This window comes from Triturus cristatus, chromosome 9 (assembly GCF_964204655.1).
Source record: "Triturus cristatus chromosome 9, aTriCri1.1, whole genome shotgun sequence".
Lineage (NCBI taxonomy): Eukaryota > Metazoa > Chordata > Amphibia > Caudata > Salamandridae > Triturus > Triturus cristatus.
In genome coordinates this window covers 744,340,217-744,484,395 of record NC_140592.1, presented here as the reverse complement: position 1 = coordinate 744,484,395, position 144,179 = coordinate 744,340,217, and the positions used below count along the sequence as shown (strand labels likewise).

General features: G+C 45.3%; 1 protein-coding gene across 1 annotated transcript; it reads right to left on the bottom strand.

The window, feature by feature from the left end:
• Positions 1-25,463: 25,463 nt before the first annotated feature.
• OTUB1 (OTU deubiquitinase, ubiquitin aldehyde binding 1) lies at positions 25,464-93,059 on the bottom strand. The gene is made up of 7 exons (XM_085626017.1): positions 92,912-93,059; positions 70,778-70,839; positions 69,514-69,612; positions 64,430-64,548; positions 56,519-56,603; positions 54,811-55,005; positions 25,464-25,856 (listed from the first exon to the last, which is right to left on the bottom strand). The coding sequence occupies exons 1-7, from the start codon at positions 92,949-92,951 to the stop codon at positions 25,659-25,661; spliced, it is 798 nt and encodes a 265-aa protein (XP_085482143.1). The 5' UTR covers positions 92,952-93,059; the 3' UTR covers positions 25,464-25,658.
• Between the last annotated feature and the right edge of the window lie 51,120 nt (positions 93,060-144,179).

Sequence of the window (144,179 nt, the reverse complement as noted above, 5' to 3'; positions counted from 1 at the left end):
AATGTATCCTTTTGCTCGCTTTGTGCCCGAAGAGGAGCGACCTATAGCACCACGTCCTTTGCAACCATATATGCCTATGTTTTCTACTTGGAGTTTGCGTATCAAGATAGTGTTCATAACTATAATAGCTATATCACTAGTGACATGTTTAGGTGTGTTCATTTATTTAGAATGTCATCACCCTGTGCACACCCTTATAGCCTCTACTCCTGTTCCTGAAGAGCATCATTTTCATACTTACGCCCTGCATAAGGAAAGACATCATCAGACATATGTAAAGAATGCTTTTATTGAAATGCTGCACCAGACCCATAGCTCGACTAATGCTACAAATTGCTGGGTCTGTGGCCTCCTCCCCTCGGTTATGCGCAAGCATGACCTTTTTATTTCAATGCCCTTGTCATATCTAGGCAGTTGCGAAGCCTGGTTTAAGTTACTGTCAATGATATATACTCACTATACTGTTGATGAGCACAGATTTTCAGAAAAGGATTATGAAATGATTTTAGCATATATAGAAGTACACCAGGGATTCACTCCGAATGAAGATGGTATAGATGGTACTCTAGACCCAACTGCTTGCATGAATGAGTATACTGAATATGCAAATGACACTTGGTTAAGGTATGAAGTGTTGGATTTTATGTATTTTTCAGGAACGAAATGTATCAGATGATAAGGTCATTCCGGTCCCTGTATTGAATGCGTCATCTTCCTTCTGTATACATGGTACTGGTCACCTATCAGTTGGGTTTAGTAAATGCAATTATACGTACAGATTACGAACATTCAGCAGCCCACCGATGCTTACTCCTCCGAATGTGTATTTTGTATGCGGGGAAAATGCATACACATGGCTCCCCAGAGGATGGTCAGGTAAATGCTATTTGTCTTTCCTATACCCACCAGTCTATATTGCCCCTTCTGACTATCATAAAACCCATTCACTGAACCGGCGGAGTTTAAGAAAGAGAGCTACTACGGGGGATGCTACTGATCAGACCGATACTCCTGCACAACACTTTGTGGACATAATGAAAGGAGTCCTGCCCATATGGGGACCCATTTTGACTAGTAAAGAAATCAGAAGATTATCTAGAGTAGTAGAAGGAGTAGTGAATATCACTGCAGGAATACTAACTAACATAACTGTGGAGCTTCAAGCGACCAGGCTCGTAACTCTTCAAAACCGTATGGTTTTAGACGTTATCTTAGCTGATCGTGGAGGAGCATGCAGAGTGATTGGCAGTTCTTGCTGTGTGTATATACCTGACTCTGCCCCCTCTGTGCATTTAGCCATTCAAAAACTGCACCGCTTAGCATCTGAAATTCATACAGATACCGGTACCTGGTCCATTTCTAGCTGGTTCTGGGGCCTCTTTGCCACTTGGGGATGGACATTACTGCTGTTCTTATTGCACTAATCGACTTCTTCTTGCCCTTCCCGAATCCAAACCAAACCCAGCAAAGATAGGCACTCAGTTAGTACAGAAGGAAATACACGACATGATGCAGATAGATGAAGGCATCTTTGAAGATTAAGTTGGTACGTTAGCTACATTATGCTAAAAGGGCCGATCTGAAGGATAAAAATAATTTGTTCTGTTTATTCACATCATGTAAAGTTAGCACAATGTATCTATAACAGTATTCTAATCGCATAAACACCTATTGGTAGGTTCTAGAAGAAGCATATTTCTTTTGTTCCTCCACTGCACGACAAAAAGGCCGAAAACCATACTGTAGCCATCTTGGTCTGTGATAGACCACGTTTCAGATCACGTGGTTTCCTTTGCCTACCATCTTCATGATTTAGTTCGTACCAGCCCCGAGACAGGTTAGTTGTATTTACGGCCGAGGCCCAAGGTCACATCTGCTGTAGCGAGTATCAAGCAAATTCCTTCAGGCCCTGGGACGAAAAGGGAGTCACCCTGCCGACCTCCTCTGTATAGATAGCAACCCTTTGTGTAAGGCTGAAACTTAACACTGTATGAGCTCATCCAGGAGCCCATGGACTAACTGGTATTTTTCCACTTGTATGGCTTTGTATGCTGAATCTGTTCTGTATATAAGTGTGGTTTTGTCAAGGAGCCAGCAGTCTTCCTCGGCGCACCTGATGGGTGAGGATCGACGAGGCTCCTCTATGTAGAGTTTTGCTTTGGCCAATAAAATATTTGAACCTTCTCCGTTGCCAACTGACTGTTATTTGGAAAGGCTATTGCGGACCATCGGTAAGTGTGGCCCTTGGGATTTTTGTTAAGTACTTCAACGTCATCAACCTGCACGGTCCAAAAAGTGCCAAAGCATGGGCACCCCAAAACGGGCTTGGGAGGAGCAGGAGTCACTGAAAGAGTCGGGCAAAGTAATTCGGTATTTGCCCCAATGAAGCGTGCTTAAGAGGGGCACCTACTTCTCAGAGATTAACTTTGAAGCGTGTACCAGGCTATGTTAACGCACGCAAAAAGCCGAAGATAATGTACCAAAACACGCCATCTGTTATGGACAGGCCCGTGACAAATACTGGAGAACCATAGTTTGTTAAAGCATTTAATACCAACCTGTGGCATTTCAAAAACAGATAAAGTATTAGATAAAATCTCTTGAAGCACCAGTAACGGACAAACATCACAGCACGACACAAAAAAGCGCAGCCTTCGCTAGCCGAGACCTAATAAACACGAGAATATCCCAGTAAAAAAAAAAAAAAAAAAAACCACGCCCACCAGTGTAAAAGGGACGGGGCTTAAAAAAGAGAAAGAAGCGAAAAAACACACCCCCCGAATCCGAAAAAGACGGGGCTTGAATTGACAGACAAAGCTCTTCTCCAAGGGCTGACCAGCATTTAAGAGGCCAGCAAATGGAGAAGAGGGGCGGGTTCAAGCCCCACTACTGGAAAACAAAATCTCGCTAGCGAGACTGCACAAGCGCAGCCTTCGCTAGCCGAGACCTAAAAAAGGGAGGAAGGGGTGAGAGAGAATAAGCTATAGAAGGAAGAAAGTAATCAGAGCAAAGGAAGAAGGAGAGAGAGAGGGGAGAAAAATAAGGAACTAAAAAATAGGGAAGATAAACCGGTTAGGCAAAGTCCAAGTATAATAATACAGGTGTGTGGCGCAATAATAGTGAGGAGGAAGACTTCAGAATCCATGCAAATTATTGCAAATTAAGGGGGAGGGGTATCCTGTAACAAGGGGGACCATATAACAAGAAAAATGACTGCTTTGTCCAGTAAGCTGTAAATGAAACTTTCATAGGACGCGGTCTTATACATCTCTGTGAGCCATTCCTCATGTAACGGCAATGGTGGAGAACGCCAATGCCGTAAAATACGATAGGAATATATTAAAGTTGTAGGTAAAAAATGTAGTTTAGCATTAATTGGACCTTTTTTCTTTTTGAAAAAAATCCCATACAAAAACTAGAACAGTATTCAGTCAATAATTAAATGAAACTCTAGACTGATGTGAAATAGTATTAGTCTTAAATAGTAGCAAAGAGAGCTCAGGTTCAACTATGGAGGATCCCAAGAATTATATCCCTCTCAAGGACCTATAAGTTAAGAGAGTAAGAATAATTCAGAGAAGTTATTGGTATCAGAAATCAGTAATAGCAATTCAGTATCACAAGTATATTTTGTTATTTCTTTAAAAGGAAGGAAGGAAGGAAGGAAGGAAGGAAGGTCAAAAGATGAAGTAAACACCAGAGCAAAGGCAATTTCTTGAAAGAACATAGAGAAGGCCTGAAAGAGATTCCTTTGATATTTCTCTTCCCCATTCCCCTGTATCCATATTACTTAAGTAACCCTTGAGTGTTTGAGAGTGGCAAGGGCATTGGGTGCAGTTACTAATTAATAGTCACAAGTTGCTGACTGATTCTGCGGCTATACAGGTACCTGATCATTAGCAAACATGTAGAACGTTGCAATTTCATTTAAAGCCCACCAAGAAACGTCATCTGGGTTTCAAGTAAACATATAAACTTGGTCTACTTCCTCTTGCCACAACTGGTTGCAGGTAGTTAGGAGTCCATTACAGTAAAACAGAGGTGCAGTTCAATTTGACTCAGCCATTATTGCAAGAACTGTGGTTATTATGCTGATGTTTGTGAGCATTCTGTATTTTTACCAACATGCAGAGCATGGATTTACTTTAGAATTCACACGTGCACACCGACATGGTGCTAATACATTTGAAACAATTTTGCTATGGCTTATAGAAGTGTTTTTCTGGCTTATGCTAACTAGGCCTAAATTTAGGCCTAAATGCCATCATGATCAAAATGGATGTTTCCTCCCGCATGTCACTGTTTATAATTTCTGCAGCATCCAGTTAGTCATGTTTGTTTAGTTCCATTGATGTTGCTATTGCTGTTCTCAAGGAAATCTTTCCAACACAGACACAATGATGATGCATTTCACAAGGAAGTTCCACTAGCTCACTGTACTTCATTCAATCACAATAGTTAGCAGTTGTTTGTGTAACTAGTTTGTCTGGCCACCTCCAGATGACATTAGCATAGAGTGGGCAGAATCAATATTTATGCAGTGTGATAGTGCTTAGATGCTAAGGCACTAGCTGTTTAATAGAGCTGTGCTCTGAATTACCATGTAGAATTCCTTTACTCACAGCATGATGATTTAGTAGAATCTGCTGATTTCCCATGCAAGAAAACGGTATATACATCCTCAATTTTGGAGGTGATCCAGAAGACGTTCCGTTACTACTAGGAATGCTGTCCATTTTCTTATTGATTTTGCTGCTCACTTGGGGCTTGAAATTATTTTGATTGTGCACACTTATTCCGTATTTTTCTTTTTGCAGAGAGCCTTCATGGGAATAGACTTATGAGTTTGCATTCGTGGTTGCTGTATCTCACCTTTTGAATTCCTGTAATACATCTTTTACATTTTTATTTCTGCCCTAGAACTCAGTCTGAGTCGAGTCTGCCCTTACTTCGTTAACTGTATTTTTGACACTAATAATATTAGTAGCCCAGTATGATTTTCAATAAACATAAATTGCTCTTATTAAAAAATGTAGGAGACCCCTACCCTAGAGTGTTGCAGCTTGAAAACTCTTCAGTGATAGCAATGGGCCTTATTAACTGGCCCCTTCAGACTTATATTGGACTTCATCAATCCGAGGGAAAAATGTTCCTGTGCAATATTGCTGGAATGGTAAAGGCAAGTGAATTTACCCCCATCAACTAGCACCGCCCCCTGGAAGTACATGTGCAATGCAAAAATTGATGACTTAAATGCTGATTCTGCAGAGTTAAATTAAATTAACTGTGAAGCGAGCCGCTGCCTGTGCAGGTACTCTTGCTCAACATCTTAATCAACCAATGATCTTGATTGCAAGACTGTACCCCAGACTGCTCTGCTGCACTGGAGGCTGAACCATTGGCCCCTAAGCTGGTGCAATCCCCATCTCCCTTAATAAGGCGAAGCATCCTGTCTCCACCAAAATGCAACTACCAATGTCACCTGTGCATGCACCTAACTAATACCAGAGGATCACGGAACAGAATTAAATGTATACAGGAGACTGTGACCAATCCAAAAAGTGTAACCTCTTTCCATGCTCTCGTGTGTGCAGAGTTGGAAGTTCTTTGGAGTGTTCTCTGTTCTAGTTTAACCTCAGTAGTGTGCCACCTTCAGGATGCAAGGTTCTGCGCTCCCAAATCTCCTAACCGGAAAATAGCTTGACCAAATGCCTGGATATGAGATCCCTTTGCCATCTAATGTATGCAAAGGCTACCATGTTATCTATCCAATTACTAAACAGTAAAATGCAAGGCTTTGTGTACTTCTGCCAACTTTATCCAGTTTGAGGCATCTCTTTTACCTTCTTGGGTTTTTTGCTTGAGAGAAGCAATTACCAGAAGCAAGACCTTGAATTCTGGTAACTTGGAATCCAGTGAGTAGGGTACTAGGCAATTATTTGGTCCAGCAGACTGTAGATATACACACCACTGTGCATAATGGAGGCTCAACAGAGAAGACAGTAGTGTTTTGAGTTGTAACACTCCTGTGTCCAGAAAGACCACTCCTCGGAGAGTAGTGCACAACCTTCTTCCAATAATTGTGAAGTCTTGGGATGGAAGATGTCAAATCGTTTGTGCAGAGAAAGGACATGAATCAGCTACATCCAGAGATTGACAGAAACCCTTCTTGATGCAACTACTGGTAACAAGATGATCATAAAGACCCAGAAGCTTGGATAGAGGATGCATGGTTGAACCAGAACCTGGATATGACAGCTCTAGACTGGGAACCTCAAGTACTGGTGAAAAAACCTCCTTAAGAACACATGAAGTAAACTGCTCTATAGTCCAAAAATGCCATAAACATAACTTGAGAAATGATGCATTGGAGTTTTCACTTTGAAATATAGCCTTTTCTTTCCTTTCTTTCTTAAATCTTTATTTCGATTCAACGAATCATAAAAGAAATCATACAAATGCATTTAAATCACACAAATTATCTTAAAGAGAGAAATCTTTCATTGATAAAAAATACACTATAAACTAGGGAGGATACAATTGCGAATAGGGAAATTGCAACATAATCCTAGCCACAGATAAGCAATTTACATTTCATTTCGGCAGATGAATTCTTCTAATATACCATACTGCTGCTAGGTACTTGCTAATAGCAAAAACAGTAGAAGAAGATAAATCACTTTTCAGCAGCCTATAGGCATCTAAATGTCGTCTAAAGCCCCAATTCCTACAAATAGGAGCGATCCACTTCTTCCTAGATTTGATGTACATAGGACAAAAAAACATTAAATGAATATCGTCCTCCAGCTCACTAGAGCATGCAGGACAATTTTTTAAGGTAGGCGGGTGCCACTTACTGGTGAGTGCTCTAACTGGAAGTGCGTTATATCGCCTTTTACCCTATTAAAGTCCAACACAACCTTTTTCTCCACATAGCTGTCTGTCACGATAGAAGTGTCAATAGCCTTTTCCAGTAAAATCTGAATATCTTCACCCAAAGCCACTCTCTACACGCGATTCCTTGGACATGTTGTGCTCATCTCTCACCCACAATCTCACAGGGAAGGGAAACAAATTTAGGTACCCTTCTTTAATCACGTTCAGGACCAATTGGTCAGCAATGAATTCCAGCAAAGTAACCACGAACAGCGGCAAGCATGCTCAAAGCTGCATTTCCCTTCTAGTACTAAGTGCTTCTTCGCTGATGGCAGATGACGACTCTTCATTGCAGCCTGTCATACACTCGGCTCTCTACACTTTTTGTCCTGTTGATACCTGTATGACAGCGTGATGGTTGTTGAAAGGAAGGAGTCTTTGAGGATGATGTAGAGCATCATGAATGCTTTCAAGCACCAGCGTGCATCCTCTTTGAAGACATTGTCAACATTCTCTGCAAGCCAATCTCCAAAGAGTTTCACCCCCTGAAAAGGGATTGTCAATACTTTGTTCTTCTGCCAAGCATTAATGAGCTAGTCTCACAAATGCACGTCATCAGGCCATAAAGGATGCTATTGATCTTAATGCAACAGCCTTGACCCCATCATTCAATCAAATGCAATATCTGATTAAAACGTCACCTCGCTCTCCATCAATTCGATCAGCTTCAACTCCCCAGCCCATCCACAAGTGCCTGATGGTGATTGTGCTGCCTACATGATCATATTTGTTCGTACCGAAACTGAATTGAGAACCTCACGAGTTTTACGCAACATGGCGTTACCTCTGGTAGTAACTATCTCTAACTGCACTGCTTTCTCCAAATGCGGTTGATGGACTCCTTGCCAAGCTGCGAAACATTTAATGCCACTTAAACTTTTTGCAGGACTTCATATATTCCTTGCAGCATATAAAGCTTACACTACCATACTGAGAAACAGAAATTTGGCCTGGTTCTTCCCATTCATGGAGAATCATTCATTCAATAATCATTTGCGTAGATTTAACACCCCGCTGTTCTGTTGAATGCAATTGAATCTTATGAAGTACTGGGTATCTCTGGTAATCCCAGGTTACATTTTACATGCTCTACGTACCTGTTGCACAATGTTCTTTGCAATGTATTTTCCCCTTCAATACCTCTCTCACAACTCTTCTATGTACAGAATATCCTTAAGCCTAAGAGGAAGCCAACTCTCTTTTTACCTAGCCCCTGCTTTAGTCAAACTCGCCTAAAGGATCTGATTCTCTGAAAGCTTCTAAACTCTGATGATATTTACGTCTTTTACTTATTTTACTTTTATTCATTTAGATCACACCAAAAGCGGACCAAGTCACCTCTAAAGACATCGAGCTTGCAATAATATACAAAAACAAGTCTGCAGCCCACAGCAAAGCATACACAAGGAGTCTGAGTGTCATCCTAAATGTTATGAGGACTCGGACGCTTGGAATTTGTATGGGCACCTATTCCAGAGCCTTGGGGCTGGGACTAAAAGCACTGATCTCCATGGCTTTTGCACCTTGACTTTAAAATCACAAAAAGGCTGAGGGGGAGCAGAGGGGACCAATCATCATCATAGAAGGGGGCCAATGTAGTGAGCTGAGTAGGAGGGATACCAGATTTATTTTTCACCCAAAGCAGGCCGCAGCATGTTTGACATATTGCCTATCCCTAGAGAGGTCATAGATAGTTCAAATCCAGTAAGGGACACCACAAGAGCCAGCAATCATTATTCTTTACTATCATGGAATATAGCAGAATACAAAATCAAAAAATATAATGATGATTGCCACAAAGTACTCTCTAACTATCAAATACTATATCTACAAGAGACATGGGAGGTGGACCCAATCTACCTAAACGGGCATCAATGTTTTCACACCCCAGCTTTACCATCAGAGAAAGGGAGAGCAAAAGGTGGCCTATTAACATGGGAACAGTCCAGCCTGAACTGCCAAGCCAGGTCTTCCCTGGACTGGAAACAAGCATCCTAGGTATGCCCAGACGTGGGTCCTGAGCTCACTGTACCACTGGAATCAAGCTATCCTGGCTGAAAAGGTTTGAAACCCCGAAACCGGTCCTAGGATGCTTGTTTCCAGTCCAGGGAGGACCTGGCTTGGCAGTTTGGGCTGGACTGTTCCCATGAGGCACAGGGTCAAGACTGATTTGCATATGGCTGGGTTCAAACTGGAACGGCATGGTGAGCAAAAAAACAATGGATTTAGGCCCAGATCTCTGTACTGGGGTGAATGTATGACATTGTTCTGCATTCTGTCCATCAACTGTTGTTTATGCATTTGTCACCCCGAGTGGGAAGGGTATGCCCAGACGTGGGTCCCGTGCTCTCCATGCCACTGGAATCAAGCTATCCTGGCTGAAGAGGGGTGAAACCCTGAAACCAGTCCTAGGAGGCTTGTTTCCAGTCCAGGGAGGACCTGGCTTGGCAGTTCGGGCTGGACTGTTCCCATGAGGCACAGGGTCAAGACTGATTTGTATATTGCTGGGTTCAAACTGGAACGGCATGGTGAGCAAAATAACGATGTGTTTAGGCCCAGATCTCTGTACTGGGGTGAACGTATGACATTGTTCTGCATTCTGTCCCTCAACTGTTGTTTTTGGAATTCAGTGATCATGCAATCATTTTCACTACCTCCCGTGGAAAGATCAAGGGCCTACAGGAAGGAGTTCCACAATCCCTAAACCAATTCTGGCGAGGCGAAATGGATATTCATTAAGGTGGAATAAAGTTGATGAAAATCTTCTCACACAGTTAATATCCACTAACTATAACGAGATCCTGTCATGCTTAGATTTGCCAACAAATAATGAACAGGTAGTCAAAGCATTTATTAAAATTCTAGACAGCATTAAAACACAATTGACTGGCCCATCATGTGTACGAAAGGCCCATCATGTGTACAAAACAGGAAAAACCAACCGCTGGTTCTACAAATCGTGGCCGAAAGCATAGAGTAATTTACGTAATGCTTTAAAGGAAAAACCTAGGTATAAGCTACCAATTAAAAAACTTAGAGCAATATATAAATCATACATAGAGCAGCAGAAAAATCAACTGAGATTGGGAGCATGGAAGAAATTAAGGGCAGCTGCTATTAGCAACGATAGCAAGTCATTCTCAGATGTTGTAAACATTCCCTGTATGCAAGAGGTGAGAGGTCCGTCGACAGATGCGTTCATTGATGAGGAAACCTGGGTAAATCGTTTCAAAAACATTTCCCCAAAAAACAAGGAAGGTAGAACTGACGAATGGTTTGAACCCTCTGTAGCCATTACTCTTTTGGTTTTCGAAATGGAAGAGATAGAACATGCCCGGACTCAAACTATGCCTCTTAAAGCAACTGGCCCAGACGGGGTCCCTGCTGATATATTTTTAATAAACAGATCGCTTTGGGTCCCCTTATTTACAGTAGTGTTTACAGGTCCTCTCCTGTCATGGAAAGAATCCATAATCGTGACAATATACGAGAAAGGTGATGGCTCAGTTCCTGTAAATTATGGTCGGATAGCCTTAATTGACAGCACTGCTAAAGTAATGGGACGAGTATTGTTAAACCAAATGGAAAGCTGAAAAGGGGATACTTGCTGAGGTGCAATATGCGTTCAGGAAGGGCAGAGGAACGGTGGACCAATGCTTGACCCTGGCTCTTCTAGCAGCAAAATATATGCAGGCCAAGCAAAAAAGTTTTTATATGGCATTTATGGACCTTTCGTCCGCTTTTGATTGTGTCAATCACAAGTTGTGGCATATTATGGCGCAAATGGGTATGGACACCACAATTATCTGCTTTATTAGACAAATGTTTATAGGAACCACTGCAAAGGTACATCATGGCAAACAAGGGGAATGTACTAGACCTTTTACTATTGCAAATGGTGTTAGACAGGGTTGCATACTCGCACCCTTTCTGTTCTCGCCATATACTAATAGCCTAAATAATATTCTGGTTGAATAGTCTATGGATACGCCAAGAGCGAATATGACCCAATTTCCAATTTTATTGTATGCAGATGAAGCGGTTTTACTTGCCCGAACACTCCTATTCTTACAAAAGAGTATTACGAACTATTCCCTCTTCCAGAAGAACCTAGACCTACATGTTAACAAAACAAAGTCTTTTGTTATGTCTATTGGGTAAATAAGGGGAAAAAGTGCAAATTTTAACACTGAGGAAAGGAAAATTGAAAATGTAGAGAACTTCTCATATCTAGGTGTGGGTTTTGATACTATTTTAGATTGGAATTTGATTGTGACCTCAAAAGCCACACAAATGAAGAAAAGTATAGCTGCAATTTTTAGATTTGCCGCTAACCTGGGTAACAAACCAATACATGAGATGGTTAGAATTTACTTGGCAAAAACAGTTTCTGGAGCAACGTATGGAGCAGCAATCTGGGGCACAACTCGAGTGGATAGTCTACAAACGATAGAGGACAGTTTTGCCAAAAGATTACTGTCTGTCCAAAAGGCTTGCACAAATTATATAGTCCACAATGAGTTAGCATTGCCATATATTACGGAAACAATCAAATTAGCCCCTTTGCTACTATGGTTGTCTATATGGAAACGGGAGGAGGTACAGCCAAACCAATCCATCTTGAGGGACATCATGAAAATGGAGCATGCCTCTAAGGTTATTTGGCTACAATATGGAAGGCGTACCCTTGAATTGGTGGAGTTGGGGATCTCTATGTTCAACCGGAGCACTGTGAATCTTGGAGTAGGATGAGTTTAAAAAGGTTTTTCCTAAAGAAACATGCACAAGATCGGTATAATAGGTCCAAAGACAAAGCTACAGTAATGGTTTACAATGCGATCCCTCCTACTTCACATGAAACATCTTTATACCTTTTTTTGGTAGAAAATAGCCGTTATCAATTTATTCTGACAAGATTCAGTTTCAATTATGTGATATTAATGTTGGGCTACCCTGAAAATGTTATTCCCCAGAATAGCTGGATTGTTACCCTTGTGGCAAAACATCAAAACAATCAATTATACATATTTTATGTTTTTGCCAATTTTATGTAAAGGAAAGGAAGAGATGTTTTATTCCCTTTTTAGGTCTCGCCTGAGCCAGCGCTTTAGTGCTGCTCTCGGGAGAGCTTTTGTAAAAAGGGGGATCTGGAAGTGCAAACTAGTGCTTTTCAGGCCTCCAAATACAGTGCATGTGCGCCGGGCGCGCGCACCATTTGGCAGCCTGCCTGATCACTTTTGCGGCCGCTTTGATGTCCTCAGTGAGCCGCGGGGCCACTGAGGACATCAAAGCGGCCGCGAAAGTGCACACCATATGCTCTGCTTCTCCCTCCTCCCTTTTCGTCACTTGTTGAGAGCCTTGCACTGGAAACGGTTTGATTCTTGCATCTGTTTAGAGCCCCATAACAACGTTCACAAAAAGCTGTCCCGGGTTCTGTGTCTGGGAACCTTTCAGGATCCCTTGTGCCCACGTGCAGAAACAATGCCTGCACCAGTGGATATAAAAACAACATGCATTTCTGAAACTCGAGTCACTGGCCTGACTTATTTGTACAAATCCTTTAAATAAAAAAACCGTCACATGTAAACCCATATGGCCTAATTCTGGCTTGTAAAGCATTCATACCTTATTGCTACCAGGGAGAGAACAGGCAGGAAGTAAATATACGACAAGGCAGTGACAATAAAATGATGAACAACGTCCATGCCTTACTGGTGAGAACACAATCTTAGCCAATGCATTAATTATTGCCAGAAACGTATGGAATTTACAGGAGTCTCTTTTTTATTCAGATGTTTTGAATCAAGTAAAACAAACGATGTATATTTTAGTAGACACTGAAAATTGACATCCATCTCTCTGCTCAGGTCAAGCTGTGCACCCCCCTTGAGCACTGCCTACTACAAGGTGCGCAGTCCTTACGGGCCCCAAACCCTTTAAATATGAAGATTTACTCAGATATCGATTTATAGATAAAAATGCAGTATTCAAACACTAAGGAGCGCAGAAATGAAGAAGGTATATTTCCCTTTCATCCGATGCTGTCCATTCAGGAAAAAAATTATGTGTATTGGGGAGGCTTTTGTTTCTGCAAACATCATACAGTAACATTTCACCAAAACGAATTGCTACAATTCTTTGGTGTGCCTGCAGGCTCACAGCAGTTGTGTGTCAGTTTTTTAAAGAAATAAATTAATTCTATCGTACAAAATAATAAAATTCATATGCAAGACATCAACAATGACAGGACTACAGCAGTCCCTTGCACATACATTCCTACAAGTCTCGGGGGTGGGTCTCTTTCTGTTGAGGCCCCGGTGTCCCTGGGGGTGCATTAGGATTCCTTAGCATGAGTGCAGGACGTGTCTGCTGAACAAGCAGCATGCATACGAGATGTGCTTCCCAAACCACAAATAAATTGACTGAGAGTTATCTCCCACCCCCCCCCCCCCTTTCTGGCTCCCCCCTTCTCTTTCAAAGCGCTAACAGCACTCGGCAGATCATTACTGTGCAAGTTCCAGGCTCTGCAGGAGGCACAGTGATTAGAGCTGCCTTAAAAGTTTCCAGAGGCGTCAGTAGCAGACATGCTGGCTGAGACCCTCTTGGTTACTCTGCAAGTATGTTTCATTTTTGCAACAGTCCTTCCGCCAGCCTGTTAATTTGTAAATGCATGAAGACAAGGGGGGAGGTAAGATTCTTCTGGTTTCTAATGCTATGGCCGGCTCTACCCCTCCCACTCCTCCAATGTCCGGCCCATGGCTTACAAGAGAAACAGAAAGAATCTTACCTTCCACCTGTCTTCATGCATTTACAAATTAACAGGCTGGCGGAAGAAATGTTTCAAAAATGAAACAGACTCGCTGAGTAACCAAGAGGGTCTCAGCCAGCAGGTCTGCTTCTGACACCTCTGGAAAACATTAACAGGACGGGGCTGCTTCCAGCTGCATATCTCCCAGAACAAGCATTTGCAAAGCATTAGGTCTCGCATTTACGCGAGTTTGAGCTATTGACATTGCAAATAACAATGCCTATTGGCATTGTCATTTACAATGCCAATAGCTTTAACTCGTGTAACTGCGAGACCTATTGCATTGCAAATGCTTGTTAAAGAAATGTAGCCTCCGTAGCCATATCACTGCACTGTCCGTTATGCAACAGTTAGAGACGGCTTATGTGTTTTGTAACGGCCTCCTTATGTGCAGCTGTAAAAACTCATAACTTAGTTAATTACTGACCAAATGTAGACCTTTAGACATGAAATTAATGTGATGTTTATTATCTTTTTAGGATTTTAAGAAAGAATGTATGCCTATGATGTTCTTTTAGCTTAATTTATTGAAATGTTATTTTCCCCCATGTACTTTTATGCTTTTTTTCTTAAATGCAAAATAAATTTATTTGATGACACATTGCAAGTTTTTGGCTTGTTGATAACCCTAGTGTTTGCATTGTGAACTCTTGATTAAATCAGGGCCGCTACCACGACTTTGATGGTCAGACAAATTTCTTTTGCTGACGAAGGTGGGAGAAAATCCACCTTCACAACAAATGATCCAATATGCAAAATCATACGGTGATCCGCACCCAACAGGACACAAGGTTTCACATATTCTTACCTTTATAACTTCCGAAGTGTGAGGAAGACTATCTAGGGTAGCAACTTTCTTATTTATCCACACGATTTTTACTGTTAGTTCCTATTTCCACAGTTCTACTAAAATCACCAATTCAAAAGCAGTAAAGCAAACATACCAGAGGCTGTCTGGTGAATTTTCTAGCAGTATGTCTCAAAAGATAAGCATATATCAACAAAGGAACATTCTGTAATATTTATTGTTGCCTATAGCTAGTGATGCAGGACTGGGTAAAGAGAACAATTTCTCCTTCAGGCGATCTCCACTGATCATCATTAGCACTGCAATAGGGTTTTCCTAGAGAAGAAAGCCTGAAAAGGCAGAGCCCAGTGCTCCAGAATCCTGAAAAAAGAAACTGACACCTACAGTGCATGATGGGATACTGGAGTTCATGGAGCCTTTCCTTTAACCTGCAGTGTTGCTTTTCAGCTTGACATTACTACAGCCTATTTGGCTACACTGCCCGTATCATTTTCCCTTTACTTTATATTTTTTTTTAAAACCGGTTAGCAAAGGAGGCTTTTAAATGCCACCTTCTGTTCTAGGGACATTTTCAAATTTTTAAATGCATTTTTAAAGGAAACGTACCACCCTTCATTGTAGGTTGCGAATTTATTTTTGGTGTCAAGTCAAAATTCACAGCCTACCCGACGTAAGATGCAAAACAGAAATATATACTTTAGAAGCAATGTCCCAGAAATCCGCACATGGGCGGGACTTTTCTGTGCTTTTTATGATTTCAATGAAGACACCCGAGGGAGAACTAGGATTACAGGTTAGAAACGGTTCCATATTTCTCTCCACTGAAATGTTCCTTTCTTTTCTGAAGTTCCAGATTCATCACTCCACAGTGCATTCAATGAGCATACACATTTCTCCTCTCAGCTATTCGTGCTCCTCCAATTGGTTTCATTTTCATTACCGACATGCCATGTTAAACAGTAAACAGAACCTATCCTTCGCCTGCACTGTACTCTTAACAGTTAACCTGTTTTGTTAGGGAATACCATACACTCATTCACCACCTCGGAGACAGGGTGTTCCTCTTGTGGTGAGTAACTTGCTCGTCTATCAAAACATCTGCTAATTTAGACCCTTGGACCATGCTGATTGGCATGGATACCAGGCTGTCTAGAGCACCTGCCACTTAAGACTGAGTAATCTTAGGCCTGTTATCCCACCAGAGGGGGATAATTTAAACAATTCTTTTTTTCAAAAAGCTGCAGCCTCTTGGTAATCACTTCGGAAATGAAGACAAGGAAGAAAGGCATTTGGAACCTTTTCATCCATAAGATTGCATCTGTTAAAGAGCATTTAGAAGGACCCTTAAGACTGGTGAGGACGACATTAAGGCTCCTAAGCAGGGAAAGCGGACCCTAGTCGGGATAACCTGTTTAAGACTCTCCATGAAAGCTTTGATGGCAGGGACTCTAAACAATGACGAGTGCTCCCTTTTCTGCATGTATGCAGCGATATCAGTTAAGCGTAGGCTTATGGAGGAGTAAGCTAGGACTGACTTGTGCAAGTGAAGGGCAAGATCCTGGACAGAAGACATAAGGGGATCCAGGTGCTTTGGAATATAATAGTGGACAAACCTCTTCCACCTGGTGGTGCAAGAGGCAGGCATAATAGATCTACATGCTTCTTTTAGAATGATCATGCCTTCTTATGTACACATGTATGGCGAACCATCACCCACAAGAGTATCCTGCAGCTGAGCAGGAGTGTGTACTTAGTCCTGCATATGGTAGGTTGGTTAATTGAAAAGCCAGGTCTTCGCCTACATGTGGACTTCAAGGAGAAGCGGAGACTCTGATGTAGAGTGGGAGCTTGCTCCACGCTTTAGGAGCAATGTTAGAGAATGCCTGGCCTGATGTGGTTCTGTGTACGCATGGCATGTGTGATTAGGAGTCTGCAGAGCAATGGTTTCTGGGTGGTTGGTGGAAGGAGACAAGACTGCTCAAGTGTGTGGCGCCTAAGCCGTGTAGTGCCTTGAATGTGTGTGAGGAGTTTGAAATGAGTGTGCTTGTGTATGAGGAGCCAGTGGAGCTCCCTGAGGTGTTGTATTAGTTGGGTTCTATGTAGGAGGGCGAGAACGAGTCTGACTGTCGAATTCTGGAAGGTTTGTAGTCTTCTGGTGAGTTGCTTGGTGATACTGGTGTAGATGGTGTTCCGTTAGTCTAACTTGCTGGTGACTAGAGCAAGAGTGGCACCTTTTCTAGTGTTGCTTGAGAGCCATTTTAAGATCTTCATCAGCATCTTCAGGATGTGGAAGCAAGATGCAGTGATGGCGTGGACTTGTGAGGTCATGACCGGTTTGCGGTTGATGATGATTCAGAGGTTCCTGGCTTGGTTGCTGGGTGTGGGTCTGAATTGGCCAGCCAGCAGTTGGAGCCCCACGGTGAGGTTTTCTTGATGAAGATCCCTACTTCTGTCTTGTCAGTGTTGAGCTTGAGACAGTTGGCTTTTATCCAGTTACCGACTTCGCCCACGTAGGTGGTGAACTTGTTTTTTGTGTTGGGGGGGATCTTGCCCAAGAGGGAGAGTACGAGCGGAGTGTCGTCGGGTAGGAAAGGCTGTTGATAATGTGTGCGTGGATGACGCTGGCCATACACAGCTTATATGCATTGAAGAGGGTGGGGCTGAGCGATGAATCTTGAGGCACTCACCAAATGAGTTTGTGAGCTTCCAAGGAGTAAGACAGCATGCTGATAACTTGTGTTCTATCCGTTGAGGTGATCATTCAGCATAGACTGGGACCTTGGATGCCTATCTTGTGCAGGCACCTGATGAGGTTGGGGTGCAAGACTGTCAAATGCTGCAGAGTGGTCCAGGAGAATGAGGGCTACCGTGTCTCTTCTATCAAGGATCATGCCGATTTCGTTGTTGGTGGCGATAAGTGCAGTTTCTGTACTGTAGTTTGGCCTCAGTCAGGGCTGCGTGGCATCATGGAGCTGGTAGTTTACAAGATGGTCGGTTGATTTGTTTCTCTAGGGCCATTGCCTGGTACAGTAGGAGGAAGATGGGTCTGTAGTTCCAAAGTGTGGCTGGGTCAGGGGATGGTTTCCCAAGCAGAGGCATGATAATAACATGTTTCTAGGTGTCCGGGAATGTTGCAGAGTTGGAGGCGTCATGGATAGTGAGAATGATTCGCTGATCGGTAAAAGTCCTTTACGGACTGTGGTGGAGACAAGCATCAGACAGGGCCCCCTAGTGAATGGTCTACATGGTAGCCGCAGTTTCAACAGTGATTGTTTAAACACTGGTGACGGGGGGGGCAACGAGGTCAGGGTTCGTTCTGTGGCCAGGATGGGAAGTTCAGTTGCGATGGTGAATGGGTCCGGTTCAAGGTTGAAGTTGCCGCATGTGGAGCGGATTTTGGTACAGGCTAATTCCAAGAGCTTGTTACAAAGGTCTTGCAAGGGAGTGATGTTGCAAGAGGCACAATGAAATCTTTGATGATGGTTAATATTTCCTTTCTGATGTTATTGCCAGCCTTAATGTGATCTGCAAGATCTGTGCATTTGGTGTTCTGTTTCTGCTGGTGGTAGTGTCTTGAGGCAGACGTGAAGGTCTCTATCAGTGGTGTATTGACTTGTTCTCCATTTGCCCTTCAGTTGCTTCCAGTGGAGTTTTGTCAGTCTGAGTTCCTCTGTATACCAGCTGGCCTGTGGTCTGGCTCTTGACGTTGAGTTGAGCTTAAGGGGGCCAGGGTATCAGTGTATGCAGTGATTCAGCTGTTGAAGCTCTGATGGCTTCAGCAAGTTGCAGGTGTGCTTGGGCTGGTGCGCAGAGGGCGGAAGAACACTCCTCTTCTGTGACGCTTTCCCAGCAGGATGGGTATGCTAAAACTGACGAGGGCATGGTCTGTCTAGGTCATAGTTGCTGGCTTGTCAACTCATGGTGCTGATAGAGGCGAAAATCGTGTCTAATAGGTGTCTGGCGGTATGGGTGTGTTTGGTAATGTGCTGGGTGAGGCAGAGGCTTCCAAGATCAGTGCAGTCTTCTAGGTGAAAGTTAAGGTCTCTGATGAGGATGAAGGATCTGGTGTTGAGGGGCGCGACAAAGTTTGTGAAGTTGCATGCGAAATTGATTCGGGGTCCAAGTGTTGAGGAGCATGCATGCGAGTGATGGCATGTTGAGAGGGTGACAGTTGGTCTGTGAGTCGGGTGCTGGATACTGTTGATGTAGGTTGTGAGTGCATGAGAACTTGCAGGAGGTGCCTTTGAGTGTTCTGTCTGTGATGCGTGGCAGCAGTGTAGCAGTTAGTGGCCAGGGTTGCGTGCACGGATGTGCACAGCAGGGTAATTGTAGATAGGGGGAGGACCAGGTTTCCTAGCTCCAAGTGTGGTCCTGGTGCAGACGGGCTTGCATTGGCACATCCACGCTGCAGCCACCATTAAATTGGTTCTTGGAGGGGGGGGGGGGGGGGGGGGGGAGGGGAAGAGAGAGCGTAGGGGGCCAAAAGCGGGAAACCAGTGTGGTCACTTCTTGTGCATATGGTTGATGGGAAGTGCAGTGATGTCACTTCATGTGCAGATGGATGATGGGAAATCCAGTGATGCATTCCTGAGAAAGGTGGACCAGCCTCTCTAGGACCTCAGCAGCCAGATTCCTAATTTGAGTTGCCTGGGGTTCAGCTGCCTGATTCTGTGTGAGAAGGACCAGCTTGTTAGGGAGCTTCTCATGGGGAACTGTGGCAAGCTCAGGAAGGGTTTAGAACCAGGGTTGTCTCACCAATGCGAAGCCACCAGAATGAGAGTGAGGGAGGTTTGTTGAAGCTTCCTAACCACATGCAGGAGTGGGAGAGGTGAAGCGTATGCAAAGACCCCTGACCATTTCATAAATAAGAGCATTGCCCATGGACAGGGGATGCGCAAATCTGAAGGCGAAGTTTTGGCATTGTGCCTTTTGGGCGATCGGGAAGAGATTCACCTCGGCCTCCTCCCCACCCCAAACAACAACAACAACAAAAAAAAGAATAAATAAAAAGATACAAATTGGTGAAAGTACAGGAGTGGCGGTCACATTTTGAACTACGGTGACACCAAATGGCAACACTTTGAATTTATAATGCTGGCTACTTACCATGGAATCTAAGGTAGAGATGGTAACAGGGATGAATGGGATGTAGAAATGTGTGCCCTTGAGAAAGAGTTTGGTCATTAAGTCACCTTGCTGCAGCAGCAGGATGACATTTTGCAGAATAGCCATGTGGAAGTGTTTTGAAAGGATGTACTGGTTGAGGGACCCGAGGTCTAGAATGGGCCTTTAGGACCAATCCTTTTGGGGGATTAGGGCGTATACCCCCTTGCTGTGATATTGCGGTGGTACTGGGTCTATCACATATTTGGAGACTAATGCCTGAACCTCCTCTGGGTGTGTTTGTGGGATGTTGATGTTTGGTGGAGTTGAGGTGAACTTAAGGCAGTAGCTATGCTTGATGATGGGAAGAAGCCACAGATCGGAGGTGATCTCCCAACAGGGAAGAAACCCCTGAAGTATCTTCCCCCCCCCCCCCCCCCCACAGGTATTGTGTGTTCGAGCAGATATGAGAGACAAGTCACTGCTTGGAGGTTGACTCTCCCTTGGAGGGAGTGCCTCTGCCTCTAGACTTGGAGTTGTTAACCTAGATGGAACCCCAGTAGCCCTTTCATTCCTACTGGTGCTGATAGGACTGGGTTTGGTTGGGGGATGTGCTTCTACCCGGTTGTCTGTTAAATAAACCCCTAGCTGCTGGTTTTGAAGGGCATCAATGGCTTTAGCAGTTTTCTTGTCAATCTTTTTCAACATCTAATCAACGTGTCGGCCCAAAAAGGTGTTCCCATCAAAGGGCAGTTGATGTGATGCTGCTGGACTTCAAACTTAAAGCACATATGCACAACCAGGAGTGGCAGCACAGGATGTCAGCATTCAGGGTACAACGAACAGTGTCACTAGAAATTAACTTCCCCTCTGCCACTAACTCCCCCCCCATACCTTTGCTCAGGAGGGAGGTCCTAGAACAGATGCTCTTTCTCATCCCAATTACCTCGGTTGTAGCGGGATTGGAGGATGACAGATTTGGTGACGTGTCAGCGGATTGCAGCACCCACTGCAACCCTCTTACCTATAGCATCAGTCCTCTTGCTCTCCTTATCTGGAGGAGGGGTGTCACCTGTGGCCTGTGCTGCTGCTCGCTTATGGGCAGTGACAATCACTAGGGAGTCTGGGGGCTGGTGGGGTATGGGGGGGGGGGTGCAACACATGGCTTCTGATATACAACGGTCAAAAGGGGAAGGTTTGAACTTCTTCTCTATCCTGGGGTACCATCCTGGGACTATAGCGGCTGCTTGAATGTCTCTGGGGATTTCATAAGAATGCCCTTGAGCATAGGGAAGAGCTGGAGCTGTTTTTTTCTATCAGGAGTAGTCATCCTCAAGGTAGTAAGCAGGCCTACTGTGTGGTAGGCAGCTGCGCTTTGAAACCCCCATGGTACGCTGTGGTGTCGTCCAAAGAGGTTGGTGGGAGTGCGGTGAGCTGGGATGCTTTTACTGAGAAAGGCTCATGGTCATGGACCCCTGGGAGTTCTAATTCATAGTTTGTGAAGGGGTTGTCAATATGGTGTAGCTAGAGATGGGAGTCAATGTCCTCTGTAGGGAAGTAGGGACTAGAACCATCTGTGCCCAAAAAAGGACTGTGGTGACCCCTTACAAGAACGAGGAAGAAGGGTGGTGTGTGGTGCAGGTTTTAAAGGAGGTGTGGTGGCCTTATCGATGAGTGCTTTTTGAGGGAAAGGAGCCTGGGGCTTGAAGAGGGATCCAGCTCAGAAGTGTCCTGGAAGGCAAGTCTGCGTTTTTTGGGTCCCATTGCTGTGGGGCTGAGGCAAATCTTCCTCCAGTGGCGGTGGATGACAATAGTGTTTTGTCTCTAGTCGAGCTTGTGCCAAAGCTTCTTGAGGATGGGCCTCTGAGTCTTTAGAGTTGGCCATTGAGGTTGGTTTCAGGGATAACAGTTTTCGGAGCTGAACATGGTAGAGGCACTGATAGGGCCTTCAGCTCTAATTTGTGTTTGGGTGCTTCGGCACCAAGGCATGTATCAGGACTCGAAGGGTGATGGGGTGATGGGGGAGAGGGGGGAAGGGGGTTGGTTTGGGTCGAGCGACTTGGCTGCATCCTGTCTCTACTCGAATGCCGTGTCATCGGCCAGAGCCCGAGGGTGGTAGACTTATGCTCTAGGCTACATGCCAGACCACTGTTGGGCGGTGCTGCACCTCGACATGTGGCTGTTTGTGTAGCTTGTGAGTTTATGTCTCTGTTATACTCGTGACTCTGGGCGTCATCTTGGTTCACATGCTGGTGCGGAGAGAAGTGGATGGAGCACTGATTTCCTCTTCATCTTGCTCCATCTGTTTGGGCTCTGAAGAGCTGGAGCCACTGACCTCATGGCTTGGCTGATGGGCAGCGACATCTGGGGAACTTCGGTCCTCTTTCCTTAGTTTTGCCAAGATTCATGCAGCGTCTCTTCGATGGGACGCTGCATCTTGAGGTGGGCCCATTATCTGTCTTTCCACTGCTGAAGGATCTTTTTGCACACGACGGTTGAGGCAGAAGGTGCAATGACTGCCGTTGTGCTTTGTGGAGAGGCAGGGAATGCACACCTTGTGCAGATCAGTCCAAGGGGATCTGGGGTGGCACTGAGTGCATTTCCTGAAGAGTGTCTGTTAGATCACCCTCTACACCTCTTCCTTCTCCGAAGTCAGTACGGAAGAGACGTAGGACCTGAGTGGTGGTGGTGCAACGAGGGTCTGGGGACCCAAGGTTTGATTATTCTCTATTAAGAGCATAGATGAAGAAAAAGTCAATGGAAGAACAGGTGGGGAAGCAATGGGGAGTGGATGGGGGAGTGAAAATAGGAGCACAAGAGCAACATGGGGCGGGGAGAAGCACATGAGCAAGAAACTGACCGGGAGAACGGGGGAGGGAGTTAGGCAGGGGAGAGGCCCACAAGAGAGTACTTGGAAGACCTCAACCCTGATCGGAAGGGGCAGGAGAAGCACACGAGGGAGAGAGCTGGAAAATACTGGCATTTTCATGGAGTGATTAAGAAACAAAACAAATGTTGTTCCCTCAAAAAGAGCAGTGGAAGGATAAACAGCCAGTAAGAGGTAGTAAAGATGCTAAGCTCAAGGAGAGGGACAAACAACCTTTTCCATCCCACGTAAAGCACTGTGTTGCACAATAGGCTTTCGCCTACAGACAGCTAAAAACAGTCTCTCAAGCGAGACATAAAAATTGTCATGTTGTAAAACTGTGAAGTCCTTAGAATCAAATCTAAAATTAAAGACCGAGCAACTGCTTTGCTTCTTTATGGCATCTCTGGGAAGGCTCAATCACAACTGGTGTAATGCGACAGAGGGAGGAAGTCATGCATTTCTGTAAAAAAAAAAGCCTGACCTCCACTGTAGCACCCTGAGTCAGGACTGTTTGTCCTGGGACTTCTGGTGCCACAGCACCCCCTTGAGAAGTGGCAATATATTTGTTTCCCTGCAAAGTAGATCCAAAAGTTGCGCAGGTCATTTGGTCCTCGGCAAAGGTGATCCTAGGCTTCTTTGGGAGTCATATGCCTATTCTTTGCTTCTCTGGAAGCCAAGCAGTAGGAATGGCAGACAAAATATGTGCAAAGCTGGTGAATGAAATTCTGAGTCCGGATAAAACCAAGTACATGCTTTGCTGCAATGCTACACCCCTGCACCAAGTTCATACCCTCAAAGGACAGCCTTAAAGTAAACAAAAACATGAATTTGCCAGAACGTGAAAAGAACAGGTTTTTCTTTAACATGTCAGTGTGCGCAGCAGCTGAGCTACAAATTGCTCTCTGTCTGTTGTGTAGCACTCTGGGTACAAGCAGACAGGTATTCGCTTAAAATGGTTGCACTCCAAGCATGATTAGTGCTTCACACAGAACCAAAGACTGAAATAGGCAGCAAGACAGATTACATGTCTCAGGAATATCCTGACAAAACCTACTTAATATCCCTACAATCCCTCCTGGGATATAGGCCATCAACCAGGACTGTGTCCACTGGATCCCATTTCTTCTCTTTGCTGTGGATGTCTTCATGCTCCAGGCTATAGGCAGCAGGAAGAGAAGACGCGAACGCAATAATCCTTGCCGGATTACAGTCCTCACTTAGTTGTCCTCCATGGACTATCTTGAAGATCATTCCCTCAAAAGAGTTCCAGATGATTCTTACAAGTTTATCTAGCACACCCTAGTGGCAGAGGAGTTTCCAAAGGGTCTCTCTAGCTACGCTGTTGAATGCCATCTCTGTCAATGAAGTTGACAGAGCAGGGAGTTCTACTCCATCGCTGCTCAATGATATGTAGTGTTGCAATCTGGACTCCAAGCACGGTTAGAGCTTCAAACAGGACCAGAGATTGAGTGAATATTAAGAAACAGGCGGCAAGACAGATTACATGTCTCAGGACTTCTTGACAAAAGGTAAAGCCATTATGTCAAGTGATGCAGTTGCAGTTTGCTCCATTTGCTGCTTTGTATTGCTGCTAAAGGCCTTTTTGAGGACTAAAGTGGCAACTAAATAAATACAGGGTGAAACCATGCAACTGGCTTAACAGTTAAAGGTTTCATGTTTTCATCCTGTAGTGAAAAATAACAAAATTTTGTATACGTTGATTGACTGCTGGGATTAGCTGTTGCTGTTTTTAAGGAAGAATGCACCTTTATCTATGAGCAATAAATGCCTTGTCAGTTTCTGTTATGCGCCACACCGACGGGCACCCTTGGGATCCAAATAAATGTTTTTGTTATCCTGTTTGTGGGGATACATTTCCAATCCTACACGGAGCACAGCACATGCTTTTGGATGCACTGTATTGGATATTTACTAAAGTGAAAAACTCTTAGATCACAAGGACCTTCAGACACAATCTGTCAGTGTCCAAGAGCAAGTACAGCAAAATATATCTACAGCATTATGACAGAGCTGTGCAGTAAGGGGAACACCCCTCCCCCCCCACATGGTGAAAGACACCAATAGAGCTCAACCAGCGGCACGGGGTAGAAGATGGCAAGCTGCACCTCCAAGCCCTTTTAAAAACATCCCTCTAAGTCCCAGCTTAAAAAAGTACCCACGGATATGACTTGTACCTAGAGTTTGGGGGTAGCAGATCCTGTGCTAGCCAGGATTGTTCATTTGCCACTGAACAATTACTTTACTTTGCCAGGTGGTGGGAAACATTGAGGGAGATAAGAGGAGTTGAAGAAGCACATGCAGGGTCTCATTTTGTAAATGCGTGCATGCCTACAGAAGAACACTTTTTTCATGTTTGTGTAACAATCTGTGATGGATTGGTTAATTTAACTTTTCAAAAAAGGTAGTGCAAAAGTGCTTCTTAAAAAAACACAACCACAAAAAACTAATGTGTCTGTTGCGGGAGCAGGTTGAAGGAAGAGGGTTGAAGCAAGACAGTGGGTGGGAGAGAAGCAAAGCGTCACATAGAGGAAAAAGCAACATGAGGGTTAGTACATGGGGAATTGTAGAAACAAAAGGTGAAAGAGCAACGTGGAGTGCAAAAGGTTGGGTGAAACATGGCTGAGATCAACTGCGAAGGAAATGAGCAAATAGGCGCGAGAGAGTAATGTGGAGGGAAGGAAAGCACACGATTGAGGCAGTTGGAACACATATGCGCTCTTATTGAGTGCTCAAACAAAAAGAAAAAGCGGTTGCCTGAAAACAAGCAATGGAAGCCCGGCGTTCTGGAAGAATATGCAAGCCATACATGAACACAAAGAAAGGTGTTACAAAGGCAAGATGGTAATGTTTTCATGATCGCAGCCACCCTTTCACACCCTTCCTTCTCCCAAACACATTACACAGCAGCAGGAGCCGGCTTAGTCTCTCACCAGGACACTTTTAATAAAACATGAACGGTAGTGTAACAAAGCAAAGGAAAAAAAAATCAATTAATATCATTTACAACCCACACAAACTCTGTACAGTGCTAGATTTTTTTCAAAGTTTTTTGTTTTTTTTGTTCATCCCAGACACTCCTCAAAGCGATGGCCTCCACTCCTGCAGGGGGCGTCTCATTTATATAGAATGTCATAGTGTCCCGGCCTGTACAGTAAGAACACGTTGGGTTCTGAGCCCTCAGGGAAGATGTGGTGGTTAGTGCTGCCGCCCTCGCCACGGTCCATATACTCCACCAGGATGGAGACGTGCAGCGCCTGAGCCAGTGCGATAATGTGGATATGGTCACTTTCCTTGGCCATCGGCTCCACTTCCTATTGGGGAGAGAACGCAGATCAGCAGCACATAAAGGGCATTAAAACTTTACACCTTATTTAGACAAGTCATGTCGATATAAACAACTGCAAGCTAAAAAGGGCAATTATTTTCATAGAAAGGGCTATTCAAATGCAGTCAATAAAACTGCACTTATTTTAAATAGCATCCTAAAGAAATAGCAATAGAGAGGTAGATCAAGAGCGATCAATAGTAGATGCAACAGACACAACTGGAACAGTTCATGCTGATCTATGCTATACCTTAATGACTAGGTCGAAAAGGGTCTGTTTGTGGTCCCTTCAGGAGTGGGCCTCGCCTAGCAGTTTGGGATGAACTGTTCCCATGAGGAGCATGGACAACACTAACTTACATAAGTCTAGAGTGGCACAGTGAGCAAAAAATAATGGACTGGAATGCGCAACTAAGGTAGTTGAAGTTATGGTGTAGATGCCGGTGGTATGGGTGGTGGAGGTGCTCTAAAATGAAGAGAGTAAATATCTTGCACCATTGACTGGCATTGGATGGTAGGCGTCCGTAAAGATTGGTCGCCTGTGGCCGCTGGACGCTCTTGACTTGGTCCCTTGCTTAATAAAGCAGGAGCATTTCTGCTGAGGTTACAGTTGTTATGGCTGTTAGGGCCAATAATAGTACTGAATACTCTCCTGCGGATAGTATCTGCGGTCTTTGGATTAGAGGAAAGGCAGGAGTACTACAAGTTTCAGTATCATCACAACCACTTTTAAGGTCTCCGCTTCATTTTTCATGCGGAACAGCTCCTCTTCTGTACGTTTTGTTTAAATAGGCAAACAATTAAAGATTAAGGATCTTTATTTGAGCATCTGGATTCAAAGATGCCAGCTGTAGGTAGGATGATCCTCTCAAAGTAATCATATGAGAGTACTCTGATATCACCAGATCAGCAAAGTCTATCTAGGCACTGGTGATTTAGTTTGAATTCCGACTGATGCCCTGAACTATTTCAGAGATATATCTTGCCATCTTTCTGTAGCCAACTAAGCAGATGTTTATGTAGCTGAGGAGTGTCATTTTCTGACTACTGACACAATAACATTGTTAGGCCTTGGGTCAAGTCGATTTTGTTCTGGAGACGTGAGTTTAAAAAAAAAAACTAGCCTTAGTAGTCTTAGTAGTCACTGGAGTTCAAAAATGTATCCCCAGCTAGCTCGAAGAGGCTGGCAACAAGATGAAAAGGACATCTTTAAATGTGGTGATGTCAACAGAAGACACTCTAGCTGGTGACCCAGCACGTTATGTGAGAATATACAATTAAATGTCTGTCTTGCATCCAGTTTATGCTAAAGGTGGCCTTTCATGTGTATGCTTCTGCAGAGATGATAGTCATTTGTAGGTAGTTCTTGTGTGACTTACTAGGAGAAGGGGGGCCATGCCGAAATTTGTGACTCTAGGAAAGTGGGTTATTATGTGAGTTAGTTGTGAGACAGCCCCATGTAATAATGACACAATCTCGATTAGGTCCGGTGAGGTTTCAAATCCTCTAACACAGTACTGGGTAGCTGCAGCACAGAGCTGTCAGGCTTAGTCAAAGAAGCAGGTGTAAATCATTTAAAAGTACTAAAACACCAGGTAAGGAACACAACACAATAAAAATCCAACACCAATTAATAAAAATGGATCATATTTTTAAATAGATATCCCAGCAACAAAAATTTATCAAAAGGAACCAGATATGATTTTTGAAAGGTAAGTACGTTTTTTTACGTAAGCTCTTTGGAAGGTAAGTTCGTTCCAATAAATCTGTGTTGCGGTTCCTGAGCAAACCGCTAGCACAACTACCAATCCTTCTTGGACTGGCCACAACGGGTTTGGAGCCAGACAGAGGGACTACTTAGGTCTAGAAAGACAGTTAACTGTCGGTCCAGCAGTCCTCGCAGGCGATTTCACCGGGATTGTGGTTCCAGCCGAGACCTGATGCTGGGGATGGTAGATGCTGGGGATAGCAAATGCTGAGAAGATACCGGAGCTATGGAAGAAATGCAGTGAATGTTCCTAGGGCCACCACGGGGGTCCACGTACTTCAGAGGATATCTCTTGCCTCACGACTCGATATCACACACTGCCCCAGTAAAGGCCAGCGCAGATCCAGTTGCCATTAGTCTACTGGTCTCCAGTTACAACAGTTCTCACTGGTCGCCCACAGGTCAATGCCTCTTTCTTGCAGGAGGACCAGAGCCCACTTAGACGATGGCTCTGGGTCCCACAGACATGGGGACATCTCAGAAAGGTCAGGACTCTGTAACCCAGCAGGCACTTCGGCATCCAGCAGCAGACAGGTGGTCCTGGGCAGCTGGGCTCTCACACATGCAGGCTTCCTTTAGCTTTTGTGTCCTAGGTGCTCAACAGGGGGGCTAGACACCTGGCTCATTGAGTCACTTCTTCTGGCCAGGCACAAGTGACTCCGTTTTGCACAAGTAGCCGCTGCAAGGATAGTCCTTTTGGCGAGCCCTTTCAGTTCAGCAGATGCAGTCCAGTCTCTGATACAGCCTCTGTTTGCTGGGGAGCAGCAGGTCGGTCTTCCTTTTAATCTAGGCACAAATGGAGCTCTTCTGCGGTGAGTGGGTACAGCATGCACGATCCGCTTTGACAGTCCCATGAGTTCAGCAGGTGCACGCCTTCCTTAGTGCACCTTTTCTTTGCTGGGTCAAGGGAGCAGCAGAGCAGTCCTGTCAAGTTTGTGTTTTCACGGTCAAGGCATCTTAAATACAAAGGAAACCTGCCCTTCTTTTTAATAATAATCACCCTGGTATTTCCTAGGAGTTTCTTAATAATATTATTAAAAAGGCAAGTTTTGACCGGGCAAAGGTTTTATCTTGCCATGTCGAGATGGCCTATTTAAAGCTGCAGCGGCAGGCCTAGAGTCACAACTTCACCTTGTCACTGTAGTGGTGGCACAATTAAGTGCTGCACCCCTCTCGTGACCTTTACCATACTACCCTGGGGTGAGAAAGTGCCTCTTTTGACATGGTTAGCCCCCCACTTTTTTGCCTGGAAAATGATGTGGGTTCAATTGTAGTGCACAGGGCCCCTGCCAACCAGGTCCCATGTGCCAGTGCTTCTTCCCTAAAGCTGCATCACAAGTGGCCCTTCAGGCCCCCTGTAAGTCCCTAGTAAATTACACCTGGGTGCCAAGGGCATTGGGACTAATGAGGGTCCCCTAGGGACCCCTCAGCTAGATCATGCCGACTGCCACTGCAGCATGCATGGCCTGATGCACATAAATCGACAAAGTCAAAATGGAACACTTCCTGTGTACTATGCCAACTAGCACTAGCTCTGCCTAAGGTATAGCTAAGAGTTGAAGATTAATTACTTTAAAAGGAGCAAAAAAATTCATAATGCGATGCCGTTATTTTAAACTTCACCATCACGTGTGAGCACCTGAATTCTATTGTTGTGGAAATAAATGTTTCATATGAAATGACTTATGTCCCTATGTACATTATTTTTTTTTTTGCTCCTTTAAAGTAATTAATCTTCAACTCTCTAATCAAAAGTGCTCTCCTTAGGATCACTTTATTATTTGACCTTTTGGCCACACCCGAACCATTGTTTTTTTACCGCATATTTCACCTCAGGTTCACGTATTGGGGTACCCTTGTTTTTCCTAAAACTTACTAAGGTATAGCCAAGTCATCCCTCTAGCAGGCCTTACAGCCCTAAGGCGCAAGCAGATATGATCCTGCAATATTTAAATCCATTCTTCGATATTGTATGTGCCAGGGAAGTCCTAGAGAGTACATGGGCCGGACACGCGACAAATTGAGTTCCCCAGCACCATGAAGGCTTCTCTGAACCAAGGAGTGTTTGGTACCAGACTAATCCTCTCAATAAACCCACATTGATACCAGTGTGGAATTTATTGAAACATGTACTTGGAGGGCCCCTCAGAGGTGCCCCCTGAAAACTTACCAACCCTGGTGCGGTCATAGAGTGGCTTTAGGCAGTCTGCCACCACCAGACATGTTTCTGGACCCCCTGGGATGAGAGCCCCCACTCTCTGGGACCAGAAACAAAGCACATCCAGGGCAGAGGTGTCACACCTCCTATACCAGGATGGCACAGTGCTCGAGAGGGAAGCTTCAACGGCCTGCCGCCTTTGTAATGTGACCCCCAGCCTCTGCAAGTAGCAGCAGATGGCAGCACCCAGTCTACAGCCTCACTTTGGGCAGGAAAAACTAGGAAGAATAGTTGTGCAAACTACACCTTTCAGTCCCTGCCATCTTGAAGATGGGGGACTCATTCAATCAGGGCTAGGACTATTTCCCTCCTACAAAAGGGAGGCATAATTGAGGGTGTAGACACCCCAGGTAAGGTGCCCATTGGCTCTGCCGGTCACCCCCTTAAAACTCCCCATAATCTAGTATTTAGGTGACTTCCATAGACCCTGAAAATAGTTTCTGCTGACCTAAGAAGAAGATGGACGAAGAAGACGCCATGGAGAAAAGACAGTCGACACCCACTGACTTGGCCCCAGACCTGTCTGCAGCTTCAAAGATACTCCGAAAAGAACAACACCTGTCTTGCAGCTAGCAACCTCCACAACCCCCCACGGGAGGACTGTCTGCCTTTGAAGAAGAGCAGAACTCCAGAGGAACAGCGGCTCTGTCTACAAGAAACCAACCCAAAAGGCTCTGGTGCCCTCTGGATCTACGATCCCTGCCCACTCTGCACCTGATGACTGTGTCCAGGTGGCCCCACTCGATCCAGAAATGGTTCCCTAGTGACCGAGTCCAAATCCAGCTTTGGCTGAGCCCTCCTGGACTCCACGATTTGTCAAAGGAGACTCCTGCACCCGAAGCCAGTGGGTGTTGAGGACCTTGACTGACGGTGTCCCTATGACCTACAGCATCCCAACTTACCTCTGCTGTCGCTGGTTTCCTTCGTGCAGCCTCCAGGCGTCGCCTGCAGCCTGTTTTCCAAACCAAGTTTCTCCACTGAAGTGCATTAGGCACCAAACACTGTTTGCACTCTGCACCCGGCCACCCCTGTGCCACTCGTGGTGTATGTTTGGTGCTGCGTTGTGGCCCCCCCATGCTTGCCGAAACCTCTGAAGCTTGAGCCCTGCAACCGATTTACTTACCTGCAAGTGTGTCTTCAAGCACCCCCAGTCTCCATTGGGTAACATTGGGCCTAATATTCAACTTTGGCCATTGCACCCGGCCGCCCCTGTGCTGCTGGTGGTGCAGTGTTGGTGCTTACCTGAACCTTGCCCTCTTCTGACCCTGCAACCCGAAGACTGGATTTGTAAGTTGTTCACTCACCTGTAAAACTGCATTATTGTTTTCCTCCATAGGTTAACATTGCAAAGAACTTGAAAAGCATTCCTATTTAAAACTTACCATTTTGCGAAGATCTTGGTCTTAAAATAAATATTGACCAAAGCTTATTTCTATAAAATTGGTGTGGAACGCGTTTGAGTAGTGTGTAATGTATTGGTCATTGTGTGCACAACAAATGTCTTACACTCCTCTGTGTTAGGCCAAAGGCTGTTCGCCCACTCTACCATAAATAGAGCACTTCGGGTTTGCATTGAGCCCTGTACATTTCTCGGGGAATCTCTGGACTCTGTACATGGTATAACCACCCAGGGGTATACCATATATAGAGCCAGCTTCCTACACTTGGGTACTGGTTGTGATTGTGACAGCGCTCTGCGCTCCCCACTAGCCGGTACCTGTTTGTGTGTGTTTGCACAGTCTAGCTTTTAATTTGTCACTACGATATTTTAAAAAACGTTTGTCTTACTTACTGCCATTACTGTGAGACTGTGCTGACGTTCTGACTCCTTGAGGGCTTGTGCTCGATTCTTCCCCTGCCCCGCCCCGGTCCGACACGGCAACCAGTGCCGATTGAGCGGAGGGCGGGACAGGAAGAGCCAGTGACCCCACCCACACTATCGCGCTGCTAGCGCTCTAGCTGACTGCATCAGGCAGGGCATTTAAGGCGGCGAGGAGCAGCGGAAGCTTGCGGAAGGGAGGACGGTGGCAGAGTCTCCCCGACCCGCTTTACTATCTGCTGTGATTGTGACAGCGCTCTGCGCTCCCCACTAGCCGGTACCTGTTTGTGTGTGTTTGCACAGTCTAGCTTTTAATTTGTCACTACGATATTTTAAAAAACGTTTGTCTTACTTACTGCCATTACTGTGAGACTGTGCTGACGTTCTGACTCCTTGAGGGCTTGTGCTCGATTCTTCCCCTGCCCCGCCCCGGTCCGACACGGCAACCAGTGCCGATTGAGCGGAGGGCGGGACAGGAAGAGCCAGTGACCCCACCCACACTATCGCGCTGCTAGCGCTCTAGCTGACTGCATCAGGCAGGGCATTTAAGCCCTCTCGTCGCCCAAGCGCGCAGCGATTGCGCGCAGGGGGCGCCTTAGTCGCGCCTGAGACGAGCCAGAGAGGAGCCCGTCTGTGCCCGTCCGTGACCGCACGGGGCCAGGGGCCATGACCCCTGTCATCGCGGCTCCTCCCGCTGGCGGTTCCGACAGACTTAGGTACTCTTCCAATGACCTACGTAAATTGTGGAACCCGCCGCTAAAAGGTTGCGCTCAGGACCCTGACTTATGTCCAGAGGGCCCTTTCTCATGTAGGAATTGCCGTTACCAGTCATACCCATGCCCTCCCCTTTTAGGCACACTGACCCCTGGGGACTTGTGTCCCAGGTCTCCTAGGGGCAATAGCATATTATGCAATATAAGATCCCTCCCGAAGCATCACTCGGAGGTTTGGGACTTAATCCACTCGGCCCGCCCTGATTTCTGCTTTTGTACAGAGACCTGGCTCAAACCCCATCTGGTCCCTGCCATCACCCTGGGGATCCCTATGGGGTACAAGATTCTTAGGCTCGACCGCCCTGTTAAAACCGGCGGCGGGGTCGCAGTAATCTATAAAGACACTCTTACTGTCACCCTTCTGGACCAATGCTGTACTAGGGACATTGAAATCCTTGTTTTCAGAATTGGTTCCTTGTTACAAGCTTGCTGGAAGGGAGCATTGGTGTACCGTCCCCCTGGTCCTTGTGGGGAGGCTTCTACTCTCCTTCTGGAGACATTAGCTCCTCATATCAGCATAGGGACTAATTTTGTACTCCTTGGAGACTTCAATGTCCACAGTGAATTGGCTGACAATGCAGATGCGCGCAACTTGCTGGCTGATCTATCTACCCTTGGTCTTAAACAGTGCAACCAGGGTCCGACCCATCGGGCCGGTCACACCCTCGACTTAATCCTGTCCAACTCGCACCTCCTGTCGTGTTATCCTCCTACGCAGGTGGAATGGACCGATCACTTTGTAATTAATTTCTCCCTCCCCGCCCTCTTTACAGAACGTCCCCAACCTGCTCCCCTTCCGTTATGGCGTAGGCAGTGGTATAAGGTGTCCGCTGACACTTTTAAATCTACTTTCGTACCTCCCGATTTTCTCCCCTCTGACTCCACCAGTTCGGCTCTGTTTAAATACAATGATGCTTTGATCACGGCGGTCAATCTAATTGCCCCTTTAAGACGCTGTAATCAGCGCTCTGACCGCAGGCAGGAACCATGGTACTCTGATCTACTGCGTGCGGAGAAAAGGGCCTGCAGGAAGTTGGAGAAAGCCTGGAGAATCTCACGCAGTATGACCGATAAAGATCGCTATGGCTCAGCCATGAGACTTTATCATAAAAACATCAGAGCTGCCCGTAAATCCTACATTGTCTTCCAACTGTCTGAGGCTGGCAACGACCCTAAACTACTGTACCAGGTTCTTTGCACATTTACCAAGCCCGTCGCCTGTGACAGTCCTGAAATTCTGACCCAAAAACTGTGTGAGGATACCGCTGGGTTTTTTGCCAATAAAATCGATTCCATCTATCGTAACATCTCCCAAATAAGCCCACCTACTGAGGAGACGGTCCCCTTTTTTAGCCCCCAGCCCGGAACAGTCGGTGCTGTTTCCGCTACGCTGTCCTCTATTCCCGAGATTAGCTTGGACCAAGTCAACTCCCTGATCGGGACTATTAAATCAGGCAGCCCAGTGGACCCTGTTCCTGCCCGTGTCATGCACCTCATTGGGAGTGTCCTCAGTCCTTCCATTCAGACGGTGATCAATCGCTCCCTCTCTGAAGGACTGGTCCCCAGGGAGTGGAAGGAGGCCATGGTCAAGCCTATCAGGAAAAACACCTCCATCCCCTGGTCTGATATGACTAATCTGAGGCCTATCTCCCTCTTGCCGTTCATCAGCAAACTGATGGAGAAGCATGTGAATCACCATCTTTCCAGCTTTATTGAGCAGGCCGGCTGTCTGGACCACTCTCAGTCGGGGTTCAGACCCAGGTATAGCACCGAGACGGCTCTCCTCTCCGTCACGGATGCTATACGCTTGTCCCTGGACAGAGGGATGTCAGTGGTGTTGGTGCTGCTGGACTTGTCCGCAGCTTTCGACACCATATCCCACGCAATTCTCCTTACCAGATTAAAGGAGACTGGTATTGATGGAGCCGCCTTGGCGTGGTTCACCAGCTTTCTCTCTGAGCGTACCCAGAAGGTGAATATGGGTTCCTTCAGCTCCCCCTCGGCCAGCATCACCAGAGGAGTCCCGCAGGGCTCCTGTCTCAGCCCTACGTTGTTTAACGTATATGTCTCCTCTTTGGCTAACATTGTGAGGTCTTTCGGGTTTATGCCTATCTCCTACGCTGACGATACGCAGCTGCTGTTCACTTTTAAAGACTTTACCCCGGAGATAAGACAAGCTTTCTCCAACGGCATGACTGCGATCGCCAGCTGGATGGCCCAGAACTTTCTCCAGTGTAATGTGGGAAAGTCTGAGGTCATGCTATTCGGAGGGGCAAAAACCCTGTGGACCCCTGACTGGTGGCCCCCCAGTTTGGGTCAGGCCCCATCCCCTAAACAGGTGGTGAAAAATCTGGGGGTCCGTCTAGATCATGACCTCACCCTTGCTCATCATGCCAGCACCACGGCGGGTTCCTGCTTTCACATTATTAGCCTCCTTCGTAAGGTGTTCCCCCTTCTACCTGACCATACAAGAAAGACCTTGGTCCAGGCCCTCGTTTTGAGCCGCCTGGACTATTGCAATGGCCTATTCTTAGCAGCCAACGAAGGAGTGCTTAATAAACTTCAGGTGGTTCAAAACACTGCGGCCCGCCTGGTGACCAATGCCCCCCCTAGAACCCCATCCTTGCCCCTCCTTAAGGCCCTCCATTGGCTCCCCATCCGGAAACGGGTGGAATTCAAGATTTGCTGTGTGGTGCACAAGAGTCTTCACAACCTCGGTCCACATTACCTGGCCGAGAAATTTGTTTACCACCGCCCCTCCCGCATTCTTAGGTCTAGCAATCAGCTATTACTTCAGGTCCCTAGACATAACAAGACCAGACAAGGTGGTCGCTCCCTCTCCATCATGGGCCCTCGTCTGTGGAACAGTCTTCCTCTTTCCCTCAGAGATTGCCCTAGCCATCTAGCCTTCAGGAAACACCTTAAGACTACCCTGTTCTAGTTGGAGCGCTGCTCTACCTGTTCCTTCACAGCACCGCGCGGAGATACACCTTCGGGTGTGATGCCGGCGCGTTACAAGCCCATAAATAAATAAATAAATAAACCTATACCAGGGACCTATACATAGTTAAGTGAGCCAATTAAATATTAGCCAATTGTACCTGTACTTTTGGGGTCAGATCACATGCACTGGGGCCTGGACAGCAGGGTTGAGTGCACTACAGAGTCGAAAAAAACCAGTATCAGTCCAAAAACTTGAGGGATGATCATTCAAAAAGAGGTCCTTTCCTGCTGTGATACCAAGGTAGGTATTGAGACCATCACCTTCAAAGTCACAGGTGGTGACATATTTAGTGGCCTCAGAGGCTTCTGCAGGAATTCTGAAAGATGAAGGCCCAAGAGGAGCTGGTCCCACATCTGGAGTAGGGCCACAACCTGAACTTCTTTCTTGGCTAAGATACCTCTTCTACTGAAGATGCAGAAGATACTGCAATCGTTTGTGTGAGCCTGTGTAGGGTTCCGATTTGAGTATCTGGAAGTTGAGCGTTATGTCAATCAATAGGACTTTGGATGATGGGAACTCATCAATGAGGAAGATCTTCCAGACGTCAAATGGTGGTGGTGATTTGGTGAGGAAAAGATCTAATTCGCAATGGCAACTTACCATTAGCCCACATCGATCTGTTCGATGGCGAGTGGGATCGAGAGGATTGATGAAATCTTTTTTTTTCTATTCTGGATCTTTTTTCCCTTCATCACCCTCTTCAGAAGACCTTTTGAGGCCCAGGAGTGGTCTCAGTAGATAAATAACCCTCTCTGGAGGCTTCCTTGATTTTTCCTTCTCCTTGGCCTTCAAGCTTGCCCCTCAGTCTAATCCCTTCACCATTTGTTAAGTGTCCTTTTGGACATTTCCACACAAATTCACCATTCACCAGTATAATGTGACCTTGTAGTGCCAAAGCTGTTTTGGCCAGCTGTATGAAGGCCGCTTCTTAAATAATGAAGGCATTACAATTGAAATAATTCACAGCAAAAAACAAAGAAGGCCTGATCATGTTTTCCACTGATAGCGCCTATTACTAAAAAGAGATCAATGTGAAGAACTAATCCACAAACAAAAAGGACAAACTACCAATTCTAACAGAAAGAATGCATTTGGAAATGAAGTAACTGTTGCAGGTTCTAAAACTTTCAATTTATTAAAAGGCCACAAGGATGAACAGGAAAAACAATTCGATCTAGCAGCATCAACTTGCTTAGTTTCCTCTATAAAAAAATGCTGGAAATAATTTTAAGACCAAACAGGTAGAAGACATGCTTTGCAACCTTCTAATAAAGATCAAGACAAAGAAAAAGCAAACTGAAACTGCTACCTTTAAGATACGGTTTTATCTCAGTTATTTTTGAATGTATGACGTTACAATGCGGTCTTTACACCGCGATACGTTTACAACCCAGTCATTATAAAACAAGTTGTTATGACTTGCGCTAGAGGCACTGGACTTGGGAATAGCATGATTTACTATTCCAACGCCAGCCTACGCAACAGTAGGGAAGGTGTTGGAATAATAAATCATACTATTCCTTAGTGTATAGCACCATCCAGCGCAAGTCGTTGTAATGGCCACGTTGTAATGGATGTCTCCCGTTATTTTTAAACTTCATTACAGAGTTTTTGAAACCTCGCTTTTGTTAATCTTCGCAACTGAATGCAATTTTTTTTTTAACAGCAAATGTTCTTGCAATGGGAATGATTCAGGAAATAATCCTCCTTTGGATAAGAAAGTGACTGGTAATCAAGATGGGGAAAATACATTGTAAGTGTGGGAAAAGTATAGAAATTAAAGATTTTGTTATCAACTTCCATACATCTGCCTCAGCATTGGCTTCAAGTTGGATGTTTTATTATTGATGCAGAGAACCTTGCATGGTGCATTTGAAACAATGGCATCAAACAGCGATGCCCACTCAAATCAATTGCTTTGGAACTTAAACATTTGTATGCCATTACAGATTACGCTGGTCGAAGCATTCCCAACAAATTTATGAGGGAATAATCCCCAATGGGCTCATATAAGAGCAGCTCTAGATAGGTCATTTTATGTTTCATTTTGAGCTATATTGATCATACAGCGCGATTATTAATATTTAATTTAATTAGAGGTGGTTATGTACGTTTCTGGGGTTACTGAAGGGCAGGTCATAGGAATCCTGTTAAGGCCATATGGCAGGAAAGTGAGGGCAAGAAACCATTCAGGTAGAGTACTGATGAGATGGCTAAAATCACAATACCTGCACAGTCAAGTCAAACATTTACTGTGTCCCATGTAAAACTACCCAAGAAGGGGAAAAACACAAAGGTAGGTGATCTCCTCCATCAGCAGGGGTGTGTGGGAGCAGGGGTGTGTGGGAATAGGGGCTGTGCTGCTGTTCAAAATAACCTGCTGACAAAAGAAGAAAAATTGGATAGGGGGATAAGGCTCAAGGAATACAGCAATGCAACAGCCCTACTCACGTAAAAAACATAAGGTCACGTTTGAGGTATCCTTACAGTAAGGCAAGGAAAGGGAGATTAATCTGTGTGTACACATAAACCTAATTAGATACAGCAAAAGACAGTAAAAATTGAAATCATTACATTTGGGGTGTCTACTCCAGATATTTCATAACTTCCCTAAAAACGATTTTATCTAATTATTTGAAACAGATTGCGTTTTGTAACTAAAACAGATGGAAAGGAAGTTTAAGATTCTTTTTTTCCCAATTGGTCAGGTTTCTGATACTCCACGTGGTCAAGAGCTCAATACCTACAGAATTAAAATAATTCCAAATAAAGATATGGAAAGCAGCAAGTTAAACCATGTCTTAAAAACCATGCTGGTTTATGCTGTAATCAAATTTGCTGTCTCTGAAAGATGAAAACATAGGACACTTAAAAAAAACTGTTGGCTTGAACCACAGGAGTTTAAGAATAAGGTTCAAAGTGTAGAGAAAAGCAAAGGAAGAAAAAAGATTGAAGATCTTATCAGATTCCCCCTAGGATTTACCGGCTTTGGGTGACAAATTTTGCAGCCAAAAAAGGCAAACATTGTTGCTTGAAACCGCAAATTTTGCAGTATTTCTTGAGGTAAGGAGAAAATGTGCCTGCCACAAAAATACTGCAATGCCTGTTGTCGGTCACTGCTGGAGACTGTGCTATGTCACTATCTGTAACCTTGCATAGACTCCAAGAGCACAGCGCCTCGAACTGGAGGATGTCTGACGCCACAGAGTGCAGATTGAAACCCCTGCTCTTGCTGGCATCAGACAACCTGCTTGCATTCTTTGCAGTGTGCAGGGCAGCAAGAGTTTAGGAGAGGGGGCAGAGACGTTTTGAGGCATGGGCAAAGCGGGCTCTCGCCCAGTGCCCCAGCCTTTCAGGGGGCACTGATCGATCCAGCTCTATTCAGTAGAGAGTTTTGCCCTGATGACCTTGAATGATTGTTAGGAGCGGGATGGGGGCATACGCTTGGAGAAGGGGTGGGAGGGTTAGATGGATCATGGGAGGAGGAGGAGGGATGTGGCCCAATGTCTGACTATATATTAAAAAGAAAATACACGAGGAAAACACGTGGGGATGTTAGGGATGAACAGGAGACAGAGGGCCGTGAGAAAGTGAGGCGGAGGGTGTGGGAGCAGTAGTGAGGTCCGAGCACCCGCATAGTCAGCAGGGAATGGACCCAGGCTAATTGCACAGGAGGGGGCTCTGTGCATTCACAGGCAGGTGCCAGAGGAAGGTAACACCTCTGCTGCCTGCTGGCTTGCAGTTCACCCTGCTTTTACTGGCTCAGCAATAGCGCAGAGCCAGTACAAGCTCAAAGCATTTCCAGAGCAGCACCCATAATCTGGAACGCCCTCCGAACAGAAACTAGCACCAATCCATTACTTGCTATCAGAATACTGATGACGAAATGATTTCCTTCAAGAACACTCAACAACAAATGAAGCAACAATGACAATCATCCCAAAAGAATCTGCCACTCTATATCCGGCTCTAACTTCACGAACTGAGTTAATGTTCCAACTGCAGCCGTTCTGTAATTATGAAACGATGAGTGGCAAACATCAACCACTGGCAGACTCTTATGAATCTAGTGTAAACACTTGGAATATCGAAACGATCTCTAGGACACTGCCCAGATACACCCCAGAATCATGAAATAAGCACCAGTAAATAGTTCCATTTGTAGCCCTTTATATTATTGAAACAAGAACCTTGTACAGCACTCTGATGGGTCATGTTCACGCTCTATAAATCTCTCTAAATATATCAAATGATCTTTTGTCTAGGATTTCCCATGGTTGAAGGAGATTGCTAAATTCTGACAGCATAAAGGAAATATTGTTTAGAATGATAATTTGATGTTTGCTGTTCAGAGAAATGACAATGTTGGATGGGTTTGTACAAATACATACCTAAACAAAGCTAAAAGGTACAGGGCGGGATTCTAGTAGATTAATCAGCATTATTTCCACCTAGATTGCATGAAGTACATCTCAGGTGAATACTAAACATGAGGGAATACGGAATCGTAAAATTAATACATACCATAATTCAGGTATATGTAACTACACTTGATAAAATATACAACAATCGACAATTAAATATTTTTAGAAATGACTTGTGTGGGATAATGAGTAAGTTCTGCAATAGTTTGATTGTTAAATCTTAGGCTGACTCTAAAGGAGAGAATTTACATCAGAATGAGTAATTCTCTGACTACAATATCCCACAGCTGTCTTCCCTGAAGTGTTGCATCTAAACCTACACGTAATAAGCAAAAACTTTGGCTAATTGGTGCTTGAATAGTTGTTTTAGATGCTATATTTAAGAATCACAACGGTTTTCCCAGAGTAACCAAAATGCATCTTTATGCCTGGTTGATATTTGAGAATGGTTTCAGACTTCCATGTTGTCGGTAAGGAAGGCAGTGTTCACCTTCCATTAAGAGCATTGCTACAAGTCTATGTAACAAGATTACATCAAAAGGTGTTTCCTCGTCATGTGGAAGTTCCAAGGCGTTTATCAATTTGCATAAACGAGGAACGATTGGCGCTACTTTCACAACTCCAGGCAAGTGTAAATTTGAATAATCTGGAAATATTGGACCATAAAATATTTGTCTGGTGTAATGGAGTATTATTAGCTCTTGAAAATTGGAGAAATTCGACAGGTCAAGTCAAGAAAAAAAAAATGTAATGATTTGGGATGGTTTGATTTACACTGTAAATCTTTAAAAACCACCTAAGAAGGTGAAAAGAAGATACGACGTAGTAAGGTAGAGCTTCTTTATTCAGGTCCAGACGCTCTGATTCCCCGGCAGCAACTGCCAACCCCGACCGCTCCACATTCCCTGCACGGAACCTTCATTCCAGGTTCCGTGCAAAGAACCCGAACGCGGTAAGAACCCCAACACACCCCCCTTCCTTCACAAAAAAAACACAAACCACTAATTACCTAAAAACAAACATACCCACATGTAAACACATCAATCACAAAATACAGAAAGTCAAAATCTAACATAATCCTGTAATTTAACAGGAGATGACCTGGTTCTGGCAGGAAGAAACTTAGTTCTCAAAGGACCCTGCTGAGGAGCAAGATTGCTTTCCGAAGTGCAACCACCATGCGTATCAGTGCTGGAAGGTAGAATTGTACCCTGAGTATCAACACCAAATTTGGTTTTCACGAACTCCACCTTGGACTTAGGCACCACAGAAACAGCAGACTTATTCCAGACCTTGCCATTTTCCAGAACAACCACATGATCTCTCACCTTACTGACCTTAACAGGAGCAGAAAACCGAGAGAAACCCTTACGAACAAAAACAGGTTTCTTAATCCTTACCCAATCCCCTTCACACACAGAAGACTGCTTAGGACAATCTGAACCATACCTGGCTTGAGTGGCAGCTCTAACATCCACCACCGCACCCAACCTTAGAGGATCCACTGCCTTCCTTAGCATCCAATCCTTGTTAAGCTTTGAACCCGCAACTCTCCCCCTTAACAAGGAAAATGGAGACATTCCAGTACTACAGTGTGGAGTTGTCCTCATAGCCCACAACACATCCGAAATCACAACCTTCCAATCAAGACCATTAACAGAGGCCAACTGTAATTGTTCCTGGATGACACGATTAAAACGCTCAACCAACCCATTACTACGTGGATGGTAAAGGGAGGTAAGTGTGTGTCTGATGCCATGCTTGCTCAGAAAACTTTGCATCTCAGTAGACACCAACTGCGTACCATTGTCTGTCACCAATTCTTCCGGAAATCCCTCCCGAAGGAAAACCTCCATCAGAAATTTGATAATCACACTTGAGTTGATACCATCTACAAATTTAACTTCCGGCCACTTGGACATATAGTCAATCAAAACTAACACGTATTTAGGAGAAACCCCCAAGCCACTGAATGGACCAGCCACATCAAAAGCCAGTTTAAACCACGGTATCTCCTTGACTGCAACGGGACTGACGGAGGACGGACAGGTTACCTGAGATTTGTCACTCAGCACACACGCACCACAATCCCTGACACAATGCTCGATGGACCTATCAACACCTGGCCACCAAAAATCTTCTCTCACCCTCCGCTTCATAGCTCGAATACCCAAATGACCTTCATGGGCTAGGTCTAAAACTTTCTTGCGTAATGACAAGGGAACAACCAGCAACCCACCCCTGCGCAAAATCCCATCAACCAGGGACAACTCGTCACTAATTCTCGAATAGGGAATCAATTCCTCAGGAATAGCAGTACTGTTGGGCCAACCCTGAATTACCAAATCAACTACCCTGCAAAGCTCCACATCTTCAGAAATGGCCAGTTTCCAATCCCCTTCAGATAAGGCAGCTCCCGTATCAGCAACAGTACTGACCGCACACACCATTTCCACAAAGTCAATAGCAGGTTCAGTAACACTTCCAGAAAGAGGCAGCCTGGACAAACAGTCAGCCACACAGTTCTTCACACCAGCAACATACTCAAGGCAATAATTGAACTCATTTAGTCTGTACTGCCATTTAGCAATGCGAGGTGTAGCTCTACCACCACCTTTGGTGGTAAACAGGTCTACCAAAGGTTTATGATCAGTTCTGAGAATAAAATTGTTACCCCACAGAAAATTACGAAAATACTGTACACCCCACCATAGCGCCAACGCTTCCTTTTCGATGGTAGAATAGGTTCCTTCAGCACCACGAAGTGTTCTGGATGCAAAAGCAATAATTTCTTCCCTATTGTCCGATCTCCTCTGCATTAAAACAGCACCTAGACCCACATTGCTGGCGTCGGTTGTGACAATGCATTTGTCATTGATGTCAAAAAGTTTAAGTGGCTGTGCCTGTACTATAGCCTCCTTGAGTAACCTAAAATCAGACGCACATTGCTCAGACCAGTTATACTTCACATTTTTCTTAAGAAGACTACGCAAACATACAGTTCTGTCTGAAAAGTTGGGTACAAATTTAGCGTAATATTCAACTAGCCCCAGAAAAGAGCGTAACTGGTCTTTGTTTATGGGTTCAGGTGCATCCTTAATGGCATCCAGTAACTTCATCTTTGGTTCTACACCCTTAGCAGAGATATGGTGACCAAGGTAATCTACCCCATCTTGCAGAAACTTACATTTATCCCTTCTTAACGTCAGACCACTAGATTTGACTATGTCCAAAACGTGCTTAACTCTGACATCGTGCTCCTGTATGGTCTTCCCGTGAATAAGAATGTCATCCTGGAAAAACACCACTCCCACAGTGTTCCTGAACAAGTTTCCCATGAGACGCTGGAACACTGCGGAAGCTGATGCCAACCCAAACGGCATGCGTAAATATCGGAAAGCTCCATCAGGAGTCACAAATGACGTAAGATGTCTGGAGTCCTTGCACAGTTCGACCTGGTGGTATGCAGAAGATATGTCAAGAGAAGTAAAATATTTGGCACCCTCCAAAGTCGACAACATCTCATTAATGTTGGGTAGAGGTTGTCGATCCACCCAGATGCACACATTCAGATCGCGCAAGTCCACACACATCCTAAGGGACTTATCGGCCTTACGCGCTAAAACAATGGGTGACAACCACTCAGACCCTTCAATAGCTTCGATCACCCCCAATGCGCATAACCGTTCTAACTCAAGCCTCAATTCCCCACGCATACTGAGTGGTACTTTCCGTACCTTGTGCGCCACAGCCGTTACACCATCTCTGAGGACAATGCGGTGCTGAAAACCCTTAAGTTTGCCCAACTTCCCACTAAAAACCTCAGGATAATTTTTAATCCAATCACTCTCAACACACACATCCGTCGTGATAGTATGTACAGGAGGAGCTTCTGAAAGACTAGCATAGTATTGTATAGCCTCCCGTTTGGACAGCACCATGTCGGCGTGATTAGGATCAAGGATGATCCCAAGTTCGCCTTGTTCATGCCAACCTAACAAATTCGCACCTTCTTCCACTATGAATATAGTACCGCAAATACACTCACCCTTGAATTCTAACTTTCCCTTGAATTTGCCTAGTACCTTCACTCTTTTGCCACCATACGCAAAAATTCTTATACAGGAGTTGACTACCGGAATACTGCCCAAACCTTTAAAATCCTTGACATTAACCAGAGTAAAAGGGGAACCGGAATCAGCAAGAAACTTCATGCCGTTCCCGTTCACATTTATAATACACACAGGACTTTTCCTTCTTTGACCCTCTCCGATAGAAGCTATCTCTACAACCCCTTCTTCTTGTATAGATGATGAAGACAACATTAATAATTCGTAGCGCTCATCATCCTCATACACGCAGTCCTCTTCTATGGCCCTCACAGTACGAGGAGGTACTCTCTGCGGTACAGTTGCCTTGCACATCCGTGCTAAGTGTCCTTTCTTCCCGCACTTGAAACAAGTCTGATTTATGGCATAACAAAACTTGAAGTTTCCCAGATGAGAGGTGCTACCACAACGATAACACGAAGGATGTTGTTCAACTCTCGCCTTGGGGAAATTGGACACAGATGGTGTCCGGGAAGCATTGACGTTACTACTCTTGGCTGGTTTAACAGAAGCTTTTGTGGTGACCAGCTTGACCTGAGATGCAGAAATGGTTTCAGATGACGATACAGGTGTATTTAACTCTTTCATGCAGAGTTGAGAATGCTCAACACTTTGCTAAGATAAGAGCAGTCTCAAGATCAGGATCATCAGAGGATAAAAGCTTCTGTTGGACTTTCTTGTCACAAGTACGCTCAATTAGCTGATCACGAATTATTTCATCACGAAATTCTCTATAATTACATTTGAGAGCCAAAATTCTGAGAGCAGCAACAAAGTCGTCAATGGATTCACCAGGCATCTGCGCACGCTGTAAAAATTTGTGCCGTTCCAGAACTACATTGCGCTTGGGATTAAATCTTTTATCAAGAGTTTTTACCAGGGAAGCATAGTCATCGACAATTAGTGCATCCCCATCTTCACCACCACTGGTGCACGTCCACACCGACTCCAGAGGTAAAGTTTGCAAAATTGACCTTGCCTCAGCACCTACATTGTACATTAGTAAGGCCTTCTTTTTCTTGGATGTGAAAGTGTCACCATCGATTGCCTCCAAATAAGCCTCAAAGGTGGCCTTCCATTGTGGCCATAGCATAGGAGGAGGACCAGGTAACTGTAAAAATGGAGGTGGAGCAGTAATATTATCCATTGTCAATCTTGCGTGGGTGAGTTGCTGCCACTAAGATTAACACTATGCTGCAAATGCCACTTAGGAATCCTTCAACTGCTACAAAAAAATGTCTTTTAGCGAGAGAAAAGAAAAAGAAAAAATATATAATACACTAGTTAAACTTCAGAGATGCTCTCTTGAGCTTAAGGATGATTATATGTGCATATAACTGTATATAGTCATTCCTGCACAAGCAAAAGTGCTTTCCCGTGAACAAGACTGTACATTTCCCCAAGATTAAAGAATTGTGGGTAAAAATATTCCTCCATAATATTGCTCCATATGCAAAATATTGCTCCATATGCCATCTCAACAAAAAAAAAACTGCAAGGATAAACGCTGAACTCCAAGCACAGCCTTTATCTAAAGCGCATGCTTCAGAACATCCAGTTGCCAAGGTTACTGTACACAACCAGGCGAGGAACGTCAGAGCGTGACGCTCGCGCTTACGCCGCGCGCCGATCTACGCGCCGAGCAACACCAAAAGAAGGGGAAAGAAACAAACACTCTCACCGCCGACGATCAAATCAAATCTGGAGGAAGAGCAGCAGAGAAAGCAGCGGAGGGAGACTTCAAATCCGGCAATCCCAAAGCTCGACGACGCTCAATTTTCTCGAATTCCCGCCGTTACAACAGCAGTGCAGGCAGAAACGGAACCACAGGACCGATGAAGGGGGAACCGAGAGCCGGACCAGCCCGTCGCCAATGAAAAGAAGATACGACGTAGTAAGGTAGAGCTTCTTTATTCAGGTCCAGACGCTCTGATTCCCCGGCAGCAACTGCCAACCCCGACCGCTCCACATTCCCTGCACGGAACCTTCATTCCAGGTTCCGTGCAAAGAACCCGAACGCGGTAAGAACCCCAACAGAAGGTTAAAGTAGAGAAGAAGAATAGCCAAAGAAAGCTTGCTTGAGGAGGGATACATTTGATTAAGTTCATAATATTTGTCCGTGTTAAAAAGGAAAAAGTAGGCACTTCATAATGCCAACTGGGAACAGATGCTATTAGGTATCTCATTCAAACATACCACCAAGTGTCGAAGACTAGTTCAGCACAGCATTGGTAGGAAACGCATCATGGTAGTATGAATAGATCCAAACGATTGTTGGATAAATACCTGGAGGAAATGTGTAGCAGTGGGCACTCTGAATTACCAGTCAGTTCAATCTGTATGTAACGAGCTACCAGCAATCATAATTAAATCCAACTGTTGACTGGAGAGCAAGGATTTATGTGCTTTTATTTAGTCATGTAATAAGTGAACATTTCCCTGAAACTTGGAACGGTTCAATTATAAAGCCAATTTTTAGGAGGATGATTCCTCTGCCTCGAAAAAGTATACAGTTATAAGTCTTATGGATTTAGGTGTAAAGGTTTATGCAAAGATAATACTCAACCCTATGAAAGATTGGATTCAAATCCAAGAATTAATCCAGATTAAGCAAAGTGGGTTAAGCAGGTCATTCCATAGCGGACCACTGCTTTAGCTTACAGAAAACTGTATGGTAGTCAATGGAGGTAAGAGGTAAATTATTTTGCTGTTTTTTACCAACTTCTGAGTGGCATTTGAATTGGTCAACCTAGACATACTATTAAAGAAATTGAAAATACTCCAGGGTTTATCATCAATATTGCAAGAACTCCGAACGGGGAATTGGTCATGGGTGGAATTGGATTTAAGTACCTCCTTGTCTAAAAAATATTCCAGTGGTTCTTAACCGTTTCCAATTCTCTGTACCCCTCACACAATCATTACTGGAATCCGTGGAACCCCACAGAATATGAAATCTGGGGGCTCCCACAGAGTTATTACTGGAAGGGAACTCTGGACTAAGCAAATTCGATGTTTTAAATAACAAAACAATGAAAAACAAAGAAATATTTTATTGAATTCCCACATACAAAAAACACACAATTTTAATAGGAAGGTTGGAGCTTTTCAAAAGTCAATTAAGGCAACTCATTGTCTATACTATTTTCTATTTGATGCACTTGCACTGCCTCACAAATCAATCTGAAGATACCAACCTAATTTCTGGTCTTGAATCTCAGATTCCTACACATATACAGAACCTTTTAAGATGTTCAACTTTACATATTGCTTCTTTATTTATACACACTTTAATAATCTGTTTAAATAACTTTTGTAACCAGTTGGGGACCCGCTTGAGTGATCTTCGTGGACACCTATGGGTTCCCGGAACCACAGGTTAAAAAGCGCTAGTCTACATCAAGACTGTTTTAGCCCCCCGACATTTTTCCCACTTTGTTTACATGATCTTCCCACTACCCTGTTAAGAACAACTTTCTTTTCACGCAGGATGGGAAGCCATGATGTTCTAGGTTTTCTGTACGCATCCAGCATTGTAATTATAGACTTGACTCAACTAGGACTCTAAAGGAAGTTAAGAGTTTTTTATAAATATTGCAAAATAAAATGGAAATTATTGCTATGGACAAGACTAAAACAACGTTAAGTCCTTTCATTAGTATGTTGGTTAAATTAAAGTGGAGGGCATCTTACAGATATTTAGGCATGAATTTTAATAAGAAAGTATCCTGGAATATGCTTATCGGTATTCTAAAATCACGAGCTTTATCAATCATTACCAAGCTACAGAAATTGAGTAGCAATTTTGATGGCTCCTCTTTACCACCTGCTTTTGAAGTGATGGTACAAACCAATCTATTATATGGTGGTGAGATCCTCTGTTTGTGTGGAAAACAGGATTCGAATTTGATTGAAGGGGAACACTTGAAAATTCTGTTGAGTCTATCTACATCTTCAATGTTTCAAGCAATAGAGTTGGAAACCAGTTTAACCTCAGGGCATTGTACAAGTACACTGTAAACCGTAAGACTTTGGCATGGATGTGTAAATTCCATGCATGTTAAAATTGCTATATTTTGCAGAGATGAAATTGTGAATAGTGATTTAAAGTGGGCTCAGAGGCTGGGAGAGCAGTTGGTCGTAATTGCAAAGCAGTTTTCTCTAGAAGCCTCCATATTAAGAAAACCAAGTCTGTAAAAACTTTAATTGTGCTCTAGGGTTGAAGTTGTTCCTAAGAAATATGATTTGATTTATTTAATAGGGAAGAGATCCATTATATTTTTAAGAGATTCATGGAAATCAGATAGTTATTTCCTCATACTTACCCTCTCCTGAATCCAGAAAAGAGGCCTCCTATTTAAAAAAGTTTAGAATGGACTTAACCCATTTTTTACTCCCAGTCGGAGTTAGCAAGACCCGTAGAAGAAATGATGGGATTTGTAAGGAAAATGCTACTTACCAGTATGCATCTGTTCTTGGCATGTAGAGCTGCAGAGATTCATACTAATGCATAGATCGCCATCTGGTGTTGGGCTCGGATGCTTGCCCCTTATTGTCTTGGAAGACGTCTTTTGTAGTCACGAGATAGGTGACTCCTCCCTAGGACGATAGTGCGCATGGGCATCGACTCCATCCTCAGATTGTTTTTCGCCATGATGGAGTTTGTAATAAACAGAAAAGATGTCCATGTGAATGTATCCAAGTAAGATAACACTGGAACAGATGCAGGTTCCGGGGACGTGGGTGGGTGTATGAATCTCTGCAGCTCTACATGCCAAGAACAGATGCATACTGGTAAGTAGCATTTTCCATTCCAGGCATATGAGCTGCAGAATTCATACTTGTGCATAGACTGTACAGCAGTGTCTCCCTTAGCGGTGGTCACCTGTATAAGTTGCAGTGGTTTGAAAAAGTGTCTTAAGAACAGCCTGGCCTACAGAAGCTTGTTGCTTCGCCTGCACATCTACACAATAGTGTTTGGTGAAGGTGTGTGTAGTAGACCATGTCGCTGCCTTGCAAATGTCTTCTAGGGGAATGTTCCCTAAGAATGCCATCGAAGCCCCTAGTTTGCGTGTTGAATGCGCCCTAGGGGGAATTGTTAATGTGCGTTTAGCTTTCTGATAGCATATTTGAATGCATTTGACTATCCACCTGGGAATCCCAGCTTTGGAGATGTGGCTGCCTTTATGAGGTGGAAAGAAAGCTACAAACAGTTGTTTTGTTTTTCTAAAGCCTTTAGTCCTGTCGATGTAATAAAGTAAAGCTCTTTTGACGTCAAGCATGTGAAGAGCTCTCTCCGCTACAGAATCAGGGTTTTGGAAAAACACTGGTAACGCTACTGATTGATTAAGATGAAAAACAGAGATTACTTTTGGAAGGAATTTAGGATTAGTTCTAAGAACCACTTTATTACGATGTATTTGTAAGAATGATTCTTGTATGGTTAAAACCTGGATCTCACTTACTCTCCTGAGAGAAGTGTTTGCGACAAGGAAAGCTACTTTCCATGTAAAGGAACTGTAATTCACATTTGTGTAAAGGTTCAAATGGGGGAATCATGAGTCTAGTAAGAACAACGTTTAGGGTCCACACTGGAGAGGGTGGCAGTCTGGGTGGAATTATCCTTTTAAGGCCTTCCATAAAGGCTTTAATAGCGGGTACTCTAAACAATGACAAATTTTGTCTGTTTTGTAGGTAAGCGGCAAGGGCAGCTAGATGTAATCTTATAGATGAATATGCAAGATTACATCTTTGCAAATGTAGTAAATAGCAGATGATGTTTTGGATGGAAGCATCTAGTGGGTCAATGTTGTTGTTAGTGCAGTAAATGACAAATTGCTTCCATTTGGCTTCATAGCAAGCTCTAGAAGTAGAACGTCTGGCCTCTTTTGATAATGTTCATGCAGTCGGGTGGGAGGTTAAGGTAACCTAACTCTAGGACTTCAGGAGCCAGATTGCTAGATTCAGCTGTGCTGGATCTGGGTGTCTTATCTCTCCATGGTGCTGCGTCAGTAGATTTGGGGATAGACGTAGTTTCTGGTGTGGAACTACTGAGAGTTCGAGGAGTGTTGTGAACCATGGTTGCTGTGCCCATGTGGAAGCAACTAAGATCATCTTGAGAGACTGTTGTTTGAGCTTGCGTACTACTAGCGGAATGAGTGGGATTGGCGGAAAAGCGTATGCAAATCTGCCTGACCAGTTCATCCATATTGCATTGCCCTTGGACAACGGGTGTGGGAACCTGGCGGCGAAGGTTGGGCATTTTGCGTTTGCGTGTGTGGGGAACAGATCTATGTCTGGGTGGCCGCACCTTGGAAAAAGGGCTGAAGAACGTGCGGCTGGAGTTCCCATTCGTTATAAGTTGAGTCTGACTACTTAACAAATCCGCAATCGGATTGCTTACTCCTGGAAGATGTTCTGCCAGAAGATGTATGTTCTGTGGAATGGCCCATCTCCATATGCTTTGCGCTAGATGAGACAGCTGCAAAGAATGTGTTCCTCCTTGTTTCTGTATGTAATACATTGCACTCATATTGTCTGTCCCGACTAGGACAGTCTTGTTGAGAACTTGGAATGATTTTAATGCTAGAAACATAGCCAATAATTCTAGGTGATTGATTTGGAGCACTTTTTGTTGAGCAGTCCACTTGCCCTGAGTTGTGTGGTGTGGTGTAGGAGATGGGCTCCCCAGCCGGTGAGCAATGCGTCCGCTGTTAGCACTATCTGTGGAACTGGCTCTACGAACAGCCGCCCTTTGGAAAGGTTGTGTGTGTTCCACCCCTGCAGAGAGCGATGTGTGCGGCTGTCCACCAACACCAGATCTGTAAGTTGACCTTGAGCCTGGTTCCACTGACGTGCTAAGAATTCCTGTAAAGGGCGCATCTGAAGTCTTGCGTGAGGCACTATGAAAATGCAAGAGGCCATCATTCCTATGAGCTGCATAAACACTGGAGCTGGGAGAGAGTGTTGGGTTTGAAATTTTGTGATAAGGGTTTGCATACTGGCTATCCTGGCTGGATTGGGGCATGCTAGAGCTTTAGAAGTATCTACTGTGGCTCCTAGATACTGATGAAGGTAGTAGGGCTGAAGGTGCGACTTGGTGTAGTTTACTGTGAACCCCAAGTTGTGTAGTAGCTGAATTGTTTGGCCAGTGTGGTGAACACACTGGTTGTATGACTTGCCTTTTATTAGCCAGTCGTCCAGGTATGGAAATACATGGATCTGCTGCCTTTGAAGGTGTGCTACTACTACCGTAAGACACTTCGTGAATGCCCTGGGTGCTGTGGTGACTCCGAAAGGGAGAACCTTGAACTGATAATGTTGGCCGCCCACTGTAAATCTTAGATATTTCATGTGAGCAGGGTGTATGGGAATATGGAAGTAGGCGTCCTTGAGGTCTAATGTGGGAAGGAAGTCGCCTTGTTGAAACAGTGGAAGGACTTGTTGAAGAGATTGAGAGGTCTCAGGTCCAGTATTGGTCTGCGAGTCCCTTCCTTTTTCGGGATTAGGCAATACAGGGAGTAGACCCCTGTTCCTTGATGCTCTATGGGGAGTGGCTCTATTGCATGCTTTTGAAGCAGTGAGAGAACCTCCTGTCTGAGGAGTGCCAGATATTCCCGAGGACATTGGACGCTGTTTGGGTGGTATGTTGGGGGGAGAGTAAGTAAGTTCCAGGCAGTAACTATACTGGATAATTTGTCTTACCCACCTGTCTGTAGTGATGGAATTCCAGGCAGGTAGGAACTGTGAGTCTCCCCCTCCGACCGGAGTGAAATGGTCTGGAGGGAGTGGGGGGGTGGGGTGGGGGGGGAGAGTCACTGTTTGTTAGTGGGAGAGGCGCGAGTGTCGTTACCTCGGCCTCTTCCCTTGTTGTTATTTCCCCTGTATCCACCTCTAAAATATCCCCTGCTGGGTAATGTTTGTGTGGGGTTTTTATAGGAGGAAGAAGCAGTGTCTGTACTGATGGGTTTTGGATGCGCCTCTATAAAAGGAGCGGTGAAAGGAGCCTCGTGAAGATGGAGACTGTAATGCTCCCATGGATTTTGCAGTCTCAGTGTCTTTCTTCATTTTTTCTAAAGCGGTGTCCACTGCCGGGCCAAAAAGTTGTCCTGATTGAACGCCTGATTCAGGATAGTAGTTTGCACTTCCTGTTTGAACCCAGAAATGCGCAACCAGGCATGCCTTCGTAGTAACACACTAGTGTTGATTGATCTGGATGCAGTATCTGCTGCATCAAGGGTGCATTTAATGGCTGCGTTGGTGATCAACTTGCCTTCCTGAATCAGATCATTGGCTTTGGCCTTGTATTGATCAGGCATGAGGGTCTCAAGTTCGTCGTAGTGAACCCTATCGTATCTGGCAAGTAATGCTTGTGCATTAGCTATCCTCCAATGATTAGCTGCCAAGGAGGCAACTCGTTTGCCTGAAGCATCTAGGAGGCGAGATAGGCTTTGGAGGAAGAACTGGAGAAGAGGGTCTTAAAGGTGAAGTTGCACAGTCTCTTTTCTTCACAGGCACCTCAGGGATGTTTGGGGTGTCCAATTTCCTCTTCTTGTGTGGAATGCTGACAATATGGCCTGTTTTATGGTCCTCTGGAGAGTTTTTTGCTTCGGATCGATGGGATCCAGCAGAAAAAGTTATTCCTCTTCGATAGTAGTCTTCGGCGCCGATTTTTTCGGTTCCGAATGTGGTTTAGTTTTCGGATCTGGAGCCTTAAAAGGGGTTTTTGTATCCTTCGGCTTCGGTGTCATGTCTGAAATCTTTTTTGGATCCGAAGGTTTTCGAGGTGTCTTCGGTTCGCGGCCTTGTGTTCTTTGGGTGCCGAGGCCTTTTTGGAGCCCACGTGAGTAGGATGTGTTCCCGCTTTTGGTGCCAAAGATGTTTTTGGGGCACTGGCGTGCAGCTTGCTCAGCCCCGAGCTGCCGGAAGGGTTTTCCTTTGTCTTCGGAGCCGGGCCTGGGGGCGGGGCTTCTGATGTTTTCTTTCGGTCGCGACTAGGGCCTTCAGGCGAAGTCTAGACCGGAGCCTTTTGCTTTTCGGGTGGGGTTGGGGCAGTTGTACTCACTCGTTGACCTGGAGTGATGTGGTCATCAGAGTCGGAGTCATCTGCTTCGGATACAATGTCAAGATCATCCGAATCCTCTGCCTCTGGAACATCGGGGCCTTCATCGAAGATGTCCTCTGGCAGCGGAGCAGCCCGTTGCGCCATAACGTGTCGTCGAGCCCGGTGATCACAGATAGTCTTCTTGGAACGGAAGGAGGCGCAGGCTTGGCAATTGTTCTCCACATGCTCGGCGAGAGACAGAGGTTGCAGACCCTGTGTTGGTCGCTCTGTGGGAATTTAGCTGCACACTTGGGGCATTTTTTAAATGGAGTCCTTTCCATTAGCCGTAGGCCCGAATGACGTCAATAGGCCAAGCGGCCCGCGTCGACGACTGGAATCGAGTTTGTGAGTTAGCGCGTCAAAAGGCACGCGAACGAAAACAATACGATGGTTTGCACGTTGAAAGGTTTGGAAAAACACGGTACCGAACAGGAGCGCTGAAGTTACATCCGAACCCGATGGTGGAAAAAAACAATCGGAGGATGGAGTCGATGCCCATGCGCATTATTGTCCAAGGGAAGAGTCGCCTATCTTGTGACTACAAAAGACTTCTTCCAAGACAATACAAGGTGCAAGCATCCGAGCCCAACACCAGATGGTGATCTATGCACAAGTATGAATACTGCAGCTCATATGCCTCAAACATGTGGGTTAGGTGTGAAATGTATCAATTCATATATATTGATGGATTGTTTGTTTTAATAATATTTAAGACTACATTTTTTAAAGCCGGTTTTAATCACATACGGTATTAATTGGCACTTGCGAGCAATTGAGTTTTTTGTTTGAATTGCAATTGTAGATATTATTTGTGAAGCCTGAAGATTTTTATTAGCTTTAAAAGGTCTGTGGCATCGGACTTTGGATTTGAGATTAATATAATCTGACTTATGGATGTACATTGTGTGCATTTTCATTTCATGGACTATGGTAAGCCCCTAATAGATAGCCAGGCTATGAAAGTATCACAAAGACATTAAACACAAAACTTCCCAGAATCTGACTTAGTCGCTCCTTAGAAGAGCTATGAGATCATTCATCGCACCACTTGCCATCCCAAAGTGAAGACCTTATGTGGATGGTGGTCACCTCTGGATCTGAAGTGTCAGCATTTGAATTTCTTCCACCATCAGGAAAGAAGGCACTCATTTCCACTTGAGCAAAATGGTGGGAAAAAAGTTCTTTAACTTGTGGGGTACACATTGTTCTCACAAGGAACAACCCCAACAAGTAGTTTGCTCTGTAGCAACAGACTCCCTACATATTATTCTTGTAGGGCAGAAAAACCCACTCATGATGCACAAGCTAAGGCTCAGTCTACCTACATGCTGGAAGAGGTCAAAATAATGTAGATATACAAGGAGAGACCAGATTATGTTCAGGTGACCTTGCAGGCTAAGTGAGGTTGTGCACAAAAAAAACGAAAGCATATCTTTTGGGGTTTGCAAAGTGATTCCTCCAAAAGCCTTGAGTAGAAACGTGACACAGGGCATATGAACAATTCAACAAGTGAGAGAGGATCCTAGGACAACTGAGTAGAAAAAATAAACCTCTTAAATGCTACTTGTTCTGAAGGGACATGGAGGGTGAGGGCAAAGTACTTTTCTCATGACAATATATAGCAACTGCCTTGGTTGCATTAGGTATCTGCAGTGAGCTTCTGCTATATGCCCTAGCATTGCTACAGAGAAGTACAAGGCAAGAACAGAGACACAACCTTACCTGTTGGCAGAACTCCTTGACAGTGCGACCACCCTCAATGAAGTGTTCGAAGAAATGGTGCTCCCGTTGCAAGTATCCTGAGGTCAGCAATCGAAGGTACACCACCAGGTAGTCTGAGATGCCTTGGTCATTGAAGGCGGCAAGCAGGTCGGTCAGGGGCACGCGCTTTTCCACTAGCTCAATGAGGTCCATGAACTGAATGAAGAGACACACATTGGAGGAAGACACTGGAGTCACAGATTCAAACATGTATCCAGCCCCTGCATCCTCCCCACCCCACACTCACATCCCTTACCATCTAGTGTTAGTGCTTGAATATAAGACGTTGGAGGTAATCTGGGGCTGGCGTTTGTAGTCACTGGTTCAAAATGAACCCTGACAAGACCGAAATGATGTCAGTGGGAGTCAATGAGGAGATAGGAAACTCAACCTTCTGGCGCACTAAAGGGATTGACTGTCCTAGGTGTACACCAGTGCTGAGAAACCTAGTTTCTTTCCCTCTCTCCTCAAAAGTTCAGAACGTACACCTGCACAACTACTCCAATAAAAGCAACTACGAAAAATCATGCCTTGCCTCATACCATCATGGCATAATGGTAGTCACAGCTTAATCAACTTTCTTCTGGTCCAACAATGAATGATTGCCTATAGCCACGGGTCTTAGCTCAGACAACCGTTTACAAGCTGGGATTACCTACTTCCTGCATGCTTTACTACTTTGCCAGTGAAGATTTAGCTAGGTTTAATGTTTTATATGCATTTTGTGTACATTTCCTAGTGTTCTTTTTTTGTATTCCACATTTGTGACATCTCAAATGCTTACTGTAGGTTGGTATTGATGCAGGTGAGGATGGGCTGGCGGTTGTAGAGAGCCACAGTCATTTTCCATAAGTGAAGGAGCAATTCCTAATCTAATTTTCTTTATGCTTTTCACTGGGCTGAATTCTTAACTTGCATACTATAATGGACAAAAGCAGCCATTTCCTTAGATATGTGAAGCAATTATCTATTTATGCTTACCTTCTATATTGTGCTAGTCCTCCCAGTTATGCATCTGAGACCACTGTGACAAGATGTACAGTTTTGGCTCTCGGAATTTAGGAAAACCAAGAGATTTCTACATTTGCATTAAAGGGTACTGGGTTTCTAAGTTTGATTTTTTTTGTCCATGAAGAGGGGAGAACTATGAGACTACCTGATCAAACGCTGACGCAATTAAACAGGTGGTACAACTGGTTCAATCCTCCATTAAAGTAATCACACAACACAAGAAAAGAGTGTGGAGACAACCATGGTGCAAAATGGTTCAAAGGTTGCTCTCACCTGAGGAGATGCGAGTTATCAGAGAACAGAGAGATACAGCTCTTTCTGACAGTGCAGTTTGTTATATTAGAGAATCTTATAAAGCGCTTGTATACCCAACAAGGGCGTTTTGGGGATAGATGAGTAAACAGAAGCTGGAGAGAAGCCAAGAAAGAAAGTTTTAACAGAAAGAGAAGAGCAATGTTTTTAATGCCTACCAGAAGGCCAACAGATTGGGCAGAGTTTTAATGTGTAATGGAAGAGCATTCCATGCCCTAGATGCACTGAGCACAAAACTACGGCCAATCGCCAAAAGAAAACACACAGAAATGCAGTAGGACAAACAATGGTGGCTACTTCCTTGCAAACTCTGCCAGACACCCCTACCATTCTCCATGGGACTCACGGTATTGTGGAAATCTTCAATGGTGAACTCTGTAAAGCCTTGGTTTACAAGATCCTCTTTGCTTTTGGCCGCTATTATTTTGAACCTGGAGACAAACAAAAATACAATGACACAAGAGTTGACTTTTTTGACAGACATGTTCTGAAGTAAGGCCTGCATGTTGTCTCTGTGTGCCCCTAAATAAAACCATGCCCTTTGTATGGTCAGGTTAGCAGTAAGAAACCTCTGTCTTACACCCACCTCTGCTCAAAATAAATTGATGTTTGTGCAATACTAGATTACGGTTTGGCCACTTAAACTTCACATGGCTTTCTTTTAGAATCTAAATGTTCATTTTCTTCTCTTATAGGTAAACTAACCAAAAATTATCAATTTTCAACTCTCACTTCTGAAAAATGTTGTGTCCTTAATTGCACCATCTTCTCTTCTTTGAACTGTTCATTCAAATGCTCCTCTCACTGGCCTAACACATTGCTAGGTATCTTCTGCCTCTCCAATCAGTATTTCACACAAATCCTTCTTTGGTACTAGGGGCCAAAAAGAAGGCTAATTCTCCCCATTTTAGCTTCACTATATTGAGAGCACAACAATTTATACTTTGAGCCTAAAAAGAGCCGATCCTGCTCGCCCGCACTAGGGTCCATCCTGTCTTAATCTGGATCCAGGCAGGTTCAAAATCCACAAAGTGTGCATGATGCTACCTGAAAAAAACTCTGATCAGGAGGCAGGCAGGTATGTTCACCAATCTGGGTCTATAGGAGTGTGGTACACATGGCCACTGATGTGCCAGACTTGTGGTTGATATGCCACAGCGTGATGTTATCATTTGGATCGTACAGAGACAAGACATTGCACAAGAGATTGTAACATTCTCTGAATTTCCAGGGCTTTGATAAAACTTCACTGTACAAAAGCTAAGTATTATATAGCCATTAATTAATCTTGGTTTCCAAGTAAACAACTTAATTTAACGTCTCACTCCGAAAAGCCCAATTGAATGATGAAAACAATTTTGGGAAATGTGTTTTCCAGTTTTTTTTGTGTGTTCTGGCAGAGGGTAAAGCCTGAACTGTGTTATAATGTTAGCTGATTCAGAATGGAATCATTACTGAAAGAGTTTACAAAGCTAACTCGGGTGACTGAGGTGAAATTGTAAAAGTGCAGTTGCAAAAGTTGAGTACTGTATTCCTGCGAAAGACAGGCTTGACAAGATCACGCTACAGGTGTTTATAAATTTGATTATCTGCCATGGTTAACCACAGGACACCAATTCAGCCCCACTGAAAGGAAAGAAGTGCTGGCCCCATCTCCATCATGACTGTCAGGCCCAACCAGTGGGCGCATTACCAGTAATGGGCATCAGTAATGCAATTTAGTTTTCCAAAAGGAACTCAATGGCAGAAGAAAGGCTGAATTCTGCTGAACACTGGGCACATCAGGAATCGAAGAGAGGGTGTAAGCAGCCAGGCCTTTCCTTTAGTCCACCCACCATCACATTCAGAGCTGTTGCTGGAATGAGTTATTTGACAGGAAAATGAATGTATTTTCAAAAACGGACATGCTAATTGTTGGACCAGGCCCTGCAGGGTCATCCACAAACATTTTGCCTTTTATCCTCCCTTTCTTTGCTGAATTTGTTTTTGTTGGCCATAGGACTCATTGCTAAAGGGCTTGTGAGCTCCCATTAAACATGGTAGAATTGGCTCGGATACTCAATTGGCATGTTTAAATTACTTATAAGTCCCTAGTAAAGTGGCACTACATGTGTGCTGGGCCTGTTATCTAAATGCTGCTAGAAGGTGTGCAAATGCAAAAACAACAATTGACTGGGGGAGAATGTATGCATTGTCAGCATTCCGTCCATCATTTGTTTGTTGTAACGCTTTTCGCCCTAAGTGGGATGGGTATTCCCAGACGTGGGACCCGTGCTCACTACGCCACTGGAGTCAAGCTATCCTGGCTGATGACGGCTGATAGCCAGAAACCGGTCCTAGGATGCTTGATTCCGGTCCAGGGAAGACATGGCTTGGCAGTTCGGGCTGGACTGTTCCCATGAGGCACAGGGTCAAGACTGATTTGCATATGGCCATGTCTAAACTGGGGTGGTGTAGTGGGCAAAAGAACGATGGATTTAACCCAGATCTCTTGACTGGGGGAGAATGTATGCATTGTCAGCATTCCGTCCATCATTTGTTTGTTGTAACGCTTTTCGCCCTAAGTGGGATTGGTATTCCCAGACGTGGGACCCGTGCTCACTACGCCACTGGAGTCAAGCTATCCTGGCTGATGACGGCTGATAGCCAGAAACCGGTCCTAGGATGCTTGATTCCGTTCCAGGGAAGACATGGCTTGGCAGTTTGGGCTGGACTGTTCCCATGAGGCACAGGGTCAAGACTGATTTGCATATGGCCATGTCTAAACTGGGGTGGTGTAGTGGGCAAAAGAACGATGGATTTAACCCAGATCTCTTGACTGGGGGAGAATGTATGCATTGTCAGCATTCCGTCCATCATTTGTTTGTTGTAACGCTTTTCGCCCTAAGTGGGATGGGTATTCCCAGACGTGGGACCCGTGCTCACTACGCCACTGGAGTCAAGCTATCCTGGCTGATGACGGCTGATAGCCAGAAACCGGTCCTAGGATGCTTGATTCCGTTCCAGGGAAGACATGGCTTGGCAGTTCGGGCTGGACTGTTCCCATGAGGCACAGGGTCAAGACTGATTTGCATATGGCCATGTCTAAACTGGGGTGGTGTAGTGGGCAAAAGAACGATGGATGTAACCCAGATCTCTTGACTGGGGGAGAATGTATGCATTGTCAGCATTCCGCCCATAATTTGTTTGTTGTAACGCTAGAAGGTGTGCAGTACTGGTTGTGCCACCCACTTAAGAAGCCCTTTAAACATGTCTCAGGCCTGCCGTTGCGGAGCCTGTGTGTGCATTTTAAACTGCCATTGCGGCCTGGAAAAATAAACCTTTTGCCAGTTCCAAACCTTACTTTTTAGGTTGAGCCTGGGCAGCGCATGCGCTGCTCCGTGAGCCATGCTGTATTGAGTTAGGGATCTGAAGCCCCACCCACTCTCCACCAATATTTTTCATTGGTGTGTGTTGCCTTTTGTAAATGCTGGCTTCTGAGTCGTTAATAGGCTTGTTAGTCCCTCCTTTGTAACGCTTTATCTTCATTTGAAACCTCCCATGGCGACTGCCCCTTTTACTCCTGTTGCGACATAGTATGTTTTAATTTGTCTGTAAGCCCTATTTTCTTTAATGGGTTTTGCTCTACTGCAGGCACGGCGTGCGTTCCTTGCATTCAGTGTGCTTTCACTTTCAAAGCCGCCTGGATAATGGCGGGCGCTTGTTTGCAAATCCATAGGTCTTGCATTTACAAGAGTTTAAGCTATTGGCATTGTAAATTCACGTCCAAGGTCCTTGCATCTCGCCGACGGTAGCCTTGATGACCGTTCACATCGCAGCTCCTCGGAACCAGCGCATCGCCCCAACTGCGCACTGCATCCTTGACGCTGGACTTTGCATTGCAAGCCCCGTTGACGGAATCCTTAGCAATGACGCAACAGGGCCTGGCACCGCAGCCTTGCTGCTTCTTGGAACCGACGCAATGCTTTGGCTGCCTGCACGCGCTTCTTCGACGCCGATCCACACAAAGTGCTGCAACCAGGATTTAAGGAACTTTGTTCAGCGGGCCTAATAAATCTCAACAAGTTTCAATTTAAAAAAACTATTAAAATTGATAGTTGAACGATAACTCAAACTGAGTTGGAGATAATTATTGCTATGATCGAGCCTTTTGTGCCAGAGGGCCACATGATGCTTTGGCTGTTAAAACTTAATTAGTGAGGTGGAAGCATTTGAGATTGATAAGCTTTTCCATGGCATTTCTGTTAGTATACTCTCTTGAATCACCTGGGTGTCACTACTGATAATCCTGCTTTGGGTTATCATAGTGTATTGCTAACATATTTGCTCACTATTTTACAGTGATATAATCTGCTAGCAGTTCAGGATGACTTTTCATTGAGCAGCAGTAGCTCTCACTATAGAAATGACTAGAGACCCCTGCTTTAGGGTCTTGTGAGTCAGACCTTCAGTCTATCCTATAATGCTCCAATTCAACGGCGCTCAGATCCAAAAGACGTTTGGCAAGGATGATCTGTAGAAAAAAGAATAAAATAGGAAAGAGATCACATTACTCAGTGGGATCAGGCTGTTGCTTAAGTTGTGTTCTATAGATCGCTCTCCTGAAGCGGACACCATTGCTGAGGACTTGGACAAAATATATATTGTTGAATACTGTTACATTTGGAGTCCACGAAAAATCAAAGGGCAAGAATAATATCCCCTTTGATTCAGACTGCTGTATTAGTAAGGGTTGCCTGCAGTTCTCTGTTGGCCAGTGATAATTGCATCGTTCAAGTCTGAATAAATCAAGGTATAAAATATAAAAGTTTTGTCAGAAAAAAGAAAATCGGCTAAAGAGCTGCATAGCTGTCTATTGCAGAGGCACCGATGTCTGGCAACAGTCAATTGCGTTGAGGTGTTTGGTTGCAATTGGCCTATCCTGACCTACATTTACTTGGTAAATGTGGAAGTCTCACTTGCTTTGTTTTTCTTCTACAGACCATAGCAAATTACAGCATTGTTATAGCATCGTGGACCAATAGCTTGATTGGCATTATAAATTAGAATGTGGCCCAGATAGGATTCTGAACTCTAATCAAGAGGCCTACTGAGTTCTGGGCAGCACTGTACTTACTACTCATTCTGGAAGAGGAAGGTTCAGGCTGTGTTCCACCTTTGATCTCCCCGGAGGCCATATTTCAGCCAGGGTTAGGTACAGATCACAAGATCTACATGCTGGTTTCTCATGTGGAAGTCAACTAAAAAGGTAGCACTCGACTCAGTGGGTCAGTGTCGCTTGTGGATCAAATTGGCATCCTTGAGGATTCCCTATGCCCTTACATTGTTAATAAAATCATTTCATTTGGGTATATTAGCAAAGATCTATGTGTGGGAAAAGACTAATTGGCCAACAAGCCTGTCGTTTTAAAAGGACTCCAGCAAGGGTGTGATTTGACTCCCTTGCTTTTGGCCGAATTCCTTCTGGACCATGGGAGGGTACTATCACACACAAACAGGTTTGATACACATCAAAATTCTGCTCTCTACAGAGTATTTAGTTCTGCTAGACACCGCTCCAGGTGTCAGTTTAGCATTAAACTATCAATGTTGGACACCACCCATAAATTCAATGACTAAATAGTGAATATGGCCAAGACCTAAGAATTGGGCAAAAAAGGTAGATTTTAAATGGATTTTTGAGAGGCTCCCCGCTGTTTTGCTCCTAAAGAACCACCCTAAGCATCTAACAATCTTAATTGGAAATTCGCACACCGACGCAGCAATGCATTAATTGTATTTCACGTCCTAATAAGGTAGACTTTCAGATATGGAGTAGTCACGTTGACCATTATTTGAGGCCTTTCACAGGGAAATCTGTAACAGGCAAGCTGCTGAAACCAACTCATCTTATATAAACTGAAAATGTACCTGGATTCACCATAATCCGATTAAAACTGCCTAGAAACAGAGGTGGAGACAAATACAGACTCGTCCTACAAGAGAAAAATGGGCCTAGGCCCTGGGGCTCTCTATAACATGCTTACAATGGAAGAACATATGGTCTGATGTTCCCACCTTGATTAAGAGTGTACAAAACATAGAGCTGATGTACAAGATAATGATGCATTGACACCAGCACGATTAAAGCAAATGTATAGCACTGCAGATGGCCCGTGCTGGAGAGGATGCGAGCCTGAGGGTGATACAATACAAGTCTGGTAGTCGTGCCTGAAATTAAAGATATTCTGGACAGAGATCCTTAGTCGTATTTGTGGGTTAATATAATACCATCTACGACCAAACCCGGCAGTATTCATCCTGGGCATCCACCCAGCGGAACTTGCACATATGACAAAAGGGGACAGGAGACTTATAACAAACATGTTACTGGCTACTAAACAATTATTAATGTTGAAGTAGAAGTCTGTCTTCCAACAATGCAGGAAAGGGCATGGAGGCTTTGAACACTGCAGGCCATGGAGAAGTTGCCATGGTCACTTCTCAAAATGATCCACAAATTCGACAGCCAGTGGGATCCACTGGTTGACTATTTGTTGAGCAGGGGGCGTGATGTGATCACCAAGAGCCCTACAAATGACAACTTGAGGTGTGGGAATTTGTATGCTGGAACTTACTATTTAATAGGCATACAAGGAATAATTGTAGCACAGTTAATGAGAGTATACTTCACTTCCTCACGTTTGATTTTTGGTGGTGTGTGTGGAGGGGGTATCTTTCAAATTGCTAATGACTTGTTTAGGTGAGTTGCTGAGCTATCATTGTAATTGTGGAATTGTTGCTACTCCTGCTTCTAAGTTCAAACCATGAAAATAATAAATTGTTGCTGAATATTAAAACAAAATTGCCAAGAAAACAGTGCAAGTAGTTGTCGATTCTATAAAGTGCCTTTTATTCATTTTGAGTTAATCCCTACAGCCTCTTACTTTTTTTTCCAGGAGTTTCATATGGCGCAAACTTGACCCAAAGGTATCAGAGTGCTTTACATGAGCACCAGATGCATTACACAAGGACACTTTCATTTAGTTAGGCATGCAGAGATTAAGTGGTTTGCCCAGAATCACAGGATGTTGAGCGTCATTGCCGAGACTCAAACCCGGTTCCCCAGATTTGAGGTGGACTGTCCTAGCCGTCAGGCCACAACCTCTACCGTACTTGTATTTGGAGCACAAAACGCTGCAAGGAAGTTGTGCTAGAATGATTCCATCAGAAATAACTTATTACTTTCCTACCCCAACAAAACTAGAAGACTGTATTAATGCCCAGTTTCTCCATTTCTATGATGGGATTATCACGGAACCACAGCAAACTGTGACAGATGCAGTCCTGCTGACCCTGACCTCCATCCTGCTTCGGAAGATAACTAGTGCACTGTGACCTGCTTCCTGACATCCTTGGGATAGCCTAACCTCCAGATCAAGGTAGGCTATACCAATTGATCTGGTAGAATGGTTCTCCCGCTATGCTCTCTGTAATATAGTATTAGATACAGATAGGAGTAAGCAAACATTAGCAACAATTACCTTGGTAAAATTGTTCATATTGTTTACCATTCTAACAATGCTGATTACAATAACATGCCTCATCTTTCTAATAATTGTAGCTCATGCTTTTTATGCAAGAATCCTATATTTTCAATAAATATTTGAAAATGCATTGTCGTATCTTTGTTGTGTTTACCTTGGCCATGCAAGAGTGACCAAACGAAAGGGTTAGATCAGTTTCCACGGTTTCCTTAGGAATCAGTGTCATGTTCTGAGGTTGCCAACATCTATTACCCTGGTCAGTTTATTGCTTGGGTGTGTTACTGTGAGCTAGCCGAAACCTACCAACACTTACCGATGGTATACATGGCCTTAGTCTCTATACTAGGAGGTTCGTGTTGGTCTTTTACACAGTCCTGCTATATTTGTATTACACTTCTAAACCTAACGCATATTCTTTGTATTGAGCAGACACTTTCTATTAGACAGTTGACCTCTCACTGATACCAACTATTCATTCAAACTTGAGCCAGAGTAGGGTTTAGAACAAAGTCAATGTATGAGCTCTCCTCTTGCAGCTGTTAACTGTAGCCTCACTCTTTCCACCGCCTTAAGTCAGCTCACTGCCCTCAGCCAACACCATAGTCAAACCAGCAACATACTTCTACTGTAAGCCAGGTGTCAGTGATGTACTTGTGTTTGCCATGTATAAAAAACACATTCAGCCTCACTTCAATCCTCTTCAAACCCCTGACCGCAGCAGACACACATACCGTGCAAGCTCTTTGCTGTCGTCCAATAGCGACTCCAGGTGAGAGAAGCCAAACGCCCGGTAGAAGCAGTTACCATCAGGTCGGGTTTTTCGAATGTGTGTGTATTTTTTGTGCAAGTCCTGCAACCAAAAACAGAAAGGAATGGAGGAGTGAGCAAAAGAACATTTTTAAATTTAGGTTATTTCATAAAATTGGCCAAATTAACTTACATTTCATTGCCTAGAGCAGAGCATAATTCCTGCCCCCATGAAAGGTGAGAGCAACAGCACAGAGACCAGTATCAGTCCACTCACAAAGCTTGGACTAAAAGGGGTCTTAATTTGGGGAAAGGAGTTGGCCTAACGGCTAGGGCGGTCAACCTCAAATCTGGGGAACTGGGTTTGAGTCTTGGCAATGACGCTGAACATCCTGTGATTCTGGGCAAATCACTTAATTGCCCCGTGTCTAATAAAAAAAAATGAATGTGTCTTCATGTAACACAACTGGTGCTATGTAAAGAGCTCTGATACCCGATACCTTGGGGTCAAGTTTGCGCTATTTAAAACTCCATAAAATCAAATAAAAATGCTATTCTACAAACCTCTGAGCAACCTTTAAGCACTGAATAGGATCAATATGTACTTTAGCAGGGTGCTGACATATCTGAAGCGGAGGAGCATGCATGTAGCACGGTTGCAGAAAACCCACTTGAACGCTAAAGAGGGGGCTTCCCCTCTGCAGGCGTTGGAGGGGTCAGGGGGTGTACACCCATTTCAAATTAGATCGCGCTCCCCTCCCCTACTTCATTACTCCCCAACCATCTGCTTGGCCCGAAAATTTACCTCTTGGCAACGCCCCTGCTGTCTGGTGGATGGTTGGCGACATCGCCACCCATAGGACCGGGCCTACTCCTTACACTCAATGTATGCACTCCATGTGCGCCTCAACACCTTTTAATGCTCACCTGACATACTTGGGATGATCACGTCCATTAAATACTTGTCCAGGACTATATCCAACCACAACCTCGTGTTGTGGGCTTTAAATTGGGTGGGACACGCACCTTAATTCCCAGTTGGTGCCTGAAGGTAGCAAACTATGAGGATCTTCCAAGACAATCTGGGGGGGGATTTAGCATTATTTTGATAAGAACGCCAGTTCTGCTTCTACTCCACTCGCGGAGCCTTCCACATTGTTATTTGGAAGCAATGCCGGCAGGAATCTGCAGGGGTACGGAGGACCCTACTGAGGGTCATTGTTGATCATGAGCAGCCCCAGAGAGATCTCTAGCAACTACGACTGGTGACACCCGACCTACATAAGGTACTGCTGGAGGCAAAGGAGCACCTTTGCTGTTTCGAATACAAAGCCTATATGGTTAGGTCACACACTGAAGTTGACAGAACAGGTCCCCTGCTGCCATGGTTGTCCAATCCCACACAATGTGGTTAGCTGACTCTGGTGTGGGTCAAGTCGAAAGGTGCCCGCACATATATGCAAGGCGAGATATACCAATCCTTAGCTGAATTTTACTCCAGACCGTACGCAGCTAGGGATAAGATACGGAACTACACCATCCATGAATGATTAACCGATCTTCCGCCAGAGAAGCTGACACTGGAGGAGGAGGAGTCGGTAGGGGAGGATACTTCAGGGAAAATCCAGGCTGAATTCCATCGAATGGCCCGTGGGAAGGTTCCGGGGACGGATGGCCTCCCGGTGGAGTTCGATGCCACTTATCTTGATCACTTATCTTGACTTCCTTGCCTCCCCACTTACAGCAAAGTTGTTACACTCACTTTGCTGGAGGTCCTTATTGTCTCCCTGTTCAAGCTGTGGACACCTGCTACAGATGTAGCTGCGTATAGGCCTCGGTCAATGTTGAACGTAGACTATAAAATACTTAGCGGATGTTGGCACAACCCTTACTACGTCATCCCAACAAAAGAGGGTCAGGGGAGATATATAGACGTGCAGGTGTTTACTCCAACTCCGAATGGTTAACCCATGAAAACACCTAGGTCTTAGAGAAAAGAACCTAGCTGCAAGGGGAAGTTCCTTTTCGAGGACGATTTCCCTCACCCACCAGCAGTGGCATGTTTCATCATCGGGAATCTCCTCGCACAGTGACAGCTGATCACAAGCCAAAGGCCTTAAAATAGGTGTTGGAAGCTGGCTCTGTATATGGTATACCTCTAGGTGGTTATATCGTGCACATAGCCTAGAGATTCCCCCAGAAGTCTACAGGGCTCAATGCAAACCGAAAGTGCTCTATTTGTGATAGTGTGGGTGCGCAACCTTAGGCCTAACACAGTGGAGCATAAGACATTTTTGTGCACATAATGACCAATAAATGACAACTCAAAAAGGAGACACGCCAATTTTACAAAAAATACGCTTTGTTGGGAGTTTTATTTTAAGACCAAGATCTTTGCAAAAAGGTAAGTACGTTTTTCAGGAGAAATACTTTTGTCTTTCAAAAGTCAACACTGTTCAATTTTCAAACAGTTCAATATTAACCTATGGAGGAAAACAACACTGCGGCTTCAAGGGTAAGTACCCAACTTACAGTTCCAGTATTCGTGGTTTAAGGTAAGCGGAGGGCAAGGTTCAGGTAAGCACAAAGTCTGCACCACCAGTGGCACAGGGGCAGCAGCGTGCAGAGGTCCAATCCGAAGATAGGTCCAATGCGTTTCAATAGAGACTGGGGGTGCTTGAAGCCACGCTATTTGCAGCAAAGTAAATCGGTTGTAGGGGCCAAGCTTTGGGGGTTAGAGAAAGCACAGGGAAGGGCCACAAGGCAGCACCAAACATACACCACCAGCAGCACAGGGGCGGCAGGGTGCAAATACAGCACTGGGCACCCAAAGCTTTTCAATTGAAAAACCAAGCTGGACAAACAGGCTGCAGGCGTCGTACCGTATGCTGCACGAAGGAGATCAGCGACAGAGGAGGTAAGTGGAGGTTCTGTAGGTTGTAGAGACACCATAGGTCGAGCTCCTCAAGCCCAAGGACTGTGGATGCAGGGGTGTCTTTGGAAGTCAGGTTTTCTTAATAGAGACGGTCGGGGGGGAGCTTTTGGATTCACACTGCAGGCATCGTCGAGGAGTCCAGGAGGGGTCAGCCACGTCTGCTGGACTTGGACTCAGGTTCACTGGGGAACCTTTTCTGTATCGATGGGCCACCTCGATAAAGGCCGGAGGCGTTTGGTGCATAGTGGTCAGGGATCGCTGATCTGGAGGGCACCAGAGTCCTTTGAGTGGATTTCTTGTGGACAGAGCCGCTGTTCTCGGGAGTTCTGGTCTTTTTCAAAGGCAGGCAGTCATCCCAGGGTTGTGGAGGTCGCTGACTGCAGAACAGGCGCCGCTACTGCAGGATCTTCAAGGGCTGCAGGCAGGCCGGTAGGGCTGGGGCCAAGTCAGTAGGTATCTTCAGTCTTCTGCACAGCGTTGTGTTCGTCCTTTTCCTTCTTGGGTTGGCAGAAACTAGTTTAAGGGTCATGGGGAGCCACTTAAATACTAAATTTAGGGGCATTTTAAGGGAGTGTTAGGTAGGGCCAATGGGTACCTTACCAGGGGTGACTACACCCTCAATTATGCCACCCTCCAGAGAGCAGATGCTTTCGACCTAGGGGTCCAGAAACATGGCTGGTGATGGCAGGCTGCCTGAAGCCAGTCTGTGTCCACACCAGGGTTGGTAGGTTTTAAGGAGGCACCTCTGAGTACAAGTTTCAATAAATCCCACAATTACATCAGGCTGGGCTTATAAGAGTAGTAGTTTGGTACCAAACACTCCTGGGTTCAGAGAAGCCATCATGGTGCTGGGGAAATGAGTTGTCGAGCTTCCAGCCCATGAAATTTCTATGACTTTCCTGGCACTTACAATATCTATGAATGGACTTAAATATTGTAGGGACATCGCTGCTCATGCATATATGCCCACATCTGTGTTATAGTGCATCCTGCCTTAGGGTTTAATGCCTGCTAGAGGGATGACTTACCTATACTTTAGGCAGTCCTAGTTTGTATGGCACACAGTCAGTGTAACATGTTGACTTAGTTGTTTTTTCTGAACCCGGCCATGCATGCTGCAGTGGCAGTCTGTGTGGCCTAGGTGAGGGGTTTCTAGGGCACCCTCTTCAGTCCCAATGCCCTAGGTACCATTTACTAGGATCTTACAAGGGCCTGATGGGCCAATTGTGGAACATTTTATGGGAAGATGGACTGCCACAGGGGAACTGGTTGGCAGGAACCCTGTGCACTACATTCGAAACCACATCAAATATCGGCAAAGAGTGGGGGCTAACCATGTCAAAAGGGACACTTTCCCACAATAAGTAAAGAGCAGGTGAATGCAGCACATCACAAAACCACGACATTTAGTGGGAAAAAACACAAATAAAAGTTAGGCATGGTTAACAAACAAACCCTACAACACAGTGAAACTCGCTAATTATGGTGCACAAACCTTAACCCGCATCACCCACCATTCTCAGTACACCAGCCAACAAGAATAGGCTGGCTGGGGCAGGCGGCCCTAAAAGATCATGTGTAGAGGTGGGTGGAGAAGGTTGACGAAGAGAATCAATTAATATTCCCAGGAGGAAGATAAACACCATGCTGAAACATTGCTTGTTTTTAATGAAATAAATCAGAATGGCATTGAAATACTCTGTAAAGGGCCATCAGTAATGTCTTTTGTCACTAATATCGCTAGGCGTAGGATTAGAAGTTGGAATGGGGGCCTCCAAGTAACCTTCAAAGTCCCTACCCCTATTTCTGATGATGGATAACACGGAGGTTAGTCTTACACTTTTAGGAAGACCTGGATGTCAATAGGTTATCTATTTGATTGCATTTTTAAAAAGGAATAATCAAAAAGAAGTCTAATATTTGACTTTCTGTATGTTCAAAGCTCCCGATTATATACAATAATTGTGCAAAAATAGGTTTTTTACCCTGGGAGGCCAGAAGAATCTCTCTTACATGATGGGAGGGAAGCTGGTAAGGGACAGCAGCATTAAGAGCTTTGAAGACCATTGCCCTACTAATTTGTCCCGATTGACTCCTCATTGGCCCACCCAATGAGCAATGCGAAGCACTCACCTTGATCTTCTGTTGGTACACGTAGTCATCATTGGCATACTCCTTGTACAGGACGGAGAGCTCCAACCGATCTGAAACCAGCGGGTTCTGAACAGCTATCTGCAGAGAAAAGTTTAGTGAGTCACAGAAAAAGGAAACGTCCTACAGTGTTTGCTTTAAATCTTTGTCCAACCAAATTAGGTCAGGCTGTAAAAGGGGTTCAGGAAAAACAGACATGAGCTGCTGAGACAATAAAATGGTTGGGGCTCTCAGCTACACCTGCCAGTTAGCATACTGCTTGTCCCGATCCCGCCCTAGATTCAGTGTCTGCAATTTAAGGAGAGCCCATCTTTTGGCTTAGCAGCTCCTTCTAGTTAGGAGTACTTAGCATGGTGATAATTATTTTAAGGTTTCACTTCTTGCAGAAAGGATGGTGCCTTAGACGGGCTGGTTTCCCAATAAAACAAAGGGTGAGGGGCAGGGAGATCCCTACTCACAACCAAGGCAACAGTGGTGGTGGAATCCGTACACAAACAGAACACTTAAGTGAGTGTGGGAGGACACTACTCATTGAAAACAACAGAGCTTGAGGGCCATTCTTGTAGTTAACTCAGGGACAAACGCTGCACATGGACTTGGTCAATAAGTACATTTTGTAAGCTCTGCAATCTTGTAATCTTTTTGAAATTTGCTTCTATATGGGTAGGTGCGACAACTCTAACACAATCGGTAAATCGAGCTCAGATGGATGCAAATGGCAGCGCAGCAGCCTCTCAAAAAACTCCCTGATCTTCAAACTTTCCCTACCTGAAGTTCACCATGGTAGGTAGATAAATATGTAAAATCTTACACTGAAGTTCACAAGGATATCAATGCCCCTGGAGTCAGGTCTTCATCCCCATACCCATCTGTTCAAGCAGTGATCCAGGTCTATTGTGGCCAGCTAAGCATTTTTGTGGGCCGAAGTGACCCCTATGGCTTGGAGAGGAGTAGGAAAACTGCATTCTCAGTTACTCTGCCTTTTTAGGAGGGTATTATAAAGAATTTGCCAATCTTCAGAATGACTCACCATGGAGAGGAGTATTTAGACACAATGGGGGCTGAGATCAAATATAATATTTTGCACAGCCGGGCAGAGTACATTGGAAGGGAAAATTCTAATTCAGCTAGAAAAACTAGCTAATCCCTGATAAAATTCCTGGCCTACAAACCATTACATCAACATCACTCTCCCTAAAACATGACATTCTACTCCACCAATGTCTGTGGGAGTGATGTTGCTTACCTCCTGCTGAATGCGGTCCTGCTGCGCCATAATTGCTTCATCGTATGCCAAGCAATTCACACCTAAAAAAAAAAAAAAAGGTTAAAAAAGTGACGAAGGAACAGAATTAAAATATGTGATTATTTTCAGTACACAGATTATATGCCACTAAATTGGTGCTGAGGCTTGGATTAAAGATCACAAGGATTATCATTAGCCTTCCGACTGCAAACATGTGTCAAGGTCATCCCAAATCCCAACAATGGAAAAGACTTTTATAATTGAAAGAACCTAGATCTTGTAATAAAAGCACTTTGTCCGGATACATGTAAAACAGAAGGTGCATTGTCAGTTGTCATAACAAAATCACCAAGCAGCCTCCCACCATCCATTGGTTGTCTTCAACAGACATAACACATCCACCAGAAGTCTAACTGGAGGTCACTAGGCATGACCCCTTCCCCGCCTCCAAGACCATCATGGGAACATATAAAACACAGAGTATGGCTACATGCCTTGTGCTAGTAAGTGAGCAATATGTCCTCACCCAAATAAAATCTCAATATACATCTTTCTCCAAGGTAACAGCAAGAATTTAGTTTTGACCCGGCCTACTACTTCAGGGAAACGTCCTGCAGAAATTACAATCACTGGGTGCTCAATCGCAAGCTCGCATTAGGAGAACGCATCTCACAAATCCATGAAGTTGAGATAACATGCAATGAAGACTATATTCCCTGCCCAAATTGCTTTTACCCAATCCAAATGAGCATAGTGCTCACCACCCAATACCTTCACAGTCCAATTCATACAGGCAACTCCTAAGCCACTCACTACCTCCACTACTGCTGTACCCCAATATACCCTTGTATACCTCTTCAACTCTCCAGCCTATCCTCACCACGTTTACCCCCCACTCAACTACCACAGGCTCTTAAAGTGCCAACCCCTAGAACGCGTATTCTACGCCTTACCCCAGTACACAACACCACCACCAGAGGTTTACAGGAACATAATTCAGGAAGCAGAAGATTGCTAGCAGTGAAAAAAGCATGAGACAAAGCAGGGCGATAGAGCAATGAGCACACATGCACTCACAGCATGCCAAATGCTACCAGGGGCAACTAGATCCAAGCAGCTCCTATGGGGAGTTTCTGAATGCCCTAACTTGGTGGTGACATACTGGGTAGTTCAAAATATTAACAAACAGACAACAAAATACATATTTTATTCAAAGTTGAGCCAGATTCTGTCCAATTTTCTAGGAAAAGATAATTAAAGGAGAAAGCAAGTACTCATCCTTCAGATAACACAGGCAGCAGATAAAAAGCCACAAACCAGCACTTGAAATAAAACTGGCATTCCAGGACCTGTAAACCAACATGGGTGGGCTCTTACAGATCATACAAGGTGTGTGACAAGTCACACAAGTAATGACAACCTATGGATTTGACAGACCAAGCTTCAAAACTTGAGGATTCACCAAAGAGAAACTCCAAATGTGATGGGATCACAAAGAAGTGAACCAAGCCTCCAAAAACCAAAGTGTGTCAGTAACGATGCATGCTTCGAGTCATGAGCTAAATCATAGACACAAAGCGAGACTAAGAAAAGTCCTGGACAGGAACAAATTGGGGATTATGGCTTTCAATGGCGAAAGGCAGCTGCTACAGTTAGTGATATATTTAACATCCAATGCGTTCACACCCAACTTTGTAGACATATTGAACAATTCCAACTTCTTGAAAAATTCCAATCTGGCTTCAGGCAAGGTCATTGTCGGGTGTTGTGGTGCGTGGCAGACACGAGCGTGCCATCTTCTGTCACAGCTCGTGGCTGCCTCGCGCTTACGAGGGTTGTATTGTTTCAAAATGTGGTGGAAGGTTGGGAGGTGGAAGAGAATGTTGCTGAAATATTCATGTTAGGACTTCTGAACCTGCTAGACGGGTCTGTTCTTAATAAACCACGTCTCCGATCTACATCGCCTCTGTACTCTTATTTCCTGTACCGGAGTGTTTCTTACACTGGCGACAAGCGGGAACTTAACTACCGCCTTTTCTACATTTACTGGATTACAGAATATTTTGTGAGGATCTTCAAGAAATCTTTCTTGTCCTCGGATTGCACTTACCATTCCGGCAATTTTAAAATCCAATTGCATTGGACCACGCACGTCTGTTCTACGTTCCGGTGAGCTGGTTTAATTTTTCTCCATTTTCCCGGATTGTTTCTGCTTCATGTGCCCGAGACAGTTTGTGGGAGCATTTTTCAAGTTCAGCCTCGCTCTACTCACCGCGAGTCTGCATCCTGGCAACAGCATCTGCTTCCCAACCTCCGCAACCTGCTTCTTGGCAACCGGAATCTCGACTTCCACGCTGTGCGCACCCATGCATGTCTCATTGTACGTGAGGTCATGTTTTTGAACCTGCGTGCGTGCCTCCATCTTGAATTTGTTGCAGTCTTTGAAATTTACATTGCAAGTGACCCCGATCGCAATTCCGATCTGAAGCAACATTATTACTACGCCTTTTGTCAGTGACAAACACACTGTGTGTCAAAGATACTATTATATCTTAAGGATTTTATTTGTGATACGCACATCGCGTGTCATTAAAGGTACTATTTCCTTCATAGTTATTTCCTCATTTTTACTCTCAGTTGTGTATTTCTCATAATACAATTTACAGTACATTATTGATCACCACAAGGTTGTCCTTTATTTATTATTATTATTTTTTGGGAACTATGTCAGGCATTGTTCCTCCTTCTCCTTTTCTATCTTCTGCTGGTGAACCTTCCATGGACTGTGAGGTATGGGAACCTGTTTTTTAGCCTGTGTCGATGTATTGGAAGGTGGAGAAGGCGATCACGATAGGAAACTTGCCTTATTGAAGCATTGTCTAGGAGGAATTGGACTAAAATAATTTAAAACCTTACCTGCTTGATCTAATCCTGGCAATCTAAATGTCTATGACTATGCCTCCTTACAACTCAACATACGTTACGGTAAAAAGAAAAATGTTGTAATGGAAAGGTTTATATTTTATTCATGGAAACAACGAGTCGACGAGTCCATTGAAGATTTTGTTTCGTCTCTCAGATCTCTTGCTGTCACGTGTGATTTTGAGCACATATATGAAAAAGTTCTTAAAGATCAAATTCTTATGAGGACAAATAACAAAAAAGTACAAGAAAGGCTAAGGACTACTTAGGACATGTCTGAGTGCTGGTATCGACATAGCCAAATCCATAGAACATTCTGAAAAGTTTGTTAGAGTAATTAGGGGAAACTATAAAGGAGATGCAATTAATATTCCTAAGGAAGTTGATAAACACAAAAAATCGGTTCCACACAGAAATGAAAATTCTACGAGAGTTGAAAGTAAATTCAGGAATATAAAGAGTGGGAAAAAAAATTTCAGTTATTTTGCTACAGATGTGGAAGCAACGCACATTTGGCTAATTCCAAAACGTGTCCTGCCATTGAGAAAATGTGTCCCAAATGCAATAAGGGTCATTTTGGGGAAGTTTGTAAATCTATTCCCAGAAGAGTGAATTATTTTCAAGAAATAGATGATTATGACACTTCTAGTGAAAATGATGTCAATACTGTTATTTATGTTTGTGGGAGCGAAGACTTTACAAAATTACCATCATGTTTTATTACGGTCAATGATATTGATTTGAGATTCCTGGTAGATTCAAGTGCTTAGTACACCATTATTGCCTTGGACATTATTCTTGACAAGTGGCCCAATATGGTTCTTTCTCCTCCTGACGTCTCACCGGGTGCTTACACGGGACACAAAATCGACTTAGTTGGTTTCTTCTGGCCAAACTTAGTATTCTCAGGACGTCACACGTTTGGCAAGATTTATGTAGCAAGATGAGGGCAGTCACTTCTGGGGTCGTCCCACCAGGAACAATTAGGAATCAAGATGGATCCCAGGGCTGACCCTCCAGTTTATTCGGTTGGTCCCTATAAGAATATCCACAAAGGCAACACAGGGCTTATTGATAAACAAATGGGACTTTTCCCTAGTGTCTTCAGTGGGAAGTTAGGGAAATACCAGGGTTTTGAATACATCATCAAAATACACAACAACGCTGTACCTGTACACCACAAAGTGAGAAATGTTCCTCTTACTTACAGGAACAAGTTAAAAGACATGCTTAAGGATCTGTGCCAAAAGGACATTATAGAGCCCATTGAGTCTTCCCCATGGGTTTCTCCCATTGTTATTTCAATTAAATCTTCAGGTGAGGAGGGAAACCAAGATGGCGACCGGGACGGCAGCGTAGGCTCCCGGCTCCGTGAACCTCCACATCCCGCACAGATATCCTGCATGTGATCCTCAGCCTGTGCTACATGCCCGTGTTGGTGATCGAGAGCGGCAACCGATCGTGTGATCCTGAAGCTTCCAGCGGCGGTACCGCCCGAGAAATGCTCATTTGAAGTCTGCGGCCTGTGCAGCCCTGGAACCGGGACCTCGGGTGGACAACATGGCCGGGCGGCAGTTCAACAACAGCGGCCATTGGTGACCAGGTGGAGTCGGACTACCGAAGCGGCGCGAATATTGGCCTGAATCTCGCAGTGGTCGCTCCTATCACCGAGAGTAGCGTGACGGGTGCATACCCGGGGTGACGATTCCAGGGGTTTATCGGCGATCGCCTGGACCCTCGCCAGTGAACTGATCGGACGCGGCCTGTGGCTCGTCCCGATTTGCGCGGGCTGCTCCCGGTTTTCGCGGACACTGGCCCAGGGGGAGAACGACTGTTACCTGTGGCCGCACACTGTATACACATTTTGCCTGCCTCCGGACCTTTGTTTGCAGGGATATGGAACTTGCTGCGCCCGTGCCTGAGACCCGGTCCCCATCTGGGATGGCCCTGCCCTGCGGCCATCTTGATGGGATGGACTCTGTTATCCTGTACACTGGGTCTCAGCAAGATTGGGAGTGTGTGGCGCAAAGGAGCGTGGCGGAGCGAGCGCGGGGGACCGTGCTGGGGTACGGTGACCTTCTAGATGCTCTCGGAGCCCTTCATTCCACCCTGGTCCACGGCGCCCGGGTATTGGGGAGGAAGCTGGATGGTATTGCGTCAGCGTCGGAAAAGTTGCGGTCTGCCTGTCCCCAGGTACATAAGGCTCTGTCTCACCTTCCACAGGAGGAAAGTACCGTGACCGCCTCTGTGAATAAGGGACGGATGGAAACTTTGGACACTGTGGCAGCGTGTGGTCGGCTGGCTGTGGGGTCGGTCTGTTCCGGAGGTTTTGGACTTGAGCAGACGGTGGTGACTTTGTCCCATGCGCGGCCTCCGGCGACCCAGGCAATCTTTACGCAACGATCGCCTGCTCTGGCCGATTTCTCCTTCCTGGACCTTGTGTGCGGCACGGGCCCTGGGGCAGTACTGGGAAAGGTGATCTTCCATGACGATGACTGTGCTGATGTTTCGAAACGTCCTCCCCACATGTGTGTGTCCCTTCCTAGTCTTCTCTGGACGCTCCTCTTCCTTGTAACTTTGGACATGATGGTGGGTCGATGGGTATGCACTGGTGGATTCGCAAAGAGTGGCCAAGGATAAGGCTGATCCTTCCGAGGTGGTCAATTAATAGGCGGGCGGGCTGGGGGGTTGTGTGCTTTCACGACGTAACTAATAGTGTAGCCAGTGCATAATGCTCCCCATTTCTCTTAGATATGGCCGAATTTTTGCTGTTTACTGTTTGCGCTGGGGAGGAATATATTGTGCGGGAGGGAGAAGCCGGGGGCATGGTTGAAGGCCCTCCTCCAGTTTATTATTACTCTCTCCCCTTTTCTGTTAGGGGGGGGGTTTCCTCTCTTTCCCCTTTTTCTCTGTTTCTTCTATATTTCGGGTCTGGTTCTGGGGCGACAGGCACGCTGCGGGGGGGGGGGGGGGGGCCGTAGTCATCTGCAGAGGTGCAGGGTGGGGGGGTGGGGGAGGGGCTTCTTTAGTCCTTTACTTTGTTTCTATGGCCTCCTTTTTCTTTTCTTATTCTTCTTTGTCTTTTTCTGGGGTCAGTGCGGTAGGTGTCCTTCGTGGCCAATCATTGTTTTTCATTTGTGCCTCATTTCAGTGGGGTTTTCTGGGTCCTAGGGCAGGAGACTGCAGGCGCAAACGGCTCGTGATATTCCTCCACATCCGGAACTTTCTGTTTCTGCGCCATTGACTTGATAGCTTGCCATTTATTGTTGACGTTCATTATTCTGCCTGCCTTTTTTCGCTGCTGAGAACTTGATTGGCACCTGATCCTTCTATCCCTTATTGTAAAATGAAAACCTTTTATATCCTGGTTCCCCTCTTGGGCTATTCGGTGGACAAGAGAATACTAGCATGGAAAACCTGCTTCCCGAGGTGCTACATGTGATTAAAATCTGTTTGCTGTTAATTTCACTGCTTAGCGGCCGGCCCCGAGGGTTGTAGGCCCATACTTGTCTTTATTTGCAATGTCAATAAAGGTTTTCCAAAAAAAAAAAAAAAAAAAAAAATCTTCAGGTGAGCTTAGGTTATGTGTGGACTTACGCAGTTTGAACAATGTCATCTGGGCAGATGCCCCTCCCTTACCCAATCTTCATCAGATGGTTTCAACCTTGGCTGGTGCGCAGGTATTTTCATGCATCGATTTAGCTAGCGCGTACCACCAGGTTGTCCTTGCTGAGGAATCGTGGAAATTAACTGCTTTTATTACCCCTGATGGTCTTTTTAGGTACCGCCGTATGCCTTTTGGGCTTGCCAGTGCCGCCTCAGTGTTCCAAAGGATAATGGGAGATACTTTGGAGAGCTTATCTGATGCCATTGCCTTTCAAGACAATATACTGGTTTATGGGATGAATGATGAGGAGCACGATTTGAACTTAGAAAAAGTACTGACTGCTTTGTCCAAAAAGGGGCTTACCCTTCGCCTTGATAAATGCAAAATCAAGGCAAGGGAAGTAGAATATTTAGGACATACGTTTAGTGGAATAGGCATCAGACCAAAACGTAGTCATATTGAAAGCATTTTAAAAGCTCATGTTCCCGCTACCAAGGAGCAGTTGGTGGCCTTTCTTGGGTTGATTGAGTTCTATGCTAAGTTTATACCCAACTTTGCTTCCAAAGTTGACCCTTTTAGACCCCTCCTCAAGAAAAACGCAAATTTTCTTTGGACCAATGACATGTCTAAAGCTTTTGAGAATTTAAAGGAATTCATTGTGAAAGCTCCATGCTTAAAGCCTTTGGTATGTGGGAAAACATTTATCATAATGGTGGACGCTAGTAACACTGGTTTAGGTGGTGTCCTTTTACAAAGAGATTATGGGAAAGAGTGGATTGTGGCTTATGCTTCCAGGGCGTTAAGAGATGCAGAAAAACACTACTCAGTTATTGAAAAGGAACTGTTAGCCTGTGTTTGGGGGGGCAGAACATTTCAGGTCATTCTTATGGGGCACAAAAGTCACCATTAAAACTGACCATAAGCCACTTATTTTCTTGATGGCCCCAGGCGGGGGGCGAACAATGTCTGCACGTCTCGCTTCCAGGTTGCAATCTTTTCAATACCAGATTGAATATGTACAAGGAAAGGCAAACATACATGCTGATTGCATGTCTAGATTACCCGTTCCCATTGGTTGTTCACAAGAAATCCATGAGGAAGAGTGCAAAGTAGCATTCACTGCTTGTGATATCAATTTTGTATATGGTGAACAATCTTGTCTATGTGAGGAAGTTTGGCTTCTAGAAATGGAGAAAGATGTGCAATTGAATAATGTCAAGAACTATATTTCACAAGGTTGGCCTGAACAGAGGAAATTGTTGGGCAATATGATGAGCTATTTTAAGGTACATGATGAGCTGGCCATTGAGAATGGTTTGGTCATGAGAGGTGACAAAGTTATTCCTCCTCATTCCTTGAGAAATACTAGGATTGGAATTGCCCATGAAGGGCATTTAGGGATTTCTTTTACCAGGAGACGCATCAGAGAGTTCTTTTGGTGGCCCGGCATTGATGTGAGTGTTGAACACTTTGTGCGCCAAGTGTTCAGTTATTGACATGTCTGCTGTTTTATGCCCTGAACCCCACCCCACTGGTTTTCCTTCTTGTCCATGGCAGAAACTTGGGTTGGACATTATTGGTCCATTTAGTGTTTTACCCAAGCATGAGGCTTTTGGGATCGTTCTTATTGATTACTACTCCAAATGGCTGGAAGTGAAGATGGTTAAAGAAGTTACTTCACAAAATGTTATTGAGTTTCTAGATGACTTTTTGTAGAGAAGGTATCCCTCAAGAGATTGTCACAGACAATGGGCCACAATTTGTTAGTAAAGAAATGGAGTGTTTAGGAAAAATGTGGAATTACTCATAGGAAAATTGCTGTTTTCCATCCCGAGGTCAATCGTCAGGTTGAACGTTTCAACCGTGTTGTGAAAGAGGCTATTCAACTCTCAATTAAGGGGGGGGGGTTAAATTGGCGCAATACCCTACAATCCATGGTATTGGCATACAGGACCTCTCCTAATTCCGTCACTTTAGTTAGTCCTTTCGAACTTTTGAGAGGACGCAAGCCCAGTACTAAACTTATTCCCTGGTGGTTGAAGAAGAATCTTGGTGAAAGCAATGCTTTTTCAAAAGTGGATTACAAAATAGTTTGAGAGAGAGTCGAAGCGTACAAACAAGAAATGAAACAAGCCATGGAAAAGAAATTGGGTTCTGTAAGCAAATGTGGTATTGCTATTGGTGATTTGGTACGCATAACGAAAAAAGAAGGGGTTGCCAAAGGTCTTCCCGTTTGGTCAGTTCCCAAAAGAGTTATTCAGGTGTTCAAGAATGCTGTCAGAATTGAGGGTGGAAGTGTATGGAATTTGAATAGAGTTTCCCTTTTCAAAGGAATGATGAACCGACAAGATGATTCGGACAGCAATGTGTTTTTAGATGTTGGGCAACACAATTACTTGGGGAACCATATTTCATGTCCTATCAATTATAACAATTCTTCCTCCAGGATTGCGCGAGACCATCGCCTTCCCGATAGATTTAAAGATTTTGTCATGAAGTAATCTTGTGTCTGTTTTTTTTGTAAGCGGGAAGGTGTGTTGGGTGTTGTGGTGCGTGGCACACACAAGTGTGTCATCTTCTGTCACAGCTCGTGGCTGCCTCGCGCTTACGAGGGTTGTATTGTTTCAAAATGTGGTGGTAGGTTGGGAGGTGGAAGAGAATGTTGTTGAAGTATTCATGTTATGACTTATGAACCTGCTAGATGTGTCTGTTCTTAATAAACCACATCTCCAATCTACATCTCCTCTGTACTCTTATTTCCTGTACTGGAGTGTTTCTTACAGTCATAGCACGGAATCTGCTCTTATTCATATTGTGGATAATGCACTGTGTATGCTGAACCAAAATGAATCGTGCCTTTTGATCCTACTTGACCTTTCGTCAGCGTTTGACACAGTCAAAAATGATACTCTTATCAGTGTACTGGAGCACAGGATGGGGTTATCCGGGATTGTGCTTAACTGGTCTTCTTTTCTACACAATAGATCCCAAAAGCTGAAGGTTAATCAGATCCTCTCCAACCCCTGTTCGCTCACCCTGAGATTACCTCAGGGGTCCACTCTCTCACCCACTCTCTTCAACCCGTTCATGGAACCTCTAACAGAAATACTGAAAGTGTCCAACATCCATTATCACATGTATGCCGATCGTACACAACTGTACTTGAAAATCTCCTCCCCAGAGGATATCATATCTCTCAAATCAGTTCTTCAAGAAATGCAAAGTTGGCTGACAATCATCTGATATTCAATGCTCTCAAAACTAAATTCCTCCCCATCGCCCCTGACAACAGTCCCCAGTCATTGCACAATGGGTGCACCAACTGACAGCCCTCAACTGCACTCCAAACATAATTTACTCTACGAGCTCACTCGGATTAATACTTGACAGACATCTGAACATGCAGAATCACATCAGTTCTCTCACCAAAGGAGCAAACTTCCATTTAAGCATCCTAAGAAAAATAAAACCGTTCCTTCCCCACAACAACCTCAAAACTGCGGTGCAAGAATTAGTGATCTCTAAGCTGGATTATTGCAGTGCAACCCTCTGTGGACTTCCGAGAGCGAGGATGGCTCCATGCAAGGCCTCTCTCAATTCCGCTGCAAGGCTCATCACAGGCTCCAAATTTTATCATCACATCTTGCCTGAGTTAAATGCTCTTAATTGGCTCCCGTATGAAGCTCTGATACTTCTAAAAATTGCCTGCATAACTCACAAAGCTCTACACTTCAACACCCCACTATATCTTGCACAAAAACGTGAGCTCTCAGGAGGCTCCAGATCCTCTAGAGGCCCCAGCACCTTACTACTTAAACCACAGAAATTCCATAAAATGAAAACATACAATCAAGCATTCTCCGGTATTACACCAAGAATTTGGAACGCCTTACCACCGGAATTAAGACGGAATAATTCCACAGCTTCCTTCAAATGGGAAGTCAAACTGATTCTGATGAAAACATTTCTGGGCTAGTCCCACAGCCCACCTGAGAAGGCGCTGCATTACCCTTGTCTCGAGTGTACTACAATGATTGTTATTGTCATTCAGTTCTGTCCTCTCCAGTTCAGCTTTGATATTAACTCTTGCACTCTTTTCAAGAAAACCAAAGGGTTATGCTGAAAGAATTCTTGGGTCAGTCCTTAAGTCTCACCCTAAGGTTTGCTATCTTACTCTTCCCCCCTTTTGGAATGTTCTACTGTTTTGACCGATGTTGTCCTTTTCCGGTCCTTCCAGTTCTAATGTTGTTTATATTACTTGTACCCTTGTAACTATGCAACTACCTTTCTGTGAAGCACTCTGATACACCCTGAGGTCTTGTCCGCGCTATATAAAACTCTTTAAATAAATAAAGAGAAAAGCTGTCAACCAGAGGAACCCAGATGCTAAGAATCCTACATATTGGGTTGCATTTTATTTTTACTACGCCAGTTCAGCTTTTCTTAACCCCCTTTGGCTAACAGCAAAATTGCCAGTTACCTCTAAAATGGTAGCCACCATCACCATCTGTTGGCTTTGAGCAGCAATCTCTACAGATCCATAGTGTTTGTACTTCAACATACAAAAAGCTGGATAAGCAATATGAAAAATTAGAAAGGAGCTAATTAGATTGAGTGGAATGAGGAATCTAACATTTATAGGGCCTTCATAATGACTACTGGACCATAGGTAGAACTCTAGGAACAATGATGAATATTGGCGGGAAATCATTTTTTTACCCAGGAATTTGAGGAAAACATCCAGGCCCCAGAGAAAAAGCAATTAGCAGACCTTACAACTGGTACCTGGGTGCGTTACTGACCCCTCAAAACAGGATGATTGACCGGCTGTCTTATTTGTACTTTTTCCTTGAACCGCTCCCCCCTCCCCCATATTGAAATGAATCAGCAAGACCTTTCTATTTGATGGTGAGGTGAATGTCATGGCTCCAGAGCCCAACAGACATCTGTGGTCTTCCCACCAATGCATGAATAGGGGTCAGTCATGTTCCCTTTTCAGGTTCCGCCTGCATGAGCATGTGTTGGAGCATGCGCTCTTGCTTGCAAGACTCTTGTGTTCTATAATGGGCTTGGAACCCACCCATTGCTTACCATTCGTTGGTAGCGTGGTCACTCTTCTTTGCCACCTTCTACTAGGCATGCATCACTTCCTTATCTTTGGGTGGCGCAGGACCACCATGCACAGATTAACTTTAGTGTTACACTGCTGCTCGTGCTGTGATTCACACACTATTTTTTTAAAAAACATGCTGGCCACTTCAAAGTGTTTTTATTTGAACATTACCCCATCTGCCCCATCCTGTTTTTTCTCCATCCACCCTGTCTCCCCCCCCCCCACCCCATCAACCTCATCATGGTTCTTTTCCCCTCCACACGTCTCCATCCTGGTTCTTCTTCCCCCTCCCATCCTAATTTCTTCTGCCCCACTACACTCCCTCCAAATTTCTTCTCCCACTCTCAGAATGAAAAAAGAAAACGTACGAAGCACCTAGCGCTGGCAGGTTCATATCACTTTTTTGACTGTCCTGTTACCCACCCCCAGTTGCCCCCCTCTTCACCCTTTACCCACCTCCACCAGCTCCTGTAAGGCAAGACCTACTGGCTTTGCCAGTGCTTGTTTTCTCTAGTAGTCCCCAAAATGACAGCGGAAGAAGTGAGTAATATTGTTCCCTGCAAAACTTAGTTGTCACTCACCCTTAAGCAAGGCAAGGAAGCCTTAGCTACAACTAATCTTCAATTGCAACCACTCAAGTAGTACAATGGGCAGAAGAACGCACCGACAGGTGGCTTTTTTAAACACAATTACTCTGAAACACTAACTTTATGCTCGACATCCCAATCACCAATGACTGCACTGTATGCTGAACAATCCAATTTTGTCATTGATACAGTAATTGGACTTACAAAATATTTTATCTGTAATTTGATAAAGGCAATCAACTCTCAATGTGATGGTGCGCATTTTGGTCTGCCAAGAGAGGGTGTACTTTGCATACGTTTTATGGGAAAGGCATTAGGAAAGTACGGGGAAACCTGAGGACATGTCACACTCTGAAACAATTGTGTTTATCACGTCGGGATGATTTGAAAGTTACCCTTAAGGTACAAACGGGGTTGTATCATTAGAGGAGACGGTTTTAATGTTATTACATACCATGACACCGATGACTAAATAGCCCACTGGGCACGTAGGAGTTATAAAAACAAAAAATTTAGAAAGGGTATTCAAAGTTGAAATGAAGCAGGTTATTGAAATTAAAGAAATTTCTTGGAGCTAAATTGGATTAACTTTTGAATAATTTAATCAGTTTGAACCAGGGTGCAGATTAGGGACATTCCCCGCGTGCTGGGGATAACGCAATGTTTGGTTAAATTTATACCCCATACTCCGGAGGATTAAATAGTCTGCACCTATTAAGTGAATACTTTTCGACCAATATATTGACACGTGGGTGTACAAGCCTGACCATTGTTTGGACTTATTTTATGCCATCAACAAACCAGTAACCTGCAAAGGGAGTCAAAGGCACTTACCCGTAAAAAGGGAAGCACTGCTGTTGGCTGGAGTGGCATCTGACAAATGCCATTCAGAATTGTTTGCCAGCTTTCTACTTGGAGAGGTGGGGGCCTGACCTCAGGAGGATGACAAGAACGGACCGACCCCTGTGTCAGGACAAAGCTCAGTGGAAGTGTTCACCTCAGGTGGGTTAACCAGCCTTCAGGACCTTGAGCCAATTGTGAGATCACAGTGGGCAAGTTCCAGACTACTTGTGCATGCTGCGGTTGCCAGGAGCATGTTGATGAGGTAGACAGAAGAAGATAGGGCATTAAGGGACCATAGACTATGGTTATGGAATAAATCACAAGCACCCTAGGCACAAAATAAAGCCCAAAGATTTTGAAAAGTGGTCCTGAATCATCTCAAAACCAATACTTACATTCAGAGAGACGTCCTTACTTTTTGAGTGCCTGGACTTTAAGCTGCCTACATGGAACTATGCTGATCTAAGACACTTGGCTTCCTGAGCAAATTATCATAGACAATTGGGCTACAAGCATACTGAGAAAACCTATGCACCTCAAACAAAGATAGGGAATGCTTAGTTTGTAAATGTTGTTGGGCTTGAAAGCAGAATGCCCTAGGTGGTGCAACGCATAGGCATGCCGATCAATTCTTTACATTCTAAAAAGGTGGCAAAAAAGAAATTAGACGAGTTAAGCAATGTTTTGAGAAATGAAAGAACTTGAGGGGTTGGTTGCTTAATCCAAGTGCCTTGAAAGCCTCTTACACATGTGTATAATGGGAATTGTAGTATGCTTACTGTATATATTATTCTCTGGTGGAACCAATCTGTCATGAGGGGGGATTCTAGAGTGTGGACATGTAAGCAGTCACTTGCTGTGCTGCTGTGTAGGGTAGCAGTCCTGTGTCCTTTCCAAGAATACATCTTTAACTGAAGACATCAGTGTTTCCAGACCTCTTATTTCTTGCCTTGATCTACATTTTTATGGCGACGAGCGAGTGTGGACATTCTGGAACCCAGCGACATTACCATAATTGCAAGCAACACTATTCACTATAATTTGCAATAGCAAATTTTGAAACTTTGCACACTTCAGTGCTCCTGACTAGCCAATCGTATATATGGACACTTGAGATTTTCTGTTTCTTTCTGGGAGTTTGGCTGCAGCACCGCTGTATATTTGGGGAACAGCAGTTCAATCTTTCGATTGATGCACCTGCTGTTTACTTTTGCTAGCGTGAGCATTACAGTATTCTATATGCGCTGTTAATTTCCGAATGCAAGCTCTATTTTAATTGATGCACTCAGCAAGGAGATGCATTCTAAATTCCGGTTGCATGTTGTGACGTTCTGACGTGCTGGTGGCAAACGTTGTGACGTGCGATTCAAGCCATACCCATTTCGCCTGTTTACACACTGTGAAAGACACACATAAAACGACGTTCGGATTACTGGCAACAGTCCATGTTCCTTAGCAGGTACGTGTGGTGCATCAATTCAACTGTGACACACACACATAACTCGCCTGTTTACACACCGTGACAGTCTTTTTATTGTGCATTTATTAGCATATTCTTCAGCATTTCACCAGTGAGACATGCACAATATATATATATATATATATATATATATATATACACACGAACTATATTACACCTTTTAAACCCAATTCAGTACCAATCACTAAAAGTCTGAACTGTAGAACAGAATATGCAGTTTATGTGCAGGAGTGCTCGTGTAACCTGCAATATGTAGGGAGTACGAAATTGCAGGTACATAAACGAGTACTCCAGCACCTGAGAGCAATTATCAATATTGATGTTACTTACCCGGTAGCCAGACATTTTAAAGAATATCATGACAGTAAGTTGGACAATTTAAAATACTTTGTCATAGATACCATTCTTCCTCAAAAGCGAGGAGGCAACCGGGAAGCATTGTTTCGTAAACTGGAAACACAATACATTTTAGAACTGGATAGCAAAATACCCCAAGGCTTAAATTCGAGCAAGGATTTTTTTTTACATGTCTGTGATTGTATTTAATTCCTTTAAATGAGATTTTAAATAAGATCTTAAATCCATTTAGCTGCTGCCTCCCTGATAATTTCTTTTATATCTTCCCACTCTTTCACACATTTGCACTTTAGTATGTCACGGCTGTGACTACTAACAGGGGTTCATCGACACCGTTTTTTGCTCATGCCCTTTAGGCAAATTTAAATTATGAAAACACTTGCAATTATGACCCACTTGGGCAATATTATTAAGAGTCAATACTTTGTTTACCTCGCCCGTTTGCTATTTTGCACATATTTATGAACCAGACATAAAATGAAATTTTGTATGGTTTGTGTTATGGGTTGAGGTTTTAAATGTTTGAAACATATTACATTTGTTTTGAATGTTTTTACCACATATACTGCTTTTAATACTATAGAATGTCTGATAACATTTATTTATTGCCGTCTATTTTATTGAGCATTATTTAAAGAATTGTAAACTTGTTCTCTTTCTTATTTGTAAAAAAGATTGCAGGTGCTTTCTATATCTATGTCTTATGACGTGAGAAACCATGCATATGCACTGTCACTTTAAATTTGGGGAAGCACTCCACATGCGCGTCATGTGATCAAGGGCACCTTGCTGCCCGAAACGCATCATGGCGGTGGTGCAGGGCGCTTATTACAAATAAATCAAATATTGCACCGAACTAGGGTATGCGATCGTCATTTGAATGGTGTAACAGCGATACCAGGTGAAGAAAGAGATATATATATATACACACACACACATATATATCCTAGAAAGAGACTTAGCTAGACTAGTGTCCTCGTATTACAGGTTGTTCTTGCCAATCATATACAGATATTGATGTAATTTACCATAACCAATTAAGTTGACTACACATGTATTTAATCAAAAATTTCCTTAACCTATGCACCACCAAAGATACTATATAAACCTCTCTCAAAGTGTTACGCTGAAGTTTGTAAATAAAACAAAAATAAATAAATTGGTGATGAAAGGTGGACGATGGAATAACACTGATCGTGGGCCACTATGCATTAGGGCTCTGTGCAGGCAGGTTTTCTGAGTCAATACCTGTGCATTTGTTAGATCTGTTGATATCCTGTACATGTTCTTGTGTAGAGATTCATATGCTTTCACTTTGATTCATCCGGGGAGACGCTTTTCAACACCCTCATTACCGCGCTCAGGGGGGACTCGAAGATCCAGCCTGCTTTGCCCGCGCCAGGAGGCGCTGACGGCGTTCTGTGTTCGGCACGCCCGGAGGCGCATATAATCCAGTCGCGGCACCCGCTTTGCGGGAGACGCTTTTCAACACCCTCATTACGGCGCTCAGGGGGAACGCGAAGATCCAGCCTGCTTTGCCCGCGCCAGGAGGTGCTGACGGCGTTCTGTGTTTGGCGCACCCGGAGGCGCATATAATCAAGCCGCGGCACCCATTTGCGGGACGCGCCCGGGCCAAGGGCGGGCCCGTCCTTGCCCATCATCGCCCAGAAGAGGCCGGGCTGGGCTACCCCCCTAACAACAGTAAGACGGGGGTCTTGTCGAATCATCGTCTGTCCCCAGGTACTGTGGCCATAACATATATTTTGTTACTCGGAGACTTGTCTGTGCCACAATTATTCCCTTGTATCTTCATACTTTGTACCTTGTTATCATTAGTATCCCACTATGAGTAAGCGCAAGGATGTAGCGGGGACCCTGGATGACTTCATTGTTAGGGCTGAATCTATGCTTAACCACGAAATCGCATTGACTGAGAGGCGCCTCTCTCTTGATCCTGTGACTTTGCAGAGGCGTCTCTCTCTGGGCCATATTTCTTCTGGAGATACTGGAGTTACTAGATCGCCAATTATTGCACAAGCAGAGTCTTATCCATGCAACCTACCAGTAGTAGAAACTACTCTTGCAGCTACTCCTCAAGGCCCTGGCAGACCTACTAGGAACTGAGCAACTAAACCTCAACATATAGACAAAAAAAGGAGGTTCCAGGGAAGCGCAAGGGTGGTGTTTGTATTCAAAAAGCTAAGCAACAGAGGAGGCGTGCTAATGGGGGAGTGACTCAAACATGTTCCATTGGCACGCAAACAGAAGTCACACCCCCCGTTTCCCCAATGTACACACCTGTGGACGCAGATTCTAACACTCCTGGGGACTATGCTGATGACTGGGCCCTTAGGTGCATTAAAGAACTAATAGACAATAGCGTTGCTCTGTTTCAGGGCCATCTAGATCATACGGACGCAGTACTGTCTACCAGGTCTATTTTGTCGGACAAACATAAGGGTTTGCAACTCATTGGGGAAGGGGCAGGTGCGGGTCTAGATACACCAGCTGTACCTGATGTTCCTAGTAATCGTCTTATTTTGGCTGCTCTAGACAAATTGATGACCAAGCTTAGTGTCATTGAGGATACCCTAAGGATGGGACGGGGAATAACTTCAACTAACTCCACAATAAAACCCTCACATAATCCTCTAAACCTTGTGCGGGAAATTGGAAAGATGACTCCTCCTATGCAAATTACAGACATGCATATGGCACATGAACCACTAGAAGGCCATAAGGGAGCCAATAACGTTTCCTATACAGGGACTCTGGGTCTCCTTAATTTAACTGAGACACAATTCCAGCCTCGACCCCCGCTTATCCCACGTGTGCCCCACTTGGTAATGGAGGAGGACAGATTAAATCTGTCCCCAGAAGCTACCCCATATACCATCGTACTAGTAAATGCCCCACGTCTAACTCCTATGATCAAGGAAACATGGGAGGGTCTGAGAAATAAGTCCCTTTCCTGGTTGGGGACAAAAACTGGGCTCTCATGGGTTCCTTTTGACAAGTTTAAAATGGTAAGACGAGTTGGCTGGGTGGGGAAAATGGAGAAAAAATTCCCAGGTGATTGTATTGTACTTACCTTTAGGTCGTGGAGGTTGGTACAGGAGGTTCTATGGAGACTCTGCAGCGATCTTGTAAATAGAAATGGTATAAATGTATTGCCCCTTGGCTTTTTTTACCCCCAACTAATAATTCTAACTACTTTATAAAGCAGAGATCTACTAACCCTAGTACTAATTTTAGTACACAAGATTGATGCAGGTTGCCAATGTATAACAGATTTGATATTTTACAAGATCTAGAGAACATTGATTGACTCTCCCCCATGTTGACCTCTGTAGTGCAACAAGGGCCAACTCGATCTACCCTTTGTTGTGTAGGTAACAAAACCATGACTCCTGGAGCCGGGGAATCTATTAACTACGCCCCTAGCATTAGGGCTAGCCATCCTGATGACCCCAACCATAGCTGCCTGGGAAAATTGAATGACATACTACTTGCTAGGGATGTGAATACATCGGATAATAGAATTAATGGGTCGCAAACTGTAACTGAAAGCACCCTGTTTTCACCCTTAGCAGCAGACAATTATGATTTATCTGACAATGAGGGAATTAGTAATGACTCCGTAAACTACCCAGTAAATCATCGTGTTGAGCATTACAACAATGGCAGGCTTGTATTTGCAACCTGGAATGTGTATGGGCTTGCTGGTAAGGTTCTTATACCTGCTTGGGCCAAGTTCATTCATAGTAACGATGTTATATGTCTTCAGGAGACTTGGTCTACTAGCCTCGTCCATGTTGAAGGATATTCATCACATTTTGTAGTAGCTACTAGATCACATTCTGGACGGGCAAAGGGGGGCCTGCAAATTCTTCTTTCAAATAAAATTGCCACTGTCAGAAAAGTTTTAACCATAGGCCCATATGCGCAATTTCTATGGCTAAGCAAAAAGGGGAAGAAAGATCTGATAATTGTAAATTTTTACAATAATGTTTTTGATAGTTCACGCGATAGTGCGATAATATAAATTGATCAGGGCCTGGAAACATTTTTATCTGGGATTAATGTTGAGTACGCCATTATCTGGGCAGGGGATTTCAACCTACAGGCCTGTGGAGCACCTAATACTAAGCCATGTGGCCTTATAAATATAGAGGAGGAATCTGATCATTTCTGCCACACGACCTATGGGGAAGCACTTAACCTGATGATGGTGTAAATATGATCTTGTCCTCCTTAGAGGAGCTGGGGGTGTAAATGAGACCCCCGATCCAACCTTGATAGGTAGAAACTCTTGCTCTATAATTGATCATGTCCTGGTTTCCGCTCATGTAAGCCATTTGTGGGGCAATCTCACTGTGGTTCCCTCCGTGCTTAGTGATCATAACCTCTTAAGACTACCCTTCCTGCTTTGGGGGAAGAGGATGGATGTCCTTCACTCAATCACACATATAAAACTAGTTGGAACTAATGGGGTTACCATTAAATGGACTGGTATTGACCCCATACTAACAATGAAGAAAATTGTAATTGCTAATAAAACCGAAATAACATATTGCCTCCAGGAGGAAATTACCCCATTGGTATTAATTGAGAACTTTTTTAACATTACTAAATCGATCAACTCCATTTTAACAAAGATCCCTGGGCCATTTGGTAATAAGAAGGGGTGGTTTGATGGCGCCTGCACCAAAGCACTTAAGTGTTTAAATGTGCCCAGTCCCAATCCCCACGTGACCTATCTATTATTCAATCTTTAAGGTTCGAATATAAAACTGCTATAACATACCGTAAAAGGATTCTTAAGGAAGAGGCATGGGAAAATCTGGCCATTGCTGCTAAAACTAGTAACAATAAACTTTTCTGGGAGACGGTAACTGCCCCATTTCTGAAGAACGATAGTGTCCCAGAAACGTGTTCTTTTGTACCAGCAGATAAATGGGTGGAACATTTTTCCAAAATTTTTCTAAGTAATAGGGAGCCGGATACAGGGCAGGATGAACACCCGGCCAGTGGATTAACCTCTCCCTAAACATTACAAACGAAGAAGTGATTCAAGCTATTAATACTAGTGCAGGGGAAGGGCCCCAGGGCAGGATGGTGTCCCGGTTGATGTCTTCAAAACAGCGCCTGGTCTAGGGGGACCCATTCTAACTAGGGTTTTTAACACAGCTGCTACTGATATAATTCCCAAGACATGGTACGAATCGATAATTATACCTATATTCAAAAAGGAGAATAAAGAAGACCCTAGAAATTACCGTCCAATATCACTCAGATACATCTATAAAAGTAATGAGTAGGGTTCTCCTTGAAAGATTGGAGGAATGGGCGACTGAATATTCTGTTCTGTCACCTGTCCAATATGGGTATGGAAACGTTTAGGGGCTATCGAACAATGTACTAATCTAGTATTGATTATTGGGAAATGTACTAGGGCAAAATCAGAATCCCTTTACCTTTGTTTTGCTGATCTAAGCAGCGCATTTGATTTAGTTGATCACCATTTGTCGTGGTCAACTTTATCAGAGATGGGTGCCACTAGGGCCATTATTGGGTTCCTTTCCCGCCTGTACGAAAAACGTACTACCCGGGTCCGTTACTTCAAGCTAATTGTATCCACCAGTCTATAAACAGTCCTGGATGTGTTAGCAACAACTGTGAAGGAGACCTGCCCTGCGAGTATTCGCTTGGTGTTTATTTCTTCCATTAAGATCGTTTCAAAGCATTGACATATTGATAGATCCATGGCAGAGGCAAAGGGAGAGTATGATCTGTCAAGCATTCAACAGTTTGTTAAAGTTGTAGACCCGAGACTAGCACACTGCTACTTGCTGAAAAGCTATACATGTACCACCATATTGCAATATAGAATGAGACTGGGCACTTTTCTCTTCCCAGATGTAACATGCAGTCCATTTTTTACCACACTGTTACCGGCACCTTTTACACTGATTCTAAACACAATCTTACCAAAAAAGGGACAGTGAAATAAAGTTCAAAAAGTAATGCCCAAGGGCACACACTTTGGCAAAATGAATGGCTGTGATTAAAAACAGTCTCTACAGGTTCCACATTTCCAACTAGTTCACAAGTTGAGTGACAGTGATTCTCCAGACAAGGCCAAGAGGCTTCCATGCCCAAGGCAAAGCCACTGTGATTACGGGACAGTGTGCAAGGTAGATGCTGATATTGGTCATTAGTGTTTTACTTCATTACATCTTGATATCAAGAGTAGCTCATTTTTAGGTGGAGCATTTAAAACCTATTGTACATACTTTAGTAAATACTTCCCTCGAGGGCTTAAAGCCACTCCCCTGCTTTTTGTTTCAGCGTCCTTTAAAAATCCTTGCTAGGTAGTGGTCAATCCTTCCTCTTTTTGATCTTTCGTCTACTCCCACAGAGCAGGGACCAAGTATTGTATCTTTACGCTCTTTTGTTTATCTGTTTGGGGACTTTTATTATTGGTTTCCTGCTTGTATTACTATTTGCCTGTGTTAAGCTTGGGCAACCTAGCTGCTTGAATTTGAATGCAGAATTTATCCCTCCAACCTCCAGCATGGACACTCTTTACGGCAGCCGGGCTCTATCTTTCAGCATGGTGTGCTTCAGCCCGATTTCACTACAATTTCAATCATTTAAACTTGTTATTTTACTTGATTCGTTATCATTCTATTACAACCTTATTTTAGAATATGTCTGCCTCAAAGGGCTGCACAACCCAACTCACAAACATATCAAGTTCTCACTTCTTCCATGCTCCCTCACCAAAATCATACACAAAGCCTATAAGACCATCCTGTTGTTATCACCAACTAGACTTTACAACCTAAGCTGTAGTATTGCATCCCAAAATCCTGGTCTTTCTCACTTATGCGCCACCGCATCATGAACATACTTACATTCTTCGAGTTCAGCCCGTAATTAACTCAAATGGACTTTCGATCACCTCTGAAATTAATTCACCCATCTTCTAACCGGGCTTACTACCTCATCACTAAATACAGTGTTTGGAGGGCATCGACTTTGCTGCCCAATCTACCACGACCTCACCAATGCACCTCCCGCGATCCTAATACGACCCAATATCCGAGTATCTTTCTGCTTCTTGCAAGCCCCCAACGGAATGTTACCACTTCCCATGTGTCCCATACAACCCCTTGACCTAAGCCCCCCTCCCTCAACAACCTGAAGCACCGAATGTTACCTTCCTCTTCTCGACCCGCCCGCGGTCCCTCCGGCTCCATCTTCACAAACGCTCCAGCTCGAAAAGCATCCGGGTCGGAAAAAGCCGGAAGTGACAGCCTGCTCCGAATCCGGAGCTTCCGGGACGCGATGTAAAATAATGACGCACTGGTCCGAAAAAGGCTACCTAACAGGAAGTGTATATCCGTGGTCACTCTAGGGAGGCTTTGGGGGGGCAAAAGTAATTCTGGAACATATGTGCTTATAAATCAATTTAAATTAATCCTTCGTTTTCCTAAACAACGGACTGAATTTGTGATTCCAAACTGCTTACCAGTCTTAATCATCTATTTTCACTCTTTCATAAACAAACGGGTTATTATAAACCCTAAATATTGCAGTAGTCTAGTCAACGGGTTTGTAAATGTAGAATCTCTGCAGTTGCTGTGTATTGACATACCCTCTGCCACTGGTTGACTTTGCGTATAAGCAAGCACCTGTAGCAAAGGTTGTGGTTTTGAAATGTATGGTTTATTGCCTTACTGTAATATTACCAAATTTTGATTTGAGCATTTTACGGATTGTAGATTTAGTATTAAGTATACTGAGAACTTGTGTAGTGTGTAGCAGATGCATATTTTGTGTGTTAGAATAGAGCGTTTCTACTATTTGCGTGGTTCTTTAGCTCTTTCAGAATATGAATTTTATTTCAGGACGGGGAGGCTCTGATTATGCTTTTCTTCCTTTACTGTAAAAATACAGCAGCCAATTAAAAAACTTTTTATGTACAACATACACTACATATCTCATGATACTTTGCTCTTACCACCAATCATGCCCAGTAGCCCTTATAAGTACAGATAACACCATCTGGAGAGCCTCTTTTTTTGCTGCTCAGCAGTCAAGATAAGTGCCTCTTTATTTCTTTCCATATATTTGTAGTCATGCTTTTGTTGCTTTTTCTAGTAATGTAACTGTATGTCATTGCTTAATGCATTCCTTGAGTCCCTGCGGGGGTAACCTCTCTCGTGACTGGGAAAGAGTTTGCACGTTCATTAGCTGATTATGCGAGTGCTTTTTGCATTTTCTCCACAGCCCAGCAAAGTCTATACTGTACCTAACGAGGCTGTGCCTGGCCACTTATATCGCCCGGCGCCATTGCTAATCGGGCCTGAGTAAGTGAGCCTAGGAAGCGCGTAGCCCATTTGGGCTATATTGGGGCTACGCACAGTCCTCTCTCACCTCCTCCTCAATGATGTGTTCCTTTTAACGCTCAGTACAGCACTGACTTTAATAGTCTTCACAGCGCGATATGGACGCTGGCTCGTGCTGCAACAACAGAGCATTTACCCTAATTTCGAGTGAAGTGCACACTTCTTGTATTTATTACATCTAGACCCTCCCTGATGCCCCCGCTCTTCATACAGGTGGGATGTAATAATTTTGATTACAGCAGTGGCTGAGGAGCTTAATCATACTATTATTTCATCTGCACCTGAGTTGCCTCCCTCCTCCAATTATCCTTTTGAATAGACTTGACTATGGACCACATATATTTCCATCATGACTGAGTGGGTGCCTTTTGTGGAGGAGGAGTATGAATCCTACTATGATGAGGATCAAGGGCACCGTTTGGAGGGAAATTTAGTTGATGCACTGGATGCTTCAGTGCAGCAGTCTGTCAACAGGGCAATTGAGACTGCTAAACCTCTTACAGTCAATCAGGCTTTGGCGGCTGTCTTGAAGCCCATTACAACCCAACTAGACAGATTTGCCAAACGGCATGGGAATTATTGGTAGGTTGCACCGAAATCTCCGGAAGGTAATGATGATCCGCCTCGCAATGCAAAAGCCAATTCATCTGAGTGGCCTCATATTGATGCCTTGTCTAACCTTTCCTAAGGTTCTCTTGGAGATCATGAATATTGTTCAGGCCCTACTACCTCCAAAGCGTCGCAGTCCAAGCGTTAGGATGATACCGATAGATTCTACGCATACAGACTCCACCCATTCATACTACTATACCACCCCGAGATGCAAGAAAGCCAAAAAGTCAACCTATGCTAGACCGCCAGCTCCTTCCCGTTCCCCTTCCGACCCTTCAACTTTAACCCAGAGGACATAGTCCACCCACAGTCATCTCCAGCGGTGTCAGAATATTGACACAATAAGTGCAAAAAGGGTTCGACAAAGAAGTTTGCAACGGTCTTAGGGCGGAATGTCCGAGACCAGACCTTCCCAGCTAGGTTGCGTAAACTCCAGAGATCAACCCTAACATGATGATATTTCTGAAAAAGTTTGCCAAGGATCCCAAGAAGGGAATCAACTTTGCCTGGTGCGGGTGCCAGGATAAGCTGCTGGAACTTACAGGGCCACTTGCAAAAATTATGGAAATGGCCTTAATGGCCAAGGAGGCTGGCTCCACTATTGACCCCGATATCCTGGCAGGTTGGGCCCAGCAGGCTATAAGCCTACTGGGAAATGCAAACTGCTCTATGTCCTCTGAGAGGTGGAAGTCCCCTCTGAAGTGCATGGACACAAACTTGACGGAGCGTGCTTCGGCTGATGACGGTCCCTTAGCTGAAGGACATCTCTTCCGGGATATATTTGTAAAGGATATATCTAAGTAGGTTAATACATTTACGTCCCTAGATACAGCACTATCCAACCTCAAGAAGGTGTTCCAAGCTGGCATTTTTGCACGGGCCGTACGAGGCAGGGGCCACTCGCCAGGCCGTTTTTACTACCAAGGCCCTCACAGGTGAGCTCATGGACGACTGGCAGAGGCCCTCCCAGGTGAGCTTACGGATGACTGGCAGGACTCCACAAGAGGGGGTACCTTCTTCTCGGCCAGACAGCATTTCTCCAGAAGCCACTTTAACAGAGGCAGTCCCAGAACGGGATTTCAGTCTAATAATTCCACAGGTCATCGATGCCTTCAATTGGGGTGGTCAAGTATAATTCTTTCTTTGCAATTGGAGTCTTTGACCCAGGATGCATAGGTCATACAAACCATACAGTGCTTCCACCTGGAGTTTTATCAGACACCCCGGCAGATGGGACCCCTTCAACAGTTACATTTTTCCCTATAAGAGTCCACTTTTATAGACTCTGAAATAGAAGACTTGCTGTAAAAGGTTGCAGTGGCTTGTTGGGACCCTCATCCTGCGGGTTTCTGCAGCAACATCTTTTTAGTGCAAAAGAGAGGGGGTCGAAGCTCATTGGATCAGAATCTGCAGGAGTTCAACTAGTACATCACATACAGGCATTTCAGGATGCTTTCCATCTTCTGGCAGACTTGTTGCAGGAAGGGGACTGGATGGTCCGTCTGGACCTCAAAGATTCCTATCTATCCGTTCTCATCTTTCTCCCATCCAGCCGGTTCCTATAATTCTGGTGGAGAGACAGATGGCTGTAATATTTGGCCCCTCCTTTCGGGCTGTCTCCTGCACCATGGTGCTTCACCGAGGTGATGAAGCCAGTGATAGACACCTCAGAGAGAAGGGAATACACATGACCATTTACTTAATGACATTCGGATCATGGCGCACTCCCTGGAGTTGGTCACTCTACTTTTGCAGATGACAATGTCTCTTGTACAGGACTTGGGATTTGTCATCAACAGAACCAAATCAGTCCTTTGTCCTTCCCAGACCATAGAATTTCTGGGGTTTGTGATCAACTCACAGTTAGCTCAGCTAAAGCTCCCCAAGACCAAGTTAAGGAACATAAAAAAGGAACTGAAATCAGTCATTTCCCATCAGTCTCCCTGTGGTCGATCGCTCGCCTGGTCGGTCTGCTAGCTTCCTCCAGCCAGGCAATGTTTCCGGGTCCCTTCACTACAGGGCCCTCCAGAGATTAAAAACTCAACATTTACTGAAGGGCTTGGCTTACACAGATCAAGTTCCTGTGACAGAAGATGTGGGAGAGGAACTCAGATGAAGGCTGGGACACGTGGATGCGTGGAACGGCACAGCCATCTTCGGATTTCAGCAAACATTGGTGATAGAGTCGGACACCAGCAATTGGGTTTGAGGAGTGTGTTGTGGAGATATCTCAACAGGCAGCAGGTGGTCTCTCCTAGAGTTAGAACTCCATATCAATTTCCTAGAGCTTCTGGCGGGTCCTTTGCCATCAGGACTCTTTCCCCAAGAAGATGTTGTGTTGCATCCTCCTCAGGATGGACAACATACCTGCGGTGATCTATATCAACAAGTTGGGGGGCACGAGATCGTCCCTGCTGGTGGAGATAACCAAGGACTTTTGGCACTATTGCTGGAGTCATAAGATATCTGTGATAGCGGAATACATTACGGGTCAATCTAACAAAGTGGCGGATTGGAACTCCAGATACCTGATAGATTACAGTGATTGGCAGCTCCATCCTTGCCTATTCAGATTGATGCAGACTGGGGTCCCTGCAAGGTAGACCTCTTGCGTCCAGACTGAACTGCCACTTGGAGAAGTTCTTCAGCTGGAGGTCAGATCCGTTAGCGAAGACCATGGACGCTTTTTCTCAGGATTGGTCAAAGACCCTGAATTATGCCTTTCCCCTGCTCTCAATGATTCCCAGAGTAGCAACTCAGATCAAGCGGCAGGTAGCAGAAGTGGTGCTTGTCACCCGGTGTGGAAAGCACAGCCCTGGATCCCAATCCTCCTGAAACTGACATTCAATCTTACTCTCCTTCTTCCCCACTGTCAGACGATGCTTGAGGGCCCTTACGGGGAACTGCATCCAATGGTAATTTCAGAGCAGTTGTCCTTGATGGCATGAAGGCTTTTCGGCAACAGTGGAGTTTGCCAGGCCTTTCGGGTACGGCTTCAGATTTAATCAAACAAGCCTGGGCCCCCTCCACCAGGAAGAGGTATTCCCCAGCATGAAGATGATGGATGGGTTGGTGCCTGGAACGAGACGTAGATCCTGTGGCGGCAGGATTACCTCTCATAGTGAAATTCCTGTCTCAGAAGGCCACTGAGGGTTTATCATACAGGTAAGTGAACAATTTTTGTTCTGCTATTTCAGCAGGACATGTACAGGTTAGTAATAAGCCTGTGGGAATGCACCCTGTTATATGTAAACTTCTTAAAGGTATCCGGGTTACTAATTCTCCCAGGCCTAAGTATTCCTTTTTATGGTACATGACTTTAGTCTTAAACGTTTTTGAAAGATGGCCAGATAAAGACCAATTGTCTAGAAAACAGTTGTCGTCTACATTTGGTATGCTCTTATGTCTCTCCACATGTAGAAGAACTTTGGATATGAGAGTTCTGGACATTGCATGTAGAGTATTTACTCCTGAAGGAGTTTCCTTTACAATTACTGACAGGACAAAAACGTTTTCAAAGTGTATTAATTATCATGCATTTCCTACTAAGGATGAACTGTGTGTCGTAAAGTGTGTGAAAGCTTATGAAAACTGTACTTGTGCACTGAGAAATTATGCTTATGGTCAGTTGTTGATTGCTTTACAAAAACCTCTTAAATTAGTGTCATCTGCCACTATATCTAGGTGGTTAAAATCGGTGATGGCAGAAGCTGGTATAGATACTCAAGTCTTTGGAGCTCATTCTGTTGTGTCTGGAGGCAAGATGGTGGCCAAGTGAAGTCGGGCATAGGTGGCTCCCTGGGTGACGGTGTGATTTAGCCAAATAAATGATGTAGAGAACTTAGAATGGCGTGTCTTCAAGTGAGAAATGACGGTGTAAGAGACTGGGCAGAGATCGAGCAAGCCTTACCTGGATTGAAGTGCTGGGCTACGGCGCTGGCAGTGATAGCGGAACAGCTGATTGTCGGCTGCCGAGGCTTCGAGCAGGAGTTATCTCGTACATCGAGGTAGAGCAGTGGGTGCAGATCGGCTTCTAGCATTGCCATTATGGGCCCCAAAACAGGCACTAAAGGTAGAGGTGGGACCTGGCAATCGGGCCCCCCGGAATCCTCACCGAGGAGTATGGCAGACTTGACTCCCGCTCCCGGTGCAGCTCAAGGACGTCGGCAGAGGACCCGGCTGGCGAATCCCCCGGACGGGAAGGGGAGGGGCGCGGGCACGCAGCCCCAGCTGCCCCGGTCCGCCACAATCATCGACTTGCTTAGGGGGACGGGAATCGGCTCAGCCTCAGGCTCTCAAGCTCACGACCAGTCAAGCAAGCGAACTGACGCCCCCGTTAAGGAAAGCGAGCAGTAATTGACCGGTAAGCCACCGTTGGGACCGGGGGAGATTGTGGTGCAGGATGAGCCCAAGAGCATTGAGACACTGAAGATACATGCACAAGGGCTCAAGGGGGATGGGGGGCAGACACCGCAAGGGGGGCAAAACCATGTTACTGCGCCGGATGCTCATGATGTTAAGAGCACGGGAGAGGCAGGTTTAGGAAATGACTGCCAGGTCTGAAGGCATCCGGGGGATTGAGTCCCAAAAGGAGGAACAGGAGGAAGTGAGCCAACAAAGGACTCAATTAAGCCAAGAGAATCTAATCAAGGACGACCTTCCTGGAAGATCTGGGCAGCACCTCAGTGCACAGAAACTTAGGGGGAAGTTGAGAGAACCCATGGGGGCACCACAGGACACCGCAGGATGGCAGGGAGAGGGATATTGACTCAGAAGCAAATTATTATTACTCTCTTTCAGACGCCACCTGGTCAGGCCTGGGCTCAGACCCCAGGTCCAATACAGAATATAGCGAGGAAGATAGTGTACCTGGTACTGGTACTGGTACTAGAGGTAGGGAAACGTTCGCTACTACACGGAAGACATTCCCCAGAACGGGGAGAACTGATAACCCAAAGCACACGGACCTGAAGTGGGATTATTCTGTGGGAGATCAGCTGGTGGGGAACCGTAACCGGTCTTTGAAGAAGCTGCGGTGGTGTCCCTACGCTATCCCCTACTTTAGAGTCTATATTGCAGTGTGTAATGGCACACCGGGAAGAAGCCCGGTTGGAAAGCAAACGCTCCCAGAATGCCGCTCGGAAACTTCAGGGGGCTGTAAGAAAAATTGCAAGAACATGTAACGATATTAGTGACCGGATGAAGGAGCTTGAAACAAGGACAGCTTCATTGGAGGTGGACATAGCCGGATCAAAGGGGCAAGTTGAAGCGCATGAGGCACAACTTATGGACATTCAGTGAAAGTTAGAAGCAGGCGAAAACCGCCAAAGGAGGAATAATTTGCGCTTTTTTGGAATTCCGGAAGGGGTCTGATGCACGTCTTTTTATGGTTCAGCTACTGGAGAAATCCTTCCAGAACTGGAAGGGTGGAACTGGCCCCAGGAAATACAAAGGGCCCACCATTTAATATTCGTCAGCCAGCTCGCCCAGACGCCAAACCTCGGGCATTCTTGGTTTATTTTGGCAATTATTTGTTGAGACAAAATTTGTTCGAGAAGGCTAGACCAGAAGCACAGCGGGCGGCAGATGGGTTCTCATTCTTCACTAGGCCAGACTTTTACCACATTACGGTGGAACGAAGATGGCATTTGCGTCAAATGATCACCCAGTTCCAGGAGAAGGGGACTCAGAACTTCCTTCTCAACCGGGCTCGATTGAAAGTAATCTGGAAGTTTCAAAACAGATACATTACATCGGAGATCAAGGCCAAGGAGTTCTTAAATGCTGGGGGGAGATGACCCTCTTTCTTCCTCTTCTAAAAAATGTTTTTCTCTAGCGTCATGTACTTTAGGGGTGGAATAATACTTGGATTTTTTTAGGAGTAATCAGGACTTAAAAGGTTATTAGCATACTGATCTGTTGATCATTTTTGTCTATATTTCTCACATGGGAGGCTTAAAGTCACAAACTGTATTAATATGTCACCATAAGGGAGGGAACCACCATTCATCACACACAGACCTAGGAAGGTCTGTTGCTTCACAAAGCTGGGAGGGGGAGAGGGTGGGGGCGGGATGGGGGGGAGAGGGAGGGTGGGAGGTCATGGAGGAGGGTAAAACATTGCATAAAATCCAGGAAAGCAGAGTATTGTTGCAAAAAAAGAGGTGGACCAGAAGGAGCTTAAGGATGCGGTTCAAGGGGCAACTTAGACACCAAGGAAGCCGCAGGGATGGGTAGGATGACTATTTGTACAATTAATATTGGGGGGCTGAACAATAGAGGCAAGAGAGGCAGGGCAGGGGAGGTGCTGCGAGCACTAGTTGCTGATATTATTTGCCGACAAGAGACTCATATCCCCTTCCAGAAAAGAGGGCTCAATATTATCCCAGGGTACTCCCAGGTAATTTGTTCATCCCAGTCCACCAATACCAGAGGGGTGGCAGTACATGTATCTAATCAGATATTACCCATTAAGCGAACAAAGTCGGATAAATGGGGTAGGTGGGCAATTGCTTTAATCCCAAGCCACTTTACTATATGTACATTATATGGATCAAATATAGATGACGCGGACTTGCTTTCAGAACTAGAAATTGAATTGGCTTCCTGGCCAACGCCCCTGATTATTTGCGGCGATTTTAATATCCATCTTGATGCATGTGGTCCTGCTAGGGGAGGATACAAGGGGAGGAAGCCACACGTTTTTAAAGCATTAAAGGCACTCTCGGCCAGCCATGGGCTGGTAGATATGTGGTCATGTAAAAAGGCAGGGGACCCGGGGTTCACCTATTTTTCATGCCCACACAGGAAGTACGTTAGGCTTGATTAGTTTTTCGCTTCAGCCTCTTTTTTGGAGGGAGCACACGTTAGGAGACTGCCTAAGGTCCTGTCGGATCACAACCCTCTGGTGTTGGATATTGCGGCCCTGGGGTATGCAAAGGTATTTACAAAGTGGACCTTTGACAAGAAACTATTAGTCACTGAAGGATTTATAGATCACATTAGGGGGTGAACCCAGCAGTTTTTTTTTATATAAATAGGTTCAGTACATCGAGAGAAAAAGTATGGGACACATTTAAAGCAGGACTCCGGGGAGGAATAATAAGCTTTGGTGGATCTTATAGGAAAAAACAGAGGGATGAAATATACGCCCTCACGGAGGAGCTGAGTAACTATGAGGAACAGCATATGACAGCCATAGTTAAAAAACAGACAGAGCTGCAAACACACTTAGAGTTAAAAGTAATTAGGACCAAGGCCAAAATTAATGGAATTTTGAACAAAAAAGTGGCGGAAAGGTTCCAAACTGGTATGCGGGATAACTATGAATATGGAGAGATGACGGGGAAACATTTGGCACTCCGACTAAAACAAAGAGCAACAGCAAATAACATCTTAAAGCTAAGAGGGAAGGATGGCAAGATAGCTACAGATCTCCCAGACATATTAAAAATACTCACAAATTTTTACCAAGATCTGTATAGCTCTAGGGACTCTGGACCAATGATAATAGGTGCAGTAATGGGGAATTTGCCCCCTCAGATCTCGGAGTTAGAAGAAGACATCTCTTTGAATGAGGTCCTTGAGGCATTGCAGTCGATGGCTTCGGGCAAGGCCCAGACAGAATTCCGATGGAGATCTATAATGCCTTACAGATAGAACTGGACCCTCTTCTGCTAGACTTATTTCTAGCTGTACAACAGAAGGGGATCCCGCCCCAATCTTGGCAGGAGACCAATATAGCGATCTTTTTGAAGAAGGGAAAGGATGCTGAGGATCCTGCTTCATATAGACCAATATCATTAATAAATACTGATGAGAAAATATACTCTAAGATTATTGCGCTCAAACTTTCAAAGATAATTGCTTCCCTAGTGAGCCCATGGCAACATGGATTTATTCCGGGCAGAGGAACAACAGACCATGTCCGAAGGGTAATTTCATTATTTGATATAGCCGAAGCCACAGGCGAACAGATGTCTTTGATACTGTTGGATGCGCAAAAAGCGTTTGATCAAGTAGAATGGGCATACTTGTGGCAAAACTTAAGATCCAATGGCTTTGGCCCACGAATATTAACTGCCATTCAAGCAATGTATGTTCAAGCCTATGCAAAAATACAGATAATGGGGAGGGAGTCGGGTAGGGTCAAGATCACTCGTGGTACGAGGCAGGGCTGTCCCTGCTCCCCTATCCTCTTTGCGCTCTATATAGACCCAATTAGATCTATGCTGAATGATCAGGCAATCAAACCGATAGTGGTTCGGGGCTACAATACCAAGGTGCTAGCCTATGCTGATGACATCGCGGTTGTCACCCCCGATCCACTAGGCGCAATAGGCAGGATTGAAATGCTGGCCTCAGAATTTGGAAGGCAGTCAGGCTATAGCCTAAATACTGATAAAACACAAATTGTTTGTGCCTGGACCCTGCAATGTCAGGATCCTCGGAGGACGGAGGCAGCCACGTATTTAGGGATAACTATTGCGGCGGAAGTTGGAACAATCTGGGATATAAACTCGGCCCCTCTTTTAAAACAAGCATTGGCATAGCCAATAGGTCTCGCCTTTGGGACCTTATAAGTGTTTAGCCATGCAACAGTTCATGTTGTTGCACCAAGGATATTGTGCTGCATAACTAAATACTTATAAGGTCCCAAAAGCGAAACCTGTTGGCTATGCCAATGCTTGTTTCCCAGGTCAGTACAAATAGTTTATTCATATTCAACGCTTTATAATCCTTATTTTGTAATAAGATAAGCAGAACAACAAATTCCAGAATGCAAAGAAAACAAGAATTGGCATAGCCAATAGGACTCGCCTTTGGGGCCTTATAAGTGTTTAGCCATGCAACAGTTCATGTTGTTGCACCAAGGATATTGTGCTGCATAACTAAATACTTATAAGGTCCCAAAAGCGAGACCTATTGGCTATGCCAATGCTTGTTTAATAAATGTCCAAAAGCCATAAGCCAGCAATTGTATCCAGTACAAACGAGTAATATTTGGCCAATAAAATCTCCAAAAAGAATGTATTAATTTAATGGTGCTGTTTTAATTCTAAATTGTTGTTTCTGTCCTTCTTTGATGGTTTGTGGTGGTTGTACATTAGCCATGGAAATGCAAGGTCACTACTTAAGTTTGATAGATTGTTAATCAGTAAGAGTAATTCCTTTTATCCATTAATTTTCATGTTATGTAAAATCATACGAGGATAAAAAGGGTTTACAAAACGAGAACATTGAGTTTAAAAACAGTTGTTGGGACAGATGACAGCTTGATAGCGCCATATTGCACAGATCCTTATGTCACCGGCAGTAGACGTATAACTCCTGGCTTTCAAAAGTCGATAAAATCAGCGTGTATATATATATATATATATAATATGTATATTATCTACTGGCAGTCGCCAGTAGATAGTTATAGTTAGGAACGAGTTCCCATAGGAAATGTGAAAATTCTATTTTGAATAACTTTGGCGCCGGTTGACGAATCCTCAGGAAATTTCAAAACTAATGGGGCGCTTCGCTCAGCTCCTACCCTGAAAGTCTCGGGGTGATTCGTCAAGCGGGGGCTGAGAAAAAAGGGGGGTCCCAAAACGCGTTTTCCCCATGCATTTCCCCATAGGACCTTTAGTCGAAGGTACAGCCCAAACGGCTGAACAGAATTACTTGAAATTTGGCAAAGAGGTAGTCCTCAGGTCAGGCATGTGCCTTTTACATATATGGTGTCAATCTGTTCAGTAGTTCCTGAGAAAATTGCAGTTAAAAGTACATAAATATCTATAAGCGTGCACCGTGCGTGCACCATAACGTGCGAGAGCGTAATTCTGATTGGTGGTTACATGTCAGTCAACATTCGAATCAGTCGAAATCAGGAAGTGTCGGACGCCATTTTGTGTGTGGCAGTAAAAAACAAAGGTGGAGAACGTGAAAAGGGGGCAGGGTAGAGAGTTCCTGACCCCCTAGCCTTTGTCAGGGGGTCCCTGAAGGACCCCGAAGGGTGAAAAAAACATTTTATTTTTTTTTCCAAAAAATCGCGGGGTGCGCGCACAGTGCGCGCACGGTGAAAAACCCTTAAAAAAAAAAAAAAAACATTTTAAACGAGCCATTCCATATTAAAGGATACAGTCAATCTATAACTATATACATAGGTAGTTTATTGTAAAATAAATATATAAAAAATATAATAATACATACATAAATTAGCATTTAAAAAACCTTACAAATTCACTAAAAAAACCATAGGTTTCACACACGTTATAGTTAGAAATTAGCATTTAAAAAACCTTGCAAATTCAGTTAAAAAACCATAGGTTTCACACACGTTATAGTTAGGAATTATCATTTTAAAAACCTTGCAAATTCACTGAAAAAAACATAGGTTTCACACATGTTATAGTTAGCTGGACATTTCACTCGTAAAAAACCATTGAAATTCCCCCGTTATAGTTAGTTCAGCTAAATATAACTCGCGCGACCGCAATCCACTGCTGATGATGTCATATATTACATCACTGTATTCACTAATGATAATGTTAATAAGTCAGTTATACAATTAATTTTACAAAAAAAAACATCCATTTAGACACTAATTTACCCTAATTTACCCATTTATTCTTCCATTAACCTTTAGATATACATATATAAAAAATATTTATTTTTCAGAAAGACACATATTCACTGGATGATGTCATCAGTGATGTTATGTTATGTTAAGCCGCACTTTTTGAGCGCACGGCTACCCCAAAAGGGTGTCCCGGCGCTTTAGCAAAGAGGCCCAGAGAAACAGGAAACCAAAGGCAAAACCTACTACAGTCACAACGGGTTACTTGGTAAAGAGCAGAGTCTTCAACTCCTTCCTAAAAGCCAGGAGGTTGTTCGCTTTCCGAAGGGAAAGTGGGAGCTCGTTCCACAAGCAGGCTGTCACAAATTGGAAGGAACGACCTCCCATCCGAACACGTTTGACCACAGGCACCTCCATTTTGGCCAGGTCCGCCGACCTCAGCAACCTCCGCGGCACATAGAAAGCAATACGCTTCCTCAGATAGTTAGGGCCAATCGCATGGAGGGCTTTAAATGCCAGAGTGAGGAGCTTAAAACTAATTCTCCCCGAAATTGGGAGCCAGTGCAGCCTAGCCAGGAGCGCAGAGGCGCTAGCTCTCCAGGGCAGCCCATAGATGGCTCTGGCCGCCGAATTCTGAACAATCTGCAGTCTGGATAACAGATACTTAGGTAGGCCTGCAAAGAGTGCATTCGCATAGTCCAGGCGGGAGCCTACAAGCGCCTGGACTACATTCCTACGGTACTGCAGTGAGAGCAGAGGAAGAAATTTCCTGAGCATCTTGAGGATGCTGAAACATTTCCCTGCTAATCCCAGGATGTGTGGACGAAAGGATAGATCATCGTCAAACACCACTCCGAGATTTTTTACCTGAGCAGATGGTTTCTCTGGGGGGGACATGTCCTGGGGCCACCATGTCTTCCAGCCCGGATCAGGGGCACAGCCGAAAAAAAGCAGCTCAGATTTGTCTGAGTTGCATTTCAGGCTGTGCCGCTGAAACCACGCAAAGACTGCACTCAGACAGTCCTTGATTCTGCCGCCGTCAAAGGCCTCTCCCTTCCTGCAGGTGAACAAAAGCTGGGTGTCATCAGCGTATGAGATGACCCGGGCCCCAAACGCCTCCGCTACCTCCGCTAGAGGGGCCATATATATGTTGAAAATGGTGGGGCTCAGGATGGAACCTTGAGGCACCCCCACCTCCAGCGAAAGCATTTCGGCCGAAAACGGCGGAGCCCAGATCACCTGTCGGCGGTCGGCAAGAAAGGATTGAAACCAGTCCAGCACCGTCCCTCGCAGACCAATCTCCCTGAGTCTTGAGAGGAGACCTGCGTGTGGGACGGTGTCGAATGCCGCCGATAGGTCCAACATGACTAGCATAGCCTTTCCCCCATGATCGAGCGTCTCCCTGATGGCGTCGGTAACCTCTACCAGAGCCGTCTCCGTGCTGTAATTCGCACGAAAGCCGGACTGGGAGTCATGCAGCAGTTTGTTGTTCTCAATAAAGGTGGTCAGAGTATGCTGAACATGTTTCTCCAACACCTTCGCCAGAGCAGGGAGGAGGGAGATTGGTCTATAGTTAGCGCATTGCAGGGGGTCGAGCAGAGGCTTTTTAACCAGCGGCAGAATAAGTGCGTGTTTCTATTGTCGTGGAACCACCCCTGAACTCAATGAAAGATTAAGCAGGGGGTTCAGCAAGCTGTTCAACGCTGAGGCCACCTTGCCCAAGCATTTCGCCGGACAAGCATCCAGAGGCGAGCCAGATTGCAGCCGGGATAACAGCTCAAGCGATGTCTCACAGGACAACTGGGGAAAGACAGATAATAAAGGCCCAGATTCAGCCTGTGAGGGAGCTAAATAGGTCGACTTGTCCCCTAACACAGCGTCCGCCGTTCGGGAATCCACAGTTGGAAAAGTGTCCTGAATCTTTAAGATTTTGGTCACAAAAAAGTTGTCGAGCTGTTTAATCCATTCTTCCGTGTGTGAGTGGACCGGGGTCCCTACTACAGGGTTGACAAACTCCTTCACAATCCTAAAGAGTTCCCTGCTCGTATTATCGGCTTTGTCAATTCTCTGCTCCAGATAATTCTTTTTGGCTGCGGCAATCTGTTTATAGTAAAACTTTATCGTGTCGCGGTATTTCATTCGCTCCACTAGATCGTACTTGCGCCGCCACCGCCTTTCCAACTTTTTGCAGTCTTGTCGCATTGTACGTAAAGTGGAAGAGAACCAAGGAGCAGAATTAAGATGAGGTGCTGTTCTAGCAGGCTTCAAAGGGGCCAGCTCCTCAAATCTTGCCTGCATCCAGTTCTGGACCAGGGTTAGATCGGTTTCCAGAACCCCTGTCAATTGACACGGATATTGGCAGAGAGCATCGGAGAGCATATCTGCTGTCACTAGGTGGTAGGCTCTTGATTGCCGGGAGCCTTCCTTCCGAGCCCTTTGGCTAAGCTTAGATTCAAACACTAAGGCAAAGTTTATCAGATAATGATCTGACCAGAGGACCGGGAGTGGAGGGGACACCTCAATAGGCTTGGAGGAAAAGATCACATCTAATGTGTGGCCTTTCACGTGAGTGGGGCTATGGATAAAAGGGGCTAGCCCTAACATCGCTGTAATCTCACGGAGTTTGGTAGCCTCAGCATCGGTAAGACAGTCCATGTGCAAATTTAAGTCGCCTAATAACAAGCAGTGCGCAGAACGCACGCAAGGAACTGATAAGGCCGACTGTAGGTCCTCAAGAAAGGACCCAATGGGTCCAGGGGGTCTATAGAGGAGAATTCCGGTACAGGTCTGGGACGCCGATAGATGGAGTGCAAAACCTAAGGCTTCACATCCGGCAATATTGTCCACCACAAAGGAGGAGCAATCAAAGACCTTGTCCACTATCAGAGCCACCCCACCGCCTCTTCCCTCAGTTCTATCCCTCCGTAAGATGGAATAGTTAGGCGGGACGGCACAGGCAATGTCGGGTTCAGAGCCCACTCCCAGCCAAGTCTCAGTTAGAAATAAGCAAGAGATCTTGGAGTGCGCGAGAAGATCCCATATATCCGAGGTATGACGAGGAAGGGACCTAGTGTTAAGCAACGCGCAGTGACAGTACTGAGGAAGGGTAGATGGACCATGCATAGATGATAATGTGGGGAGCCAGTTACACACGGGGCAGCCCTTGCCTAAACGGCGACCGCCGGGGAAAAGAGACAGACAGGCCGAGCGAGGGGGGCGCAAAGCAAACAAGGAAGCAGCGCTATACGTAATCATCCTAGAGCTGCGGTTGGTCAACCGCTACACCGGAAGACAACAGGAGCCGAAGGCCAGAGTCCGACCTCGTCCGCCTCCGAGACGCTGACGAGCGCAGACGGGCAGGACTCTGGCACGACTCAGGCGCAGGGAAGGCGCTCCGCTGCGCGTTACCGCTGCGCGAGACCAGCGAGCGTTAAATAGCGTCGTCTCGGCGTCCCAGGTGACCTGGACGCTCAAAGATGGCGCTCGCGCTTCCTCCCAAGGCAAGATGGCGCTGAAACCCAGAGAAACCCACAACCTCCCGGTAACCCGGACCCGCCAAACAGCGGTGGTGATTCCTGATTTACGGTGCAAGGTAGGGGCCAGGAGCGCGTTTAAAAGCAGGGGGGAAGGCAAAAGTAATACAAACTGAAATCCGAAAACGGGATGTTTTTTTAAAAATAGGCTAAGCAAAGAAGGCGCGCGACCAGCGCGAACAGCAGCGGGGCACCAGTGATATTCTCGCCCTCAAGGGCACTAAGCAGACTCACCTTCCGCTCAGCTCGCCCTAAATAGCGTCGTCTCGGCGTCCCAGGTGACCTGGACGCTCAAAGATGGCGCTCGCGCTTCCTCCCAAGGCAAGATGGCGCTGAAACCCAGAGAAACCCACAACCTCCCGGTAACCCGGACCCGCCAAACAGCGGTGGTGATTCCTGATTTACGGTGCAAGGTAGGGGCCAGGAGCGCGTTTAAAAGCAGGGGGGAAGGCAAAAGTAATACAAACTGAAATCCGAAAACGGGATGTTTTTTTAAAAATAGGCTAAGCAAAGAAGGCGCGCGACCAGCGCGAACAGCAGCGGGGCACCAGTGATATTCTCGCCCTCAAGGGCACTAAGCAGACCATCATGTCATCAGTGATGTCATTTGAGATGTCATCAGTGATGTCATGAGTGATGTCACTGACCATGTCATGAGTGATGTAATATGTGACGTCATCAGCAGTGGATTGCGGTCGCGCGAGTTATATTTAGCTGAACTAACTATAACGGGGGAATTTCAATGTTTTTTTACGGGTGAAATGTCCAGCTAACTATAACATGTGTGAAACCAATGTTTTTTTCAGTGAATATATATATATATATATATATATATATATATATATATATATGATTGTGCGTATCAGATATGGGGATTTAAAAATTACTATTACACCATTAGATCTGACATATTAACAAATGCATTATATTTCATTTTTTAGGCAAAGGGAGTTTAAACGATTTGCCTAGAAGCACACGATTGTTGGGTTTGTAGAAGCCGGGATAAGAACTCGTGTCCGGTTTCAACGACGACACCATGGTCGCCTATTACTATAGGTATCACTTCCTGCCTTGCTGCCTTTTATGCTCATAAACAGGAAATATAATTGCTGCAGACCACAGCAGCTGCTGCAGTACTTCCTGTTAAGATAAAATGGATAGAAATAGTGACGCCGCACAGAAAGTTCATGCCTCGGCTTGTCACCTGATCTCCTGTGACCTTTTGACCCAAGCTGCAATGGCCAGCTTCAAGCACACAGAACAAGGGGCATTGTTGGTTTACTAATGAGACATTGTCTCTGCTGATGAGGGGCAGTTGACAACTTGAGGAGCTTGCCGGGGCGGTGCGGCGGGATATTTTGGTCGCAATACCTCATTGCACCAATGCTCTCTGCAAACAAACGATGTTGTATATTACCTTTAAGGGACACAGGGGTCTTTCGCTGGATTCAGCATTAGTTAACCAAATGCCAAGTCATTAGCCAGAAGAAAACAAGAATTGCAGGGGTGCACACGCGTGCGTGCCGGCAAACGCGAGTGGTGCGCGCGCAGCACCGCCAAAAGTTAAAGCAATGCAATCATGCTCCAGTTGGCGCTGAAAGCTGTGCACGTTCACGCACGCTCGCGTGAACGCAAGAGTTAGGCCAGCGCTGGTAGCACTTTGAAATCCCGTATACTAAATGTCTCGCCTGAGACAGCGCATGCGCTGGCTCAGGCGAGACCTAAAAAAATGGGGGACGATTTGAAGAGAATGGATAATTTACATCTATCCATTATTGGAAGAGCCAATGTCATAAAGATGACAATGTTTCCTAAATTCTTCTATCTTCTCCGCTGCATACCTTTGGAACCTTCAAATTCTGTATTCAAAAAGGTAGAGGGTCTTTTTTCTCAATTCATATGGGGATACAAGAAGATTAGGAGGTTGCTGAAATTAATGAATTTACCGCAACACCGAGGGAGGCTGGCAGTCCCTAATCTTTTAGATTATTACTGGGCTGTAACGCTGCAGTAAATGACTATTTTATTTAGACCAAAAGCTTGGGACCAGGCTATGGTAGTAGATTTGGACAGCAAGATCCCGCTATCCATCTATGAATTAGCAATTGGAGATCTAGCACCAGGGTTGGCTTTGAGGCAGCTGGAGGGGAGTTACTATAAGAAAACGCATTTCAAACCCCTAGAAGCAGCCTGGAAAGTTTGGCGGAAGGTTAGTAAAACCTTAAAAATCCCCAAAATCCAGAGATATTTGTCTTTATGGTGCGCCTCAGTCTTTCCGGCCCCACTTGATGACAATACAGGCAGAACTTGGGAACAGGCGGGAATTAACAATATAGGAGATATCACCGATTTGAATGGTGTTCCATTCGGAGAGCTCCAGGAACGATATGGGGTAGACCCTAAGACATTTTTAAATATATACAAGTAAGGGAGACAATCAAATCGGTGGTTTCACAGCCTATCAGCCTTGCTTGTATTCCACTTTTAGACTGCCTAACTAAAAGACAGCCCGATTTAAGGATCTGTACTCAATGTTGATGGAGGCTAATACTGATGACATAGCTAGATTAGAAAGTGGGTGGGCGGTCAGATTGGATAATCAGGATGTAGATTTGTGCCTATCATTAGAACTGTCTAAAAAGTATTCTTATTGGCTAACCTTAATGCCCAACTCTTTAAAACGGCATTTAGACTCTTTTTCATGCCGGCCAAACTTTGGGCATGGGGGAAAAGGGATAATAACAACTGCCCAAGGTGTGGACAGGGCCCGGCCGACATCGTCCACATGTTTTCTGACTGCTGTAAACTAGATACATTGAAGGGGGGGATCGAAATGTTTCTATGTCAAAACTTGGGGGGGGGCAGTCCCATTAACTTCAACCTTGTTGCTATTTGGCTTTGACGAGAGTCTACAGCTAGAATTGACCCAAGTTTATCTCTGCTTTATGGTAACAGCTAACTTTCGTATAATGATTGCTTCCAAGTGGAAGGATGAAGACCCTCCGATATATCAGGCGTGGTATGCCAGACTTTTTCATGGGTTCAATTTGGAGATGGCATTGTATAAATGTAAGGGTAGGAAAGGGGTCCGCTAGTCTGGGGGCTCCTGATGGAACAGTAGTTGAAATAGGATTGTCGAATATTCGGTCGGGTAATCTGGGTCTTCACATATGTATTTCTTTACCTTTTCTTACATATGTTTTTTTTTAGCGTATCTAAATTATGTACTGTATTGGGTTATTATGTCCTTCTGAATGATTGCGTTACGCTCTTTTTTTGTTGTTTTTCTTCGGATTTGTGTTTGTTAAAGTATAGATTGTAAATACTACTTCCTGGAAATAAAAAATAAAAAAAATAGAAAGGAGCTCATTCTGTTTGGGGTGCTATGGCCTCTAAATCCATTATGTTAGGCTCTACTATTCAAGACGTTATGAAATCGTCCGACTAGTCATCTGATTCAACTTTTAAGCAATTGTATTACAAACCAGTGGGTGATATTGCCTCTGTGGTATTCAATAAGCTTTAAACTAGCATAATCGTAGACTCTAGTCCTGAAATAGAATACAAAATGTGCTAGCATTTGCACCAAGAATTGTCAGTTCTTTTAAGGACACAGAAGTGAGGATTATCCCACCCAGGAATATCAGTCATTGATTTGGAATGTCAGGAATTGACTGTTCTTCTTTCCGTCTTTAGCCTTCTCAGGTATATGGATATCATGGTGCCTTATTTCTTTTGTAGGTTCCAATCAGAAAGCAGATTGAACGCTCCAGTCTTGTCTCATGAGTTGGCGCTTTGCGCTCCTGCTGCTAGTTGAGCTGCTGCTTGCACGTTGAGTATGCCCGCTGGAGTTTACCCTGCGGATACTGTTGGTTGTCGTTGATGTTTGAGTTATAATGGACTGTTCCAAGCCAAGAAAGAGGCTCTCAAGATGGTGTTGTCTACACTTATAAGGGCTACTGGGCCTTGATTGCTGGTTAAGAGCAAGGTATCATGGGGTATGTTGTATGTAAAATGTTTTTTCATTGGGTTTTTGCAGTAAAAGAAGAGAAGCATACTCCTTGCCTCTGTGTCCTTAATAGAATTGGAAATTCTTGGCGCAAATACCAGCAATTATTTTACTCCCTTTACGGTTTTGGCATTCTCATTGTCCAAGTGGTCTGTTAATATTGCATTTGGTTTTGTTTTGTACTGTTCAAGAGCAAGTCATGCTGTACGGCGGCTGGACAACGTGGTGTAACACAATGTATTTTGTGTTTATGATGAATTTTGTTCAATAGTTTCAACATTGTGATGTAACCCCCAGTTGGGACAACTCAGCTTTTCTGTTTATGTATGGAACTGTTTCTGCATGCTAGTAAACATTGAATTTTATGGCATGACACGGAGGCCAATATTATGCACATCTCCTTTATTGCGCAGCTCACAGCAGCAACAATGAAGAGATCTAGAACTTCAAAAACATTCTAACAAGGTATATAGTCCATGAGAACGTAGACATCTCCCTTCTTTGTTGATGCTGCTCACAAGATAAGTACATACTGTATCTGCTCTTAATCTGTACTTCCTTTAGATATGTGTGCTGACTCATAAGGGTGGCTGACGGCTGACTGAATGTTCCCCTTCACTCCTCTCCACCATCTCTATAATCTCTGCTTGCTTCCTTTCTAGTTGCCCCCTTTTTTCATTGGCTTGGGCTTCTGACTTGCTTTGTACCTCTTCATAACTCCACACTTGTCTCTTATCTCGCTTTCACATTTTTTTGTGACAAACTGTCTTTTCTTCCTCTCAGGGCCTTCTCTTCGGAGATAAATTTATAAAAGAAATGGCCAAATATGTAGGAGTTTTCAACACTATCCAGAAATCTCAAAAAGATATTAAAAAAGTCTTTAATACCAGAGTTTTTACACGGGCCGGGAGGATGCAGGGTCGATTCCCCGGCCGTGGAAATTTCTCAACAAGACCCTACATGGGACGAGGAACAAGATTCCCACAACCTGGATTCTCATCCCAATCATCCTTCTTTCCCCAAAGACAAAGATTCCGCGGAAGAGGCTTCAGAGGAGAAAAAAGACAGAGATCCTTCTCTTCAGGTAAGTCCAGCCAAAGACCCTTCAGATACCCCTATAAAGGTGGGAGGGAGACTAGCCCTTTTCTCTGGGAACTGGAACATGGTGACTCAAGACCCTTGGGTACTAGACACTGTGAAAGGCTTCAAAATAGATTTTACCCACCTACCTTTTCAGGAAACCCTTCCTCGGGAAATTCGCTTCTCAGAGAAAGACTCCGCCCTTGTGACCCAAGAAGTAAGAGACTTGCTTGCCAAAGGTGCGATCCGGGAGGGATCAGAGATTGGATTTGTCAGCAATATCTTTCTAGTAGAAAAGAAAGACAAAAAGATGAGACCTGTCATAAACCTAAAAGAATTAAACCAATGGGTGGTCTATCGCCATTTCAAAATGGAAGGAATCTACCTTCTCAGAGATGTCTTAAGGAAAGGGGATTGGCTTACTCGCCTAGATCTCAAGGATGCGTACCTGACCGTCCCCATCTGGCCCCCACATCAAAAGTTTCTCCAATTCCTTTGGGAAGGGAAACTTTGGCAATTCTCCAGTCTCCCTTTCGGACTTTCTTCAGCCCCTTGGTGCTTCACCAAGGTCCTTCGCCCTATAGCTGGCTGGCTGAGAAGCAAAGGAGTAAGACTAAACCTCTACCTGGACGATATTTTAATAATGGCTCAGTCCAAAGAGGTTGCTTCCCAACACACAAGTCTTGCCATAAAGATTTTGGAACATCTGGGATTGGTTATAAATGTCCAAAAGTCGCTAACAACTCTAAGCCAAGAGACACAGTTCCTGGGTTTCTCGGTAAATACAGTCCTTGCAGAGTTAAAACTCCCAGGAGAAAAGGTAAGGAAACTCAGGAAGGAGTTAAGGAAAATTCTAAAGATTCACCACTTCCCTCTAAGGAGTCTAGCGAGGATTCTGGGCTTATTTTCCTCGACTATCCAAGCTATCTATCCGGGTCCTCTTCACTATCGGGCCCTTCAGAGACTCAAAGCCAAAGCCCTCAGAACGAATCCATCTTACTCCCAACTAGTTTCCCTGGATCAAGATTCCAGAAAAGAAATACTCTGGTGGTTGAGAAATGCCGAAGCATGGAACGGGAGAGCAATTTTCGGGCAGGATCCGGACCTAGTAATAGAGTAGGATGCCAGCCTAGAGGGTTGGGGTGCCACATGTGGCAACTCTTCAACGGGGGGACTTTGGACACCCCGAGAGAAGGATCTTCACATCAACTGCCTAGAACTATTGGCAGGATCCTTTGCAATCCAGAGCTTCACCAAGAACATGATGAAGTGTTCAGTCATGCTTCGCATGGACAACGTATCGGCTGTGAGATACGTGAACAAAATGGGAGGTCCTCATTCCAAAGGTCTAACCGATTTAGCCAAGAATTTTTCGGCGTACTGCCTCAAGAAGGGCATTTCAGTCATTGCAGAACATATTCCAGGATTGAACAATGGGGTAGCAGACTGGTTCTCAAGGAATTTCAGGGATTCCAGCAACTGGAAACTCAACAGGGAAATCTTCATAAAGATCCAGTCGTTGTGGGGTCCATTTGGAATAGACCTGTTTGCAGACAGAGTCAACACTCAACTCCGCAACTTCTTCAGCTGGAGACCAGATCCCATGGCCTTGGGGATAGACGCCTTTCTCCAGAACTGGCTTGGTTTGAGACCCTATGCCTTCCCGCCTTTTGCATGCTCTCTCGTCTTCTCCTTCAAATTCAGAGAAACAAGGAAATAGTAGTAGTTATAAACCCCCTATGGAGAGCCCAGGCCTGGTTCCCCATCATGTTGGAAATGAGCGTGGATTTTCCAATTCTCATTCCTTCCTTCGAAGAAATAATCACAGAACCTCAGGGAGAATGTCATCCCCTTGTTCTTCAAGGACTCATGTCACTGATGGCATGGAGGATTTCAGGAGACAATGGCAGCTCCCGGGACTTTCGGAGAGCGCTTTCAGACTCATGTCTGAATCCTGGGCACCTGGAACAAGGAAGGCTTATAGATTGGCTTGGCGTAAATGGGTTTGTTGGTGCCTTCGACGGAATTACAATCCCATTTCAACTGATGTAGTTCAAGTTCTAAACTTCTTGGCTGAAATCTTCGCATCAGGTCTGGCCTATCGAACCGTTAATGTCTATAGATCGGCCATCGCAGCTGGCCACTGCTTAATAGATGGTATCTCAGTAGGTCAAAACTTATTAACTAAAAAACTTATGAGAAGTATGCGGGTTTTAAACCCACCTTTGCCCAAATACTCTAGTTTATGGGACGTAAGGGTCGTCCTTAGATTAATTGTAGATTGGGGTGAAAACTCAACTCTCTCCCTTAAAAAACTTTCCTATAAACTGACTGTCTTACTGTGCCTTGTTTCTTTCAGACGTACGTCGGATGTTAAAGCCTTAGATATCTCTAGCAGGGCTTACCAACCTGAGGGAGTTTGTTTTTTCCTTAAAAGACGAACTAAAACTATGTCATCTTCTGTATTCTATCCCTTTTTTCCTCAGAATGAAACTTTGTGTGTGGTCAAGTGTTTGTTAGAATATGAAAGAAGAACATCAAGCTTAAGAGGCATTACCGATCAGCTATTAATATCCCACAGGTTTCCTCATAAAGCAGTCTCCTCCCCCACCTTAGCTAGATGGGTTAAGGATGTTATGAAAGAAGCAGGGATTGACATTTCTTTTTTTGGAGCCCACTCTCTTAGAGGAGCATCAGCTTCTAAAGCGTTTATGCTGGGTGGTAGCCTTCAAGATATCCTTAAAGCTGCGGATTGGTCAAATGAATCCATTTTCAAAAAATGTTATTTTAAACCTGTTTCAAATGTCATTGATAATGTTTTGAACATACTTTAAACTTGCATAATATTGGCCTCTGTGTCATGCCATAAAATTTAGATTTTTCACAGCCTGCTGGGCAGAAAATCTGGATTTTATTAAGGACACGGAGGCTAAGATTATCCCTCCTCTACTGTTCCCACCCTGGGAATATAATTTATTTGTTCTTCTGTCTTTTCAGATTAGATTGTTCAAGAGAACTTCCGGATTTCTTCACTAAAGTTACTTCAAAGAAATTATAAAGTTATCTTGTTCGAAGCTATCTTGTTCGCTGCACAAAGAAGGGAGATGTCTACGTTCTCATGGACTATATACCTTGTTAGAATGTTTTTGAAGTTCTAGATCTCTTCATTGTTGCTGCTGTGAGCTGCGCAATAAAGGAGATTTGCATAATCTTAGCCTCCGTGTCCTTAATAAAATCCAGATTTTCTGCCCAGCAGGCTGTGAAAAATCTAAATTTTCCACTCATAAGTTAAATTATTGATCTGTTTAAATGAAACATTGTAGCTGTTTTAACCCCTTCGATGCGTATGACGGAGCGGTTCCATCATGCGCGTCGGTCGCGCTGTGCGCATGACGGAACCGCTCCGTCATGGCCCCGCCCGCGCAAGGAACCTTCAGCACAGCGCGGTAATCCGCGCCGCGCTGAAGGGGTTAAACACATTGTTTATTATGCACACCCTGACTTGCTTTATAAACATAAAATGTGAGAACGTACAACAATCTGGTGCAGAAAAACATTCCCCAACTCTATATTGAGGGTTTACTTAAACAAATAAATACAGTACCAGCAGCATGAGCTCTTTCATCGAAGCCTCTAACCCTAAAAGCAGTAGTTACAGTATTCCTGCATTAAACAACTGAAAGCTACCACAACGTTTACAAGAAGTATTTTTGTTTTATTTGTAGCCTGTGTAAATAGAAAGTGTTTAAATGAAAGTGATATCCAAAGCTTAATATTTGAAGCTCTGTCAGTTTACCCACTTAAATAATGGCTCTTTGAAAACACATGAAAAACAAGAGCCAAGCATAAAAAAGACAGAAGGGACATTTATGTAAACTTTCCATAATATTCATAATTATTTGAAGAAGCTATGACAGAATAACATTTATCTATATAACTGGGGGTAAGTGTCTGAAAAGTTTCAGCGCTCCGTCCATCATCTAATTGTGTTTGCATTGTTCGCCCTAAGTTGGCAGGGAATGCCCAGACGCTGGTCCCTTGCTCACTTAGCCACTGGATTCAAGCTAGCCTGGCTGATGAGAGGTGTTATACTGAAACCATTCCCAGGATGCTAGCTTCTGGTCCAGGGAAGATTTGGCTTGGCAGTTCGGGCTGGACTGTTCCCATGAGGAGCAGGGTCAAGACTGATTTGCATAATGCTGGGTCTGAACTGGGGTGGCGAAATGAGCTAAATAACGATGATGGATTTAACCTAGATCTAATAGTGACTGGGGGTGAGTGTCTGAAAAGTTTCAGCTTTCCGTCCATCATCTTACTGTGTTTGCATTGTTTGCTTTAAGTTGGCATGGTATGCCCAGACGTGGGTCCCATGCTCACTTTGCCACTGGATTCAAGCTAGCCTGGCTGATGAGGGGTGTAACCCTATAACCAGTCCCAGAATGCTTGTTTCCGGTCCAGAGAAGACCTGGCTTGGCAGTTCGGGCTGGACTGTTCCCATGAGGAGCAGGGTCAAGACTGATTTGCTTATGTCTGGGTCTGAACTGGGGTGGTGAAGTGAGATAAATAACGATGATGGATTTAACCCAGATCTAATAGTGACTGGAGATAAGTGTCTGAAAAGCTTCAGTGCTCCGTCCATCATCTTATTGTTTTTGAATAACATTTATCTTATCCATACAGTTTTAAGTTTTAATCCTGATGCTTGTGTATCGTGTAATAATCAAACATGCTAACATTTGAATATCTGTTTTCGGAGTAAGAACAGGAGGCAATTTTGAGAACGTGTTGAGCTTTGAAAATCTGGAACATGGAAGGGAGAGGTTTTGTTCCTTCTGGCTTGAAATGGTCTCTGACTAGAGTCTTAATTTAAGTCTCCATCGGACAGAGAGGAAAAGATCCTTTTGCAGGCATCTGCAGTATGTGTGCTTAAATCATACAGAACCATTTTTCATTAGAATATCAGATTATATCAGTGAGTTGAGAAGTATTTTTTAAGTGACAGTTTTCAAATATGAATTTAGAAATATTAATTCTTCCCCTTCACACTGACAACAATGCCAATAGTGAACTAAGAGGCACATCAGTTGTTATGCGTACTCTTAGGGTGGCCTAGGTTCCTATTATACACAAACAACATTGTAAACACAGGAAATGGTTTTGTACAGCACACATCCTGAACTCATGTATTTCGAGGTCCCCTTATATGTGATATGAAGAAAAAGAAGGGAAAGCGAAATAAAACAATTGTCTAGGATCACACAATTTGGTAAAGTGGGGAAGCTGGGATTAATCACAGATTTTCTGGTTTCACTAGTAACTAGATGCATATGCTTTGCTTTGCTTCTGCTATACCCACCTTTACTGCCCCCTCCCCCACTGGACCACCCCCCTGCTGGCATTAATGCGGCCCTTTGTCACATCACAGACCAAACTTTGTGGCCCTTAGAAAAATGTTTGCGAGTACTTATGGATTAGAGCGTGGGTGGCAAGCAAAAGCCACATGAAATCTTGGCTTGTTTTATGCCCAAGAGTACCTCGAGCTGAGCCAGAGGCAGTTACCAGGCTCAAACCTTGCTTGAGCTTTCAGTCGTATGCCCCCCTCTAGTTACCACTCCGTCCAGCGCCAAGATACAAATCTCACTTTATTTTCTAAGGGGGAAGTTTGCCATAGATTAAACAAGCATTGTCAAAGCCATTAGGTCTCGCCCTTTAGACATAATGGTTTTGTCACTAGTTTTTAGCCCTTTAGCCACGGCTTGGATAATTAAGAAAACAAGCCTATCAAACAGCCAGTGTGTGATTCTGTAGGTGTGAGAACCAATGGCACAACCTCTTTTTATTTGCCAATCCATGTTGCACTAGCAAATAAAAAGAATACAATTCACAAATACATTTTTTTTAAAGAGCGGGTGTCGGAGAGCAGCACTGAGGGGTTAGGTGGTGGGAGCAACAGAGAGCACAGGTGGGGCAACACCTAGGGTGTGGGTGGGGGAAAGCCTCAGGGATAAGAAGCAGAAGCAAGGGGCACCACAGAAGGAGGGTATGGGTGAGGGGAAGGAACAGGGAAGGCGGAGGGACAGAAGCAACATGGAAGGGAGGGGTGTGGAGGAGAAGGCAGGCAAGAGTGCAACATGGAGCATGCAGGGAAGAAGCACACGGGGTACATGGCAACAGTGAGGACATAAGAGCGAACGCAATATGGAGGTGGATGGGAGAAGAACAGAGGCAACAGTGAGCAACACCGAGTGCAGGGGGAGAGAAGTACACAAGGGGACAGCTGGAAAATACATGCACTCTCATGGAGTTCTAAAAAAGCAGTGCTTGAAAAGGAAGCAGTGGAAGCAAAGAAGCCAGCCAATTAAAAGTGATGGTAAAGAGGTTATGCTCCGTTGGAGGGACAAACACAAGATTGGAGTGCTGGGGCATGAGTAAAAAGCAAGAAAATGAAAATGACAAGAAAGCTTACAAATTGTAAGCAATGTGCAGGCTCCAAACCCCTGCATGTTCCTGGTAAACCTGCACTATGTCTTTTGTAACCAGACAGCTGTGCTGTGTGTTAGGCAAGGACCAGCCCTTCGGACTTCAGAGATAAGTTAAGAACGAGGCAACAAGGGGGACAACTGGGCCAAAATTAAAGGATAAGTGAGGATAAACCTCTTCAGAGAATACTATACTTCCCCTAATAATGCCCCACAAATCTGTATTTAAATATCAACATGAGGGGCTTAACCTGAGAGGGAAAACTAAGCTTGCACATACCAATTATCTTCAGGGCTCTAAACGCAAATCCGTCTACATCAAAGAAAAAAAACGGGGAAAAAAAACTATCCATTACTCCCTCTGGAAGATTATTTTTGTAAAGTCTGCAAGATGATGTTTCTGGCACTGAGGGACCCATAGAGGATTTCGGGCAAACAAAAATGCAGAGATACAGAAATAGGACACACACAAAAAAAATTGAATAAAATCATCATCTTTATTTCAGACTGAAGAACCATAAACGCAGATACAAACAAATACAAGAAAAACACACAATTAATTGCAAGACTAAAATTGCTGCAATACGGTTTTGTAGACTAGTTTAAGTTCAAGTCCAAATTACATCCTTTAGCACAAATGGTTGATGGCTCTAATTGAGTACCCCCAATAAAATAATATATCTGCATACTAAAACAGAGTGCCAGAAAGGCAACAAAAGCCCTAAGTAGCTCCAAATGGGTCCGTAATGCCATCTGGCAAACTGAGATAAAATCCATAGGAGGAACTCAAATACGCTGGCTATCACCTAATAAATAAAGTGCATAGTGTGAATTGACAATCATAACAGTGAATGAGTAATATTGGAAATTCATAGACTTTTTAAATAAAAATTTCATTTTAAAATAATTAAAAACAGTATGTATGATGATCTTCGTTTTTAAAAAGATATACTGTGTGGGACATCCCTTTAGGAGAATATCATGGGTTGTTATATTTCATGCGCCTCTCCACTACAATCAATCACCCAAGGGCTGAGACCAGTTTGGCCAGGCACATTCAAAGAGCTCCGAGTTCCCCCTTATAGCTTCTCCTCTGGTGTTCTAACATCAATAGCACAGATGCACTTGGACCGCAATATATCCAGGCTGCCTGAAGGTATCTTGCCACCGCAAACACCACCAGCCTAGAGGTGTAAGATCTTAAGGGCCTGGTAGCAACCAAGTAGCTCCTAACATCCAAGGATCTACACATCGGTAGAAGCCATTTTCTCATCTGGGCATCATACGCTGGACAGAAGAGTATAAGTGAGATAAATCTTCTCTATGCCCCTTGCACACAGGGCATTCTGTGCTCTGGTGAATTGCATTTGTCCACTTAGTACGGAAGGTCATAGTGGGGTGGGACTGGTATCTAAATTGTAAAAACAATTTCCTGGCCAAATCGGGAGCGATTTCATCAATTGTATCCTCATAGCTGGGGGACAGCTTAAACTCCAGAACATCCAAGGTCAAATGCCGCTACTGCTGCTTATGACTTCTTGATGTACCATCTGCCTACAGGTCGATTTTATTGAGGTTTTGGAGCCAAGAGTGAGGGCCTCTGGTGCTGCACAGAAACTTGCCAAACCCAGCTTCCTAAGCAAGGACCTAATGTGCAAGAGCCACGGTATCCGCTGGATGTTGGTATGGGCTAAATGTCTTTGAGGGAGTCTCTAGTCTAAAAACATTCAGGGCAGTTGAGGTCCATATCCTATGCCAATACAGTAAGAGGTGTAACTCAGCTTCCCAAGAGACTTTCTTGAGTGACAGAACTAGGTACAGTAGGACCAATGGTGTGTTCTTTGGAAGCGCAAAAAGCTGCCTAATGAAGGTGGCGTAGCCCCAGATCTCGATTCCATATAGAGCTGCTCCCAAAGCCTTAATATTATACATCTCAATTGCTGGAGCAGCCTTCTTTGAAAGGGTTTTGTTATCTGTATTTAGCAGTTGGGATGAATATTGTAATAGCAAGCAATCTGCTTTATGGTCCTACATGGACAAATCTAGGCTAGGAGCTAGCCGTAGCCCTAAATAATCAAATTTGATACCTGCTCTATTGTAGTTGTGGCAGCAGAGAGTTTGCAAATATAGGTTTTAGGTCGAGCTGGGTTAAATACCATAAATTTAGTTTTCACACTGTTAAGTTTTAATCCCCGCTCCAGACAAAAAATGTTGGAATCATCCAACAGCTGTTGCAAACCTTGTAGTGATTTAGGAATCAGGAGAGTTGTCTGCAAAAAGAGCAGGCACTCTCCTGGCCCCTACCCTGGGAGCATCACATCCATCCCTGTCCAACCTGCTCACAGCATCAGTTATATGGAGGGAACACAGAGTGTGAGGGGGGCCTTTATACATACCTGCCTGACTTCCTTCCGTATACTTATGGGTGGTATGAACGGCCCCTTGTCGTCATCCCCCCCCCAAAAAAAGTTTACACAGGCATAGTTCTCTTTGTGCAACCTTTTGAAAAATAGCAAAATAGCCAATAAATTAGGGGAAATGCCCATCCTATCCAGTATTGTTCAAAGCATGGCCCTAGGTACTAGATCGAAGGTTGCTCGCAGGTCAACAAAGGCAACAAAGAGTCGTCCCCGATTTACAGTCACAGTCTTCTAAAAAAGACAGGTGAGACAGAAAATCTGGTGTACTGTACTGATACCGCTCCTGAACCCTGTCTGGAACTCTGATAGAACATTTTTCTCCCCTATTCACTCTAGAATATTATTCAAAATATGTTTACCAAACATTTTCTGAGTGGTATCAATGAGAGGCATTGATGAAACTATAAGTCTATAATTGCTAGGGAGACTTTGCTGTCCCTTTTTAGGTCTCGCCTGAGCCAGCGTGCATGCGCTGCTCTGCGAGGCTTCTAGTAAGGACTTCCAACTCCCACAGCTTTTCCTTGTGTGGCTCAGACTCCTCCCCCACGCATTCGGTTGGCTGTTGCCCCTCATTGTGTTTTTGTAGCCTGCCAATGGCTAAACGCGGGCGCATGTCACACCTTTTAGACAAATGTTCACTCCCACAGCCTATGCCTTGCGGGAGCGAGCAGAGCGTCAGCTGCATTCCGGGAGCGAGCAGCGGCGCGCAGGGTGCCATCTGTTGTGGATGAAGTTACTTTGATGTCACTTTCACTTTCGCGGCCGCGCTTGTTTTATAAATGTAAATGAAGACTGTCAGACCCTTCTTTTCAAACTCGGTCCCTCATGACTCCACCTTTCCTTTAAAATATCGAACCCATAAAGGCTGGAAGTTTTTCCTATCAAGCTGTGCGATTGGTATGCAGCAGATCCTTGCTGCTATTTGCTTCACACTAAGTAAACACGTGCAACGAGGCGAGGCACGTTCCAGTCAGCACGCAAACTTGCTAAAATGGATTAACATGAGTAAATGGATAAAAAAAATGGTGTGCAACTGCTACCTCCGTGTGCATTTGACAATGATTTTCTTGCCTCACCAGCAGTACTGCACCCGAACCAAAAATGAAGATCTTTGAGTAACAACTTTGTAGATAATGCTACCTCAATTCACGAATAAGGAGATATATTGGACTCATGGACTGTTTTTCAGATACTTGTGATTTAACATTGCATCAAACGGACTTGACATGGATATTTTGCATCAAGACGAACTAAGCATTTAACTTTTGTTAAGTTGGTTGAATCGATCCCATTTTAATTTTGGTTCATTTTAGTTTATTTACGTAAACACAGCACTGTTGAATAGACATCACCAGTTATGGGAGGCGGGAGTTTGCATGTCACTTTTTGAATACTCAGGATCGTTCCAGTGCAATGGCTGATGGGACATGAAGTTAGTTCAGTTCATGAGGGGTGGCCGGGCTTTGAATCTGAAGGACCTACAGATGAGATGAGGTTTAACACAGTGAAGTTAATTCTTGTAAAGTCATCGCGATTGGTTGAATTTAGTTAGAGGAAAGGGTTAAATTGCAAGCACAGGTGAACAGCATCTTTTGCTGGCTAAAATGGTAGTGAGAGAGAAAGGCGAGTTGAGAGCGGTCACGAACAGCATCAGCAAACAAGTAGGTAAATGTTTCTAACACGGGGTGGAGGGTATCGTTACGTTTGAATTATTATTTAACTGCTTTGTCAAGGGGGTAGAGTTCAGTTTAGTATCAGGTTTATTCAGCGAACATTAGGGGTGTTGAGTGTTTGCTCCGTCACGCGGGCAGTATGGCAGGTTTAAAACAGAGGATGGAGTGGGGGAGGTCTCCACGTGAAGTAAAGATCTTAATAACACAAAGGGGGTAATTTTTAACATGTTTACAAAGGGCAGGATCGATTCAATCACTATAGAATATATCTATGTAAAATTCCCCTAAGTGTTGAAGCACGTTAAACTAACATGGGTTTTTATGTTATTTCTATATCTATACAGCTTCCCCTGACGAAGGGCATCTCCAAGGCCCGAAATGCATTGGGATTAAGTTTTTTAGCTGTTATTGGTGAATTAAATGTCCCCACGTGAAGCAGTAAGAGGCCTGGATGGGCACAATTGCCTCATGAGAAGCAAATGGGGCCCTCGGATAGCATTGTTGTGAATAAATAAAGTGAAACTGAATGTATGAATTTTGAAAAACAAGGAATAAAATATCGAACCCATAAAGGCTGGAAGTTTTTCCTATCAAGCTGTGCGATTGGTATGCAGCAGATCCTTGCTGCTATTTGCTTCACACTAAGTAAACACGTGCAACGAGGCGAGGCACGTTCCAGTCAGCACGCAAACTTGCTAAAATGGATTAACATGAGTAAATGGATAAAAAATGGTGTGCGACTGCTACCTCCATGCGCATCCACCTTTCCTTTGCCATAACTCGATCCCTTATTTACAGATGACATAATCACACGAGTAATTTTTGTTCAATTCCGCAATGAGTGGAGTCACCGTGGGGAGAGGATGGGACGTAACGGCCAGCGTTGCCGACCTTGGGGCTGGGGAATCCCCTAGATCTAGTCTGGGCGCGACTCAACATCCTCTGATTCTGGGCTAAACTCTTAATCTTACTTCGCCTACAAAAACATGAATTTGTCCTTGTGTAGATATGTAACTGGTGCTCATGCAAAGGGTTCCAATGCCTGCACGGTCAAATTCGATCCCTTAGTTCTGTCCAATGGCCAGTGCCGGGCTACTAATTTGCATCTCCTTGGGGGCTGGGGGCGTGTCGCTGCGAGGAGCGTGTTTGTGTAACGCGTAGTGATGCACCAATGAGTTTGCCCGCTTCCTCCAAGGCTGCCTCGGCGGACGGTCATGTAGGCTGAGTGCCGCGTCCAGGGACCGTCCCAGGGCAGTGGAGCTGGTGACCGAGGCAAGAACGAGACTGTCTTGCCCAGCACAGCGAGCTGCTCCCTGGACGGCTCCCCTCCGCCCCACCGCCTCTGCCCGCTGCACTGCAATGAGAGACTATGACCAATCGATCTCCTTCCTGGGAGAGTGGGGGCCCTTCCATCTCACCATCTTCTTCCTGCTCAGCGCCCGCACAATCCCAAACGGCTTCAATGGCATGTCCGTCATGTTCCTGTCCGCCACCTCGAAGCACCGCTGCTGTGTAGCTGAAAGTTATATTACTTCCAATGTTTCCAATCTTCCATGTATAAGTAGATTATGTGAATCTAACTGAAGGGGCTTACTGGAAAAATTAAGTGAAGTAGGATCTACATACATTTTCATAAGTGGTAGACCTTGTGAAATTGCATAATCTCTTTAACCGACTGTAATTTATCTAGCTCTTTTGAAAACCACTAGCAAAATTGTGCTGTGGTGGGTAAGACTAGTGCAGCACACCACAAAATAATGGCAATATTTCATTACCTCTACCACAATCAGGATTTTTAGTCTAATCATTAAAAACAATTGTGCTGCTGAATACCTCACTGCGCACTGCTTCATTTCTCTAAAATAAATTATTGGTGGGATTAGGTAGTGCACTAACTAACTCTCTCACTCACTAGCTCACTCTCACTCACAAACTCACTCTCACTCACACTAACAGTCTCACTAACTCACACTCTCACTAACTCATTGACTCTCACTCTCTATCACTAACTTTCACTCTCTCACTAACTAAATCACTCCCTCTCACTAACTAACTAAGCTTCACCCTCCTATTATTTATCCCCCATAACAATAAAAACCATAACAAGCAACCATTGGGACAGATACAAGTTGCCAGCATTCAAAAGACAAAAAAAAAACTCAAGACATTATTTATTATTAATACTTTTTAGGTCGAGGACTACCGGTCTGCCGAAGGCAGAACCGGAAGTCGGAGATTTAATGTTTCCTAGAGTGGCTATTTAGCCCGCCTCTCTTTTTGCTTCTCCTCCATTGGCTGGCTTCCTAAACGGAGGCCAGCCATTGGAGGAGAGAGCCGTCCCTCCAAATAGGCTCCGTCTTTTTCAGATTCGGGGGCGTGTTTCTTGCTGTTCTTTCCACTTTTTAGCAACGCCCTTTTTTAGGCGTGTTTTTCTCTCCTCCTGCCAATGGCAAGAGGAGAGAAAAAGAAACACGCCCCCGAATCTGAAACCGCCACTGCGTTTCTCCGAGGCATTTCTGCTTTGCCTCGGAGAAAGGCAGTGGTGTGCTTGCCTTTTGCTCTGCCTTGTTCCTGTGGTCCCAGCGTGTCCAGCGTTCCCAGCGTGTATAGATCATCTTGGGGGCTTCAGAGCGTGTCTCCCGGAGAGCGAAAACAGTCCCAAGTGCCATCTTCCTTCAGACCCCGCAGGGTAGCAGGGAGGCCTACAGAGTTGCGCCCCGGCAGTCGCTGCAGCCACCACCAGAGTCCCCTCCTTCTACGCGCCGCGTCATCACCAGGGAGCGCGACAATGAGGCCAGGCCGGATCGGCTCCCACTCTCACCCTTTGACGTGCTACAGACCCTCTAGATGTCAAAATCCGGGGGGCAGAAAGGTCTCAGCCCGGAGGGATGCAAAAGCAGATAGGAGATCAGGGGGGGACTTCCACCACCCGTCCGCCGCCCGCACCTGCTCCTCGTAGCGCCAGATCACCCAGCGGGCCAGAACGCCAGGAACGGATCACGCGTCACTCCGGTCCTCCGCGAGCGAGAGGGGCACACCTCCCCATCATCGAGGCGCTCACTGGAGGCAGGATCAAAGGCAGGTTCCGCTGGAAGGCACCTCGCAGCTCTGTTACTATCGGCGTTTGGGCAGCGGAGGTGGCATTCTCGTGTCCCCTGGGTCGCTCTAAATCCGCAGCTGCCCTCGGTTGTCTCCCGCGGAAGGAGCCCCGGGGCGAGGAGGTTAAATTAGCCCACCTATGCCTTCACCAGTGTCAGGGAGCGCCCGCTGTACCTCCTCTGATAGCCGCCGCTCCTCCGCCTCCGCTCTAGGCTCGCGCGCCTCGCTGTCGGCAGGGAGTACCCGCCATACCTCCTCTGGTAGCCGCCCGCCTCCGCTATAGGCCTTCGTGCCTCACTGTCAGCAGGAAGCGGGTCGATCAAGCCGGGCAGGGCGCCATCTTGTTGAAAGGCCCGCTGCACACCACGGCTTAATATGCAAATTTCAGAGCACCCGCTCAAATCTGTGGGTCTCGCCGCTCACCATCAGTCCCCAGGAGTCTCCGACACAGGTAGGAGTGGATGGCATTAGTCAACCAGCCCCCAAATGTGGCTTTGAAACAGACCTATACTGAACATGGTCATGTCTTGTGGGTAGCACCGCTGCTCCTCTCCGAGAATGCCACACCGCAACCTGGTTACAAAACACGCATGGATTTTCTAAAACAAGACTTATCCCCGCATTAGTCTGTATTTGAACATGCATATGGTAATAGCGTCACTATCTGATTTGTACATTGGCTCAAAGTTTTCCATCTAAACCGACTTTTGCACTATACTACACTCTTTCTCACTAACTCTCTACCTCACTCTGTAACTCACTACTCAACTCTCTCTTTCTCACAGCAACACAATATCACTACCACAGTAACTATCTCTCACTCTAACACACTACTTAGAAACTTCACTCTCTCTCTATCTCACTACCTCACTCTATCACTACATCACTATCTATTTCTATCTCACTCTCACTACCTCACTATATCACAACACACTCTCTCAAAACTTCACTACATCACTCTCTCACTACCTCGCAAATTCACTCTCTCTTTCTAACTCACTAATTCACTCTATCTCACTACCTCACTCTCTCTCTCTCAAATACACTAAGTCACTTACACTCACTCTTTCACTACATCACTCTATCTCACTACTTCACTACATCACTCTGTTTCTATCTTAATACCTCACAACATCCCTCACTACCTCACTCTCTCTTTCACTACCTCAATCTTTCGCTATCTCACAACATCACTCACTGTTTCTATCTCACTACGTCAGAAAATACCTCACTCACTAACTCACTCTTTCACTACCTCACTCTCTATCTACCTCACTCTCTCACTACCTCACTCTCTCTTTCAATACCTCACTCTCTCTCTATCTCACTACCTCACTCTCTCTCTGCTAATGCAATAGGTATCACATATGCAAAAAAAAAACTAATGCCAATAGAAATGACAATGCCATTTATTTAGGGATACAAAAATGATAAAAAAATAATGAGCAATACCAATAGCTCTACCTATAATATTGCCGAGACCATTGCATTGTAAATGCTTGTTTAATATGGTCGTTCAGTTCTACATAATACTTTCTTGGTCATATCTAAAGTAACAAAAATGCTTCTCACACTTCTTTATTATAACTTTTCAGCATGCTGCAGACTTCTGTACAGCACAACTTAAAAACATATGCAAAGTCAATATCTATGGCTAAGGCGAGACCTATTGGCTATGCCAATGCTTGTTATAAACTGGGATAAATTCTGCCAGCCACCAGGAAGCGGGGACTGGCATGCCTTTCAAAATGGCACTTGAAAGATGGTTCATATAAGATCATCAGTTGTAGTTTGTAAAGCTCATTTGGATCTGGTCTGGACCAGGTGGCTTCCCTAATAGCATAGAACTAATCGCCTCTTCTTTTTTTTTTCCTCATTCTCCAATACCCATAACGTGCTGACCGTCTGTACATTCCCCTTTACCAATAGGCTAGGATGACGTGGGCTCTTCCCTCGGATTCTCTCGATGCCATCAGCCCAAAGCCCGGAGGGGTGTGTTTTCAGACCAAAAAGCACTTCCTATCGATTGATTTGGGGAGGTTAGGTATCACTCCAGATTGTTCAAAAGACCCTGTGGACCCTCTCAATGCTCATAAGCCATGGGCCTGTGCAGTTTGGTCCAAGGAGTGTCCAGTTGGCAAGAACTAATCGCCTCTTGTGTCTCCCCAAGGATTACCTCTAGATTTTCTTGGCCCTTGAGTTTTTCTGCCAGCTGGGTATCCACATCAACCCACCTCTGGACGTCCAAACAGGAATAGAAGTTACTAGAATGGGAAACCCAATCCTGAGATTGTACAAAGTATTTCACAGCTCCTTTGCCAGCATGGGATCGCAAAGCCAGTTTGGCCCAAAACTTTACATTATACCTATTGTCAGAGCATGGGACAACTCATCCAAGAGAGTTGTCCCAATCCCTCTAGGCCCTTTCCAATTCTTTCTTGCAACTTGCCCTACAAGCCACAAGCTACGACCTATCCCTAGTCGTAATTGCTTGCAGTAGAAGAGTTTTGGTAACCCTACATGCCTTAGTATACCAGGGTGATTCTTTATGCCTTCTGTTTGCTTAATATCTTAGGCCAACAACTCTCTTATGTTGTCAAAGAAGGGCTCATGAGTTTTTGCTAAAAATAGCTCTCTCTTGTGGGGTAAGTATAGTCAATACTCTACATGCTCTGTGGCCATAGAGTTCACTACCTCCACACGTTCAGGATGCCTTTCGACCCGACCCCATCTGATGGTCTTACCGTTGTTGGAAAGTTCGACATTTCCTATTTGGGGACGAGGCTGAGCTATCGGGGTGTTAGCAAGGGAGCCCAGCAGGGTCAGACTAAGGGCATTGTGGTCACTGTCCACCCTTTCAAGGACCACCATGTCTTGAACAGAACACCAGCTCTTCAAGTTAATTATAAAGAGTAGTCAATACAACTAGTGTTACCAGCCCTGTTAAAGGTGTGCTTTCCGTCAGTATCAGATCAAGTCTGCCTGTTTATGGCTCTTAAATCAAAGGTTAGGGTGAGAACAAGTATCTGCGCTGCCCTCTGGGACCACTTAACAGGGGGGAGATCTAACGGCAAGATTCTCCATTCCCGATCCAGCTCTGCCAATAGATCTGTATCTAGTGGGATGAGTGGTTCAAAAGTAGCATTTCGATCACCTGCTGTAATGAGCTCCCCGCCACTCCTATACTCCAGTAGGAAATATTCCAGAGTATACAACACTTGGGTTTCTACATTCCTCCCTACAACCTGATTATAAACATTAAGTATCAACAGGGAATTGTCGCTACTAAAATCAACTTTTACAGCCAATATATCCGTTGAGCTTGACGGTAAGTACCTAACCGATCACTGTAGGTCTGCGCGGATCCATGTTGCCAGGCCCCCAAAGGGCCTGCCTCTGGGAGATCAAAGTGCGTGGATGTAAAAAGAAGTATACCCATTCCTGGTGACAGACACCATGCTCCAGGTCTTCTGAAAGAGGCAAATATCATGGTTTTCTATGAAATGCCCCAGAAAACAATTAAATAAAATCATTAGACCCACACAATTAAATCAAAAGGCATATAGTTGTAGGCAGACATAACTTCTAACACAAAGATTCAGTTCCCCCGCAAATAGAACTAAAGCCAGAAATATCGTGAAATCAGTTAGAAATGATAAATCAGGCCCTGGTGCTAGTCCAAAGGGGAAAAAACCTTCAGCTGACAGTTAAACATCCTTGGGTCGAATACCTGAAAGAATAGCAATAAATAAATAAATATTCACTTTGCTCCTTTATCTGTAGAAGAGGAATCATCAGTTGTGGGTACAGGACTAACACTATATTGTCTAGAAATAGGAACAAATCACCTTGTTACTGAATACCATCACACAGAATGATTAGAAACAGAAAACCTCTGGCTACACACCTTATTGATTCTATGGCAGGACCGGAGTTTTCGGATTATGCTATGTCTCTCTTCGCTTTATTACAAGTGAAACATCCAGCAGCCAGAGATAAACACATCGTTATGAACCAGAAAAAACTACAACTCCCTACAACCAGGGAGATACATAAGTCCATAGTCCTTCCACCATTTCAGTAACCGGTCATCATAGTCCCCTGTTTGTCTCCTCTCTTCCTCTTTCTTCGCTGCTTCGCAGCCAGTTAAGTGCTCCTATGTTTTATCTTTCATTGTCAGTCGTTTTGTTATATTGTGCGGGGTTTTCACATGTGTTTGTCATTCCATTGTAAATTTTGCAATCTCCTTTCCAGATTCCTTTGATTGACCGCGGGAGCGCTTCTCTTCGCTCCTTACGCGGCTTCGATCCCTTGCGGTGTGTGTATTGCCCGCTAGAGGGACTCGGCCCTCTCGTTGCTCTCGCAGCAGCGCTCTTCACGGAGGAGTCGCGCTGCGAGTGCTATGAGCGGTTGCCTTGTCCCTCCTAAGGCTCACGCATCTAGCGCTACGTGCGAGGGAGGCAGCAGGCCCGGTCAGCTCTTGAGGGCCACGCGCGTAGGGGGTTTTGTGCTGCCCCTATAGCCACCATTTGGTTGCCCACAATCCTTGCAGTTAACAGACTGCCTTTACAATTAATTGGAGGTTCTTCCCTGTATTTTGCACTTCCTTGGTGATAAGGAGAAAGGACCTATTAAAGTTCTTTGTTCACTACGGTGTGTGTTCCCATCGCCTGAGGTTTTACTGTGGGGTGTTAGGTCGCTAGTGACATGGCTGATCAGGCTGACTATTACGAAGAGGAGGTCCAGGGTTTTTCACCTTGGGATGATGATTTCTTTGAGGTGGTGGACACCTCCATTTATAGAGTAGTCAATGAGGTGGTGGGGCCCATGGAACAATGCCTGTCCCAAAAGATTGTTCAGGAGTGCGCGAAATTGGCGGTGCAGCGCACTGAGCCCCCGGCCGAGCCTCTCAAACAGTCCGGGGAGAAACCTCCACCTCCTAAGAGACAGTGCGTTGAGGGGGTAGACGTGGCCGCTTTTGAGCGCCTGAAGTCCTCTTTTGGGGATTCGGCAGAGCCTTCGGTCCCCCCGGCATTACCGGCTGGTGTCCTGCAGGAACCTATAGAACCCCCCTCGCGTGACGGACGACGATGGTACTCTAGGAGATACTGATGACGAGGCGGGGTCTTCACAGCCTTGGCTTCCGTCAGCGACCCCTCCCACCTCCGCGTCTACGAATCCGGAGGATGCAGACATGCTTAACCCGGATGAGATCATGCATCCCCGTTCGGCGGCCTTGGTTCCTGGGGATAAGGTGGCTAGGTTTGTGGCCAGTAGGCTGCGGAAACCCCATGGAAAAAGAGGCTCGGGGTTGTCTTCGGGCGGAATGCCCGAGACCCTCATTAGAGAATAAAATTGCATTTACGCTGGAGCTTGAGCCCAAGATGGCTACGTTTTTGGCTAAGTTTGTGAAGGACCCGTGGAAAGGCATCGACCGGTCTTGGCGTTCCTGCCAAGATAAGTTGTTGGACGCCATTGGCCCCATGACCAAAATACTGGACATGGCTGAGGAGGCAAAGGTCTCAGGATCGGCCATTTCCCCGAAAGTCCTTTCGACTTGGGCCCAGCGTACCATCGTTTTCCTAGGGAACGCTAATTGTGCTCTATCTACCGAGCGCCGTCGCTCGCTTCTGATAAAACTGGACCCAAAACTTGGGGACTTGGCATCCTCGGAGGCTGGTGCTGTGGCACAAGGCAGCCTCTTTGTTAAAGAACTGGGGAAGTTTGTAGCAACCTTCACATCACTGGATAAGGCACAAACCAGTATCAAGCGGGTTTTCAACCAGCGGGTTCTCCGCGGGGCCGGGAGAGGTAGGGGCCACTCTCCCGGCCGAGGCTACCAACAGAACTCCGGCAGGGGGCAGGGCTCCACTCGTGGCCAGTATAACACCTCAGCAAACTTCAATAACTTCTACCCGACAAGAGGGCAAACCTTCCGCGGCCGTGGGAACTTCAGGTCTAACTCTGGGGCCAATCCCTCCGGTAAGTGTGCTTCCGGCGGATCAGATCCGCCTTGGGGGTCGGTTGGCATGGTTTCAGGATGCTTGGGCGAAAATAACTTCAGATGCTTGGGTTCTCCAAACCATTCGAGGGTTTCACATAGACTTTCAGGGGGATCCCCGGCAAGAGGCTCCGCCTCACCGGATTTCTTTCAGCGCCCACGATGCTCAGTTGATCGACGAAGAGCTCTCCGCGTTGCTCGACAAAGGGCTGTTTGTTGATCAATACTCCATCCCCGCGGTTTTCTCAGCAATATTTTTTGGGTCGACAAAGCCGATGGCAGGCGGCGGCCGGTGATCAACCTCAAAGAATTCAACGGCTGGTTGATTTACCAACATTTCAAGATGGAGGGTATCCATCTTCTACGGGACGTCCTCCTGCCGTCCGATTGGATGGTACGCCTCGACTTAAAGGATGCCTATTTGGTGATTCCTATCCATCCTCCACATCGTCGGTTTCTGCAATTCTGCTGGAGGGGGCAAGTGTACGAATTCACCGCCCTTCTGTTCAGTCTGTCTTCCGCACCATGGTGTTTCACCAAGATCCTCCATCCGGCTGTGGAAGTCCTCCGGGCTCAAGGCGTTCGCATGATCATTTACTTGGACGATCTGCTATTGATGGCACAGTGCCCGCGAACCCTCGCTTTGCAGCTCCAACTGGCGGTGTCTCTTTTGCAGGGCTTGGACTTTGTGAGAAACGAAAACAAATCCATTCTTCAGCCTTCCCAGAAGGTGACGTTTCTGGGTTTCGTGATAGATTCCATGCAAGCAACTTTGAGCCTTCCATCGCGGAAAATGGCGAACATTCATCACGAGTTACGTCAGACGATTTCCACGCCTCACATCTCCTTGCGGAAATTAGCACGGCTAGTGGGCCTCCTTTCGTCGTCAATTCAGGCGATCTTTCTGGGGCCCCTACATTATCGAGCGTTACAACGCCTCAAAGCATTCCATTTAAGGAATGGAAAATCTTACGACCATATCGTTCCCCTCTCGGAGGAGGCCAAGGAGGAAATTGCGTGGTGATTGTCCCACATGGAGGCCTGGAATGGTCGGGCAATCTTCGGGTCAGTCCCGGTCCTGATCATAGAATCCGATGCTAGCAGGACAGGCTGGGGCGCTAGGTGCGGGGATTTTTCCACCGGCGGGTTGTGGTCCGTCGACGAACAGAGTCTCCACATCAACTGTCTGGAACTTTTGGCAGGGTCCTTCACAGTTCGGTGTTGGACCAAGGACAGAGTGCAGTCCTGTGTTCTCCTGAAAATGGACAACGTCTCAGCTGTCCGTTACGTCAATCGCTTAGGGGGCCCCCGGTCTCGGGCTTTAGCAAAATTGGCAAAAGATTTTTGGAGTTTCTGTCTCGATCACCACATTTCAGTCACGCTCTTGTCTAAGGCCTGGGCAGACAGTACCACGAAATGTTACAGATCCGCCTGGTTTCGATGGGTTCGTTGGTGTGTTCGAAGGGACTTGGATCCCGTGGTCGCGGATGTTGTTCACGTCTTAAATTTTCTGGCCAATTTGGTGACCGATGGCCTGGCTTATCGCACAGTGAGCGCGATTCGATCAGCAGTTTCTGCAGGTCATATTCCAATGGATGGCAAACCGCTTGGGGAACATCCTTTGGTGTGCCGGCTGTTGCGGGGAATCCATCTGTCCTTGCCGCCAGAGCCTCGGTATTCGGCCCTTTGGGATGTTAATTTGGTGCTGAACCTCTTTCTGTCTTGGCAGTCCAATAAATATCTCTCATTGAAGGAACTATCTTCTAAATTAGCTACACTGTTGTGTTTGATCTCATGTAGGAGAGTGTCGGATGTCCGGGCTCTGGATATCTCGGCGCGCACCTTTTCGCCTGAAGGCGTAGTTTTTACTATTGGGCGTCGGACCAAATCCCACACCCGAACGGTGTCCTATCCGGCGTTTCGGGATTCCCCGAAGTTGTGCGTGGTGGATTGCCTCAAGGCTTACGAAGACCTGACCCTGGAACTTCGCCCTCCGGGCGAGAGTCAACTTTTGATTGCACTCCGGAAGCCACACAAAGCTGTGTCTTCCCCTACAATTGCCAGATGGGTGCGTTGGGTCATGCAAGAAGCGGGCATTGATACGAAACAGTTTGGTGCGCACTTGGCTAGGGGAGCCATGGCATCTATGGCGTTTGCTTTGGGAGCTCGTTTGGAGGATCTGATGCGAGCGGCAGATTGGTGCTCGGATTCGACCTTTAAGAGGTTTTATTTTAAACCGGTTTTGGAGGTTGCCCAGTTGGTGGTAAGTAAGCGTTGAACTAGCATAATCCGAAGCCTCCGGTCCTGCCATAGAATCGGAATTTGCCTAACAGAGGTTTGGGTAAGTTCCAATTCTATTAAGGACAAGGAGGCAAGGATTATCCCTCCCGGTGCACGATGGTGCGAACTCACCCGTACTGTAGTAAGTAAAATATTTTGAGTGTTTTAATGTGCTTCGATGCTGTCGTCTCTTATGCGGTCTATTTTGAGATGTCTTCAGTTTGGAATTGCTGGTTCCCTGATATTTGGTTTTGTCCTTCCAGGAACTGAGGGGTCAAAACAGGACCAGTGATAATTTGGCGTGATTCGTGCGAAGAAAGAGGAAGAGAGGAGACACATAGGGGACTATGATGACCGGTTACTGAAATGGTGGAAGGACTATGGACTTATGTATCTCCCTGGTTGTAGGGAGTTGTAGTTTTTTCTGGTTCATAACGATGTGTTTATCTCTGGCTGCTGGATGTTTCACTTGTAATAAAGCGAAGAGAGACATAGCATAATCCTCGCCTCCGTGTCCTTAATAGAATTGGAACTTACCCACACCTCTGTTAGGCAAATTCCGATTCATGCAATGTCAAAACGACCGAAACAATGGTATATCTTTCAAAGGCTCCCCATAGAGACATATCATGAGTGTTTACCTGCCCTTCGCTCCTTAGTAACTTGCTACTTCTGGCAAAACCGCACAGCTCGTCACCATGCAAAATGGTGAGGCTACCGAAAGACTTTGGAGACCTGGAACTGCCGGACTTTCAATATTATAAAGTACAGTGGAGGGTGATCTCTGAATGGTCCTTACGAGAATCTGACAAACATTTGCTGCACATGGACAGAGCTGTGGTAGAGGTATATATGGGATGTACCATGGAAGCCAAAAGTAGATCATCCCCCCCAATACATATCTTAGTACTACACCTAAAACGACTCTTCTGACGAGGTTACTTGGACAGCTGAATGGACTACTTTTCCCTCTCTTTTACCCAGATTCATTATAACCCGTCCTTCATGCCAACGCTTCAACAAGCTCCTATGACCTATTGAGGGAAGGGGATTGCCTAACCATTGCTGACCTATTTCACGGTTATGACATCCTCACCTATGAGAATTGCCAGTGAGACTTCAATCTTCCAAACTTGGAATGCTATTGCTACACACAGCGGAAACACTGGGTACTCTATTCAGACATCAGAATAGTGGCCACAAGGGGCTGCACCCCTATTGAACAGTTTCCTAGATGAGTGGGGGTTGAAGAGCGTATCTCCTTTCTCTACTCCCTACTACTATCACCCCGCAGCCCAACATCACCTTTTGATAGCAGACCCTCGGAGAGACAATTCCGGAGGTGAAACGGCACAAACTCTGAACTTATCCCCAGATTCAACCATTCTGTGGGTATGCGAAAGGCGCACTACAAAATACTTTTTGATTGGTACCTTTACCCTACCAAACTGAAAAAAATCTTTCTGGCTACATCCGATCTCTGCAAGAAGCAGTTGAGGGTTGCTTGGGAACTTCCATCACATATGGTGGGACTTCCCAATCATCTGCACGTCCTGGACTGAAATTCTGGCCCAAATTAAAGACATCCTGGGGAACCTGCTCCCGACCTCCTCTGGGATTACCCTGTTGGAATTGTGAGATGAAACCCTCAAGCATCAAATGTCTGATGATCGAATGATACTATGGTTGTGCCTTGAGGCTGCTACCATTTCCCTGATGGCCGCATGGAATAAGGAGTAAGTGCCATTGATGTCTCAGTGGCACACCCGGCTATGGCAGGCTGTCACTATGGAGAGGATGGCTGACATTCTTAGATACTTACAAAATTTGTTTCAAGAGGTCTACCACTGTATACATGTCCCACCTGCACGAGGGCGCTCCATCTCTTACAAATTTATTATTGCCGACCATCACCATTCCTCCCGGGGACACTATGTTCACTGCCCCCCACTTGAGCCTTGTTCCGATCGCAATTGTCTCATGCTGCATAATTTACTACTGTCCTCACATACGTTTAGGGAGAGAGGGGGGAGTATATCGGGTAAAATGGTTGTTCAATGTTGAGACATGATTGACAGTGTTATTTCATACAACTGTATTATTTCACTAAAGGACACCATCCCATAGCGGAAAGTGTTTGTCACTTTAGCAATCCAGATGTACATATTGGTATCCATTGATGGCTATACGGTCTCTATTTTGTTGTATGCTAAAACCCAAAAAAGAAAGTTTGACAAAAAAAGGTTGTTTTCTTTTAAACATGAACTGAGAAACATTCCTGTCTCCACCCTGATGATAATGCTATTAGTGAACTAAGAGGCGAATGGGGGTCATGTGAACCATATATGTGGGCTAGATTCTAATTACAAAGGGATATAACGTTTAGTCTATTAAATTACCACCCCCCCACCAAAGCATACATGCTGCACTCACATATTTGAAGGAGCGCTCATATGTGATAATGAAGAAAAAAACAACTGAAATAAAGTATTTGTCTAGAATCACACAATTTGAGACCAGTTTAGGGTTCATGAGCATTATAGTTAGCCCAGTAGATTATTCAAGTCACTAGACCCGAGGACTGGTAACATTTCTAGGATTTTTCGAGGCCTGTACTAGGTGACTTAAAAAACTGGGACTAAATCACATAAGTGCAGTGAGTGCAACGGACATTTGCACTGCTTCTTGATCCCATGGGACCCCCATTTTTTTTTCAAACATTTATTTATTGAAATTTATACTCGACAACCAAGTACAACAGCTACTGTGCGTTGAGCAGCAACATATGACAACACGACAGCTGACCAGCTCTCGCATGGACCCCAAAGGAAAAGACTTGTTATCAACGTGGAGGCCGGTTAGCTCTAGGAAGCGAGACAGACGCATATGGAGTGGAACAGTTATGCTGTAAGTCCAGAGCTGAACCAAGTAGCAGGATCTGTGTCCTTTGGTGACGTGCGCGCCGATAGTCAGACAGCAGCCCACCAACATGCCCTCATTCTAGCGAACGAGACTCGGAATGGGTGTAATTAAGAACTAAACATTTTATACAAAAAACCCCTAACAAGAAACCCCCTTCCCCCCTCCCCCCCACCTCCCCCCCACCTCCCCCACCCCACCCCACAGAAAGTGAGAGAAAGATAGAAAGAAAGTAGAGAGAAAGAGACAGTCCAGGGTAAGCCGAGGGAGAGAGCCTGTAACTTGGAATGCCAACGCCAGCGCTCAGGTCTATATGTGAAAGAGGTGGAGACCCCTAATGTAAGGTGGACAAACCGCCGAAGGGAGACCCCGTGAGAGGAACGAGACCAGGGGCCCCCACTTCAATTCAAAACTTGCATAGTCATCACGAAATATGTCGGCCATGCGCTCCAGGCTGAGGAGGCGCCACAGGCGGGAATGCCAAATCGAGCTAGTGGGGGCACTCTGCTTCTTCCAAGATGCTGCGATAGCCACCTTGGCGGCCCCCAGGCATGTCCACAGTATGGCCTTGTCCGCCCTAGTTTGGTAGCGCAGAGAGGGATCCCGGAGGCCGAGCAGCGCGAAATCAATTGAGGTCGGAATGGGTACGCCAGGATATCCTTAATGTGAGACAAAATTTCCTCCCAGAATGGTCTAATAGTCGGGCAGTCCCACCAGATGTGGCGAAAGTCTCCTAGCAGTCCACACCCCCGCCAGCAACGGTCAGAAGTTGCGGGGAAGATGCGATTGAGTTTAGAGGGGTAGAGGTACCAGTCCATCATAGTTTCCGTGTGGGCTTCCCGAAGTTCCATTGAGTGGTTGTGTTTAGCTATGTCTGACCATAAAGCTGCCCATTCTCCCTCAGAAATGTCCCGGTTAATGATCCCTTCCCACATAGCAGTGTAGCGCGGACGCGGAGTATCTGTGGTGTCCAAGAGGTAACTGTAAAGGAATGAAATAACCCCCGCATGTTGACTGTGGAGCGTATGAAGCGTTCAAAACGAGAGAGGGGCCTGGAGATCGCCTCGTGGACCGTAGGGGATTGCAGCCAATGTTTCAGCTGTAGGTAGTGGAAGAGTTCCGTCTGGGGGAGGTCAAAGTCATTCCTACACTCCTGGAACGAAAGAATCTTGTGGTTGAGGAATAGGTGTCCGAGCATCAGGCACCCGCCCTTCTCCCAGGAGGCGTAGGAGCTCCCATGCTGAGCTGGTGGAAAAGCGGGGTTACGATGGATCGGGGTTTGGGGAGAAGGAAAGCTGGTCCAGCGTGCATCGTGAGAGACCGAGTCCCAGACTTTCAGAGTCGTTCTCGTGGGAGTGCTTACGTACACATTCGCTGGTCTGTCCTTCTTTGGGTGCCAAATCAGGTCCCATATCGTCTCCCCTGTTACCGAACGGTCCATGTGGAGCCAGTGTTTATCAGATTCCCTTTTAGACCACTCTACGAGCACGCGAAGTTGAGCCGCCTTGTAATAGAGGCGAGGGTCTGGGAGACCCACTCCACCTCCCCGTCTAGGCCGGCGAAGCAGTCAGTATGCAAATCGGGCACGTTTATCCTGCCATATGAAACGGGTAAAAAAAGACCGCAAAGTGGAGAAAAAGGATGTGGCGAGTTCTATTGGAAGGGCCTGGAAGAGATATAGTAGTTTGGGGAGTAACGTCATCTTCAGCGCATGGATCCTCCCCAACCAGGAAATAAACAGGGGTTTCCAGCGAGCCAAGTCCGACTTTATTCGTCCTATGACGGGGGGGAAGTTGGCCTTATAAAGCCCCTCCACAGTGGGGGTAAGGTGTAGCCCCAAATACTGTAAAGAGCGGTCTGCCCATTGCAGCGGCGTGCAGGCCTTAAGATTCGGTAGGTCCTCTGCTGGTACGGTCAAATTAAGGATATAGGATTTGTCTACGTTAATCTTGAACCCTGCTACCCCTTCAAACTGAGTCAGCTCGTCATGGAGGGCGGGAAGAGAACTGGCGGGCTGGGTGAGCGACATGAGGACATCGTCCGCAAAGAGCGATATTTTGTGCTCTTCTCCTGCGAAGGGGATACCCGACACAAGTGGATTGCGCCTAATGGCCATCGCGAAGGGTTCGATACTCAGAGCGAAAAGGAGAGGAGAAAGAGGGCAGCCCTGCCGAGTACCCCTGGACAATTTAAAGGGGGAGGAGAGGACCCCATTGACCTGTACTCTGGAGTAAGGGAGAGAGTAGCTAGCCTTGACCATTCTAATAAACTCCTCCGCGAAGCCCATCCGTCGAAGAGTCGCGAAGAGGAAGCCCCAATCCACCCAGTCAAACGCCTTTTCGGCGTCCAAGCCCACCAACACCGCAGGGATATGTTTTTAGAAGCCTTTTCAATGAGGTGTATGATACGTCGGGTGTTGCCATGGGTCTGTCTACTAGGAATGAATCCGGATGGATGAGGGCCGCCATCAACGGGTTAAGTCTCGCCGCTAGGATGGCAGAATAAATCTTAGCATCGAGGTTCAAGAGGGCTATGGACCTGTATGAGGAGCAAAGTTCTTTGTTTTTCCCCGGTTTGGGGATGACAGAGATGGTGGCTTCTGCCATAGAGTGGGAGACCTCTCCTGCCTCGGCCAGGTGATTAAAAAGTGAGGTAAGATGGGGGGCCAGGTCCGATGCAAATCTACGATAAAAATGCGCCGTTAATCCGTCGGGCCCGGGGCCTTGTTGATTTTCAGGGCCATAATAGCCCGCGTAACCTCCTCTACGGAAAAGGGGGCAGCCAAGTCCTCATTAGCCCTCTGTGAGATTGTGGGTAGGGGGAGCTGTTGCAAATACCTGTCCTGCCTCTCGGCATCCAAGGAATCCGCGGAGTAAAGCGAGCTGTAAAAGGCTCCAAAGATATCCACCTTGTTCTTATCAAGGTGGGTTAGGGTCTGGTTGGAATCTCTAATGTTGCCAATATATTCTCTCTCCCTCTTTTCCCGTAGCTGGCGGGCCAAGTGTCTCCCTATCTTGTTCCCTTGGGCAAAGGACGTGTGGCGTAATTTTAAAAGGGTAAACTCCGCCCTGTTGTTGTAGATTGCGTTAAGTTTACCTCGTATCGCCGTGAGGGGGTGAAGGGTAAGATGCGTGGGGTTCGCCTTGTGTATTTGTTCAGCTATTTCCAGTTCCTTCTCAAGCTGCTCGCGTTCTAGAACTCTTTGACGGTTCAGGGAGGCGTTCAGTGCAACACATTTGCCCCTGAAGACCGCCTTGAAAGCGTCCCACCTCACCGCCTCCGAGGTATCCTGCGTATTGTTAAGGGTGAAGAAGTCCCCTATGACCTCTCGGAGAGCTGCTCTATAGACTATGTCCCTGGTGAGGGAGGCTGGGAAGAACCACTTTGGATTGTGTGAGCTCACGCCCCCCCAGTACAGGCTAATAGCTACCATACTATGGTCGGAGACGGCGAGGGGTAGGATGCGGGCGTCCTGGAGTTTGCCTGTTAACATTTGACTAATAGAAATGTGATCTAGGCGAGAATAGGTGTGGTGCATATGGGAAAAAAACGTGCAGTCCCGCGTAGCGGGGTGCATCAAACGCCATGCGTCACGAAGGCCCAAGGTAGCCAATCGTTGTTTGCAGCTTTCAGGGAAGATACCAGCCCCAGAGCGCTGTGGATGCGAGCTGTCCAGGTCTACCTGCCACACCAGATTAAGGTCCCCCAGAGCCAGAACCGACCCCTCTGCAAAGGATCCCAACCTGGACAAAAGGGTAGCCAGGAAACCTGCCTGTCCCGTGTTGGGGGCGTAAATCGAGACAACGGTGCACAACCTGCCCTGTAGGGAGCCTTTAACCATCACCCACCGCCCGTCCTTATCGGAGGCTACGTGTAGAGGTTGGAATTTCGCTCTGGAGTGGAAAAGGAGGGCCACGCCCCGGTGTTTGGTCGTCGCCGAGGAGCGATAAATGAGTGGGAACTGTCTATGTTTGAGCCGCAGCTCATCTACCTGCCGTAGGTGGGTCTCCTGCAGAGCAATAATGTCCAAATGGTGGTCCGTCAGGAACTTCCACACCTTTCGGTGTTTATGGGAGGAGTTAAGGCCCTTAACATGCCATGTTCCTATTGTGATAACCATTACAGCAAATCAGCCCTGCCTCCCGCTCCAGACCCTCGTGCGTCGCCCATCTCCCTTCAGCACCCCATCCCCATCGCCCCCATGTTCGTGGTGGTGACCCCCCGGCCCAACCCCTGGAAAAGAAGAAAAGGAGGGGAAAGAGAAGAAAGAGTAGAAATACAATACCCAGAGAGCAAAAAACTCTCCATGTGGTAACGTTGATTTCGGGCGGAGCGTGGGGAACCCGTCCGCCACCCAACCCGACGTACTAACAGAAAAAAGGAATGCACCCTAGACTGCCAACAGTGCTACAAACCAACAAAGAGTTCAAAGATTCAGTACCGTTCGTTTCAGGGGGGGGGACCCCCCCAGACCAGGGCCCCCCATGAGGACCCCCTCCAACCCAGTCAGGCCCAGGCCCAGGAATAGGACCGCCACCGTAGAACCAATCATATTGCCATCCCAGTGGAGTCCACATCAGCGCGGCGGGCGAGCGACCCGCCGTGACCCAAGAAGAGGAGTCCCCTCCCGCCCGAGTCTCCCCGGGGCCATCGGGGGGCGCCGCGCCCGCTCCAGGCGGCGGAAGCCCCAACAAGGCAAGACCAGCCCGAAGTTCCGTAACATGTCGCGGTTTGTTCTTATATTCAAATGAGAGACCAAATGGGAAGGTCCATCGATAACGGATCGTCTCATCCCTCAGGTGCGCTGTTATGGGGCGAAACTGTTGTCTCCTGGCTAAAGTGGCAGGGGCCAGGTCTTGATAGAGAGCACAGGAATAACCTTGGAAAGAAACCTCAGACATGGCCCTAGCGGCTGACAGAACCGCCTCCTTGGCTTTATGTGAGTGAAATTCCGCTAGTATGTCGCGAGGGCGCTTCTTCTCTCCGACCTGGAGGTGACCAACCCGGTGGGCCCGATCCAGTTTGATTTTCAGCACCTGGGGCTTCAGAACCTCAGCAAAGAGACCCTCCAGAAAGGCCTCCAAGTCCGGACCCTCCGCCTTTTCCTCCAAAAAGCGGACGCGGATGTTGTCCCGCCGGGCCCTATTCTCCAAATCCTCGGCCTTCAATTGGGTCTGGTGAAGCTGATCTTGCAGGTCGATCAGTTGGCGGGAGCAGGCCGATGCCTTGTGATCTAAGGCCTGGGATTGAGTCTCTAGGTCAAGTACTCTACTGCCCACAGAATCGACGTCCCGTTGGATCCCCGCCAGTTGCCCCTGCAAGTCTGTACGCAGCTGCCCGATGGCCTCCTGGATGTCCTGGCCCAGTTCCTTGCGGAGGTCGGTCTTAAATACCTGTAGGGAAGCTA

Excerpts from the sequence above, each read along its gene's own strand:
- OTUB1 (XM_085626017.1), bottom strand. The coding sequence starts at position 92,951 with ATGGAGCCGGAGGGACCGCGGGCGGGTCGAGAAGAGGAAG. Across the intron at positions 64,549-69,513 it reads TGTACCAACAGAAGATCAAG|GACTTGCACAAAAAATACAC; the intron begins GTGAGTGCTTCG and ends TTTTGGTTGCAG. Across the intron at positions 56,604-64,429 it reads GACAGCAAAGAGCTTGCACG|GTTCAAAATAATAGCGGCCA; the intron begins GTATGTGTGTCT and ends GTTTGTCTCCAG.